At 38.2% G+C, this 123,697-nt stretch overlaps 2 protein-coding genes across 9 annotated transcripts; one reads left to right on the plus strand and one right to left on the minus strand.

The window, feature by feature from the left end:
- Window positions 1–7,480: 7,480 nt before the first annotated feature.
- On the minus strand, window positions 7,481–31,937 carry RNF170 (ring finger protein 170). Of its 5 annotated transcripts, XR_014616912.1 has the most exons (9): window positions 31,887–31,937; window positions 29,276–29,333; window positions 22,458–22,601; window positions 17,333–17,408; window positions 15,915–16,026; window positions 14,794–14,867; window positions 12,841–12,945; window positions 10,798–11,130; window positions 7,481–10,371 (listed from the first exon to the last, which is right to left on the minus strand). XR_014616912.1 is itself a non-coding variant. In XM_084225012.1 (8 exons), the coding sequence occupies exons 3-8, from the start codon at window positions 22,592–22,594 to the stop codon at window positions 10,861–10,863; spliced, it is 771 nt and encodes a 256-aa protein (XP_084081138.1). In that variant the 5' UTR covers window positions 22,595–22,601; window positions 29,276–29,333; window positions 31,887–31,937; the 3' UTR covers window positions 7,481–10,860. The 5 variants fall into 5 exon arrangements, 4 of the variants coding, with proteins under 4 accessions (XP_084081138.1, XP_084081137.1, XP_084081140.1 ...); XM_084225012.1 differs by having other exon boundaries at window positions 7,481–11,130; window positions 15,915–16,023; XM_084225011.1 differs by having other exon boundaries at window positions 7,481–11,130.
- A 95-nt stretch (window positions 31,938–32,032) lies between these two features.
- On the plus strand, window positions 32,033–119,380 carry HOOK3 (hook microtubule tethering protein 3). Of its 4 annotated transcripts, XM_084225759.1 has the most exons (22): window positions 32,033–32,154; window positions 45,882–45,967; window positions 54,819–54,891; window positions 63,025–63,075; window positions 65,966–66,098; window positions 68,191–68,258; window positions 75,295–75,357; window positions 76,771–76,854; window positions 77,851–78,014; window positions 80,097–80,237; window positions 81,733–81,934; window positions 85,224–85,334; window positions 87,941–88,028; window positions 88,584–88,653; window positions 93,945–94,085; window positions 96,243–96,330; window positions 101,335–101,369; window positions 102,161–102,243; window positions 103,565–103,665; window positions 106,326–106,430; window positions 106,533–106,604; window positions 108,051–119,380. In XM_084225759.1, the coding sequence occupies exons 1-22, from the start codon at window positions 32,098–32,100 to the stop codon at window positions 108,189–108,191; spliced, it is 2,157 nt and encodes a 718-aa protein (XP_084081885.1). In that variant the 5' UTR covers window positions 32,033–32,097; the 3' UTR covers window positions 108,192–119,380. The 4 variants fall into 4 exon arrangements, with proteins under 4 accessions (XP_084081885.1, XP_084081886.1, XP_084081887.1 ...); XM_084225760.1 differs by lacking the exon at window positions 85,224–85,334; XM_084225761.1 differs by lacking the exons at window positions 32,033–32,154; window positions 45,882–45,967; window positions 54,819–54,891 and adding an exon at window positions 60,687–60,793.
- Window positions 119,381–123,697: the final 4,317 nt, after the last annotated feature.

Here is a 123,697-nt window from a genome sequence, read left to right on the forward strand (position 1 = left end):
GAGAAGAAACAGACTTATGGGCAGTAGTAGGAGGGAAGGGGAAAAAGAGAAGCCCCAGGACTGACAAACTATACCTTCAAAAGCTAATTGAACTTAAGTCCTACAAAAGCATAACCTTGCTTCAGAAATATAAAACCTAGCAAAACATGAGCTCAGGAGTTGGTTTCTTCATGTTCCTTTTTTTTTTTTTCTTGACATATAAGGCTGTAAGCACGGGGTCTCTTGTACTGGATTTTTCTCAGGAAATATGAGACTTGTTGTGAAGTAGGGTTAATGTAGACCAGGACTTTTCCATACTCATTAGATTCCCAAAGCTGGGGCTGTGAGCAGGGTGCCAGATTGGTTTGATTTGCTGATGCTATTAGAAGAAGAGGCACTTGTTAAGGCTATGGGAGGAGATACAGGATAGACCACAAGCAGCCAAGATACTGAAATCTCTTTATCAGACCACATTTGCCTGAAAAGTAAAAGGTCCTTGAACAACGAGGAATGAAATACATCCTCAACATTGCCAAATGAATCATCATCCTTGTGCAGAGTGTCAAACCTTGAACACTGGCAATGCTCAAACTGCTGCCTTTTGTTGGGAAGGGACTGGGGTTTAGTGGGAGTGGGTCTTCAGAGAAGGCAGGAGAATGCAATGGGGGCACATGGGGTTTAATCTGCATTTCTTCCTGCAAAGGGCTGTATCAGAGGGAAAGGAGACATCCACAGCGGAGCACATCTGTCCACAACCTCATCATTACCACAGTGCTTTCCATAGGCAAGTACATGATCTTTCTGGTGCCAACAGGAAGAATTAGAGAACAGCTTTGGGTGGAAAGTATTTTTGATTGCAACCGTCCCTGTGAAACATCTCTCAGGGAATGGCCCATGGATAATACCAAGATCTGCAGACAGAGCTCTGGGCAAAGGCTGTGGTACTCCTTGGTGGCCAATGACCAGTGGGCTCTGTGCTTGTAAGTACATCTTTCCCTGCTCAGGCATGCACACCTGCTGAGATGTCATTCTTTTGCTGGGTTATTTTGACCCGTGGACCTTTGCTGCAGTGTATCAGATGATGTGCCTACTGGTTCTTGCTTGGTGTTTCTCAGCAAGCAAACATGGTATGGTGGGTGGATGCAAACCTAGTTTACATTTTTACACTACTTTTACTCCTCTGTAAATCCTACTCAGTAATGACTAATCCCCAAGCTGATTCCCCTTTCCCATTCGGATTATTTTATTTTCGCTAAATTTTGGTACTTGTTAAAATTTAACCCTTTAGGGTCTTTTTGTTTTGATTTTTCACATGCTATATGGAGAAGTGGTTTGCTCTATGGCAGTATCCCAATGGAGATTAAAGGACACATCTCTTCCAAGAAAGCATAAGTATTTAACAAAAATGTACAGAAAGCGCAGATTGAAAAAGAAACTATGGCAGATACCTACAAGGAGTCAGGTGAGACATCTGGGTATAAGTGTACTTTCCTGAGGAGCCACCTGTCCTGTGTCTGTTCCTGAATCTTCCCATGATGTCAGGCACAGCTTGGGCGATGCAGTCTCTACTCACCTGCCATTGTCTTTATCAAGATCAGCCAGGGGTCACTGGGTAGAGACTGGCTGAAGCAAACAGAACAGAAGAACAGAAGCAAGCTCATGTTAAGCTTCTCTTGTGCAACCAATTCATTCCTGCTGGGCTCTGGACACTATCTGCAGCAGCTCAAAGAAGCCACAGATACCCTGAGAAGGCAGGTGGTCCCCAAAAAAGTTGGAAAGCCCTGCTGCAACATGAAGGAGCACAGAGTGAGGACAGCCCCACCAGCTCACAGGGATGAAGGGCCAGCTGCCACCTCTAGCTCAGCCCTGTCCCCAGGGAATGGCTTTCCTCTCCAGTGAACAGCGAAGCTGCTCTGCAGTGCTGAGGGAACAGTGGGGTGCACCTTGCTTTGCTGCAGCTCCCCTCCATTGGCTCACTGATGCTGAGGGCCAATGCCCAGCCTGCAGCTTCATCCTGGCCTTGCTTTTTGTCTGCCTCACCGTCCTCATGGGATCATCATGGGCCTCTGTTAGGATCTGATCTCACTACCCCTCATACCTTGCCGGGGGCTGTTTTTTAGGGATTTCATGGCCAGCTAGCGGTCCCCTGACTCCCTCTCTCTTTCAAGGGGTAAAGATCTCCCTGCTTTCTTCTTCCATTCCTGGCAATGAGACATCAGCAATTGGGGATTATGGGATGTTATCCCCTATAGCCCTTTGCCCCAGATCTACCACAGCAGCTCAGTGCCCCTGTGAGTCATTGAGGACAGCAGCCCACAGTAGAACAGGAGGTAGGACAGTTTTGCCAGGGCTGGGGCAGTGGGGCTAATTCTGCTGCTGATGTAACATCTGTAAAAAATTATCAATTATCAATTTCTTCCAAGCAAGGTGAATCAAAAGTGAAAATCTGAATTCAGTGAAGGGTTTGCACAGCAGCTCAGAATGGGAAATTCATGGGATTTCCAGAGAAGCGGCTTTGTTGGCACCATGTTGCCAGTCCTTGTGATTTTAATCAAGTGCCTTACATGGTTGGTTTCTTTCTTAGGGTCCTTGCAGTTGCATTATGATTACTGAGTTTTCTCTTCTTCTTTTCATATTGAGGCAGTCTTTACTTGTGGGAGCTGTGAAAGAAACCATGAGAACAAGAACCCCAGGGGCTCAAAATACCTATATGTAAATAAAGGTTAACACCACAGAGATTATTTTCAAAGCAATGCTTTGTTTTTCATCAAGAAAAGACTTGTACCTGACAGCCTCAACGACAGACAAAACCAGTCTCTCCAGATGTGACTGAAACTGAATGCAACAGTTCCTTAGTATGTAGGTTCTTCTCCAGCCTCCCAGGCGCAAACACAGCCTGCTTAAATAGGAGCTCTGTGTGATGCCTTGTTTCTTCTGGTGCTTCACTCTCCACTTGCAGCTACCAAACCGGGAAAGTCATAGGTGTAAGGAAATAGTCTGCTGGACTTCAGATCCTGCACCTCTTTGGAAAAGTCACCAGACCCCGAATGCCTAGCTGCTTGCGTGGACAGGAGGCAGCTGTACTAAACTGTCTTCTTCAGGTTGCTGCATGAAGAGTTTAGCCCTTTGATGATAGACGCATCTAGCTTCCTTCCTGATGCACGGCCTGTGTGATGCAAAAGCATTAAGGGGTTGGCCGGAAGGGATATGCAGGGCTAAGGTGGAACTGTTGCAGTATATAAGCAAGTGAATCATCAACATTTGTTTTGTGATCTTCATTTTGGTCCTTACAGAGAGCAGTAAGAAAGTAGGAGGGGAATGAACAAAACAGCCAAATCCTGCAAGGAAAAGAGAAATGAAACTAGAGCAGCTTCAGGTCACATTGGTCAGATGCTGAAGACCACAGATGGGGTGAAAACATAAACTGTCCTAAGCTAGCAAACTCATGAGGCATTAAACTGATTACCATGACCCATAATAGCGACTATGTCAGACAAGCACCAAGTCCTGGCAACTAGATGGTGGTGAAGAAGGCAGGAAGACAATATAATATGACCTTCTGCTCTGGAGAAGGACACATCCCATGGAATGATGGGAAGCCTATCCCTGAAAAAGGTGGTTTACTAAGTAGAACTTGACTGCCCTGTATGAAGTGTGGATTCTTTTCAGGTTTTGCTTTATCCCCATCTTGGTAAAAGAAGAAATCAGTTTCCAGAATGAAGGCAAAAGGGGGAAGGGGTAGAAAACAATTCTTGACTGTGAAGCACAGCATATGCTAGTGTGAAGCTGAACAGCTTTCCATGAAACATATTCTAGCCAAGCTATTACTAACACCTGACACACCCATGGTCCCCCATTAGTTGCCTGCCAGCAGTGAGCAATGGATTCAATATTATCAATTATGTTCCTTTCCCCTCTCCTTCTCTCCCACCAATTAATCATCTGTTAATCATGAGAAACAGTCCTCTACTTGGAAAATATCCGACAAACAAGGAGTTTTGCCAATAAAATGGAATATTATAATAAATAATCTTTAAGGTGTCCAGAAATAAGGTGTATCCCATATTGTTAATGCTACTGATTTTAAACACTGCTATTTAGCAAAATTCCTGGGGAAAGGTAAGCTGGTCAGGTCTGCCAGCTGATGCATACAGATAATGTGTGTCAGAAACACCATGACCAATAAATGGTCAAATCAAGCTTCTTTGGTCTCACATCTATTAAGGCCCAGATGAGCTGCCTTGAAAGCAGCCACCTTTTCACTGTCCTGTCCCTTCCTCAGGCAGGACTAGCTGTGCAAAAAACAGTCCCTACAGGTGTCAGTGTGCCTTCAGAGGCCTCCCAGGAGAGGTTCCACAACACAAAATCCCCTCCCCACTCACTTGGGCAAATTTGTTCTAGTCAAAGTCTCATTTGCTATCACTCAAACTCCAGCCATATGGGTTTCTCCAGTCCTACTTAATACAGAAAATACAATCCTGTTTTAGCATAAATAAAGACTCTTATCTTCCTCAGTCTATCCAGTAGTCAAAATACTTTATTTCTGGATTTATTTTATAGTCTTGTCATAATTCTTGCATCTACCATCTAGCATTAGCATAAACAAAGAAAGACAAGATATTCAGATGTCCTCATATGAAGCCATAGAGTACCAATGAGAGTATATTACACAGTTAGAAATTTACTTTAGGAGGACCCTTTACTTTAGGAGGACCCCCCAACTTGCCACACCCTTTGATTTCACCTGTTCAGTAGAGCAGCCCTATCATTTGACATGAAGGTTGCAACAGAAATCCCCATGGCAAGATCTGAGATTACTTATATCAAACAAAATGTACCTATGACAGACTTTTATGTGGATGCCAAGATGACAAACAGGTTAGGCAGCATGGTACAGAGCAGGGCATACCAAGAGGTATCCAAGCTGTAGAATATGAAATTCTACTCTAAACTCCTGCTCTTTTCCCCTGGTTTTGCAGTATTAATTATTTATTATTTTGATAGGCTTCTCATGCCCTGAATGAAAAAAATTCTCACCTTACAGAAAGCACCTTTACTTACCACAGTGTCTAATGATGCGCTGTCCATATAGGAGCAGGACCTCGAGACCTATGGCTGCTCTAATCCTCTATAGGTTCCTAAGTTAACTAAATCGTAGACTGAAATTCAGCAGTTTCTTCCCCACTTTAAAAATGCAGCACACACAACAGGGAAGAATGCAACCTACTAGGATACACCATCTCAAAGAAATAGGGATGGTAAGACTTACTGCTCTGTCTCCATGGAACAAATGCCCCTGTAGCTTTCAGTATGGGTGACTAATAAGGCAATTTTCTGTTTGGCTGACAGCTGGAAGCAAAAAATCTACCCAAAACTGCAACAGTACTACAGATCTCCTAAAAAATCCATGTCCTTTGGCAGCCTTGGCTGAGGAACTTTCAAATGTGTTAAGCTGAGCTTTTGCAAGCACATGGGCAACAGGTGTCAGGACAAGTGTAGCATATACTCAATCAAACATTCAACCTGATTTAACAGCATCTTACCAATTATGCAATTACACATTTTTCTGTAAACACTGGAACTGTGTACCAAAGCAGGCTACAAAGTTAACAAAAGACTTGGCCCAACTTGGCACTGGACTTCCCAACTATGACTTGTTAAAACATTTCTTAGCAGAATGGATCATGTCTTCCTGATGCCTTCATTCTGGAAACTGATTTCTTCTTTTACCAAGATGGGGATAAAGCAAAACCTGAAAAGAATCCACACTTCATACAGGGCAGTCAAGTTCTACTTAGTAAACCACCTTTTTCAGGGATAGGCTTCCCATCATTCCATGGGATGTGTCCTTCTCCAGAGCAGAAGGTCATATTATATTGTCTTCCTGTCTTCTTCACCACCATCTAGTTGCCAGGACTTGGTGCTTGTCTGACATAGTCGCTATTATGGGTCATGGTAATCAGTTTAATGCCTCATGAGTTTGCTAGCTTAGGACAGTTTATGTTTTCACCCCATCTATGGTCTTCAGCATCTGACCAATGTGACCTGAAGCTGCTCTAGTTTCATTTCTCTTTTCCTTGCAGGATTTGGCTGTTTTGTTCATTCCCCTCCTACTTTCTTACTGCTCTCTGTAAGGACCAAAATGAAGATCACAAAACAAATGTTGATGATTCACTTATATACTGCAACAGTTCCACCTTAGCCCTGCATATCCCTTCCAGCCAACCCCTTAATGCTTTTGCCTCTCATGACATGAATTAATAAAAGCTCAGGACTGCAGCACAGAGAAGGTACATCCATTTCTTCCAAGCCCAATCTTCATCCTTCCTGTAAACTTACAGAGACTATTTTCTGTTTGCTTACATTCTCATACACCTGGCTTTATGCTTTTGTTTTCTTGAGGAGTGTTATGTGAAGGTGCTAACTGATCATCGGTACTGGTTTATCAGCCTCAAACTTTAGTGCTCATGGAGCTGATGGAACAGGTTGGACTGCTAGTGAAGGACATCTGATGTAACACGACGCTTTTGGGACTAAGATCTTAGAAATTTTATAATCTTTATTATGGCAATCATAAAGACGAAAAACACTGAGTTATCTCTAAACATCCTGACCACAGACACCACAACAAAAATAGATCACAACTGCAGAAAAGTTACTGCCTGTAGAATCCTATGAGAAAAGAGGGCGAATGTGTTTGTGTCAAACACCGATAGCCTGATGGAACCAGCCATGGATTGTTGGTGATAACAGCCAAGAATTGTTGGTAATAATACACTGAGAAAGAACAGGATGTGGCTGGAGAAGAGGCCAAAAGGAGGCAGGGCAGCACATTTCTGGGACAAACATCCTGGTTCTGGCTCCTGGAGATGAGCACAACACAGCATAAATGCAGGGATGAGACTGAGAAGTGGGCATGGATTGTAAGAGGGGACTGAAACCACCAGAGATCCCCAAAGCCATCCCCAACCCATTTCCAGAAAAGTCTAGAGGAATGGACTGCACAGGGTTACTAATTTGCATAGAAAGTGAGAAACTTATCTCCAAGATGGGGAGATTTATTTATAAGAGGTATTCCAACCAAGCCCACATGTGTGGACATCCCCAGGACACCCCAGCTGGGTCAATGCTGGAGTTAGGACTGGTGATCTCTCTTTCCCTCTCTCCTTTCTTCTTTTTTCCCCTCTTTAATTAATTTTGTCTTTCTCTCTCCCCTTTCACCTTACCTCTCTGTTCAAAACCCACTGCCATGTGTTCATAGAGGAGATAAGGTTCTAACTTATACCAATTTCCATGCCAAGTATGTAATTTACTAAGAGAACCTTGTAAGATTTTGTGGACTCTCCTACTTTTGTAATTCCTTTTGACCATGGACACCTACAAACCTTGAGTACTCCCTTCCCCTCAAGGGTGGGACGCCACACTTACAACTTTAATGCAGGGAAGAGGAAAAAGGGGAAATAAAACAATATTGCATCCAGATAGTCAATAAAATAAAATAAAATAAAATAAAATAAAATAATTCAAGAGAATCTCTTTAACAGCAATTTATTATCATTAAAAGTAACAATAAGTAGTTTTAAATTCTTTTGTCTTAAAAATCTAGTGTAACATACTGCTACAGTTCTATGAAACTTACGCCAAAATTGTATCCCCAAACCACACTGTTGTGCCTGATCCTCACAGACATCAATGGTGTGGCACACAAATAGTACAGAAATGGATCGCTCCATACGGCGATGATCGTTAGGCCTCAAGATGCTACAAGTTATTTTGTAAGAGCTATTAAGTATAATTTTTGTTTTCCTCTTTGTTAATATTGCTAGAACAATCAAATATTTCCCACAGCTTTTGGTGCCCATGTGATCTTTTAAGAACTGTGTTTTATCCCCATACATCTTCCTGCTATAGTTTTCCTTTTTTAAATTTTCCCCCTTAGCGACACGCCTGCCCCATCTCAGGAGACAAAACCACAGCGATGTTTGCAGTCACTCTGCAACAGCATCCCATATTTCCTTCACATTCTGAAGCCAGTGTTCAGCCCTAACCCTTACCTTTCACACTGCTGCCAGAACAACTTGGCAGCACACAGTACAGGAGTACTACATGCTCATATTTTAATCTCCAGCTTCTTGGGAGTTCTAGAGCTTAGGTTAAGCTCAAGCCAAGCACCCAAGATAGCTAACTTATAGCTATTTCAGATTTGTGGAAAGGAGCAGTGGCCAGACATTGCAGGACAGACGCATCTTTGCATTATACAAAAAGGCCCAAACAAGTCATAATACTGTTGATCATTGGCTTGCAGGATCAAAAAAGAATATCCACAGGCAAGCACGCATATAGCTGAAAAGATCAGTTGTAATTCTGTTAAGCATTTAATGTGCTGAATTTAAGATTACAATGTTACTCAATACTCAAAAGTAAGCAGAAGCCTCTGAGTGAAACCCTTCTGGCTATCAGAAATGTACTGAAGAAAAAGAACATGAGGCAACTTCATATAGTCTTTCAGATGTGGCTTGTATATGATTTCAGACACACAGGACCCCTTAGATAGGATACGGAATTTCCACATGAACTTCATAGTAGTGCATGGAATTAGGAAATTCAAAGAAAACCAATCAGTAAGCAGCTTCATGTGCATCTATATCCACTCTGGATTTAGAGAGTCATGGGAAAATTATAATCATAGGGTAAAAGTATGGATGAAGCACTAGATCAACAAATTCCATGAACAAACTCTAATTACTCTACAAGAGCAGTTCACACTCTTCTCTAAGCAGACCTACAACTTAAACTCCAGGAGAAAAGAAGGTATTAAATTTACTCAATCAAAAAAGAAATTTTGGGGTTTGTTTTCAGCTTGATTTCTTGAGAAAGAAAACCCCAAAAGCAAAAACAATACTTACTGCAAAACTGTGAAATCCTGTCTTACATAATATCCTAAACTACTATCTTTGCTTTGTAAATGCACCTAACAGCTTATGAATATCTCACCCTTACTCAATAACACCTTAAAGAGTTTTAACTGAGGTAGCCACTAAAACATCACCATACATTAGCAATGCCAACACAAGGCGAAATGCCCAACCAAGATGCTCAAGAAAAGTTAGCTAGCATGTGCTTCCAATAATGTAATTTTTCTCTCTCGCTCTTTTCCTCCAAATCTTATTTTACTTCCCTTTTCTCTTCTTGCCCATGTCTAACAAACAGCAACAAAGAAAAGTTTAGCTTTCCAGTTCATTTGTAAAATGTCCTTGGATTTCCAAAACTAAATTTTCAAATGAAGAATTGGTGAATTTAGTTTTAAATGAATGTCATTTACAACACTGACACTGAAGGACAATCTGCACCCTCAATGACTGACACCTAAGGTTTCAGCTCTATCATCTTCCTGTACATGCCTAAGTGCTAGAAGCTGTGGAAAGACACCTGCAAGGGGAAAACACAGAAGCGGTGCAAAGGTCCCTTTCATTTTAAGTCTCACCTATATATGTAAACACACAAAGAATCACCTATTATTCACTGTCTTTCAAGTACTCAGGAAGTTAAATTGCAATTATCATTCCTCTAGCTAAAAAGTACAATGATCTGTCATATCCTGGACCTTTATAGTCACAATCACTGCTCAAAATGAAAACATTTTCAAATTACTTGTACAGCTATGATAGCCTATGCTCAGATTCTACATGGAAAAAAAAAATCAGCTTTAAGGATAATTAATACCCTGGTATTTTTGAAAACACTTTCAAGATATTTTTATGGTCCTTTATCACAGACTATTTTTCAAGGTATTTAGAACCTCTTCTATCGACATCCAAATCAAACAACCAACCAAACAAGAAAACGCCAACTGAAAATCACCCCAATGTCTACGTTGTTTAGTACACATATATTGCAGAATTTACATTTGGGTAAACATCTACACTGTACACATACAAGTACATGTACACGTACTGTAAACATCCAGTTCTGACTTCTTTCTTTCAGCCACTATTTGGAATTTGAGTGTCCTCTCAAACTGGCAGAATGTTTTAATGCATATATAGAAATGCAAAGTCACATTTCAGACATACTGCATTGACCCAAAGCAGCACAAAACCTCTGCTTCAAAGATGTATACTTACCAAATAAAAAAGTCTGAAGAGAAAAACTATGCTCTCACTTAAAAAAATAGAGCACTAATGAGTGTGACGTGCATAATACTGGTTTCTCAGTGTAGAGCAGATACTGAGCATATATTCTCAAATATAAAAATAAAATGGTACAAATTGCATGCAACTGTACATAGTGCTGTTCAAGCAATACCAAGGTATTATCCTTATTTTTCTGAAGCGTATGGACAACAGCAAACTGCAAGGTGATAATTGTAATGCGGTCCTTGGGTTTCTTCTTCTACAGAGACAAAAAATGAAATTTTTATTTCAAAAACTCCAGTCCACAACAGGGAGACATCAAACAATTTAACCATGATAACTGTACTGTGAAGAATTTCTGAATTTTCTTACATATCTAGATTATGCAAAGGGCTTATTGTTTGAAGTACTTTGCTAGAACTCCTTTTTCACAAACCACAACACACCAAAGAAAGTGTTTCCTGCTTTCATTACACACAGTTGTTCATCAGGTGGAAGTAGATGAAGGTGGTTTATTACAACACTATAAAACTAACCTCATCCTTATGAAGCATATGTAATGCACAAATTAAAGATTCCAGTTAAGCATCACCATATACTAACCCTTTATATTTGTATAACATAACCAACTAAGAAATTGTTACTATTGAAATCATACACAGGCACCTTGCTATATCATACTCACGTTATAGTTTTCTTTTTAAAACATTCCACAACTGACTCTGCTTTTAGGTCACTTTTGTCCATTTCATCTATTTAGACGCTGTGTTACCACTTCTCTGTACATGATAGAGATATATATCAGCAGCAGAAAAATGACAAAGAAATCATCCAAGAACCCCAGAATTCCAAACAGAGCTTCAGGAAGAAAATCCAGAGGCGAAGCCAGGTACAGCAAGGCTCCAATCAAGCAGAGGAATATCCTGATGCGAAACATCCAGAAGAGACCCCCTACAGAAAACATCTCCCTGAAAGCATGTCGCAATAAAGTGGGGAGATCCATAATTCTTTCCATAATCTATAAAAAAAGAATTTAAAAGTAAGTATTTTGCTTTAGCAACTCATCCATGCTAAACTGAAGTTTCTACTACTTCATTACATCTTAGATTCTGTTAGTTTATAGGAATTAAAACAAAATCCAGGAAGAGTTAATGAGTTTAGTTTTACCAGGTAGAAAGTCATTAGAATATATATGTTCTCAAGAAATACTTAAACTGTGTTATTCTACAATGAAAAACATACACTTAATATACATCATGAGAAAATATACTGGCATCTATTATGAAGGAAAAGCAATGAATAATAGAGGAAAACAAATGACTGGAAAGTGAGAAACAGCGAACAGGTTAACTGGAGTGAAATATTGATCAGAATGTAAGACAAACCAGGACTGCAAGAAAAAACCTAAGCAGTAAAGTAGAATAGGTTACAGTTTTTCAGAAACACAATACCCCCTCTCCTGGTGCATAACCAGTGATTCACGCAGGTTTCCAAAGGATGGATGAAGCTTCAAAGTAAACTAAAGAACCTTTAAATGAATCCATTCCTGGCTCCTTTCCATTTTGCTACTATGATTCTGCCAGCTTAGCAAGAGACCGCTCAAAAGAAAATATTCAGGTTTTTGTTGTGACGAGTAGGGAGGGGTGAACTTCAAAACTTTTTTTATTCTGGCTCCCCTCTATGGTACACAGTTTATACATAGAGCTGTTAAACTCCATTAAAATGACCTAGTGCCATAACTGAAAAAGTTTTTGCGAAAGAAATTTTGTGTGTATGTGGTAACACTGTGTATAAATCAAAGACAATTTATCTAGTCCAATTAGGGCTTTAGTGCAGATTTCTGGCATGACCTCAGACAGGTTACTGGGGACTAGACACAGCTTGCAGAGAGGCCTAATGGAGCCTGAAAGACAGTTTCAACCTCTTCTGGACAAAACCCATACATTTTGTGGTTTAGAAAAATACTCCTCCCTCTTCTGCCTCTTTGTACTGTACATTTTTCTTGCTAATGTCTTTTTGCTATATCCAAATCCCATTACAAATGAAGACAAGCAGGGAGGTTACGAGTATGCATGTGTGTGCATTTCACCTTGCGAAACAGGACATGCGCACAGGAGATGGGCTCACAAGGCTGACCGTCTAACGTTTGTAGAACTTTGACCCCCCCTCTTAGCTATTTACAGAATTCTTTTTTTTCTTCACTCAGAGAGGAGAAAAAAGACTGTAATATAAATTAGGGAAAAAACTAAAAAATCAAGACAGTGTGCAGCTGTCTGAGGAGAAAGGCACAGAGTAGAACTTCATATTCTTCTAATCAGTGAAAAAAGACCAATGAAATGAATATTCTCCCTTGCATGTAATTTATTTCATTAAGTATTTTTACTGACTAATTATTGATCCTTTCAAAATAATGACTCATATCTAAAAACCAACTTAACACATGAACACTTGCGAAAACTCAAGACTTATTAGATTCTCACTTACAAGAAAAAAGTAAGTTTCCATACATTTTCATAAATGACAAATAAATAATTTTGGGTTTGGCCTAACCATTTCAACATGAATTTCCTAAAGAAAAGTTGCCTAGGCCCTAAGTATCAGGAAGAGAAAAATCCATGTCCCAGGGAAAAAAAAAAAAAAGAAAGGGGAAAAAACAAAACTACAAAAAAAATTGCTCTCAAACTCTCCTGACACCACTAACTTCCACCTAAAACTACCCAAAACTTACCGATCTGGGCTGTCCTGAAAATCTTCGATTGTAGTCATTAACATCTTGAAACACTTGGGCTGCACCCTGCTGATCTTCACCAAAGAGTGGTAAGAACAGTGTTACCTAGGCACAGCAGGGAGATTATGTCCCACATGCAAATGTAAAACAGTCATCTTTAGTTAACTATATAGAAAACAACTTTGGTTTAGTTGAATAGTTAATAGAAGAATAACCTGAAAATTACTAGCATGGGTACTGCTATTAAATTGTAACTAATTAATTCCTTACAGCTCCTTACAGAATATTAATTTTTAAAGAGATTGTTAAAAAAAAGGCACAAAAACCCCTTCCTTTTAAGAGAGGCTTCTAAGCACCTAAATGCTTTATGTTTCATAAGTGGGACAGATGATTTGGAGAACAAAGCTAATTTACCAAATGAATCTAATTTTCTTTTCTAAATTGAAAATAGAATAAAGCAATCAACGAGGCCTTCATTTTCCTATTTTTAGGACTGCCTTGTATGACAACAAACATGCAGCAAAGCTCATGGTTTTGCATATGGATCTTCATACCAAGATGAATTAAGAAAAAGATATTAACCTCAAACTATTTTATATGGACAGAGAATTTTGCTCTGTTCTTGGGTTAACTTTCATGCAAACAGAGAAATAGGATATATGTGAATATGACCTTATGTATATTATATTTCTGCATAGGAGTTGCTGAAAACTTGAGACTTCTATTTGGAAGCAATGTACAGGTAAAAAATGCAGATTATCATAGGAAACACGGAAGGTATAGTACTTTTAAATTATTATAGTCTTCCTCTGTACCTGGCGACTAAATATAAATCTGTGTGGCAGTCACACTCAGAAACGAGAGCATGAACAGATCTACATTCAACTTCTGGTCCTGCCACAAACCTGTTGTATGATTCATGTTTATGTATACATCTTTCTCTTCACCATTTATAAATCAAGGTTAAAATGAATACATAACCATGCAAACAGTGCCACCTAATATACATGGTACTCAAAAGAATGTAAATGAAAATATATATATAAGGAAAGACAATAAAGAAGATCACTTATTTTCCCTTTTTCCACCTTCCCCACCTATTATCTGTGTCTTTTTCTTCACTGGCTACACTCTAAACCTACTCATTCTTCTTCCAGTCATATCTATTTTTCTTTCCTTCAACTGTCTCCTTACAGTCATTTGTCCTGCTGATATACACAATCAAAGCAGGATATAATGGAAGGGCAAGGGCATGAGTTACATAATTCATTAGAAATTACTAGCTCTGTAGTTTGTGCACTGTTAAAATAAACATGTACTTCTGTTAAAACATACACTATCAGACTCAGAGATCCTAAGCCTTAATGAGTTGCAGGAACATATTTCAAACTGACAATGTAAGTAAGTTGCGTAGGAAGTAAGTCAATGCTTGCTCTACAAAGATTAAATTAATAATACATACAAGTTAAAAATGAGACCAAAATAAGAAATTGACATGGATAGGTCTTTTGGTAGGGACAGAGGGAAGAGAGAGCGTATTTCTCAGGAACCAGTAGTGTGCTGCTACTGGCAGTCTACCACAACAGCCAAGCCTTTCAGATGTAAATTTTGGTAAAAGAAGTTAATTACATCCTCAACGGAAAGCATGAAAGGATCATTGCTAAAATCTCACAATTTGCTGTTTTCATATACTCTTTACAGAAAAATAGCTGAGTTATCAGTGCAGTTCACTTATGTTTGAGTTGCAGAACAATCTGAATTTTTGGAGCCAAAGCAAGAAGTTCGGAAAACCTTAATGTCCACTATTCCTGTCTCACATATCCCTCTGTATTTTTTCAGTTTCTCAGACTTCTTTATCTGCCAACCTCACTATTGCAGCTCACATGTAAGTGCCTTGTGGCGGGCTATCCTTGACAGCCAAACTGACGGGTCCTTGATGATTTAAAAAATTACCGTCTGTCTGCAGATCGGACAGCGGATGGCACCCAGCCATGAGCCATACCTCCAGTAGGCAATAATGCAGGAACCTGGTGAAAGTAAGGTACACACACACTTAAACTCCTGAGATGAAAAATGCATTGCCTGAAATAAAACGTGACACGGCAAGGGAAAGAACAGAAAGTGTATATAAGAAGTTAGGTTAAATCTACAGTTTCTGATGTAATTTTATGTACAGCATTCACTGAAGATACCAAGAACTTCAAATTCAATGCTATTAATGAGAAAAATCCTGAATAGGTTCAACTGGATCAGTAATTTTAAGGCATTATTTCCTGGAAACACAACAAATTTTTAATCATTAAGTGAAGAAGCAAATAATAAAAATTTTTGCCAGTTTAAAATGTAAATGGCACAAAAATGTCAAGAGATGTAAAATTTATCCTAAAAACTTGGCTTTATCATCTTCAGTTTCAACAGATGAAGACAAATATAAAAATGTAAGTATTTTATCTGTTTTCCAAACTTGCTTGTTTTTTCATTTAAACAACAGGGGATGGTATACACTATGGTATACACTATGGTATACACTATGGTATACACTTCAAAAAGCTAGATGAATGCAGTGGAAGAATTCTAATGGGAACCTGAAGAAGAAGGAAAATGCTACATAGGGTGTCAGTATATAAATATAGCCTCAAAAAACCCCACAAAACCAAACACTTTAATCAACTGTGCACTTACTTATAATTCTGCAGAAATTCCAAGAAAACATATTTTGTGAATTAAGAATATTTTATTCTTTCTAAAACAGGTTTTTTTAATATGGTACCTTCCCAAATGTTCTTCAACATCTTCAGTTTTTTACTAAACTGGAAACAAATTATATTCTTCGACATTTTAAAATAAAACAGTTTCATTCCTGATAGCATAAAAAAAATCAGCACACTCTTAAAGTGATTGTTTATTCCTAAATGTATTTTCTTGACTATTTATAAAAAATTATTTATTTTGCAGATGCAGTGATAAACAGCCAAAAGCAAACAAAGTTTTGAATTAGGATGCCTGAGCTAGTGCCAAAAGTTTGTATTTCTGTTCTGGTTTTAACTTTGGGGCTAGGAGCTTTTCTTGCTTACCACAGAAGAGATGTCCACAGTTTGTTTCTATAGGAAACGTAGCCTGTTGCAAACAGACTGGACACGACATATCTGTATAGAAGCGATGCCGATCACCAGCAGAAGCATCCTGCTGGAACAGCAGGAAAACACAAAGTGTTGGAGATACTATTTTATATAAGTCTACTGAGTTCTAAAAAATAATAAATTGGTATTCATTCACTATAAGTCAAACTATCAAACACAGAACTATATGAAATGAGAAATATATTTAAAAGTAAAAATTAAACATACTTAAATGCATTGATTCAATAAGCAAGTTCTTGTGACAGAACCATTATTTTCCTTTCATCTGTTAAGCGTGTGCTTCAAGCCAGCTAAAGACCACAAAGAAAGAACCTCTTTGGTCCTTCACACTGAGTCAGATTAGACACGCTGGAACATGAATAACAAACTCAGATCTATATTGTTACTTCATTATCCTGAGTAGTTCTGTCCAGAGCCAGGTAACTGAACTGTGTTGCTTACCAGTTGCAGCATTTAGTGTTTCCAAGCCCAAACACAGATATCAGCTTGTGTATGTCACTGTCATGAAACAGTTTTTCTCCCCAGTTTGCCATATTTGTCTTCCATATAAATATGCACTGTCGTTATTTCAAGAAGTACCATGATGAAAAACTGTTTTTCAATATTTTCCTAAAGTATGGCCTAGACTCTACCTGTTCAAAATGGATGCAGTCATAGAATCATTGGATGGTCTGAGCTGGAAGGGCCTTTAAAGATCACTAAGTTCCAACTGTCCTGCCATAGGTAGGGACACCTTCCACTAGACCAGGCTGCTCAGAGCCCCATCTAACCTTGCCTTGAACATTTCCAGGGATGGGGCATCCATAACTCCTCTGGGCAGCCTGTTCCCAGTGCCTCACCACCCTGACAGAAAAGAATTTCTTCCTTACATCCCATCTCAACCTAGCTTCTTTCAGTTTAAAACCACTACTCTCTGTCCTGTGATTAAAGGCTAAAAAGTTCCTCTGTCACTCTGTTGCCTGGCTCCTGTTGCTGTGCCATTGTTCTGCTACACACTGCTTATCAGTCTAAACATCTACCCTTGTTCTGCATCAGTAAACTGTACTCCAGATTTCCTTTCCTTTATCCTGAAGTTCCCAGCAACATTCCAGGAAGCACAGAGCATAACCTAACATACTCCACCTTGTGGCAAAAACTTCTTTGAAAAAAGAACCAGCCAAAATTTAGTTTTAATTACTTATTGCATCCATTTAAAAAGGCTACATTATCCCACTACTTGATGGATTTCAAGGATGCCTCTGTACAGTAAGTTAGCTCCTATAACTTTCAAGATCATCTTCTTCCAGAAGCTCAGAGAAGCCTGCAGTACCCCACATCAGAGAGCTGAATGATGCCAACACTTGGTACAGCACCTGGTCAGTTTGAAGCTGCTGACGAAGAGCTCGCACTAGCTCTTGATTTTCTGGGTGTATGTTCTGATGTTCATTTCTGTGAAAGGAAATACAAGCAATAAAAAGCCCTGTGATCCCACTGAAAAATAACTCACTGAAACAAATATGAAACTTGAACAAAGGGCAAAAAAAATCATTATTTCCTGCTATAAAGGATTTTAAAGGAAGTACACAAATAATTAAGGAAACTGGAATTTATTCTGGATCCTAAAGTTACTTTGCATACTTAAAGCTGTACAGTAGCAGAATTTTTCAGAGACTCCACAACCAATCATTAAATCACATTAGAATTAGATTTTAATCTCAGAAAAAATTAAGCCTTGAACCTACAAAAAATGAAGTTGCTTAAAAGTTTTTTAATTAAAGACACAGAAATATTTTTCATTTTTGTCTCCATTGCTAGTTTCTTATTTGTTGGTCTACTCAACAAATTACTCAATAAATTACTAGTTTTTCACTCACTGCCTAAGTCATAGAGTTTAAACCTCCTAATTACTTCAACTTTATCTGCTACATGACATTTGCATAAGAAAGGATAGACAAACTTACATTTAGAATATTGAATTTATATAACTATCAGCAGACTGGATATAAAAAGAAACCACTCTTTTAAAATCACTCTTTTTAAAAAAAAGAAAGATTCTACAGGCAAGCAAACTACAGGTTAGATATGCCAAGAGGAATCATTGGGAAGGACCACATTGAAGAAAGAAGGATGGATATATTACAAATTTGAAATTCAAAAGCATAATGGGATGGAATTGAAATTAAAAATGTGCTGACAACAATCAGAGGTGTTGAGTTACAATAAATATGAGTCAATAGAATATGAATTTTTATGCTTTATTAATTCATTTGGATTTCAACGATGATACATTCTGCTCAGCACTCTTGAGGTCTCAGCTGGATTCTGTTCTCCATTTTGGGCTAAATGCATAGAAACATATAGACAGAAGTTGGAGAAAGTTCAGAAGAGAATAAGAACTACTGCCCAGGTTTTTTATACATTAAAGACTTAAGAAATGTCAGCTTATATAGAAGACTGTTCATGGAGTAAAAAGGGGGACAGGATAAGTCTTTCATTCTATAGATATGAGCAATTATTTCCCATAGTTATCTAAGGCTTGTGGAAACACATTTCTAACTATATAATGTACAAAATCAGACAAGATTACCTCCTTGGCTATTTTGATCCATCCCTGACTAAAAGTTAAATCAAAAAACAGGTTGCAATGCTTCCAGGGATATTGAGGTAAGCTGATCCTCTGTCAGAGATGAGGGCTGGACAGGCTGAACTTTCAGGACATTTTCTGGTTGCAGTGATATTATATAATTTCCTCAATGGCTCTAGAAGCTTCTGCAATATTTTCATTCAGTTAACGTGGGCAATAGTAATATTGCATTATTGCTAAAATGTTTATTGCATTATTGCTAAAATGTTAACATTTCGTCTGCCTCATTCTTTTTTCAAACAGAAATAGACAAGTCCCATGTTTTTCATGCTAATATTTACATGGCTATCTGTAAAAAGAAAATTTATTTAATACTAATATGGGTGACATATGAAAGTTAAATGATAGAAAGCCTATATTAAAACCCTTCTTATGCACCTTTGGTCTCCATGAATCAGATTTTGTGGATATTGTCGGTCATACATGTTATATGTGTAGAAGTATTTTTTCTGTTTAGATGCTACAAAATTAACATACTTTACATATTCAGTTTGCCAGAATATCTGATATATATTGAAGTCCAATTCGATTCATACACAAGCGTAAGGCATGAATTGTAAGACAGTTTATTCTGATTCCTCCATAAACAACTAAATTAGCAGTAGTAAATTTGCTACTGCAAGTGTTTATTTATATGACCTTACCCTGGTATAACACACTATGCTGAAATCATGACAGCATTTGCAGAGCTGCAGGGGTACAGCATCTACTATCACTTATGCATAAGATGGTGATGTAGTTGAAAACCATGCAATGTTCAGGAAGGGACAAGCAGAGCTCAAGACATATCAAATTCATAACTTCTGTCATGCAATTAATGTAAGAAGATAACTGAAATAAATGAAAACCAATACAGTGCCATGTTATCAAGCACAAGCCAGAAAGAAATAAAGTTAGATGCAAAGGCCTGTTATTTCCCTATTTCTGACTGCTAGCATGCCAAAACTTGAGGAAAAAGGTCCCATGATGTGGAAAGATTGTATTACGTATCACAGAGGGCCCCACCAAACTATTATTATTGGAAGGAAGAAGACTCATTCAGTGTGCAGTCTCACATAAGGAAATTGAGGGACAGTACTTAAGGGGACTAACGCATCACTGTGCAGTGGTGGACACTGTTAATTTCCAAGGACTAAGATCTCACTTCTGCTGAAAATAGTGACTTGATCTTATAATCAAACTGTATGATGGACAGAAAAATTAGATTAAAAAATCAAAATCTGTAGACCCATAAGGATGAGACAGTTAAGTCATCTAGGACAAATCCCTTGTAGGCAATTAAAGGATCAGGCTTCCTTTAATTTGCTGAATACACTGAATTTTCACAATCTCATTTCTAATGTGACAACCTACTCACCAGTTTAAAACATGATGGAAAAAATCTGGCTTCATTTTATCAAAATTTATAACTCAAAAGCATACAGGCTTCACAAAAGTATCATATAGTGCCTGAACTACACATCTGCAACTTGTTACAAATGTTAATTATGGCTTGTAAGTTTCTCCGCCAGAAGCATGAATGAAGCCTTGATGTGATGCTTCATTGAGTTCTTTCACCTGGAAACAAGTACAACAATTATATCCCTTAACAGTTCTCTCTATATTCTGCTTCTGCCCCCTAAAATCTATGGCAACATGTACTCCTTGCTGCTCATTTCCCTTTTGATTCAGCTCCTGCAACTACTCATCACTTTGCAAGCTTTCTTTCCTGTATACTTACCTGTGACCTGTTCCTACCCAACATAGTATTTCAGTTCTGTTGATACAGAAGCATGAAAGGCAAAGAAAAAACTAGGGTAATGAACACCATATAAGCAACACAAAAGCCATTGCACTGTCTAAGGTAACTAGAGGAGAAAAAGAAAATACTCTTTTTCTTCCTCACTTCCCTCTCTGTGCTAAATAAATTAAAAGTGCTATGATTTTTGTACTGAACAGATTTTCTAGCATACTATGCAGATTTTGAGGGCAACAATACAAAGGAGATAGATGAAGAGTGCAACAGAATACAGACAATTTTAAAAGGTAACAGAAGGCAGAGCAGGGAGCTAAGAGGATACTGGTAAGACTTTCAATCGTCAGTCATAGAATCACAGTCACAGAATATGCTGAGTTGGAAGGGACCCATCAGGATGATTGAGTTCAACTCCTGGTCCTACATGGACACCTCAGGACACATATGGCTGAGAGTTATTGCCCAAACACATCTTCTAGTCTATTAGGCTGAGAGTTATTGCCCAAACACATCTTCTAGTCTATCAGGCTGGTGCTGGGACTTCCCTGGGGAGTCTGTTCAACCATATTCTGGGTGAAAAACTTTTTTCTGGTATTTTAACCTAAATCTCCTCTGACTCAGCTTCATGTGTTTACTCAAGTCCTGGCCCTGGTCACAAATCATGCAATGCAGACCTCCAAAGTCTGGAAGCTTTGTGTTCTCAGTTTGTTTGCCCCTCCAGAAAATAAACTATCAAGGCATGTAGCAAGACTCAATCTTTTTACCTACCTCATTACACTGCAGTTGATAACTAGCCTTACCTTCCTCCCTAAGTAACTCTTCATTATTGAAGCATTATCTCCCTGAACTTAATTCTGACTGAACTCCTGCTACTCTTGTCAGCTCCTGACCCTTGTTCCATGTACTTTTTCTTTAATATTTCTTACTTGCCTTTCTAGAGTTCAAAAATAAAGTGTTAACTTTTAAACTAAACACTTAAAATTCAAGTCACAACTGCCAAAAGTGTCAATATGAAGGATAGAGAAATCATAACAGAGCAGATAAAAAAGAGGCAGTATTAAAGCAATCTGCGTAACTGAAACAGCTTCAGCAAAAAAAAAGGCAAGGTGAAGGGAACGCCTTTCTTAAGATTCCTTTGTGATTCCCTGGTCCTGAACAGCAGCACTGCCTTGCAGTCCAACCAAGTTTTTCCACTTACAGCGTATTTAGTAGCTTGCTCTCAAGTAACTCTACCTCGGCAATATTTCTCACATAGACATATCATGTTCAAGTTCCATGATGCCATTGTGTCACTAAAACTGAATTCCCTTGGTTCTGAAAACTGTTCTGTGTTCAGAGGTTTACACACATCAATAAAATAAAATAAAATAAAATAAAATAAAATAAAATAAAATAAAATAAAATAAAATAAAATAAAATAAAATAAAATAAAATAAAATAAAATAAAATAAAATAAAATAAAATAAAATAAAATAAAATAAAATAAAATAAAATAAAATAAAATAATAAGCCAATCTGAAGCTCAGACTTATTTTCCCAAAACACATAGGCTAAGATGTTTGTTAGGATGCAAAGAAAAACTCTGAAAATAAAAATAAGCTTTGGTGACTTGATCATTAAAGTTACTGAGTTCTGAACTTAACATTTTCCTGTATGGAGTGCACATTGCAGTCCACTGTTGTACAGCATACTCATTTGAAAAAAAAAAAATATTAGTCAATTTATTTGGATTTGGGTTGTTGTTTGTTTGTTTTCTTGGAAGAAGACTTCAGTTAGAACATACATTGGAGGAATATATTCAATTTTAATCTTGGAATCATTGACAAATCTGAACTTTTTAACCAAATACAACACAGCAGCCATACAGACTGTGAATTTAACCATTTTCAGTCTTAATGAGTGATGAACACTACTCAGTTTGATTATCTGAAGATATGGAAGAGTTAAATTCCACTTTTGATTTTAGCTGTACCAAGCAATTAGTTAAACATAGTAAGCAAACAAACAACCACTTCCTTACTGTCACAAAAATCACAGTTTTTATGTACGAATGCATGAAATTGTCAAGAAAATTAGGGTTTTTATAAAAAATGAATAATTCCTCTCAACACATTCTCACCTTAAAAGCGTATATACCAGAGCAGCAATGAAAGTGAAACTGAGCACAACTGCCACCAGTACCTGGTCACTTACTCCTTCTATAACTGAATCATTATCTAGCTTCAAACTCTGAACTTCTGCCTGGTGACTGGCCATCACAGCTCTAAAATGCAAAAAGAAATAGATATATATATACATACATATATTAAAACATATGTGCACAGACATTTTAAACACAGTTACAAACAATATGTGAACAGAATAGTCATTGTTGGGAGAAAAGAGTACAAAAAGAAGAAATGTATCCATTTTTAATAAACACTGAGTTTGCTGTAGAGGTCTTATGCAGTAGCAAATCTTAAATTAATGTGTTAGGATTTAAAGATTAAAAAAAAAAATAGTCAGATAGCTTACCTTGAAATCTTTATAAGATAAATTGCATAGGAATAGGTAATTACTGAGCTGGCCATATTCTAAGGACTGTCTATTGATAAAAATTTTCAATTACTCTGCATTATCAAGAATTTTAGGTATTATGCACCACATCATTCCTGGTAGGCTAAGCCAACACAGAAACTTAACTTTCACCATTTACATGAATGAAGAAACAAGGTCATTCTGGTTTTAGTGTTAAATGCTCATTTCGATACGCAGGAATCACCCAATACGTTTTAAACTTCATTTCCGTTTTCTGTGCATTACCAACATTTAGCTAGAAACATGGGGAAAACTTGAAAGAAAAATAGGATTATCAGGCTTCCTTAGTTAGACTCACTTGTTTTATATTTGTTTCGCTTTTGTAGCCATCCATGACTAAGACTAACATTTATTAACCTACAGCACTAACCCACAGCTGGAGACATGGGAAATAAAATAGTTTCCAACCCACTGCTGAATCATTGCCATTGCAATCAGGAAGTGAAATGAGCTGTGGCTATGAATATTACGAAATCAGAACAGTGAAGCTAACTCTGTCAAATGACATGAAAAGTCATACTGAAGCTCTGTCCATACACAATTGAAGTAATTTCCATGAAGCTGACATAAAATCCCAGTATTGGTTTCTGAAGGCAGGTAAGACTGGTATCTTTTTCTGTTTCCTAGTCCAGCCTGCAAGCTTTCATCAGTGCTTCACTACACTTCACAGCTCATGTGTCATTTTTAATTTAAACCTCGCTGTCAAGAAAATATTACCAAACACCCTCTGGCCCTGAATTAATTGCAAAACTGAAATGGAGTACAAGTCATCAGAATTTTAGTGGATACCTATAATGACTTCCCTGGCAAAATTTCAGCATATCAGTCTATTGCTAATAAAAAAGCATAGTCTTTTCCCTAAGACAGCTACTCTCACCCTCCACATTTTTTCTAGTATAAGCAGTGGAGCTTTTTTCAAGCTTCCTTATGTTTGTGGGAGCTGCCTTCTGTAGCAGGAACACAAGAGAAGTTGATACATTCTAAGAGTATTGTTCAGAAGTGTGAGTGGTTATAATTAAGTACCATAAGAGCAGAGCAAACTTGGGGAGAGCAAGGGAAGAGTTCATTAATTGCTGTATTTTTGGGCTTTCACTGTGAAAACTAAAATGGAATAATGAAGCATATATGAAGAGAAAGAATAAACTAAATTATCCTGAGTGTGCCAATCTGTACTGAAACTATTATTTCTGTAACTATAGTCAATCATTTCCTTTTCAACAAGCAACCGTGTCACAGTGTTTGGAAAGAGTAACTTCTTTCAAAGGTGGAACACCAGTGACTCATAGAAAGGCATGTTTAAAGTAGGTCAATGTTTACACATGTTTCATATATCCTAATGAATAAAAGACCAGATCTTTGTGGAAAGGAGTTAAAGCATTTCTCTGCATAGCTAGTTACACAATTACATTCCTATAGCTAAAGCCATGAGCCTAAGATGTTGTGAAATTTTTCTGAGCAGTGGTTCCCTGGTGCTGAGGATCTGGACTGGCAGGTGCGCTGTGATGCCTTCCTAGCTCAACATTACCTGCCTGTATAGTATACTTAAGTTCTTTGCATATCCTGTCCTAAAGAAGCTTCTCTTTCTTACACTGCATCATTCTCAGACAGACATTTTCCACAACTGTGCATGCTGACATCTTCAATTTCTATGTTTTTCCTCCTTAAGAATCATTATCAGTCAACTAATTTTTGCTGTGTCCTACTGTTTTTTCTGGGTTGACCACTTAGAACAAAATCACAAGTAAATGCCAAGGAACTGGTATAATTCCTCCCTTATTCCACATTAGTTCTGTTAGAATACACCAACATGCCAATGACAACTACAGCCCATTAAGTATTACATGGGGTTTTTTTCAGAAAGGCCTATTGTGTCAGAGACATACAGATGATTTAACTGTACCTTTGGAAGGCAAGCACTTCTTACATTAACGCCTGAACTTCCTCTGTCACTGCCTGCATGACGCACTTTGAAAACAACACAAAGATTATCAATATCACACCAATTTAAATCAGTTTCCCTCACCAACCTTCAAGACGTATACTGCCCTTCTTTTCCCTCTCTGTATGCTCCTTGCAACAACACACCAAATTCTGATCTGCCTACCATCAGTAGCACTCACTGCATCTGCTTGCCTTAATTTCTGCTCACCCACCTTTCTTGAAATACCAAAATAAGGTGCCAAAGTTAGCATCAGAACATGAAAACGAAATAACACAGATCCTCACTTTCTCTTCCTTCTTGCACATAATGCCACTCATATCTACTTCAGCCCTTCATTTTGAAACATATATGACTTTCCTAAGAACCTTTCTGACATAAGCATAGTGTACAAGAAAAATTATTGCACAGCCTTTCTCTCCGCGTAAACACCCTGACACCCTTTGCCTTCACTTATGTATCAATATTTCAAAGACTATATAGAGGGGGAGTAGAACCTGCCTCAGTCTCATTCCCAGCTGCTTCTATCACTGAATTCTAGAGAAGACAAACTATCAATGCTTAATGCCCCTGTTGTTCATATTTTAATTTACTTGCTGTTTCTGGACAGCCAACAAGTGCTGTGTATATTTTTCTTATTACTTCCACCAATACTTTTCAATTACTTCCAACAATTGATCTCAATAAGATTATTGCCCAGGAGAGCTGATAAGACTTGTGTAGACTAGGTACTACAAAAGAGAAGGGTATCACTTCAAAAGAACCAATACATACTTTCTCTGAATTCATGTCTCAGTAGAGACAGTAACAATCTCCTCCTCCTATCTCTAAGACAGAATGTTTAAAAAAGCAGTGTCTACAAAGAAAATGTTAAAATACACTCATAGAAAAAATGTCTGACTGGAGGAGGAAGGAATTTGTGATTTCAAGGCTATCTGGAATGTTTTCAAACAAAATACCCAGAACTGGAGGCCTGCAGTTCATGTTTCTTCAAGTGCTTCTACAGCAAAGAGTGATCTGCAGTGGTTTGACTATATGATAGGCTAGATAACTAAAAATAACTTCTAAGAAATCTCACCTCACAGTGCCTGTGTTCAGCAATTGCTCTTTCAGCTGGTGCAACTAAGAAGCAAGCTATAGGAGATTTAAATAATGTACTGAAGATTCAGTCTTTGGAGACAGCATGCCTTGATAAAGACCAAGAGTGTGTCAGAGAAACCTTCCAGAACCAGACTTTATTACATATATGTAACCACTCCTAAAATAGTCACTGTTAATAATTTGATGCAATTCAAGAGTGAGTTAGTATGGCTCTTACTAAATTCCATCCATTACCTTTTTCCAGTTATGAAAAAAATGACAGCATTTCATCAACCTTTTCCTCATATAATTATTTTCAGATCTGGGTTCTATATCACAGGCTTTTCAGACATTAAATTACTTTAAAGGTTTTCTTTCTTTCTTTTCTGTTGGTTTATGCTGCCTTGTTTCTTTCTAAAATTGCAAAGAAGATTTGAATTATTTCTATTGCTCTGTTTCTATTCTTAAATACAATAGATTAATTCCTGTCTGCACTAGCTCTGAGAAAAGTACCAACTGTATAAGATTATTTCAGGGGGAAAAAGGCAGTAATTGAAAATAGATTAAATTCTGATAAACGATTTTTGGTTATACTTAGGAATTTTTCTCTTTTTAGTCATTTCACAAGGATGGCTTTCTTAAATGCAAGCATAACTCCACCCTGAGAGGATGAAAACCAAGCAACATCTAATAATACTCACATCAAAACTGGAATTTATACAGTTAACTTCAGAATTTTAAAAATATCAATTGCAACATTTTGAAAACTGACAAAAATGCTGGGTCTTTTTCCTGTTTCAAAAACAACACCACCAAAGCCAAAATCTTAAATTCCAGATTTATTTCATCTTTAGACTACTGGAAGTTGCTTCAAGTAAACAACATAGAAAAGGGGGGAAAAGACAAGGAGTTACTCCTACATTCCATTTGGGCTAGCTAAGTTACAGCTTGACATTGCATCCCAGTAGACTGGGATCCGGTTCGTTTCTATGAGGGTTCTTGATGGCTAGAGAGTATAAACAACCTCAGAGTAAATTGTCCACAAAAGGTTTTGCAATATAAAGGAATGCAATTTACTGTTTGTAAAATCATACCATTTTCTTTGCAAATCTGTCCTTAATTAATCATCCGTACAGAGAACCACCTTGTTTATTACCAGTTTTTCTCAGAGAGATCACTGACAGAAGGTAACACTAATTTTTTTTTACATTTCAAATTGGAGTCTACAGATGTTTGTAAAGTTACATTTTCCCCTCTGTGGTTATGTATGAACAATGCATGCAGATTTAAGAAAAAAAAAAAAAACAAAAAGAGAACTAAGAGAACTATAATGAGCAATATTGCTAGTACAATAGCTTTTATTCTCGGAAATTCATACAGAAGACATTGAAGTGTGAGGGAATGAAGACATACACTAGTGTGGATGTATTATTTCTTAATTTTTCAGATCTGAAAAGTATTATTAGGACTTTCAATGCTCAACATAAAGCACAGCTACAACAATACCCTATGCCATGACTCATAAAGACATGAAAAACAATCCAGTCTTTACCATGATATGTTAAACAGATGTCAGCTATCCAAAGCCAGAATTTTTCCCATAGTTTTCTGAAGTATTTGAACTTTTCTGAGTTTATCAGGGAAGTGCCATATGATAATACACTCTTAAAACCACAGAGATTTTTAGGACCTACTACCAAAGGAATGTGAAAGCACAATGAAAAAGAAATAAGAGGCTCTCTTGATGTCTGAGAAGGAAAAAATGAGGTAACACACAAGCAATACTGATGTGAGATAGAAGTTATTAACCTTATTGTAGTGACTTTGTGAGCATGGTACAATTTGCTCCACATCTGAAAGGTAATTTGGATAACTTGGTAATTTGGTAATGTGTCCTTTATGGAATGGGCTGGGAGTGAACTGGATGACAAAAATTGAGTTTTGGGCTTTCATTTATTTCAGTTTTATTTTGAGTGTTTTTCTCTTCATGCAGTACAGCCACTATCAGTTCCTGAAACCATTATAAGTTAATTATAAAGTGATGGTGGGCCAGCATGCAAGGCAGAACATGCAATTCCCTTTGCCTTTTATTAGCAAAAGCATCGTCCCCACTCTTTGAAAAATCTGCTTAATTTGTAGAGGTTGTGTGTTTTCAAGGATAAGCTAATTTATCTCCAACTAGTCAAAGACCAGAAGTCACACTTTCTGAAGAATAAAAAGGCCCCTAAACCCCTAAAACTTTTCTTCTATATAAGAGAAACAAACAAAAAATTGGTTTCATTTGTATCAAAAAGTTTTTAATAAGATTAACCTGTTTTAGACAACACAAAAAAACTTTTAAGAATTTAAGCATACTAAAATAGAACATACTTATTCTGTAATCCACCCCCTGAACATATATTAGCTTTTGTTGAAACATCTATAGGCATAAATTTAGCACATTTTATTTAAGAGAAAAACAGGCAAAAATTCCCAAAATAAAGACAAGCTCTTATATGTAGGGCAAAAATTGAGACCTGTCTCATCAGAAGCTATCTAATTACTTTCTGCTCCAGTGTACTACCAGGTCATGGTCCTCCTCTGTCGTTGACAATGGGACTTTGTGAATGGACTTGACTCAGCAAACTGAATCCTACAGTTATTTATGCACTCTTTCTGTAAGAGTCCAAAGATATGCCCAGACTGCATTCAGAAACAATTAACAACAGCAGGCTTTGAAGAAGCGGTATAGGCAAATATAACTTTATAGAACAGAAATAATGGAAATGATTGATGGTGTACTTAGAAAAAGTGTTTCTGAGGAAACAGGATTTATTAGTGTTTCATTTTTGTGAGCAGAGTCTTACTTGAACAAAGCACCAACAAAAATCTCTAGTACTAAGTATATCCCTACATTATAAAAATCAGTGGGAGAAAATGCAAAGGGCACATTTACTAATGGAAATTTTAAAAAGTCTAATGCAGCAACATATAAATTGGTGAGATATATTCTGTGACAAGGCTGTTAAAACTAACATGGGATTACCCTATTAGAATTTCATGCAGTCTGTTAATGCATCATTATTATGAGTTTGCATCAACTTTGGGTTTACAAATCAGTTCAGCTGGTACAAGAAATACAGCCAAACGGTAGATACAGCCAATATTCAGTTATATGCTCACCATGAACCACCTTTGCTTTCAGAACTGTGCTGACTACATTCAAGTGTATGCATACCCTTTGCAAAAGAGAATGGAAAAGGCCTGAACACTCTTGCCAAGAGAGAGAAGAGGGCAATTTCAGTAGGCAAAAAGAGATTTTGTTGAGTATATGTTATGAACTGACAAACTGAGGCACTTGCCTGATAAAGCAGGTTTCTGCAGGGTCTGAGGTCAGCAGTCTCTGAGGCACATTTTTTCCTAAAGAGAAAAAAAAGAAGAAAAAAGAAAGTAGATATTCTACTTTTGCTGACGGAAACATGCTTTGCAAATTAAAAGTAATGCAGCTGGAAAAGGTGCAAGGCTGTGAGGGAAAATAATCCAAAATTAATATACCATTCTACTGGGAAAAAAAAATCTCCAATAATTTTTCTCCTGAGTCCAAAACCACATGGATGGCTTGAAGCAAGAAGACAAATTCAATGGCCTGTTTAGCATTACTATTCTGAATATCTGCCTGGGTGATGTGTGACTTGTGTAGAACAGTTCCCAACAAAGTTTTCCACCACTTTGAAAGGCAAAAACATACTGAAAGGTATAGAGTTCTAAACAAACCAGAGGGTGGAACTGAATTCATATGCAGATAGGAGCATGAGTAAGAGCCTGCTAATGTCTTCAGCTTGGATACCTGACTTCCCTGGTCAGGCAGGAAGAAAAAGAAAATATTGTCACTTCATTATAATAATGTTTACTGGAATATGGTAGTACTTCAGCTAAGCATGAGGAGGCTTCAGATCTCTCTTAGGAAAAGTGCCCAAGAATTCCTTGCTGTAGAAAGCGCTACCTCCATATACAACCTCATATCTAAAATAGAGAGCAAGGCAAAAAAAGCAACACTGTATTTGTTTGTGTCAACAAAATACAAGCTACACCTCGTGGCAACAGGCAAAGCAGAGTGGGAAATGAGACACAGAGGAAGATATGATAGAAAACATTAAACTGTGCAATGTACCTGTGAAAGCATTGTTTGTCAAAAGTACCAAGTGTGTTGCTTAAAGCACACATTAAAACTTGGAACGGTAGTTGTGCAGTTTTCTAAGACTTTAAATTCATTCTGAAACTGAAAGTTACCTTTAAATGAAGATTTGATTAATAACTTATAGAGCAGATTATACAATGAGATCAGTAAGAAAGAACTTTCCTGGGAAAACTTGAAAATTTTCATAGCTCCAACAATACTCTTGAGTTCAAAAGAAGCTCACATAAAGGGAGCACTCAGCTTTTGTCCCTGTTACTAATTCATTAAATGGAAAAAGTCTGAGAAAACATGGAAAATAGTGACAGTTTCCGCATCTGTGACCCTTCCTGTTTATACAACCCTCCACTGTTATCAGAGCTTTGTGCCTGCTACTCCATGTCACTGCATGTCAGGCCCGTTGTTAACTGATAGGGAACTGCAGAACTTATCATGATGCCACATACTCTCATTGCAAACTTCAACTAGTCCAAAATCCAACACGCTACTGAGAAAGAGTTGCTTAAACTCCTCAGGTGACCCATTTGCAGCATGATGGAGAGTTCTCTGGCTGGGGCACAGCAAGGATGCAGGGGCACCCTAGCCACAGACAGACTCCTTGTTTTTGAGATAAAAATTTAACTCAATCATCTGAAGAATCACACAGAACCAACTAAGCTAGAAAAATCACTGAGCTCATCAAGTTCAATCTAAAACTAAGCACCTCCCTGTCAACCACACCATGACACCAAGTGTCATGTCCAGTCTTCCCTTGAACACCCATTGGGATGGTGACTCCACCACCTCCCTGGGCAGGCCATTTCAATAGCTAATCATCCTTCTCCCTAGCCACCACTTGCTACTAGTTCTAAGCAAGTAACTTAAAGAATTGTAGAATGCTAAGAGATTGGAAAGAACCTCAAAGACCATCCAGTCCCAACATCCCCATGCCACAGACAGGGACACCTCTCACTACACCAGGTTGCTCAAGTCTTATCCAAACTGGCTTTTTACAGTGCCAGGGTTGGGGCATCCACAACCTCCTTGGACAACTTGTTTCAGCATCTCAACACCCTTGACAGTAAAAAACTCCTTCCTGCTAAATTTCCCTTCTTTAAGTTTAAACCCATTACTCCTTGTCACTACAGTTCCTAACAAAGAGTTTCTCTCTGACTTCCCTGCAGAACCCCTTCAGATACTGGTAGGTTGCCTGTTCATTAAATTTACTACAGCAGAGCTTTGTTTAAAGGAAGCTAACGTTGTTATCTTCTCCAAAAACGGAGGAGAACGTCGTCAAGGTTGCTCCATACACAAGCCAAGCCACACTAAGACTATGATATGTCTGTGAGTGCAGGGTCATTTCCTACTCCAAAGGGAGGAAAACTCTGTAGGGACTGCTCCTGTCACAAACAGAAGGAATTCTGCGGGTGAAAGGTCATTTTTCTACTCCAAAATGAGAAAAACCTTGTAGGGGCCACTCCACCCAGAACCCAAGCCATATTACACACCAACATTGATAACGCCTGTGGTACACCATCCTCACAAACCCCCGCTCCCAGCCCCGCCGGACACTCTCCTAACCAGCTCCTCCGCGCCAAGATACACACACGGAGCCGGGGGAAGCATTTGCAGACCCCTCCTACCCGAGGGCCCGGCGGCGTACGAGGTGCCCCGGTGGGCACGCAACGGAGGGGTTCGCGTCTCTCTGACCTTCCCCAGCTTCCCCTGGCCGGCTGCGAGGGGCGGACAGCCCAGCCCGGTCCGCTCCGGCTCCAGCCCCGCCCGTCCCCCCGCGGTACCTCAGCCGCCGCTCGCCGCCGGCCTCGCGGCCCCGCCCCGTCCCCCCGACAGCGCCGGGTCGCGCCGCGTCCCCCGCCCCGCGGCCGCCGAGCGCAGGCGCGCGCGGCCGGTCCGTCAGGGCGCGGTGACGTGTCGGCGCCACCGCCCGGCCCGGGACGGGGCGGGGCGGGACCGGCGGTACCGACCCGGCCGCGGCCCTGCAGTCCCGCCATGTTCAACGTGGAGAGCCTGGAGCGCGCCGAGCTCGGCGAGAGCCTGCTCACCTGGGTGAGTGAGCGCTGCCCGCCCGCACCGAGTTGGGCCTTGTCTTAGGGCCGCGGCGCCGGGCGCCTCCCGCCCCGCCGCGGCTCCGCTCCGGCGATAGAGGCCCCGCGGCCCGCCCCGCGGACGGGCCGGGGTCGGCGGAGCCCCGGCGCCCCGGCTTTCCTTTGTTTATGTCTTATCTTAGCACATTGGGGGTGCCTGGGCAGGGACGTGCTCCGCCTCAACGCTGCCCCTGCAGCGGGGGAACAAAGGCCCGGGGGGCCGGCGCGGGAGCGCCCCCAGGTGCGCCCGGGTTGGGCTGGCGAGCTGCAGGCCCTGGCTGTGGTCCTTGTCCCCCCTGTGTCGTCGGTATATCAGCACCCCGCTGTTCGTAGCTGCCCGTCGCTCTCTGGCCAGCAAGGCCGCCTTTCTGACGGTAAACTTGCGTTTCCGCCTGTTTATTTTTCTCTGTTTTTTAAGCAGTGCTTAAGTCTCGAGAGACAGAATTCACCGATGAGGTCGAGAATTTTACAGTATCAGCCTAAAACGTGATATATTTATTCCTGGAGGTGTTCAAGGCCGGATTGGATGGGGCTCTGAGCAGCCTGATCTAGCTGAAGGTGTCCCTGCTCATGGCAGGGGCATTGGAACCAGATGATTTTCAAGGTTCTTTTCCAGGCCAAACCTTTCTATGATTCTATGATTTTTGATAAAAATTATTTTATACTACTTGATTGTTTGCAGTTTTTTCCATAAATGTCTTTAGGTTATGCTGTCACTCAAAGAGTAGCCAAAACATGGTGGACCTTAGCTGGTTTTGCAGCTACCTGTATTTTGAGCAATGACCGTAACACAGATGTGGAACTTGCATTTCTGTAGTAGCTGAGTTATTGGTCAGTTGTTTGAAACGACTGGGTTTTGGTTTGAGGCTGATTTGGATTTTTCCCCTCTGTACTCAAAATTGCCAAGTAAATACCTAGAATATGAAACTCTGCAATACAACTGATTGTTGGCTAGAAACTAGCCTCCTTTTTTTCTATGAGAAGGCAGAGCTGACTGAAGCTCTATTGGTGATGAGTAAGTTCCTGGGGAATAACAGGTTAGATTTCTCGATGATAGTCAGAAAGGATGAGCAAGGGAGATGAATTTATTGTTAGAGGTGAGCAAGCAGCCTGGAAAGTATAGAAGGTGATAATTTTGGGGAAGAGGTTTTCAGGGAAGTGCTTCATGTAGGTCTGGAGTAAGTCACCCGGTTTCACTTTCCTTCACATTCCTGCCAACTCTTCCATCTTATGGACAAGTGCTGGCCACTTCTTTTGCTTTTGGCTTTCCATGCTTTCTTTTTCAGGGAATAAAAAAATCCCAATATGAGGAAGCCAGTGTGCATTAATACTGGCAAAGAAATGTTGAATGAGAGACTCAGTCTTTATAATCTGCAGTCCTGAAGCTGTACCTACCCCGTGCAGCCTGGTCCTGTCTGTAGAAATGGTCCTCACAGGTCTCTTTACACTTCTCAAATACTGAGCTAATGAGGAGACTAGCTGCATCTCTTTTGGTTAGCAGAAATAGTAAATCATCTTAAAGAGCATTTGAATGGATCAGCTTTATTCTGAGATGAATGTATGAAGTTACGGGTTATTTTACAGTTTCTTCATTTACGTGGGAATGTGGCTTTGAAACACACTCAGTAAAAAAAAAATTAAGAAAGGTGACTTTATTCCAGCATGCATGAAACTTGCAGAAGAGTCAGTGAAGTTTTTTGTTCCTCAGTAAAACTGACTGTGTATAAAGAAGATGCTTTTTTTGCTTGGCTTTCTCTCAAGTCCCATAATGATTCTTGGGAAACCGTTCATTTAGGTAGGAGGATAGAGCAGTCATTTCCCCTTATGCTAGAGAAGCTGGCTGCTCTTTAGAACTGGTTTATCCTCCCAGGTTGCTTGCTTAACATTCATACAGAAGTACTTAAACTGGTTTGTCTGTGTTTTGAATAGATAAGGCAAGCCTGAGAACCTGTTTGGCCTAAAATAAATGTTTGCTCAGATGGATATAGGGTGAGAAGAAAGTGTTCCTCCCTCTACCAACTCATGATTTTAATTAAGGAGCATATCACTTCGGCTTTTTATCCTACATGCCTGAGATTTCTCTTTCGCTGTGTTTAAGCTGGAGCAAGCTACCTACCTCTGAATATGTTTTGGTTTATTTTTTAATATTCTGCCAATACCCATTTTTGTTGTTAGGCTTTAGCTCTAGCTAGCTTTAGCTAGCTTCTTTATTTTTCACCTCTCTGACAGTGCCATCAAAAGGCTTCCTAAATTATTTTTGTTCAGGATTTTAAACAGCTGGGTGAGTTTTGACTTAATACCAGTTTAGCAGGTCACCATGAGACAGCCACAGTAGTGGGAACTTGAGCAAAACTGAGCAAAGGACTGCTGGCCTCTCAAAACTGATAATTGCACTTTAGCAGTGTTTGCAGACTACTGTAATTGTAGAATTGTTGCTCTACCAAAAATCTCCCACAAAACTCCTCTAAGACTATCCTGTGCACTATGAGGTTGTTTTCCAAGATGCAGTTCAGCCAAGATAGTTTAGAAAAATGCAGCTGTGAAGTAAACCTGCAATAATACTAAACTGCAATGTATCTAACAGAGATTGACAACTTCTCTTTCTGTTTAAAAGTTAAGACTGGTTTATGTAGGAACACATGGGGTTTTGGTGTTTGGTTTGGGTTGTTTTTGTGTGTGTGCGGTATCAGAAGCACTCTCAACTTAGATGCATAGCTGAGGCATTTCATAAAATGTGGAGAGCTGCCAAACGTGGCTCTGCCAATTACACTTTAATGTATATGAAAACGTTGTGATAGCTACAGGCTCCTGCTGTGTAACCTGAGAAGTTTTCTTTTCTAGCATAGAATTAAGATATGATACGGAAAAGATTGCTTAGCATTGGCATGTAAATAGGAGAATTCCTCAAAGAGGTTGCTGCTAAGTGGTTGTAAGTAGTTAGTTGATGTGGAGATGTCATGAACTTTCTTTCATTATGATAAATATCGCTTATTGTAGTATGTGCTGCCTCCACCAAACTGCATCTTGCCTGCTTTCTTTCTTTTCCAACCCTCAAGGCCAAATAGAGTTTCTGTTAAAACTTTCATGATAAGTGAGAACTTTCTAAACATTGCAAGACTCCTGTTTCAGCATCCTCCACTTTATAAGCACTTTGGTAATTTATATTGACCTTTCCCCCTTTTTGGCTGAAAAATCTCTTCATTAGAGTGTATCTATCTTCTGTGTCATGACCTATCCCCAACTGTAAGGATTTATCTGTGGTAGTATGAAGTATAGAGACCAGCTACATGTGACCAACTACTGAAACAGATTCCTCAAGATGGCTGCTTGCAAATGCTTGATAGGCACTCTATTCAAAGAGGAATTACTGGGGGAATCTCCTGGGAAGGCTGTTTTTCCTTGCTGTCCAGTTATATTCTTTTTAGGTTATGCTGTTCTCGATCCTTATGCATTTGCGCTTTGAAGTACTCTTCTGGTTTCTTGTAGATGCCAAGACGGTAGGCAACTTGCTGTGCCTGTTTAAATTGTTTCTTCTTCCACTCCTTGGCCACTGACCATGAAGTTGTAGGGTTTCATTTACTTCTGATAATATAATTGCATCAGCATGTCTTACCTCTTGAAAAAAAGTATATTCCAGGAGAGGTCGATTGTGCTGATGATGACAGGGAATCAAGAAAACTATTCTTTTGAATGCAATGTGCTACTGTTCAGAGGTCAAAACCACTTGAACTTGTCTGGAGTCATGGAATACGGCTTGAGGAACCTGGCAGATCACAGCCCTTGTAACTAATACGAAAGACCAGTAAGCTGAGCAACCTTTTTTTATATTTTATGATCTCTCACTAAGATAGTAAAGAATCTGTTGCTCCAGCTTTTAAAGGGATAGTAGTTTATGACTGTGATGTCCTGAGTGTAACATTCACCATGTTTGAAGGAGCTGGAGTGTCTAGCACCATTATTGGATAATATGGATTTTTTTAACGTATTGCTGAGAAGTCAGGCAGAAACAGGAACTTCTCTTCAAGATTATATTGAAGAGTAAGTGATAGAAGGCTGATAACATAGGAGTACAATAATTAAAAGTAATAGGGTATGGTTTGTACATGTTCCTTGCCATCGTCCCCCCCATCTTTTAAGTCAACCTGAGGAAGAAAGACTGAACAAAGAATTTGGAGGTGCTGGCATTATTCATCATGCATGCATTTTGAGACTGTTAGATTTTCATTCTTAGGGGCCTTGTCCCAAATTCTGCTTTTTTTTCTGTTTTCTCCTTCCTGAAGAGCTGTTCTATATAGTGTATATTTACAGTAGTTCTCTGAAGAAAAAAAGACATTAACATAGGGTTTAGCCTGTGCTCAATTTCAGCTTCCAATTCTGCCCCCTCATTTTTGGTGAGGGGTTGTGAGATGTGTGGAAAAGAAACAGACTTTGCTGCTGGGAACTATGAACCTTAGAGAGTGTAAAGGAAACAAGTTTTCTGTTAGCTTGTTAATCTCAAAGTGGGAGGTGTGGAGAGAAATCTGTTTCTCTCTTCTCTGAAATACTTAAACACAGATGTTTCAAAGAGATTAAGTCAAACTGTGAATTTTGCACAACTGTCTTAATTGTGACATTTTGGGGCTTGTAAACTTGGAGATCATATTGTGTCCTTCTGTACTTTATGGACCATTAGAAATCTTTGCTACAATGTGTAGACATTCAAGTTGAGCCTTTGATCTCTGCTCTCTCCCCTGCTACACAATTGCACTCGCTGCTTTCGCTTTGTTGGCTGACTCTTTAGTGTGGTCATTTAGAAAGATCTTTGCCTAAATTCGGTGTGTTAAGTGCCCCGGCTTCAGAACCTAAGACTGAGGTTTTTTAATCAATGTAATTTGCAAGTCCTATTGATTAATTAAAAAAAAAACCCAAACAACAGTGAGGTTATTTGCCGCATGGCAACCAACGCTAGTACAAGGCTACAGCAGGAATGCATGGTTGAAAGTGAGGGGAAGAGAGTAGTAGTGTCCTTGTGGCTTTTGTTACCAACAGCCTGGCAGGTCCTGCCATACAGGAAAGGGAGAGGGATTATCTCTTTCTTTAACCACTGGTAGTGGTTTCCTGCCCTGCAAAGTATGCTTGTATTGTTTTTCTGTACGTGACTTAGATCATTCCCTCCTGTGAGTTCCTTAGTACTGCTCGTTCAAGGCAGAAAACAAAGAGACAGCATGGGAAGGAGAAGGGTTTCCGTGAAGGGAAAAGCTCTCTAAGGTTAAGGGTGAGGTAGTCCAGCCAGTGCTCCGCTCCTGCCTGTATCAGGCAGAAGCTTCTGAATGGATACAAAGCTGGAGTTGTGTTTCAGTGGACGAGCTGGGGCCACAAAGGGATGGGATCTTATCAAAGGGAGCGCACAGGAAGTGTTTTTTGAAGTGGTGGAGGTAGTGGAGCAAGTGTTGCACAAGAAGATGCATTGTAAAACTGATGATAATGTGCTTTAGCTGGGATTCCTAGGGCTCTTTCATGCCGTTTAGCTGCAAGTCTCTTTGCAAAAATGTGTCATGCTGTAAGTGTAGTAGTGCTTTGTATCCTTTGTGGACCTCCCATTTAAGCTGTCTCTCAAGGTAGCTAAGTTAGGATATTAAACAAGAAATGCGTATTTAACCCCATGATGTATGTTTTGGGGACAGGAGGTCAGGGAAATAAGCATCTGTAATTTATTCACTGCAGTGTTGCAAAGTATTAAATTAATTACAGCCTTTCTACATTTCAGGATTACGTAAGATAAATCTTTGAGTGAACTTGTTTGCTATAGCAGCAATGTATCCATAGTTTCACTTCAGTGTAGGAATAAGTAGAAATAAGTGTGTGATTAACTGCAACAGAATTTATGTGTGGGTTTTTTTGTTTCTTGATTTATTTTTTTGTGTGCTTTTTGTGTAGGTGTTTGGTTTTGGTTTTATTACTTTTACTGCCCCATTTGTGGCTAGGAAAAAAAGCCCAGCATGACTTGATCCCTCTGGCAGGGTTAATAATTTAATTTCATGGGCAATGTCAAAAGATGGCTGCTTGTTACATGGTAGCAACTGCCTTTTTTTTTGGTGGAATTTGGTCAGCCTCTGAAAAATCTTATTCTGCACAGAATTCCATGAAGTTCTGGTAATTGTTTGTTGAAATATAAATAAAGAAAAGGAGAAGACTTAAGCTAGGCAAGGTATGCTAATTTTACAGATTACAGATAGATCTGTTACCAGTCCTAGAATCTGTTAAGTCTGAAGTTTCTTAACCTGGTGAAGACTTAGTGCCAGCTTTCTCTTAATCCTATCTTTTAGCTGCTAAATCTTTCTTACTCATGTGATCTTGTGAAAGCCTGTGTTTCCACACTGGTCAGAAAGTTTATGCAGATGATATTTCAGTAGAACTTAGTGTTCTTGGATTCATCTTCTGTGCTTTCAGGGAAGAGAGATATTTCTTTCATCTGTCAAGAGAGACTGTTTCTCATCTGAATTAGAGCTCCATGGTTGGAACTATGGGCTTAAAATGGTTGTTCTTCTGTATTTTCCAAGGGGAAGGCTATAATATACTTTTTACTATTTGTTGTTTTGGTTTTGTTTATTTTTTGTTCTGTTTTCTTTTTGTTAGGTTGATTTGTTTTGGTGGTTTTTTTTGTCTGTTTTCTTGTTTTGGTGTGTTGTAGTTTTTGTGGGGTTTTATTTGTTTTTATTTGGTTTTTTGTTTGTTTAAGTAATGTTAGAATTATGTATAAATTTGGGAAGTTTCTCTAGCTAGCCACTAGTCAAGACGTAAATTGACTTTTCTTGGCCCCATGTCCTTACATAAATGCTGTATCTTGCTCCCTGGTACTTATTTTAGTATGGATCCCTTTGGGTACCTTTGCCTGATGTTGTTCAGGTCTCAAGTAGCTTAGCCATCTTAATTCAGAATAGAGAGATTTTTGTTCATTGAGAGCTGTTCTACTATTTGTATTGAACACCTACTTTTACAGAAAAGTTTCATTATCCTTCTTTGCTGAGACTTCAGGTGTCCTAGTTCGGTGGGCTGGATTACCATTTGAACTTCTGTGAGTCAGAGTGCTGAAGGTAGAAGATATCCTACTTCTGTGTTTAATATGACATCATTATAAGTGTGTTATTTTGTCTGTTCTGGGCAGTAGAGATGGAAAATTTTGTACTTTGATTAGCAGAGGAAGCTACTGGTTCGTGGAAATCCTACCATTTGTGTTTTGGATTGTTTGTTTTTTTCCAAAAAAGGAAAGAAGATACTTCTAGTCTTAAAAGGCACTTTTGAAGCTTTCTAGAATTCGTTGGTGCTTGGTGCAGTGTGAATGTATGTATCCCTTAAATGTGGGTGCATTGATTTAATGTTTGGCCAATTTTCACTTCATTAGTAGCTTGTATTTTGAAAAGAGAAAACATTGATGCATACTACTTTTAAATAAAATGTGATGAAATACATGAAGGCTTGGTTTATGTTGCTGTTTTAGGCCTTCTTTCATGTATTATATATCTTCATTTTATCTTCATTACAAATGTTGTTTAGAATTCTTTTTTATCAGTAGTCTCATCTGGCTTTCAACTGAAAACAGGAATACATTAATTTTCACCACAGGAGTGGGTAGGTTAGCTTGTGTTTTCTGAATGTTTCTGAAATGGTTAAACCAAAAACCATTCAGACTAGAGACACTGTTCATTGTATCTTAATAATTTGTCATTCTTGAACACGTCAGTTAGCAGCAATTTAGTGGCAATGCCAAGACAATGCGGTTGTAACTGGCTTGTGCTGTTATGGCTCTCTCATCTCTTAAATCCTTTAGTAAGTAAGCTTTAGTCAAGGTGTGTCTTCTGCTTTCTGCACTCTGTTTCTGCAAAGGAAATATTTGGTGACGGAAAAAGCATCACTTTGAATAAGTATTTTGATTGAGGTATTTCATGGCTTTGGCCTATTCAGGTATTTGGGTTTAAACACAATATAATACATAAAATGAGAGGCAAATTAATATTCACGTTCTTCCCTAAAAGAATCCCCACCCTTAACCAGTAATGTAAAAACCTTGACATTTCACTGTTGGACTAATTGAGTAGCTAACATTACATCTGGATTGCAAAGTAACTTTTGATATTGTAGTAATGAAAGTCTGACAACCTTAAAATCAGTGGAAACATTCACAAATTCAAATCTTGGAATAAAGCTGCTGCTTGTTAGAGAATCTGTTTCCCCATTGTTTGTTTCACACAATCTGCTGTTTCCTTGGAAAACGTGAAGAAACAGCTTATGCCATGACCATGCAGGCAGAAGATAGCAGTGCTGCAAACTGTGAGGAGAAAAATGGTTGAAGAAATCTTAAAGTTATCCAAAAGGACAAGATCTGCTTTTAGGATGGGAATCCACTTCTAATTTGAAAGAACTGTCTCAATACAAGAATTTTACGTCTGAGGAAGAACAACTGTGTGTATCACTTAATTATTTCGCTGTTGTGAGAAGAATTATCCTCCAGGCAATGAAGCTGACTAAATGTTGTTTTAGTGAGATTCTTGCAGATCTTATGGGTAATACAGGATTAATGTGTACATTACAGAAGTATCCAACCCACCTTATTGTTTGCCAATGTGCTCGTGGCATCCAACGTAGTGGAGCTGATTCCTTTCTTGTCTCCTTTCACAGCCACTTCTCCCTGTCTTGTCTCTGTGATTTGTTTCTTCTGTACTGGCATGTCGTTGTTCTTGGCTCTGCGTCGCAACCAGCTGTAAGCTTGCGTAGTCAGTTCCAAAAATATAGGGAAATAGTGGACGGATAATCCTAAATTGGGGCTCCCATGGTTAAATCCTTGTTGGGAATTAAGATCACACAACTGCTCACTCATTCCCCCCTGATTCCCCTGCCAGTGGGAAGAAGAATGGGAAAGAAAAGGTAAACCTTGCAGGCTGACATAAGAAAAATTTAATCATCAAAACAAAATAACACAACAACAACAACAACAATAATAATAGGCTAGACATTACATAAATATAGAATAGTACAAATAATAAATATGACATAGTACTAAATATGCTAATAACAATAATAATAATAATTGTTAATAGCAATTATAAAGGTAAGGAGAGGGAAAGAGAGTGGCAAAACCTGACAGAAATAAGCAGGTTGATTGGAATCTGTGGACCTATGCTCAGTTTGTCCCCCACCAGTAACTGAGAAGTGCTTTGTTTGGATAAATTGGAAACTGGATGTTACTGTTTGTTGTGTTTGCGCTTAAGGTAACCAGTCACATGGTTTTATCTGCTAAGAACCACTAATAACAATTTCAGGTAGTAGTCCAAAAGAATATTTAAGAGGTTTGTTATGTAGCTCCATCATTAATAAAAACCAAGCTGTGTATATAATCACTGTGCAAAGAGCAGTCCTTAATGTTGAGAAGGAAAAGGTCATTGACATTTTTTTTTGTCTTTGAGGTAGAATTGGTTTGCTTTGTTTTTTACTTTTTTTCTTTTTCTCATCAAGTTTCATAGGATGCTGGATTCTCCATTACATTTTTATCCTGGTTTTCATCTCCTGTCTTTGACAACTGAGTATTTGTCCAGTTCACTGACCTTCATATCAAAAGTATTTTTCATGAAATACATTTTTGCATCCTATCCCTAGCAGCTAACAAATCCTCACTAGTCATATATGTAATCAGGAACTGTAACTCAAATTTTCTACGGTATTGTCTCTCTGAAGTAATTATTTAGTCCCCGGTGGTAGCCTCCTTTGCATTGTAACAGTAACCTGTTAATTCTTATTCTAAGGTTTTTATAAAAATTGACTCTCTGTGTCCATGTGGATCAGACATCTGGATTAATATTCAGTGAAATTAAAGAACCCTTTTCTCTCATTGCATGATAGTTGATGGAAGGTGTGAAGGCCTACTAGACCCAGTGATTAAGTCAAGTGGCTGAGGTTTTTCACTTTACCCCTTTATCCTCAGTCTTGTGTGATAGGATCATAGAATACTTTGTGTTGTAAGGGACCTCTGTCCCTTACAATGTCAAGTAGTCTGACCTTCCCCCCCGCCCCCCACTTCCACCAGCTTTGGGCAGGAATATCTTCAACTAGATCAGGTTGTGCAGAGCCTAGCCCAGCCTTACTGGGGATGGGGCATCTACCACTTCTCTGATCCAGTCTTTCACCACCCTCATCATTGAATAATTCTTCCTTATCTACTCTGAATCTATGATTTTTCAACTTAAAACAGTTCCTGCTTTTCTGGTTGCTACAGGGCCTATTTAAAAGTGTGTCCCCATCCTCCCTTTAAGTATTGAAAGGCCACAGTGAGGTTTCACCAAAGCCTTCTCTTCTCCAGGCTGAACAACCCCAACTGTCCCAACCTTTCCTCATAGGAAGAAAGCCCTACTCATGGCCTGCTCAAACATGTCCATGTCTTCCTTGTACGCAGGACCCTAGAGCTGGACATAGTACTAAGAGTCTCATGAGAGATAGTAGAGGGGGAAGATCACCTCCTTTAACCTCCTGACCATGCATGTTTCTAACTAATGTTCAGCCTCACCCAACTCCTTGGCAGGTCTGCTCTCAATCTGTTCATCCCCCAGCTTGTGTTGGTAGAGGGGGGTTACCCCAACTCAGATGCAGCACTTGGCCTTGAGCTTCATGAGATTCATGTGTGCCCACAGACATGACATACAGGCTCCATGCAGTGTCAAGAAGTGGGGAAAAAGCCCCAATAATCATAACAGCAAACACAAATTAATTTTCATTGTTGTGGAACTAATAATGAGAACTGCATTGCAAGCACTCAAGAAGTAGGAGAAGGGGAGCAGCTTGTGCAGGAAGGGAAAGTAGTCTTCCAGGAGGAGATACATCACAATGCACAGGAAGAGTACTGTTTTAACAGCTGTTACTGAATAGCTGTTCAGAGGCACACAGGCGCAAATTTGCTTGTCTCAATAGCTGAAACTCTGTGTCTCACCACATTCTTGTCATTTGCCAGATTCTTATAATTTTCTCTTTTCAGGAAAGTGAACTTTCTCTAGAGGGGTTTAGCTTATTGTAGACCTGGCAATGGTATAGGAGTTTAACTTTGATGTAAATTTGAAAAGCTATTTTGTGTAGTTCTTTGAAGAAAATTTTTACCTTTCATATCTCTGAAGGATATGAAAAGCATATAGTACTTTATTTTTTAAGATTTGTGTAAATGTTTTGCGGTATAAATTTGGCACAATTGAAATATAAAAACTAAATTTATAGTTTTTTTAAGTAAAAATAAACACAAAAAATCTATAGACTAAATGTAAAATTAAATTTCATTTATTATGAAATCTAAATGTGTTTGCAGATAAAAGACACATTAGTTTAAGTCTTTCTTTTCTTTGGTGTCTAAATATGTGAAACATTATTTTTCTCAATAGCAATTTTGTGTGTGTGTGAGGCAGTTTTGCATATGGGAGGAAGAAGGAGTCCAGATAGGTTACCTGAACCTTAATAACAGTTTAGACCATTTTTTCTATGTAAAGTCTTAGGGCAGTATGATGATAAAATTATACACAAAATAACACAGAATGTGCATCTTTTTCCTCTGTGTTTTGGAAATAGACTTGCTCATTTTTCACTGTAGTGGTATCATCTGCATGCACTTTTATTTAGTCAAGGAAGTGTTTTGTATATCAAGTTACAAAAGAAATCTAAAACACCCTGCTTAGTTTGCACTCTGAAGACCTTAATTATATTGCTGTTGCTTATTTGAAAAGAATATTTAACATTGCCTACTTCTGGAAAACTGTAACTGTAACTTAAGGGATTTTTTGATTTGGGTCTTGTGCAGCAAAGTGATTTCAATTTTCATTATTTAAATGTATAATACACAAAATTAGAAGACAGCTTTTCATTGTCTGTGCTTGATAATTTTATCTTTTTAGCATCTTAAACTTCTTCAAGCGTAAGTATCCATAATGTCTTTACAGCCCTTTTTGTTGTAGCTGTAAACTATTATATATTGTTTAATATTTTGCTGAGTTGGGGACTCAGAGTTGTCTCTGTATTCCTTCAACAGTCTTGCCACAAAACAGAAACTACTGGTAAATTCAGTTTTCTGGCTAAATAGCAATTCAGTGTTGTATCCTGTTATAATGTGTTTTCATGTGTGGGTTTTTTTCCTCACCCACCTACTCTGATTTTCGCCTAGTGTCCTGACAATCTATGATAGCTTCTTGATTTTTGGAGAGGCAGCTGTGGGTTTTTTTCCGGTAGTTCAGACCATGCTGTGAGAAAATCTGAATCAGAAATGCAGAAGTCACTTCTGTCTGTCTTATATGCCACTCAGTAATTTATTCATGTGCTTTTGGAACGTGGACATCATTCATTACTATTGACTGGTCACAGTTGATCAGGAAACATGCTCTGAGAGCTCAGTTTTTGACTCTTCATGGATATAATGGCTTTTTTTTTTTCTACTTGAGTGTTAGGTTTTTTCTCCAGAATAAAGGGAAGAAAATTCACCTAGGTGCCTGTATTCCAAATTAATGTTAAATGGCATTGCTAGAGTGTCTACATGACTAATTGTACTTTACGTGACCTAGAGTGCTTATACCAAAGGTATTATAATATACTATTCCAAAGGTATAAGGAGAATCTGGCTATTGTGCACTTGACTTCCTGAGAGCCTTCTCAGAGGAAGACCTCCAAAATTTCCCAATGAAACATGAATTGTCATTTATTGTAATACACACATATAAAGGGTGTTTATTAGGAAGTAACTAACAACTGTTTTTCTTTCAAATTCATGCCACTAAAGCATGAATGGTTGTATGTAATGTTCAGAAAAAAAAAGATTGATGTATCTAACATTTATGTACTCTGAAACTGCAAGTGCTCTTGTAGACTGCCTTATCCCTTGTGTGTATGAACAAATTTGCTTTCTACAAATAAGCCTAAGTTTCCTGTAGGAGGAGGATAGTAGTAGAGTGCACTAGGCAGATACCCTCCAAATAATACCATAAAAACTTTTTTTGCAAACTCATCCACATAATTTAAAAATAATGTTATTTTAAAGTAAATTGTCAAGTAATTTAAACCAGTTAAAAAGATTGTCCTGAAGTGGACTGATTCCTCTCACCAAGAGAGCAAGGAAGAAAAGAGCTCTGTGTGGACTGTGGTGCATGTCACTGTGTTATATACAGCAGTATGAAATATTGAGAAATCTAGTAGTGTATAGAATTAGGGTTTAGCAGCATTGTGTTCTTCTCTTCCATCTGATAGTAGGGATTAATCAAGTTTGCAATACATATGTCAATCTACATTTCATCTTCTCATTGTGGGGAGCTGATGAGTGTTCTGTGAGATCACGGTTCCTTCTAAAAATTGAGTTTCTTTATTTTGTTGATTGAGAGCATGTACTTGAATATATGCACAAGAATATATGGAAGTACTTGAATGCACTGATGACTTTCAGTAAGTAGAAAATGCAGTAGAAAGTTTGCCTTTTGGAGAATGTAATACTTGTTTTTGCAGCAGTTTATTGAGAAAACAAGGATATGAAGCTCTGTTCCTTTCCTTGATGGCTATTAAATATAAAGCTTTTTAAACCGAACCCGTATGCTAAATATGTGGAGTTTATTCTTTTTGCTATTTGGTAGTATTTTTTTTCAAACCTTTGAAAATTCCTTTACATTGAAGGAAATAACGATAACTTTTTCCTTTCTCCCATAGATCCAAACATTTAATGTCGAGGCACCATGCCAGACCGTGGAAGATTTAACGAGTGGGGTTGTGATGGCCCAGGTCCTTCAAAAAATGTAAGTAATTGTTTACCTAATGAATTAAATGCAAAAGTTTTTTATCTGTACATTTTTGTATATTTACATGTGTTTTACCTTGGCTGGTATTCCCTAAGGATGTGGCTTAGATGGTACTTTAAAGTGGAACATGACTAATGATTTTTTTCTCTGTAGTTTACAGATAACTATCTTAAATGAAAAAAAAATGTGTTTTAGAGAAGAGTTCATTCAAGTGTGAACTTACTGGAAAGTGACCTGAGTTAAAACTAGACATACAGATTCCCACTTAAAATTGAAATCAGTGCAAGGTAAGGTAATTGGCCCTGATTGGTGTTTGAAACTATAGTCAGTAGTGTTAGAAGTAGTTTAATGTAATAAAGCTTCAATGATAAACTGAATGGAGCTGTCAGTTTAGTTGTTTGGAGTTGGAAGTACTTTTCAGTTTGTTTCCACTATCCCTTGTCTGTTCACCAGACACCACTGAGATTATGTGAGGGTATAAAGAAGAAAAGCCATCTGGTTATTTATACACAGGATTGATAAGATCTTACTGAGCCTTTTCTTCTTGAGGCTAAACAAACACAGCTCACTCAGTCTCACCTCACTTGACAGAAACTGCAGTCTGTTAATCATCTTAATTGCCCTTTGCTGAATTTACGTGTATGTCCATGTGTCTCTCTTACTGGGGATGCCTGGATGCAGCAGTTCAGATATGGTTTTAACAGATCTGAGCAGTCCCTCCCTTGGTGTCCTGGCAGCAATCTTCCCAACACAGCTCAGGTTTTGGTTTGCCTTCTTTGCTGCAAGGACGCATTGCTGGAGTGTGTTCCACTTGGTTTCTGCCTGGTTTCTTGTCTGCAAAGCTGTTTTCCAGTCGGCTGACCCCCAGTGTCTACTGGTGAATAGGATTTGTTTGTACTTAACTTTTCTGAAATGTGTAAGGTTCCTCTCAGCTTGTTTTTCCAGCTTGTCAAATTTCTCCTAAATGGCAATGCAACTATCAGGTGTGTCAAACATGCCTTCCATTTTTATATGATATGAAAAATTGCCCTCTGTCCCATCATCTAGGTCCCTGCTAAAGACATTCCATAGTATTGACCCCTTGGATATGCTGCTAGTGAATCCAGCTGGATTTCATGCTTCTGAACCCTTGAGCCTAGCATTTCAGCCATTTTCAGCCCACTGTGCTATCCAGTAACCACTGTAATGCTTCATCAGTTCTTCTATGAGGATGTAATCCTGATCAGGCAGTCTATAGCAGGAATCTGTAACAGTGTCACTCATGTTGATCTGCTTAGTCATTCTGACTAGTAATCTCTCAGCTGGCTCCTATCCGTCCTAAGACAGAGCTCATGCATTCTCTCTGGTCGGTCAGAAAAAGGGCATCTTTCTGTCACTGCCTTCTCAGCTTGTTCTTTCTAAGGAGCTTGTTCTTTCTGTGTTCAGGTCAGCAGCCTTAGCATGTGAGCCATCCTACCGTGACTTCATGATCCCCAGTGGGTCTGTGACTTTGTAACTACATATAGGACTCTGTTTCTTCCTATTTGTTCTCCATGCTGCCTGCATTAGTGCACAAGCACTCCACATATGCATCCAGTCGTTCTGGTTCCCAAGAATGAAGCTTTCCCCAGAGTGTTCTTCTTTAGGCCTTTGTATGTTTATGTACATATGCTTGAGGTGATCCCACTTTACTGAGACCTGTTTTGTTGACTATGAGGTGTCTTTTGTTCATATCATTCCTCGCTTCTGGTTCTTCAACAGAGTTCACTACTTTGTAACTTCATGTTAACTTTTTTTTAATAAAACTTGCCAGCCATTAGTGAAGATGCATCTGCCCACCATAGTCTGGTGAATCCCATCTCTTCCAAACAGTCCTTATTCTCAAAAGGGTTTAATGGTTATCAAAACTAAAACTTTATTGCCAACACTATATCACAGCTGGTTGTTGACCTGCAGGGTGTGTCTGCTGCTTAAACCTCCTCCTCACTAACTGGTGCGATAGAGGAGAACACCACTTGAGCCTTGACCATACCTTCCAAAGCTGCATAATCGCGTTTGGCACTTTGCAGGTTTCCCTTGCTTTACAGTTCATGCCCAGGTGGAAAGGCTGAAGGAATAATAATGTGAAGGCTGGACAAAGTTCAGCAGTCTTTCAACAATGCCCAGAATTCAAACCCTGAACAAGCAACAGCCTTTCTTGATGTCAGTCAGAAGATGAAGGTCTTCCATCCTGTTCTAGTGTTTAGCACTTCCCTCTTGTGCTTCTGTGTGGCTCAGGTTTACTGAACACAGATGATTTGTTTGACAGAGCTCCTAGGGCTGTAACTGCTGTGAGGGCACTGAGTCTGTTCTTTAGTTGCAGATTCTCAGGAGCAAGAGCCTTCCTCCTAGTGAGAGAAGGAACCGCCAGTTCACAGGAAGAACAAAAAAAGGGAAAAGGGAGATCTCAATGTAGTCAAATATTTCAAATATTTCAAAGCAAGACTTTTTAGCATGTGGTTCTGAGGTACTGTTTTCAGCTGATTAAACTGAATTTTAAAAATAAATATACAATACAAATATTGCATTTCTGTAGCATTACTTTAAAATATGTAAAGACCCCCTAAACAATTTATAATTCTTTCTTTATGTTCTATGTAATAATTTGAACATGCCAAAATTAAAATTCAACTATCTCACTTTATGGTAGTTGTGTTTCAGATTTAACATTTTGCATACTTATGTAACAAACAGACATATTCTCATCCTGAAATTTAGCAACGCTATTGCTAAATCTTGACTGCATTCCTGGTGAGATAAACTTTGGAGAGTAGCAGCAATCTGATTTTGGATTGTACAACAGGAATGATAACATGAACAAGCCTTGAGAGAAAATATTGCTTTTTTGTTTTTCTTTTTAAAATGGAATGAACAGAATAAATGGGTAAGTCATATAAGATAAGAGGTGTAACAGAAGACTAGTCTAATTGATTTTTGAAGTAGAAACCAAGGATTGTAGAATAGCCAAACATTTTCTCTTTCCCTGAACATGATAGTGGAATATAGGTCAAAAACGGGAATCAGCATTTGTATAGCTGACTAGAAAACTGATCAGGAGCATGTTGACAAAGCCGTTTTAAATATTCTTTCTTGAAAACACTAAACCAAATTCAACACTAGCAGTGAAACCCTTCTGTTGTTCCTTTGAACAGAAAAAACAGGAAGACCACTAGGAGTTAGGGCATGTTCAACAATGTGAAGCAAGTCTAGAGCAGGCTTTTTTGCCTCTTTCTTTTTATATTAGCAACACGGGTTCCCAATCCTACCAATAAAGATAGTCATGTAGAATACAATTTTTGCAGGAAGACAGCTGCATACTTAAGGTTATTTGGAAAAGTCATGCAGTGATGTTAAATAGCAAGGAGCAAGCCTGAAAGCATCAGGTCACTGCAGACATACAATTTGCAGTGAAAACTTGAATAGTTGTCTTTGACATGCAAATCTCTCCAAAAGTTAATCTTCAAAGGAAAAATATGTTGTTTCGACTGCAGACACAACTTAAATGCCATTACTCTTATTCTATTGAGAAGAATAAACCGTTTTTGAAATTTTCCAAGGAAGAATGAAAATTGGGTGTTTCTTAGTATAGGTGCTTCCTGTTAAAGGTTCTTTTTAAGTGTGTTTTCTTTGAGGCTAATAACAGTGGGAGGTTGATTAGGTAAAGGTAGGAAGAGGAAAGTTCTGGCAACTTTGTGTGAATCAAGATTTTACTATAGTAAATTAATGTTCAGAAAGATTAAAGAGCAAATTAATATATCCAATAAAGAAGAGCACTGATGAAAATTGAAAGGTGTTGGAGTGGACCAGTGATCTGGATATATTTCCAGATAGGGGAATGAGGATAGCATTTCTTCCAAAAAACTTAGGTTTAATAGCGAATTCTATTATTTCTATTTTTTTTTTCCTTACATCTTCCTTCTTAGGAAAAGTCCACTGGTACTTATGAGGGTAGAAGATAGAAAGTCATGATGAGGAGCAGTTTTTGAGCGATCCCTAGCTCAGGGAATTAGTTGTTTTAGATGTACATATTATTTGCACAAAAACAGAACTGTAGAATTTAGCCAGAAAAAGGAAGAAAAAACGAAAGAGATGAGGAAGAACATTGCTTGCTCATCAGCTGATAAAAACCAGCTGTGCCTTGTACCAAGTGGAAGGGCCTGGCAGTTTCTTCTGTGGTTCTTAATTTTTCATACATTATCCTCAATATTTTTTGCACTCACCGTAGCAGCCCATTTGTAGATAAGTGGCAGACATCCCAACAAATGCAGCAGAATTTTCTTCAACAAAACTGCTGGAATAAGCTGTGAGAAGAAAAGGTTACAGAGGAAATTACTGACACCTTCAGAAGCTTTTTGCTATTGATGTAGTGTGTGATAGCAAATATCAGAAATATGTTCTATGTAACCAAGCATGAAAATTTTGCTTGCAGTCTCAGCTGTTAAAAGACAGGTGTTGTTAAATTCCTGAAGGACATTTTCTTCCTTTATAGCATTAAAACTTTATTTTTGAATTTCAGCTTAAAATACGATTGAATGTGATTCTCTATTGCTAACTGTATTATCTTGGAGGAAGAAACTCAGCCTGTGTTTTAGCTTAACTTTTGTGTGTTATTCTGTAAGATTCATTGATTCTATTCAGATGTGGTGATCCCTCTGACTAGTAAGAAAAAATGCCTGTACACTTTCAGTGTTGATGATTGTTTTAAAGAATGTTGTACTGCAGGAGTGAATAGTGGAAGCAAAAGAAAATGTTTAAAATTTTTTTGAGTAGACTTGGCCTAAAATTGTGTAGCTTGTGCTGATATGAGTGCCACAGCTTGCTTCTGAATCACATCCTCTTTTTTTGTGTAGCTTGCACTGATGTTACTTACGTTTTCACTGTCCACTGATAGCCCTATAATAGCAGGATTTCCTGTTTTAAAATTTTCCTTTCATCCCACTCTGGAGATTGTTTAATACCAGGTGTCCCTCTTGTTTTGATTCTTTCTTCCTTTGTCATACTGGCCTTGGTAAATGTAAGAAATTGTATATATTTTCTTCTGTCATCTATGCATTGCACCCCTCTCAATGAATTATTCATTTGTTATATTATACATTTCAACATGTTGTATGTATTTTGACGCATGCAAAACAGAAAAGCCATGCTTTTGTATATCACTGGGGGAGGGAAATTTTTTGTAAACACATTTTTTGAAGCAACTTACTGTACCACTGATATAATGAGTAATAATCATGAGTTATACTACATGCTCTGTGGGTTGGTTTTCTTCAGAAGAGTATTTCTGTCTCTTGGCATCTGTGATGGAGAGAGATGATTGCTTAAATAAAGGAAAATTTGCATACAAAATAAGATGGAGATGGTATAAATGAGCACTGCTGAAAACATCACATGAAGTGATAGAGCATTAGCAACAGCACAAGTATCTTCTGTTCTGAAAGAAAGTTCCAGTTATCTGCAGCACTACGGAGATAGTAGGCAGCACTCAACTGATGTACAAATACCTTTCTAAACCTGAAAGTTAGCCAGTGCTGGAGATTCTTTAAGTGTGGATCTAGGCTCAGGAATTTGCTGAATTCAAAATACGTAGTTCATGTATAAGTCATCTCATGGCAATGAAGATGCTCCTGTTAATTTTCTGATGGTATAGCTGCTTACTTCTCAGCCACACGTTTTCATATTTGCTTAGATGGTGCTTTTTCAAATGCTGTTGCTTCCAAATGAAATGGCCTAAGGTGGCCTGAATTTGATTGAATCCTGATCCCCAAAAATATAGTGAAAAGAGACTTCTTTGCAGCAAGGGCTGTGAATGATCTAACATCTGGAAGCCCTTTTTAAAAGTATGTTTAGAAGTTATTGTGGAAAAGTTTTTACTTCAGGTTTGATTTCCAATAGTTTGTTATATAGAGAGAGCATTGCGGTTGGTACTAGTAATGAACTTCAATGAGACTTTTGAAGAGAGAGAAAATTATAATGATGAGATTGAGGAAAGGATGATCATTCTAGATTTGATTGGTGTTGATACCCAATCTTTTGCTTTTCTGCTTATTGTGTTCCTGGCAAAGTATTTTTGTAGTGTGGTATTAATTATTGTGTAACCTGTATGAAGGTTCTCTAAAAAGAATTGTTGGTGCTACTCTGACTATTGTTACATGATATTGATTTCAACTGGATTGATTATCAGCTGCTGGACCCTTGGATGCTTCCATGAGGTTTGTATGCATACAAATGAAAAAACAAATGGATCTGTGGAAGAGGACTACCTCTCTGAGTTTAGATTTATTTCTCAGGGACCTTCCTTAAGTACGTCTGATGATGTATATCAGGGTTTAGGTAGCCTATGACTTTCATCAAAACTGTAAAAGACAGTTGCTGGTCCATGTGTTCCTTTTAATACAGTAGTAGCTGAGAAAAGCTGCTTAGTTTCTGCTGAATTTCAGGCTTTCAGAGTGAAGTAAGATGGGCCTAACTCTGAAGTCTTGCTAGTGTTCCTCAGCTTGCTAGTGTTCTCTTATTGGTGCTGTTATGTTGAAAACTGGATGTGCAATATCAGCTACCCAGTCAGTCCAAATGTAATTTTGCTTGTGGGGTGTTGTTTGTACTTACCCATGTTGTTTCCTAGAACCATTATTTACCATGAAAATGGTATGTCAAGGATTGATATATTTATGGCACTACAGCCTTGAAGCAGCTGAAGATGTTAGTGGCCAAGTGCAACCCTTAAAATTATAAGATACAATCCTTAAGGAAGTCCTTTTGGGTTTTTTTGATGAGAAAGCACAGGTCATACCTGCTTTCTTTCTCAGATGCATAAATACTTTATAATTGTGAGTCTGTTGTTAAGCTCGCTTATTTGTTTGTTGGTAGTTTCCAGAAGACCCATTTGACAGTCAGTTGGGTATTTTTTTAACCCCACACCTAAAATGGGATTTGAACTGTCATTCTTTTCATTAGTGTCCAGATGATTTTGTTGTGATTGAGTGGAAATTAGGCAAATGAAGACTTTTAAAGGCTTTTTTTGCAAGGAGAGCTATTTGTTTCATGTAAAAGCTGAATGTAAATTTTTTTCACGTGTTGGAGATCTTTCACAAACTTGAATCAATGTCATTCTTAAGTTTACTTGTCTTCTTGTGGCAGAGAGACCATTTGAAAGCTATTTGAAAACATATATTTCAAAACCAGATGATAGTCTGGATAAGACATTACTTTTTCTGTTTCGTAATTTAAGATTCTGTCATCTGTGCTAGAACTGTACTGTTTTTGAATGGAGTAATTTGGAGTCATCAACTTAACTAGTAATTAAAGCTGTTCTTCCAGATATATGTTTGCAGATGCCATGTCAAGGGAAACGAAATATGCTGTAATCTTCACCAGAGTCTGTAACAAAGTGTGTAAAAATAGCAATGGAAATGTGTCAGTAGAGAAACATTGCTGTTTGTGATCTTCCTCCATTGCTGTGTATTGTAGTTGCAATACAGCTTGTAGACCTTGATGCGTTGTGAAGACACTGTGGAGAAGATGGAATACAGCGTATACTGTGCCTCAGAGCAAAGTATGGCTGCAAAGCTTGTGCTCTAATAAAAGTTCTGATGTAATTGCTGGTTTACAGTATATATGATATGGATGTTATTTGACTCTCCAGGCATATTCAGAGTTCTCTTGAAGTTTGGCCAGAGGGTCTCATGGTGTCTTGCCCTTGAAAAAAGACCTCAGTCCAGAACCTTTCTATGTGTAAAAGATAGAGCAGTAAATCTCATAGTAATCAGTGGCAAATGCAGCAGTATAAGTCCAGAAAATAGAGTACTTAACCTGAAACTGTAACACAAACTCTTAAGAGCATTTTGCTAACAATTGAAAGGTGGTTTTTTCATTCTGGCTGTATTGACTTCATAGGTTGGATGAAATACAAGCCTTTCCTTATGCTTTCCTACTCCTTTAAACTCAGTTATATGTAGTACATTATTTTTCCTTAATTCTGATAACATTTTCAAAATTCTCTGTGATAAAGGGAAATTTGACTGAATTGAGCAGTAGAAAATGTTAGCCTTTTAGATGATCTTTGAGCTTGGCAGCAGGAAAGAAAGTCTCAGGAGGTGTCTTGAAGAAGCAGCTTGTGGAAGATGCTTTGAGAAAAATGAATAGGGAGAAGTTATCCATAGCAATAGTTCTCTGCTCTTTTTCTTGATTGCCCTGTCAAAAGTGCAGAGGATAAAAAAACTTCTGAGGAAGGGTATTTACAAAAAGATTTGTGTAGGGTTAATGTGAAGAGAGGATTTCAAAAACTGATAGTGTTTGGTAGATGAAATAGTGAAATGTGTTCTTAGGCATAAAAACTTCAGTGATGCTTCCTAGCTCTTCTCACTCTATCAAGACAGCATGTGTATTTGTTCAGTTTCAGGCTTTTATTTTAGAAGTTGAATAGTTGTAAGCAGTAAGTTGAATAGTTGTAAGCAGTATGCTCCATAATGTGTGGAAAAGTAATAGTTTTTAACAATTTTAAGAAATGAAAGTAAATATTGCTGCAACACCAGAAGAGAAATTAAGAGGTAGGACTTATGGAGGGAAAAACTGGCAAAATGCATTCAAAACACAAAGAAGTTTCCTCAAAAGCATAAGCTGCTCATTGCACACAAATGAAGCTGTGCGGTCAACAGGGTGAAAGTTCTTAGAAAAGTGAGTAGTAACAGGATTCTGAGCTATTATATTCAGGCCATGCATCAGATGCAAGAGGTAGTCATTTAAATTACCTCAAACCTGAGATAGGAGCTTAATGATGAATCTGTATTAGAAATTTCTGTAATGTGTTTTTAATGAATGCACTTTTATTTTTCAGAGATCCAGCTTATTTTGATGAAAATTGGCTGAACAGAATCAAAACGGAAGTGGGAGATAATTGGAGGCTAAAGGTATTTGACTTTGCTTGTCTGTGAATCTGTATTTCAGTACTTAATACAATACTGTGTCTAAATATTCTCATATTTCTGGATTAGGATCTTGCTTTATAGACAGCATTTTGAATGTTAGGCCACTTTAATTACACTTTTTAAAATTTTGTATTGTCCTGCACAGTTTTAGCAAAGACATTTTGAATTTGAACAGGCTTTGATGATTGAAAATGAAAATATTAAAGTAAACTTTATACATTAATTACCTCTTGTTTTTCAAATATTGAGAGATTTTTTTTTTAATGCACAATGTGAAAGCAGCTTTTATAAAAGCGGCTTCTTTGAGAGGCAGCTGCATAAAAATAGGAACATTATAAGCAATATATTTAAAGAAAAATGGCATGTTGTTTCCTTTTACTTTGTCAGCTCTGCAGAGCTACTAAGTTTTAAGGGAGGAAGTCAGGTTTTTTCTGTGTTTCTACTCAACAGGATTTTTAATCACAGTCTGTCTGCTGGGTCATTTGTATCACATGGCATTCTAGTACTTCTGTGCAAACCTGAAGGAAACAGAATTTGCAAGAACTATGAATGAGGAACATTTTGATTTAGAATGTGAAGAACACAGTCTTACATGCAGATGTTAGTGTAGTTTTTGACCAGTTTTCTTCAGAGAATGATCTCTGTGCTTTTCTAAATTTCCATTTTCAGCCTGACTAATTTGGGGGAAAAAAAATAGTTAAGAATTTACTGTTAGTTCTTGTTTCCTGTAAAACCATTTTGTTCCAGCCACCAAAACTCATTCTGAGCATCTGGGGAAGGACTAAAATGTGAAATGCGCTAGTACTTATAGGCTTGTCTACATCAGTTTCTGAATTGCAGGGACACTCAGAGACAGAATGCTGCCTGAGATAAAGATGGAGTACACCGCTGCTGTTTATGTTTTGACTTGGCCAGGAAACGTGTATCAGCATGGTTTCTGCTGTCTGACCAGCTGTGTGAAGTCTGGAACGCTTTAGAATGTTTTGTCTGCTAGGGCTGCCAGCAAAAGTGAGGGTACATTGATGAGGATGTGTTGAGTGACTACCGAGTAAGAGACTTGATCCCTAAAAAACCTTTGGGACTCCTTTGGCATCTGCTGCATGTAGAGCACTTAATATAAATTAACTTCTCAAAGAATTGTATGGAAATGCAGGTGAATAGCTGGATACAAGGTCTTACTTATCTGTAAAATATTTTTGGGGTTTTTTCCCTATGGAATAGTGAAGTCTTGGCTGTTAAATGTGGAGGATAACAAACTGAGAACTGTTGGTTATAATAGCATTTGAGCTATTTGAATGTGGAGCAGCAACTTCTATAACTATCATATGAGGAATAAATATTATATGTCTCCCACCAGTTTGGCAGATGTAAAAGCTTAGCAGGTGTGAAAAAGAAAAAAAAAAAAAAGCTGAACAATCTAGTAACTTCCTTATGTGACTTAGGTTGGCAAGGCATCAGGTCAAATTTCAGTTTCTGGCTGATGTAATTCCATCTTGTTTTTCAAGTGTCGATGAAAACAAGAACTAAAGACTGATTTTTTGTTTTGTTTAAGAAATATGTATAATTCAGCTTTTTCTGCACATTTTTATAGACCACTTCCCTTTACATGAAGAAACTAAAAGGCAATTGTGTAATACTTTAATTCTTGTTTTTTAATCTGGAAGTAATCCTATACTTTGCCAACTGTTCTTTATATGTGAGTAAACATTATTAGTAGTCTAGTTTTCCAAATGTCTATCATCCAGTCCTTCATTTAAAGTCTAGCTTGTAGGAACACTTCAATCTGTGCATTTCTATTAATAGAATTGTTCAGCTTGGAAAAGACTTAAGATCAAGTTAACTGTACCAAGTCCACACTAAACTATGATGCTCCACGTCTACACCTCTTCTAAACACCTTCAGGGATAGTAATTCAACTACTTCCCCGGGCAGCCTGTTCCAGTGCTTGACAATGCCTTTGGTGAAGAAATTTTTCATAATACCCAATTTTAACTTCCCCTGGTGCAATTTCCTCTTGTCCTGTCATTTGCTAACTGGGAGAAGAGACTGACCCTCACCTCACTACAACCTCCTTTTAGAAATATATTCATTACTGGATTTAATATGTGGGCATCATAGTTGCATGACTCTGGAATATAGCTTTCCCATACTTTATGGAGTGCCATGAAAAGTGATAATTGGATTATCCCATGTGTTGTGGTAATGAGCTACATTGTTTTCTTGTTGCTAAACGTGTTTACTGTTTGATGCCATCAGAGCCATCTGGTGTAACAGTCACCACTTGTTCAAACTCTTGGTGTCGTGAACCACGTAAAGGAGCTGATCTAGTAGGGGAAATATAGAAAGACAATCTACATGTAATGTGTAGGAAGTTTTGTGAAACAGTGGTTAGGAGGACTGGTAGAGATTAGTGTAGGTTTTGTACAGCCTGCCTAACCATTGTTCATGGAAGTACTCAGAAAATTATAGAATTATAGAGTTGTTAAGTTTGGGAAAGACCTTTAAGATTGAGTTCACCTGTCAATCTAGCACCACCACTGTGTTCACCACAACCCATTTTGTCACCAAGTGCCATATCTGCACCTTTTTTGAATACTTCCAATACTTTCTACTATTTTGCTAGGCAGTTTGTTCCAATGCTCTACAATGCTTTCTGTGAAAATCTTTTACCTAACATTTAACCTAAAACTTGCCTGATGCCACTTGAGACAGTTTCTTCTTGTCCTGTCACTTGTTATGTGGGAGAAGGTAATGAGTGATGTGATTGCTAATTTTGAATTGTGTGTTGTCCTCTGTAGAGAAGAAACAAGAACATAAGGCTAAGATTTTTTTGGGGAAGGGGGCGGGAGGGGGATGCACGGGTTTCGTTAGTTTGGTTTTTTTAGCATTTTGCTTTCTGATAACTGTAGTGTTTTTGCTGTTTCTGTACCATTTGAAAAAAACCGCACAGGGATGTTTTTAAATTCTTGGTTTTAGGGCAAGTTGCCAGACTCCAGAAATTGAGTAATGCACAGGATAGAAAAAGGGAAATGCTAAAACTTGGGGAGCTTGCAAAATAGGAACCATTCAGCAAGCATTGTGGTTCTTAAGAGCTAACCATATCTTTGTCTACTGTATTTAGTAGAGAAATGTTGTTATTTCTTCAGGTGTAAAATTTCATGCTTATAGCATACGTCAATGTACATAGTAGTGTGTGTTTTCCCTTGGGCAACAAAAAGACTTTTCACTGCTGCCTCTGCAATTTTATGAGGGTTTACAAAAATAAAAAAGCAAAGCCAATAACTCTTTTCTCCTGTACAATGAACACTTCTGTGTAGTCCAAATTTAATTTGTGTACAACATAGTATTTAATGGCTGAGGAAGATGATATCTTGAACATAAAACCTATACTGAAAACGAAAAGCAGCTTAGAAAATAATTTGATTGCCAAAATTTTGCAGGAATGAAATATCCTAATCAAGAAAAAAATTACTGATTTGATTCATTTGGATCAGTTTTGGCAAAACCGAATAAAGTGTTGGCTCTGTGATGGGGGGCATAAAAGTCCCTCTTTCCCCCCCACCCTCTTTCATTCAGTGTGGAAAGCTTAGGGAGGAAAGGAGGAAATTGTTCAGCTTGATTTCTGACTTCTGAACTTTTCATTTTGGCGTTCAGATTATAGCATCAATTTAAAGTACAGTTTTATTTATGTTTGTAGTAGCAAGCTGTGTTAGTCTTGTGAACCTTCACTCCCTAGTCTTTCCCTGGGTTCCACCTATAATGAGTGATGAGACACTTTCCTGCAAAATGCAGTTTAAATCAGAAACCTGTGAGAGTAGTACAAACAGTGAACACACATGCTCCCTCCCCTTCTTGGTGTGTGTGCATACACACCCACATGCCCCTGCCCACATACCCCCTGTCCCACCTGTTAACTGCAAATGGATAAAAATGTACCATAATGAGATATCTAAGGCTTATTGGTTAAGAATTCCCACACCACTTGAAAGTGTGCGGTAGCAACATTTCCAGAGGTTATTCAAGATTTGAAATTAAAAAAAGAAAAGCCAATTTACACAGAGCTGCAGCACAAACAGGGTTTCCAGTCATACATGTGATATAAGGGTAATGCAAAATTGGAGACTGGCTGCAATAATGTTGGAGAAAAACCAGGAAGCTGGATAACCCATGCTTGCTTTTTGTCAACAATCACAAGCTTAAGGGCATTTTCTATTGCCCATGTCATTGGCCTTTCCCTTTGTTACACAACTATATTAGTAAAGAGAGAAATCTAGACAGACTGCACTTACAAACCTGAGATGGGAAACAGTAAGCAAGTTGTAATTAATAGAGATTTTATATGACAAGTGAGAATAAAAGAAAAACAGGAGAAAAAAATCAAGCAACCATTAAGTCTTATGGTGTTGGCAGATCACATGGTCTCTGCTTTCATTCCAGTCAGTTTATCAGGTTAATGCTGTGTAATAAGGGTCAGTGTCATACTGAGCACTGTGTGCTTAGTATGTAGTGCTGTACTAAGCCAAGATGGCTGTTAGCAGCGAGAGTAATGATATTTTGACATAGAGAACACCCACACAACTCTGCTGTGGGTATTAGTGAAATGTAGGTGTTCAAAGCACTGAGAATATTGAGGTTGCAACAATATTCTCAGATGGTAAGGAGATTGAAAATGGATAGAGGTTTGTCTAGAAATACTTATTGGTCCATCTTTTGTGAATTAGATGCAAGAGATTTCTCAGGTGAAACAAAGCAACAAATTTCTGAGGTGAAATAAAGCGTAGTGGTCACTGTTTTTACCCCAGTAAACTTCACATCTTTTCCAGCAGAAGTATGGCTGCAGGGAATGAATGATAAAGGTGTTGGGAGGGTAGCGTCTATATTTTTATGGAAAAGCAAGAACTCAGGTTGCTGATACAAGCAAATAGGCATCCCATGGGCTGACATCTGAACGATGGTTTAATACTTTATAGTCATAATCTGTATTGACAATTCTGTCTGTTGTGGTCTGACATTATGTAATTTAATGGTCATTGTTAACTACAGTTAGGTTTTTCTATTAGCTTAAGAAAGTGAAAAGTAACTCTGAACAACTTTCACCTCTGTGACTTAGAATTCTGATCTAATTGGTTGTCTTTAACACTTTCTTAGGCTGTTGTTGGTTTTCATTTAGCTGCTTGAGGTCTTAGTTTCATATGCTTTGATGTCATAAATGTTGCTGGAACTACTCAGTTCAATTTCAAAGTACAAAATATTAGTGGTAGTTTGCCTGTGATGATCCCCTCTCTGCCAGGGGCAGTAAAATCATCTATGTTTATTGACTGCAAGCAAGTTAAGAAAAAAATTGAGTGCTGTTTGAGTAATACTGAAGATCATGGTTAAGTTTAAGTCAGTCTTAGTCTTAAAAGAAGTCTATAAAGAAGCTGCTTTAACCTCACAGTTGTCTGATTGTGCAAAGTACAAAGACGTCACAGTTAATTCTTAAAAATAAGCTCCCTGGTACTGTTGATTGACAGTGGGATGAAACTGGATGGCAAAGATTTCTTTTTCAGTTTATTTGTTGTTCTCTTCTTTCAAGGATGCTGCCCTATAAGCTCTTTTTCATTATGGATTTTGATCAATATTGGTTTTGTTTCAGTATCTTGACTCCAAGCACTATGAAAGTTGCATTGAGGAAGGTGGCTCTTTGTGTTTTAGGAATTTTAATTCAAAAATACTTACAAAGAGAGGGGGAAAGAAGTATGTCACAGGTTTCCATTTGGTTTCTCATTTTTTTGGGATTATCTTCAAGTTCAAGGTTCCTCACAAATGTTCTCATCGATAAACTGGACTTAAATTCTGCAACATGGCCCTTGTGTTTCCGTGGCTCTTTCTGCAGCAGACTCAGGTAAATTATAAACCAGAAGATTTTAGTTAATCAAGTTTGAAAATAAAATTCCAATCAGTGCAGTATTCTTTGTGATGATTTGATATAAAAGTAAAATGTCTTAATTTCTTTAAATTCTTAAATCTGTTGCAGACTTTGGTTATGATTATGCATTGCCTTTGAGTGGTGGTCTTGGTTGTTGTTGGGCAGACACCTAGGAAAAAGTTGCAGCTCTTATAGAACCATGCTGTGTTGTGTGTAATAATACAGAAAAAGTATGTGCTTTGGTGTAGAAGGTGTAAACTGCCTGTTATGCCATTTAGGGAGTGACAATAAATGTTCTTATATACATGCTATAATGTGGCATCTGCAGTTCTCATTCTAGGTTATCAGGGTATTTGATGTGTCACTTTCCCAGTCTAAATGAATTTTTGTTTCTTGGATGACTTAAAATTCAGTTATTATGGAGACAGTCAGAATGTTCCTTTATCTTAATAAGGAATCAACTTCTGCCACTTCTTTCCAAAAGGGAGTGTATTAATAGGAGTCAGGTAATCAGATTGTTATAATTTTGGTGTTCTTGGCAAAAATCTTCTACTGTGTGTATCCTGTTCCTTTCTTGAGTCTGAAATTTACTTTCATCACCTCATTTTGTTTGTTGACCATATTGAAGTGTTGGGTTTGTCCCTGGATTTCAGTATCACATTTCCTAACAGCCATTGGGTAGTTTGAAAGGTAAATAATTTCTGTCAGTGGACAGAATCTCCTAACTGGATATTTCTGGAATGCAGTCAAGAATATAAAATATATGGTGGGCTTAAAAGGCAATTAGAACTTGAGTGGTTTTGCTCTCCCTTCATTGTAGTTCCACAGTTTGCTGCTGTGGCTGCTGCTGTCAGTGAGAGAACTTTGTGAATCCTGTTTATATTGGTTTTAGTCTTTGCAGATTCTATTTAAACTTCAGTTGTGCAATCATGTAGGTTGGTAAAGATCCTTAAGATCACAGAATCCAACCATATACTGCCAAGTCCACCAGTAAGTCATGTCCCAGTGTACCACGTCTACACAGCTCTTTGCACGCCTCAAGGAGGGTGACTCAGTCATGTCCTGGGTAGCCTGTTACAATGCTTGATAACCCTTTCTGATAAAGAGATGTTTCCTGATACTCTTCCTAGCAAAACTTGAAGCCTTTTCCTCTTGTCCCATCTCTTGTTACCTGGGAGAAGAGGCTGACCCCCACCTGACTATAGCCTCCTTTCAGGGAGTTGTAGTGATAAAGTCACCCCTGAGCCTCCTTTTCTCCAAGCTAAACAACCGCAGCTCCCTCAGCCACTTCTGTGTCCCAGGAAACAGTGTGCTGCTTCTATTATCTAAATTTCTTAAATACTTGAACAGTAATTGTTGGTAAGCTCTAGCAGCTACTTTCAGCAAAGATTCTTTTTTTTGCCTCTGAATTTCACCTGTGAGACCCATGGGCATTTTTTAAATTTTAAATACACTATTTCCAGAGACAATGCAAATGAATTTTTCTGGGAAGGGGACAATACTCAGTATTAGAGGAATTTGACATACATTCTGTACAGCAGGAGGTACTTAACTAATACCATTGATTATGCGAGTGAACAGAAGCTACCTTTGTATAGCAGTGAAGTCATCTGGGAGAAATGTAAATTTTGCGAGATACTGTAAAGCAGACATTCATTTGTGAAAACTGAGAGGAGGGACAGAGAATGACAAGAACAAAAACAAAAGAGCTAAGAGGAATAATTAATAAGAAAAACAACAAATTGAACTTATAAGGGTTGAGAATAAAGGCTGATATTGAGCAGTGGCTGATTTTGGTTTGGAAGAAGAGGTTTATCTCTGCAGAAAGTAGATTACTAGGACACTTCAAGAGAAGAAAGGAGGGAAATAATGTTTCAACTTCTGGATGCAAAAATAATCCTAAGATAAACAAGTACCTAAAAACATTCATGCCGTGGGATCTGATTTAAAGCCTATCCAAGACAATGTTATATTTTTCATAAATTTCAATGGGTTCTGTGAATCATAAAGATTTGTAATCACATCTGGAAGTCTGGTCATAAGGTCCTCTTGCATAACTTTCATGATTCTACATTTAATTGTGCGTAAATAGAGGTAATTATATCCTTCTTTAGTGTGATTCTTCTGTGATTACCCACTTTATGATAATTTTTCTGTAAGATAAATTCTGTAAGAATTTATTGTATTTCCTCTTTCTTGTCAAATAGGTAAGCAACCTGAAGAAAATTTTAAAAGGAATATTGGATTACAACCATGAGGTAAGAACCATTTGAACTAATCTTCATCTGCTTGCCTTTTGAATTACATATTTTAGTTAACCTGTGGAAGATAAATTGTATTCTGCAGGTAAAGTTCTGACGTTTTCTTGCAAACCTTTTGGCATGTGTAGTGATTCATGGCCTATTCCCTAGTCTTGGCCTTTAAACCTTCTCACCTGCTTTATTGAATACTCCGAAGTACCAGGGAAAAATTATATGCAAATTTTTTCATGTGAAGAATAGATGGCTTTACTGACTATGTTCTGATGATGGACTTTGTGTCTGATGTACTGTAATGCACCAGTGTCTGATTTTTTTTCCTTCCTCCTCTGCAGCTAAAGTCTGCTCTTTTCCTTAATTTTCTCTTGACGAGAGTGAGTGAAGACCATTTCTAGCCTCTCCCTGCATTAAGATTTTAAATGAAATATTTTAATTCAGTTGTATTGGATTCAGTCTTTGTCATTCTCTCTTATTTTGAGCAAACTCAGCCCTTAATTACTCCAGAGGAGACAATATTTTTTCTTCAGCTGAAATATGCTTTCACTGATGTTTGAGACTAATTGATCTGTACAGGTGGCAGCACAAAATCTATGATATGCGTGTTCTAGACATTGCTTGTTTCAAAATACTGTCTTCTCATAAATACCACAGAGATTAAGTTATTTATTAAAAAAATGAAGTACTTCAGAAAGAAAAATTTAGTCTTGGGAGGTCATCTTCAGTAAATTATTAGGTATCCATGTTTTAATAAATGTTGAAAAGTGATGATTAAGCAACCTGGTCATGACTAGGTACACTAAAAAGAAACAGATCAGGTTTTTGTCAGGGAAAATTGATATTACTAAGATAAAGTGACGTAAGCTTTTTTTGGTTGGTTAGTGTGTATGATGATTAAGTCTCTGGTGTCAAAACTTTACTATTAGGCAAGTTCTGAGCGGATTCAAGCTGATTAATTTCTGTAAAGGTAGTGCACATTTATAAATCTCACTGGATTTTGGTTTGGGTTGGTTTTTTCCTGCTGAGGCAGTGCTGGAGCTGATGGTAGGGGTAATCTGGATTCTAGTAATGAATTCTGCTTTTGTTTTCCTCAACGTTGTTCCCTCCCTCACTATGAAAAGGTAGATATATTTATGGATTTTACCTGATGTAGTTAAAAGCATTTGAAAAATGTGTATGCTAATATTGTTCACCCTCAAAAATTTGGAAATTTGTATTGCATTCAGAAGAACAATCAGTAAAAATGCTACATTTGCTGTCTTTGTCTGTTAAAGTGTAGAAGAATAAGAAGCCCAAGTTAACTATAGTTTTCATGCTTTGTTCTACCTCAGTTAATCTTGCTGCAGACCTCCGCTGCTCTGAACTAAAACGTAATATTTTTGTAAATGTATAATTCTTTTGTCTATCGAAAATGGGTTAAATGCTCTTTTTCATCTCAAGATAGTTTTTATAGAGTCTATCCTTTCATTTTCCTATTTCTTTCGGTGCTTTTGATGGTTTTTTTTTGGTTTTTCTTTAATTTTTTTCTCTTGTTGATTTCAAACTCTGTTCACACCTTCACATCCTTGGCTTCTTCCTAGAGCCTGCCAATTTGCCTCTTCCCTTCCGGTTTCCTCAACAGGAATTTTATCGTCAGTGACTATGAAGTCACTGTAGGGTTGTTAACTTAAACCCACCATTGCATTTGAAAGAATTTCAGGAACTACAGATCAACATATAAATGCATACCAGAATCAAAACACATTGTATTTTCTGTTAATGCAGTCCGTGTATGGTGGTAATATTTTCCATTGTGGTTGATGTGTTCACAGAATTCTTTTGACCTAAAGAAAGTCTTTTTCAACAAGAGTGAATCTTTAAAGTATGCAGAGATTTTAAGTAGTGTTCTTTAAAGTATGCAGAGATTTTTAGTAGTGTTTTTAGTTGAGATTTTTAGTAGTTAATTCTTTGAGAAAACTGCTGAAAAATCCTACATTCCACAACACAAAACAAACTGTACATAATCAGAACAAAACCACAACACTTCCACAAAACCCAGCCCTACTAAACTTTACAATAGCTTGTTTTTTTTTATTCTTTCTATAAGCTATGTTTTTTGTAAGTGCCTTAACCTGATTTCTGTTTTTCTTGGGTATTGCACAAAAAAGAGCATGCAGCAAACACATGACTGATTCCCTCTATATAGTCATTGTTTCCTTATTGCACCCTGTTTAAGAAGTTACAGTTTCTTTTTATCTGCAATTAGTGTGTCAGTGATGTGTTTAATTCCAAATTTCATATTCATATTTTCAACCCCCTGTTCAGTAAAGAGCAATTTAGCAGAATTGTCTAGTTCCTTCTACTGCCAATCATTAATCCGTAATGATCTTTAATGATAAATCAGATAACCCTAATAGCGAGTCACACGGCCTTTTGTTTTGCAGGGTTTTTTCTTTCTTTCTGCATGTGGGCTGTTTAATTACATATCATTGTACTACTACCTCAGATTCTCTTCCATGGAACAGCTTTCTTAGCTGTAAGACTTGCCAGATTTCCTTAAAATTGCTAAAAGTGTGAGGTCTAGTGATTTGGGTTTTTTGCCGTCTTGTATTTGTCACCTGTCAGTGTTAGATATATGTGTTGTATAGCTGAAACATTTACTGTTTCAACATTTAATTTTTTAAGAAAGAATCTTGCTAAGTGTTTTTCTAGTAGTTGTTATCTTTTCCCAAATATTATTTGTATCAAACGGTATGATTTTATACTGGGATGTTATGTTAAGCAATTTGTTTTGTTTTGAAGGTGTATTCAAAACTATAGTAAAGTAAGAGTGAATTGTTGTCATTGATTCTGAATCATCTTTGTGTGTACATGTGCAGCAGTAAAGCAATGTATGCGCCTTGTCTTTATGCAGATTCTAGGACAACAGATAAATGACTTCACTCTTCCTGATGTTAACCTGATTGGAGAGCATGCTGATGCTGCAGAGCTTGGGAGGATGCTTCAACTTATTTTGGGATGTGCTGTGAATTGTGAACAGAAGCAAGGTAATAAATTTTGAAACCATGTTTTCTTGGTTATTGTGCAACTATGAAGGAGAAAAATTACATTTCTTGTGTTTCTGTCAGAAACAGATTTTTTTTTTTTTAAATAAAAATTATTACATTAGTTGTACAGATAGTAACTGTTTTTTTGTTGTGAGCTTCACTGCTTTTGGAGACTCAGACTGGAATTGGATTTACTTCCAAGATACATATTTTCAGTTTTGGTTTGCTGAACTGAAAAATCAGTCTACAAAGAAAAAAAAAATCATGGATAAACCTTTTAACCATTTATGAGGTAGATCAGGATAGTTAAGAATGGAAAAATGTGATTATTGCATTATTCAGGATAACTTGATTGTAGGGATGCACTCCAGGCATCATTTTACTACATGGCCAAAAGCTATCAGTGTGACTGGTGCTTGGTCTGATGATATGTCCTGTGTGAACTGGATTTCTGTAGTTTCTGAGATGTTTCTATGGGGTTGGCAGATAGGAGAAAGTAATGCTGGCAACCATGCCCTTTTGGGTAACAGCTGAAGATGGTACACGATAAGGTCATCCAAAAAGTCACTTCAGGCCAATTGCCAGACAATTGAATCCCACTTTAGCAGTCCCTGAAGGAAACTCCTCTCTCTCTACCCAAGGGACACTGACTGTAATTCAGACCTGCACAAATACAGTAGAGGCCCATTTGTCTTTCTTGAAGGTGCAGAGAGGATGTGATGAACACTGGAGATGTTTGTTAGATCTCTAGACATGTGCTAGATCTCATGTTCTAACCTTGCCTTGGGTGCAGGCTGTGAACTGCCAGTTACCTTAAATTACACTTCATTCAAGCCAGATGAAGGTAATGGCAAATGCAAACATTTATTCTAAATAATTTAAACAAGAAACACAGCCATGTGTTGGAAAATAAGATTTTTTTTTTTACTGTATTTGTGTGACAGTTGCATCAAATAAGTGTGTCTTCTACATGTAGCTCATTTTGTGTTTGTGGGCTGCCAAGGCTTTAGGCCTTTTATCTTCCTCTTGCTTGGTGCATCTTAACTTTACAGCTAGTTTCCCCTTTCCAGTTTTCCTAGGTGGCTAAATCACTTTAATTTCTCCTTCTGAAATTACTTCTTTTCTCTTAACTAGGAGGTTGTCTGGCTATCCTATTAATTAAAATAGGAGTAGTGTTCTTCCACAAGTACATAAATAACTCTGGTTTATTAAACCTCCTGTCATCTCTGTTTTATATAAAATTATCTTCCTTTTGGTGACTCTTTTTCATTTTCAAGTGGGAAATATATCTTGATCTTGTGTTCCCTTAACTTTTTCAGTCTGGACATTAAAAATGCACATTTGAAATACCAGAACAATCTGTACTTTGAACAAGATTCAGCATGAGCAAATTACCCACTTGAAGGTGACTTTTTCCCCAGCATCTTTCTCTTAATCACATCATTAAAAGAATAAAGGAGATGATGTTTGACTAGAAACTGTATTGTACTGGACAAGTAATTTACTCCTTGACTTAGTCTAAATGTCAGAATTTGTTCTTCTGGCAACTGTATCGTCTTCCAAGGTGACTCTTGTGTGGCTCACATGTACACATAGCTGAGAACTTAAAAAGTGGAGGGGACGTCATTTGTGATGTACTACAGAAATAAGAACGGACTCCAAAAATGAGCATGAAAATGCTTTAAAATGAGGATGCTGTAGGAAGGCAGGCTTGTTACCTTTACACTTACAAAAAAGGACAACCTATGCATGGATCATGTACCTCAACAGCCTGAACAGTTTGGGAACAAAGTGAGAAAAGGATAAAAGTAGTTCTTCGAGAAGTGTGAGATGCCAGGGAAGGAAAAAAGGTAATCATGTACTTTTTTCATTGTACTTTTTTCATTGTTGAATACAAATAAGCCTGGATTTGGATCTGAACAGACTTGCAGTAAAATCTTGTTGAATTTGTTGGGGTGGAACTTGACTGGTGCATATACATTTCAGTGTCATCCATGGCATCTAGTCATTTTGTAGGAAGGATGCAATTTCTGGTCTTACCTTCTATGACTTGAGTTTCAACATTGACATTTCAGAATGCTTTTATTTTCAGAGTACATCCAGACCATAATGATGATGGAAGAATCAGTTCAACATGTTGTCATGACAGCCATTCAGGAGGTATGCTGGGATGCCCACAGTGTGTGAAAGTTCAGTCTTGTATTATTTTACATTAGTACGCTTTTTCCCACTTAGAAAAACTTAGTTGAAAGTAAAGAAAATAAGGGGCATAGATGTTGCCTTTATACAGTGGAAAATTTCTTATTTTTCCGTATAAAAATCTTGGTAAATGTCAAAGAACTTTGGTTGAATGTCCCACTTTTCTTTAAATCTAGAAGACTGAAACTTCTAGATATTTTTGGTACTGAGTTCCCTTTCCTTTTCTTTTCCCACCCTGTGAATCCTGAAGTGCACTAGATTGATTTTCTATGGATAACCAGTAACTGTAGAATTTTGTCAAAATTTGTACCTTGCAACAGCAAAATTTCATAAACTGTTTTTTTTTTTAAATTTAGTAGACAAGTGAAAAGAAGGAGAATTGTTTTGTCAGCTGTAGTGTTATGAATTGGGTAATGATATGTAAGATGAACATATATGAATAATACAGTAGGCTGGTATATTTTTACAAGTCAGTGAGTATACTGCAGTCCATTTTGTAGAAGTGCTCTTCTGTGGTAAATCAAAACCACAGTGTTAGCCACTGAAGCCCCCCTGTGACTTGCAAGAAGTCCGAAGTGCCTATAATAGAAATGTCTAACAGTCTGTAGATGTTTACTGCAGAGCAGGCAACTAGCTAGAGAAGGCCACTAGCTAGGGATGGCAGGAAACTGCTAGTAATCCTGTCCCTTCTGAACCAGAATAAGAGAAACTAAATTCCACATTGAACTTTAGAGCAGTTTCTCATCTCTGTTATGTCTAAATAGAGAAAGAAATATCAGTGAGCTACAAGGGAATCTCTCCACAGTCATGACTTTGACCAGTGCTGTATTCATGCAGTCGTACTTCCAGTTGTCTGTGTGCAGACTGTTGGCTGTAACGCAGCAGAAAGGACTTTGGAAATGAGCATCAAAAGAATTGTTATCTAAATCATCTTCCAGTCAGTGCTGCCAAGCACCAGTTTGCTGGAGTTTTGGCGTATTTTACTTTTTTTGTAAGTTTTGTAACTGTAATATACAGTATTTTGGTGGGTTTTTCTAGTGTTTTTTGTTAAATCCAAATTGCAGCCTCATTGCCTTCTGCACCATCTTGAAATAGAAAAACTTCTTTTATCTTCCTTCTTTATATTGAAAATCTATTTGATTTTTATAAAAGTTTCCTTAATTTAATAAAATAGCCCATTGAAGCAGCGCACAGTTTTCAGCATTTAATGAGTAAACTTTGAACTTGTTCAGTGTGTGTGCCCTTTTGCTGACATGATGAGTAGAAGTAGGAAGACATGACAGGGTAAGGGTATGTTCTTCTGGAAGAGATTTTTAAAATACAGTGAACCAAAAAGCTTAGTATTCAGCTACTGGCGCAGTTCTGAGTGATTTTAGCGCTACTTTGCAAGCTTAGAAATCAAAGGCATTTCAGGACCAAATCTCAAGTGTTTAATGAAGAGGTGAGAAAGTGTCTCAGACTTTGAGGTACTTGGAGAGCAAGGCCTCTCTCCATTATTTTTCAGTAGGCTTGGAGTTTGGAGAGGTCCCAGTCAGCTGGAAGCTAGCAAATACTATTCCAGTTTTTAAGAGAAAGAAGAAAGATGCTGTCAGTTACAGGCCTGTGCCACTCCAGTGCCGGCAAAATTATGGAGAAGGTTACTCTGGGAGTTTGATAGCTGTTGATTGATACGGGAAGAGTTTAAAGGGGTGAGACTTAATGGGATTTTTTAAGGAGATTTTTTTTATTTCTTAGTCTTATAGCAGCTCCAGAGTTCAAGTAACTTTGAAAAAGCAGTATGTAGGAAATTAGCTATATAAGATTATTTGAAAAGTTGGTCTATCACTTAATCCAAACATTTTAAAGCATTTGACATTGCGAGTAGTCTTCAAAATTTGGTATGTCAGAAGACCTCTCTAGGCTTTACTAATGCATTATGTAATTAATTTTTCTGTTTCAGCTGAGGACGTACACATTTTTTGGTGCTTCTTTGGTTATTGTAAATCATTTTACTCATGAAAGTATTTCACAAGGCACAGTAGAACAACTTTTCTCAATTTTTTTATGAAGAAGCTGATTTTCAATGGAAAAAGCATCATTTTATAGGCTAAATTTTGCTCAGTTATTTCATTTTTTATTAAACTGTGGTTCTTCATAATTTATTTTCTTCACTTATTTAAATGTTCAAAATATGCCTTGTGCTCCATAAAGATTTTATAAATGAAAAAGTAGTTTCATTTAGTTTCTGTTAGTTTTTCAGTGTAGTCCACTTGGTCTAGTGTGTTGTCACCACTTAGAATCTGAGATGCTAAGCTGCAGATGTAGGTATCAAAATGCAAGTTGTGCACAAAATACAAGACTGAATACATTCATATGTGTAATATTACAGGGTTTTTTATTTCATAATTTTCTGATTTTTTTAAAGGCCCGAAATATTTTTTTGGAGAAATTATTTTGCCCATTATATATTTCCCTTTCCACCTTCCCCTTCTGTCATTTTCCCAGGTCTCTTCCTGGAGTAGCCAAGTTCACTGTTGAAGGTGGTAGCTTAAGTAAACAAATTGTTTGCCTCTGCTGTTTAAAACATCTCTAAATTTGATTAGCAGCTCTCTGTGCAGGTCCAGTTGAGAGTTAGAATAGTGTCGAGAGTAGTGTCAGAACTTGCTGAGCAGGGAGTAGGAGAAGGGGCTTACTGTTTGGGATAACACCAATGGTGTTACTTCCACTTTTTGGTTTTGTGCTGTTTTTCCCTCCTCTATTTTTTCCTCTTTGTTTAAAGATTTATTTTGTCTGAAGTAAAATTATTTTTTGAATAGTTAGGCAATGATATAAAAGTATTTTATTGGGTCTATCAACAGATAGACTGGAGGTAGACTGGGTATCAACTGGAGGAAGAAGAAAGTCCAGCTGCTTTAAAGGATATACAGTGTCAAACATAGCCATGACTCATAAAAACTAACATAAAGATGTTCTAAGAAAGAAAAAGAACGTGAGTACAGAAGCTAGGTTTTGACATTGCTTTGTGGGCACTTCAGTGAGCTTATACAGTATTATTAACTGTAGAAAAAGCATTTCAGATAAAGCAAGTGTTTTGGATTTCAAAATCATCAACTAAATAGAGCAACTGTGTTTGCAAAATCATGTGTGGGGGGAAAAAGCTTTCATAATTCATGTTATTCATGCTTGCAGGTTTTGTGATAGTTCTACCCCTTCCCTCATCTTCAAGTATCCATGACAACACAGCTTGTTCATATTTTACAGTGAAAGCAGCTAAAAAGTGAAGGTTTTCATAATATAGGATTAGCAGACCTACAAGTATTATGTAAGATATCATACCGGAGCTATGAGCATGAAAAAATTTAGATGTAAAGGATTAACAGGGAATGACAGCTGCTTCTTGTAAAACTAGACAAATAACTGTAAGAATTGTCATGTTGTCCAGGTAATTGCACCATTTAAAATCCGTGCTGACCGCTATGCAAAATAAACCAGAAAAAGAACAAGCCTGTAAATGCTAGTTGCTAGTTTATTTCACTCTCGGAAGCTCTTAAGCAGGATTTTCTTTCTTCTGTAGAGGCCTAATGCAATTGCTTGAATTTGCAAGCGCATTTTTAATGTTTCCCTTTTTAGAATCTCTGCTAATCATCCTCCATTAAAGTTATGTGTGAAAATAGGTGATTATACTGTATTTACACTAAATGAAGAATTTGGAAATGAAAGCTAGTTCCAGTGCTGCAAAATTGTGGAGGTAAACCTTTATTCCCTTTGTAGTCTGGTCCTGAAGAAAACTTGCAGATGTGAAGGGAAAATGAGAAGGACACTTCCTCCTGCTTTTTATTCTTTTGACTGATTTGAAATACAAATGAAATAAAGTTTGCCCCTCTAAACTCAAAAGTATTACCATTGATCCTCACCTCTCAAGACCATGTACTCTAGTATCAAACTTGCAGGTTGCATGTGAAGCTGTGAAATTACATCAGTTTTTCATTAATTTTTTCTGACTGTGAACTTTTAAATAAAGGAAATATATAGAAGAAAACAGTATGGAAATTTGCTTTCAAAATTATTAAAAATATTGTAAGATTAGTAATAAATAATGCAGAAAAAGCTGATATGCCATTGAGCAGGTAACTGATTAAATGAGCATTTTGCAAATCTAAATTTCAGTAATATCAGAGAATGCTGATTGACCAGAAACAAATTCAAGAATAGGGAAAACTAGGCGAGCCTCTTATCTTGCATTTTTTAGGTGGATGGAAGGTGTAGTGTGTGTTCAAGTATATATGCCTATCTGTATGAAATCTGGCCTATCTTTATGAAATCTTAAAACATAGTATTCAGTAGAAGTTTTCTTGAAATTTTCAAAAAATCTGAGTGAACAGAGAGAAGTTTGGGTAGGTGAATGGAGTTGTGTGCTCTATTGGCTGTTTATTTATGGTAAAGTTTTTGCTTCTCATTGGGGAGAAGCTGTATACAGGAATCCTGAAGCAGAGTATGGTCAAGACATTTTCTTGCATAGACCATTTATATATGTACAGTATGTGGGGAGATGTGTAGGGAAAAGATGGAAGCGCTCCTTTACGATGATAATTCTACCTTTACATCCCACTTCTTACGGTTTTATTGTTAACTGATGTTCAGAAGTTGGATTCCTGTGTTCCTTTTGAGTTATCTAGCAATGTCATTCTTGTTCTTTGTCTGATTGTGGTACTGGACACAAAATGATCCCGTAAATGTCATCTTTAGCTTTTCCACTATACATACCACAGACCATCCAATTTCAAGGTGCTTTCTATTGTACTGAGTCACGTGAGATATATCTGAACATGTATCTGTGGCTTTTGCCCTTGGTGCCTCATTCACATTTCCTCATCACGTTCTTAATGTACCTCGTGGAGTGAAATTCACACCTGTAATGTGCATTCGTGGTAGACCCAGAACATATATCTCCAGTATCTAATCCTATTCCAGATAATATCCTCTTTTCTTGACATTTCTGCTAAGGGTTCTCAAGGACAGGATGTTTTGGGAGAGTTTGTTGAAGAAAATAGGGATTATATTATTAGCCATGGCCTGCCTTATGGCAAGTCACAGAAAGCAATGACACCACAGTGGCCTCTAGTGGGTTGTGTGGTCACTTGTGTTCCTTCTACCCTAAGTCTTGGACAGGCCTGTTGAGCTGGTTTTTTAAAGAGGAAGTTGTGTTAGGGCCAGAAAGGGGTGGTGGCAGTTAGGGACATGTTGTACACCCTTGCAGGCTGCATGCAGCATAGGACCTGCCTGTTGGAAAGTGCTGACTTAGCAGGCTTATTTGTATGTGTGTGAGTACGTATGTCCAAAGTGTGTTTGTGAACAGCATTGTGGAATATAAAATACTGAGAGGAGTTCAGTATTTGGCTAATGTGGGGATATCCTGTTAGTCATCTGGAAAAGCTCGTGAGATCCAGTATTCAAGGTGCGAATGCACATCACAGAGCAGGGAGGGATTGGGAGGTTTTGTAATGCCATTATATATGGTAATGAAAAAGACAAGACTTCATTTTTCAGGAGACATCTCTGTGCCTAGGGACTTTATAATTGTTGCCGAGTGTGGGCTTGATGTAATGCTTCTTCGTGGAGTAGTTTGTCATTGTAAAGATGTAGAAGAAAATGAAAGAAATTTGGCAAATGTTGTCAAGGTGTGAGGAGGACTGCTGAGGCGAGATAGATTAATCTAAATAATGCAGCTAAGTCCTAGTTACGGAAATGGAGAAAGTGAGAGAAATATTAGTGTATGATTTGAATGATGTGAATGTCAAACAGATTTTTCACTTGTACTTGGTGATAATGAACAGACAGGATTGAGAAGTGAAGGCTCTGTGTATCCTAAAAGACCTTGCTAAGGAAAATAGTGCAGAAGCCCTGATTTCTAGAAGGAATAAAGGAAGTACTGTCTCTGGAAAGAGTTACCAGGCTAGACAGGAGATTCCAGGGAAGAAAACTTGTTCTGATTTTGGTTAGATAAGGCCTTTTTAATTGTAACTTTCATGAATCACGTCATTGGGGAGCTTTTAGAACTTTATGCGTTTGGACAGAAACCGTCAGTGCCGTTCTGTAATGATGCCTTTTGAATTAGTTACAGTGTATTTCTCATTTGCAAGACTGTTCCTGTTTTTGTCTTACAACTTTTATTAAGAACATTACTTAATTATGTTTGCTTAGGCTGTGTGGGAGGAGGTTGCTGAGCTACAACTTTGCTAGGTTTGATTTCACTTTTACCAACTGACGCAGCTGATTGTTAGGTTACTATAAGAAAACTTTATCAGCTTTTTTCTTTCTTTTGATCAGTACATCAGTCAGTTTTGTAGGATTAATTTGAGGGTTTGTATTAAGGGCTTGGCTGGGATTGTTTTTTGTTTCGTTACTTTGGTTTTTTAATAATCTAGGCGAAAACCACTATCAGCTATTCCTGCACTGAAGTAGCACACAAGGTGTTGTAATACTCATTTCAGGAATGCACTCTACTGAATTACTTTTTAACTTTGAAAATTACAGACAACTCTAGAGCAGAATTTTTGTCACCTTTGTTTTGCACTAGTAGTTTAGATAAATATGTTCCAGAGTTGAGTGAAATAAATAAATAAAAAGATGCTAATATTCAGGTAATGGAAATATGAAAAAGCCACTCACTAGCAGAGAAAACTTAAAGCCAAGTCTTGTGTGGTGTGTTGATGCCACTGCAGTAAAATCTTTAGTGGGATGTTCTGTAGGCTTATCACAGACAAGGAATGTGCATTGTCAAAAGAAAAAGAGATAATGTAAGGTTTCTTTTATAGCACTCTAAATATTACAAATTATGAAGATTTTTTCTTGTTCTTGTTTCTGAATATGTCATATTTAAAAATGAAGTTAAAAACTTCCAAATTAATTCAGATTAAAGCGCTCAAAAGTAAAAATCAGCTTGGTATTTCATTGAAATGTAGGTTTTACTATAAAAGTAAATATTTGCTTTTTCTAATCCAATTTAATCTAATTGCAGTTGATGAGTAAAGAGTCTCCAGTCTCTGTTGGAAATGATGCTTACGTTGACCTTGATCGGCAGGTATCTAGTCTTAGATGTTTCTTTTCTTTCAATTATAGCATGTCAGGGCCATATTAAGAACGAAATCTTTTTTGTTTTTCTTCAATCATTAAAGGGTGTTGTGGTAAAGTAAAGTAAGAAGCGAAAAATCAAATCTCAGTATTTCAAGTACTTCAGCTTTTGTAAATTGGGTTTGCTTTTATTGTGTATTTAAAGGATATAGAAAAGTTGATTTGAGAAACCAGTCTAGCTGTATGACATAATAGTGCAAAACTGCAGAATGGTACAAATCTTTAGGCATGGAGAAAGAAAGAAAGATAAAAGAGATAAATGTTTTTATCTGAGTTCCTATTTCCAAATTCAGTTAAAAAAAAACCAAAGCAACTGCTTCTAGGGGAATCCTAGAACTGCTGCAAAATAGAAGAGAATTTTTCAAATACAATCATTTCCGGTCTGATATATTTAGAAAATACACAAACCAAATTTTTTTTTACAGGCTTATCCTCATGCTCAGAGTGTCCTCCTTCCTCAGATTTTTTTTTCTAATTGAGAAGAATAGTACAGTGTTCATCCATTATGCTTTCTCTGCAGAAATATGTAAATTCTTGCAGATTAAGTTAATTCTTTGTATGTAAACAGGCCCATAAGAAATAAACTTGCAAATGCAAGGTATGATGAAGCTTTGAGAAAGCTCATTTAAACTTCATCATATATAATAATACATATATATCTGTATCTATATACATAAAATGCATGCACCTGTTTTATCAGACCGGTTTTCTTGTAGCTGTGTTTTCTATGTTATCTTAACTACATTCATTAGCCGACCAGTGAGACACATATCTTTCAACATTCCGCCTTTGAAGGGAAGTATTGGAATATTTCCCACTGCTTATAAGGTTCAGTGCCCTTTTTTAAAGTGTAGGCTTCTTTATCACATACTAGTTTTATTCCTGTTGTGCACTAGAAGTAGCTTCCAGAGACTAGAAGTATTTTACCCTAATTGTCCATTCCCTGTGTTCCACCTTTCAGTCCTTTCTGTATTTCAAATGTAGATTGAAAATTGAAATTACGCACTCTTTGCATTTGTAAAGAAAAGTGGTATTGACAGGTTTTTTTAGAGATTTGGTGAGTTCTTCAGGCCCAATTTCTCCTGGAGATTTTGACTCAATTTATAGAGTTGATATGATAATTCTAATGTAAGAGCAAATGTTACTTTTTGGTATGTGTTCTTTTTACTGATACACAAACTAAACAGTATTCACAATTCACATCTGCTTCTTCTTTTTTTCTTTGTATGAGTAGAATTGCTCAGTTTTTAAAAATTTAATTTATTACCTCAATGTAAAAATAATTAGTAGTTCAGTAGTTCAGAATATTTTTAAATGGATCACAGAGAGTGATGAAAATGTAAACATATCTTGTTTATGGTAGCTGAAGAAAACTACAGAAGAATTAAATGAAGCACTTGCAACAAAAGAAGAAATTGCCCAGAGATGTCATGAGTTAGATATGCAGGTAAGTTTGCTATAGAGTCTGTATCAATTTTGAAGTGGAGAAAAGCATATTGAAATGTAATTTTTAGAAGGGGGATGAAAATGTCACAGTAATTGTTTTGTTTTCACTTGTGCTAGCAGAATGAATATCATTGTTTTCTTATCTTGTTGCTGTGTTGTCAGTATTATGATTCATACTAGCAAAACCTCTTTTCATTCAGTTAGGAAGGGTTTGAGCTGTGCAGTAAAACTTTTGCCATTAGAGAACTAATACAAGTTCTGCTGCTGTTCCGGCAGTTCCAGCTAATGGTTAAATCCCAGTCAGAAGTTGCTGTAGACCATTAAATGTGTATGGGTTTAGAGTAAGTCTTACTGTAAGTAAATCAATACTCATCTGGAAGACATGAGGAGTGTGAAGGGGGAGCCCTGAAATGCACTGCTCTTTCTACCCTGTTTCAAAATAATAATTCAGGTTTCTTGTAGTTCAGTAACTGTTGGAATTAATAAAGCTGATCTTTGCTTGTCGTGGAACATATGAACTCATGTTTCAGGTCTCGGAGCACTTTGGGTTCTTTCTACTACTGCCTGTTTTCACAGTGTTAGTGGAAAGTGAGCTATCTTTGGGACTGTGTTTCTGTTTCAGGCCTGCTTGTAGATGGCCTTTACTGCGAAGAGCTAGTTTTATTTGTTCCTAGGGAAAGGATACACATTTTATTATAATGAAGTTATACGTGCTGTCAGAACAGACTTTTCCTTTAAATTCTTGTGTGAAAGGCATAAAAGAATATTTACGTTTCCTGAGTTGTACCTCTGCCCCTAATGTTGCAATATGTTGGTTACATCACATAGCAATTGAATACCTATTAAATTATACAGTGTATTCTTGTGAAATGTGAGTAGTGAAGCCTGCATGTTTCTGTTTGTGGCATCTTTTGATACTTCATTATGAACATGAAAAAATACTGCTCTCTGTACCTGGGTAGGTTAATTATTCCTCTTCATACTTTTATTACAACAGGTTGCAGCCCTCCAAGAGGAGAAGAGCAGCCTGCTCGCCGAGAACCAGATTTTAATGGAACGTTTAAATCAGTCTGATTCCATTGAAGATCCCAACAGTCCTGCAGGTCGTAGACACCTGCAGCTGCAGACACAACTAGAACAGCTGCAAGAGGAAACATTCAGGTAGAAAAGCTACACTTGGCTAGAGTGTTTGTTTGTAGCTGGCAATAGAGGTGACTTCGATATTTCTGGTTCTGCTGCAAATGTGAATTAATGGATGGTGTATAGCCACAGTAGTACAGTTTTTAAAGTGATGTATACATTATAATTTCGCTCTTTACAAGATCCAGCATTTTAAAAAGCAATTTCTTAATGCTGAAGTGCTTTATATGTCACTCTGCTGTGAGTTACTTTGAATTGCTTGTGTGCAGTCATTTCACCCATGTTTTGCAAAGTCGGTGGGACTGAATAGTAGCATGCTTTCCTTTTTGTAAATTATTCTGATTGTATTTTTAAGATCTAGTAATTCCTAGAAGAAAGTTTGCTATAGGCTGTACTGCTGGTGGCATTATCAATGTAGGAAAATATGTCCTGACCTGAATTTGAAAACAAATTTCAGAGATGATGAAAGATAGAGATTATCCATCTCTGAGTTCTGCACTTTATTTACATTTCCCCAGTATGTGAAAATACAGTTCCTCTGTAAACATCCTTACTGATCCTCTTGACTGTTGCTTTCAGGCTGTGTCAGCCTGTTCTGCTGAAGAAAGCTGGTTCACTTCACCATAACCTTTTCATTCTCTTTCCCATACTTTCCTTCTGCTTTGTGAATGAAATTATAGTATTTCTTTCTTTACGCTGCCAGCTTTTCTTTTGCTATCTTCTTCTCATTGCCTTTTTCCAACTCTTACAATGTATGCCACGTTGCTTTCCTTTCTTTTTTCTGTTTTGCCATTTTTCCAATTCCTCTTGCTAAGCCTCCTTTCCTGCTTATTCTGACATGTCATCTCCTGTCAGTTCCTTGAAAAACATTGTGTTTCTCTTTCATAACAACTAGTGCCTGGATTTTTTCTTTTTATATGTCTACCATGTAAAGGAATAAAGTAATGATGATGTCCCCTTTTATCCCTTCTGATTCATCTCCATGCTCTGCAGTGATTCCTGAGTCTGGTATCAGTTACTGTCCAAAAAGATTTTGTCCCTGTGTTCAATATCTGCACTGTCTGTTACTGTAGTTTCAGGTTCTAAACTCTTTTCATATGTGAGACTCATTCCTGGTCTCCTTTACCTCCTTCCCCTGTCTTCATATTATGTGGCTTCTATTCGCAATTTTTATGTGTTGCTTCCAGCTCTACCTGATCAAGCAGGACATTTGCACAGCTTAAGTGGTGCCTTGTGCAGTACACCATTTTTCCTCCTAGTCTTGTCTCTTTGTGCTTTGACTGTCCTGGTCTGTTGTGATCCAGATCTCCATTGTTTCTGGTTTGGATGACTCAAAAGATTTTCTTGTCTCCATTCTTGTGGACGGTTTTTGGACTCCTTGACTTGTTTTTTAAATCATGCCCTTATCTCCTATTCTGGATTGTTTTTGTTTCAATTTCAGAGCAAAATAGCAGTAGGACTTTCTGTTTCAGGTTGTGTCCTCTTCCATTCTTTCAAAATACATTGAAAAAATTTCTATTACTTACTCTCTTTGTTCACTGCCAGGTTAATAGAGCTTTGGCTATGCATAGTGTATGCAAGCAGTTCATCATCTTTGGTCAGAGTTCTTTATTTGCTGACTAGATAGTCTAGATCTCCAGATGTACTGGGCGCGCACAGGTTCTTTTTGAGTAAATAAATAAAGCCGCTTCAGTGAGAGGTCTACGGCATTTATAACATCTTACAATCAGTTCAATATTGTTGAAGGTAGATGAATTGGACAGAATAAAGATGTCATGTTCAACGTCTGGATGTCTGAAGATGAAAAAAGATTAAAATTTCTCCTTAAGCTTCCCTTGTGTTAAACTACAATCATAGAAGGAAACCTCAGGTTTTGTTTTTATGGGAACATACGTTACCTTGTGAATTTTCAAATAGAAAGACTGGTATTAAATTTGGAGCATTGATAAAGTCAATCTTCTTTTACATTTTGAATAAGAACATTGTGTTGCTGTTTTCCTTCACTGCAGCAGAAGGCCATTTCTGTTCTTAGAGGGGTTGATGAGGAAAAGTAACTGGCTCAGGATGAGAAATTATTTCCTGGGGTTTTTTTCACTCTTACAGATTAGAAGCTGCAAAAGATGACTATCGAATACGCTGTGAAGAACTAGAAAAGGAAATTGCAGAATTGAGACAACAAACAGAAGAGCTTACCACACTGGCAGAGGAGGCTCAGTCTTTGAAGGATGAGATAGATGTACTCAGGTAAATTTTGTTCCATTAACTCTTTTTTAACTACTACCTTTTAATCTGTATAATTTATGTACCTAATCTACATTATCTTTTGTTTAAGTAATTTAATATTAAACACTTTCAATGGCAAGATTCTTTGGATCCTCCAGGTTAGGTACACAGACTGACACACAATTTGGCTTGAGTAAAATAGTTGCTTATTTTGTACCTAATCAATAACTATTATTAAACTTAATAATTCTATGCCAATTAATGGTTATAACAGGGCACCCACTGGTCTCTTTGAGTATGCAGTATTCACCTTCATCATGCCTCAGGCATCTGTTCTCATCAGAAAACTAGGTTGTTTGCTTTCCTGGTTTTGCATTTTTCGGACTTGGGGTGGTGCTTTTGGTTTATCATGTAACATTAGTGTGAACAACATCTTTTGCAGCTCTTGTTCCCACTGGATTTTAGCAATGAAAATTGTCATGATTTGATGATACTAGGGGTTTATAGAGTGGGCCAGCCACTTTTACTATGGAGCATATTTCTTCAGTGTTGGCATCTATTGCCATGGATTATTCAGAGCACTTACTCATTCTCTCCAGCAAGACTTGTTTAATACTACTATTCCTGATTCACCAGCAGCCTTCTACCAAAGCTGTTTGTCTTTATCCCTTCTGTCATTAATATAAGAAATGAACCCATCAGGCTGCATGGGTGGCATGGGTTCAAAGAGCAATTCCTTGTCCCAAGAGAGAGGCCCTGCACCTCACTGGGGATTAAACAGAGCTGGCTTGCATCAATGTCCCATAAACTGACACATTAATTCAGTGGGAGGTTCCCTGGGTTTCATGGGAAATTGGGTTTGTAAGCTGGTTGATTCTAAAATGATACAGGGAACAGTAATAGTAGCAGAGATCTTTGGGGGAGGTAAGGTCCCTTGTAATCTTGGGCATGCAGCAGATGGATTGATAAAACTCTGAAAAACTGAAGCCTGGTGTTTCTTTTTCTTTTGTCCTTTTTTTTTTTTTTTTTTTTTAAGAAGGAATCAAGTTTCAAAACTGTTACAATTCTTCTGTGTCACCATGTACAATTTGTGTAGCAGAGAAATATTTATGATTTTAGTCCTGGTTATCATTAAAACAAACTGAATGGCAGAAACTTTTCTTCTTTACCCTTGAAAAATTTAGGACAGAAGATAATTTAGAATTGAAAGGAAATTAGTGGGAGTGAGGTTGTTTTAGCTATTATTTTAAAGTTGGAAGCACGTTGTTAGGAAAAGGGATAGGGTCTAAAAGAAACTTCAGCAGCAACTCTTAGAGTTGACAAATAGTTATGGGAAGAAAACAGACAATTAAAAGTGAAAACATCAGTAATAGGAGGATATGATCGCTTTGTTGTTCTTCCCATGAATGTCTTCTGCATTAAGAAAATGAAGAAAATGAATGTGGAGAAGCATTTTAAATTCTGTTAGTTTTGTTAATTTTCGGAGTTCAAATTTGATACAAATCTGTCTCTTCAGGCATTCTTCTGATAAAGTAGCCAAGTTAGAAAGCCAGGTAGAGTCATACAAAAAGAAATTGGAGGACCTGGGTGATTTGCGACGGCAAGTGAAGCTTTTAGAAGAGAAGAATACAATGTACATGCAAAATACCGTGAGCCTGGAGGAAGAACTAAGGAAGGCCAATGCAGCACGCAGTCAGCTGGAAACATACAAGAGACAGGTGAGGCCAGGCATCATCAATGCTATAATACTCTGTATTGTTCAGCACTTTGTCTTCATAACATGGCTAATATCTCAAAGTAAAAAAAAGCTATGAAAAAAACAACTCCTGTTTAAAAGACTTCCATGTTTTATAGGTACTTGCTACCTTTTGTCCACCTTTCCTGCAGCTCTTGTCATTAATACAAGTTTGTTACTTTGTCAAAAAGCAGTATTTCTCGCATTTAAAAACTCAACAGATGTAAAGCTTTTTTTTTTCTAAAATTATTCCAAATTCATATTCAGTAGTGGGGCTTGAGTTAAGGCTGTCCTTTCAGAAAAAGTATCAAAAGTATCCACTTGTCCCTTACAATTTTCCAGCAGTGAGGAACACACCACAGCTGAGGTAAGTTGTTCCTGTTGTTAAATAACTTCTTTTTTTAAGCTTCTGGTTTCTCTGATACATCTGAATTTTTCCACTTAAGAAGAGAGAAGGACACATGTCATCCTTGTTGTTTATATGCACCTAGTGGAATACAAAATGTGTCAGCAACACACTCTGTGGAGTGAAAGGCACCTGTTTATCCTCCTGCTTATCCAAGTGCCATGTGATGCTGTTTGTTTAAAGGTGCAACATGTGCTTAATCTTCTTTCTGATTCTGTACTTCAGGGACACGATATCGTTCTGGTATTGTTACAGGGCTAGACAGGGCATGGTTTATTAACGGAGTAGTGCCTGCTCTGTATTTCTGCCTGATCAAACGATCACAGCACAGGGGTCCCTGTATGTCAGTTTACCATAGAATAAAGTATAGAAACAATCGCTAAACAATACTAAAAGCCCAGGAGCAATCTGTCTCCCTAAGACTTGATAGACTTTTTTCGCTGCAGTTGGTGATCTCAATGTTTAAAACAAATGGTTTCAGCCTATGCAGGCTATTTTAAATACAGCCCAAATGATTTTACCAGAAAAAAAAGAACTTGGACAAGAAAAATTGTCCAAGGGGGCGAAGAGAAGTGTAAATGTAGAAAAGAATGGCCTACCACACATGAATAGTATCAAGTTTACTGGCAATCCAATATTACACTCTGTTAAACACCTGAGCATGTGATATTGTTGTGTAACCGCAACATCTACATTTGATTCTTCTTATTTCACCAAACAAAAGGATTTTAGAAGGGCCAGTCCCATCAGTTGTGCTGCTAAAATAGTCCTTATCTTCAGTGCATAGGGTTTCCTGTATGAGGAGCTGTTGTTTGGAGCAAAACTGTTTTCTGGCTGAGACTGGAATAAGTCTCAGGTGTCCTGTGGCAGATGTGTTTTTCTTCACCTAACTATGGTGTGTCAAAATGAACACTCTGTGTTTGTCTGCACTGTCTGTAAGACTAGCCTCCTTTTGAAACCTGCCTGTGACTCGTAAGCCACAAAATTATTTTTCTGGGAATCCTAAATTTTGCTATCAGAAGTAAGCTGGATATAAGGCTTATGATGTTATGTCACTTCTGAGTACTAATGTGTTCCTGTAATGGAATATGACTTGTCTGGTGTTTGAAGGATCCAGCCTGACTCATGAGAACACCATTAGAGAGTTATTTCTTTGGCTTAGAATCATTGTCCTATACAGATGAAAATGGATCATTCAAATTCCTATAGTAATCTGCAAGGAAATTGCATCTTCACTGCATAGAGCAGTCTCTGTGAGGTTGAGTGGTAGTGTTTTGTTTTCCCTCTTCTGAGAGCAAGCACAAGCCTATCCAAGAAACTTTATTTCAACATGAAGAATTGAAATGTAAAGACTGCAGGATATTTTTTTTTGGTGATAATTTTAATTCAGCCCCTTTGTGCATGTGCATTCTGATACATAGTTAACAATATGTCTTGCTTTTCTTTGTTGCAAGATTCCTGCTTTACTCATTCCACACACAGATAATGCTTAGTGAATGTGACGGCAGTTCATTTTTTTTAGTCTTCTGCATTACCATGAAACCGTATGTTTTTCTATACACTCACAAGTCTTACTTCAAGACAAATATATTTACTTCAATGTTTTCCTACATTCCATCACCTTAGCATAATTGGTTACAAACATAAATGCATTTCATTCCATTTGAGGTGAAAATACTAATATTTTGCAAGTGGTAGCACTGTCACTGGTGAAGGTCTGCAGTTGTTTTGTTATACCTGCAGTTATTCTGATTGCCTCAGTGATAAATGTCACATCTGAAATATTTTCGTATCTAACATGTTCATTTCTTTAATCTCAGAAAATGCAGGCCTGTGCTGGTTTTGCGGCCTTTAATTTAGGAACAACAGCAGCAAAGTCCTTCTCTAAGACTTAGGACCATGAATATTTTAGGCCTTGTAGTTATTTTGCTATAGCTGTACACACTGAAAATTAAAGGCCATTAGAACCACTAGGGGATCTTGGTGCTGATATGGCTACTGCTTTAATCACGTCCTTTGTAATCTAAAAGCCATGAAAAAGCCTTCTTATAAACTGATTCAGAAGAAGCTGTAGGTCTTTAGCTGAGTCTTCATTCAGCTTTTGTATCTGCAGGTCAGGCTTTATTTAGCTTATTTGCTCTCATGTTCTCTGCATTGAGCTTTTTTAATGTTCTGGAATGAATCTTTGTCAGTAAAGGCTGAACGTTTTGAAAAGGGAAGACTTCACCAATCTACCTTCTGTTGTGCTTGCCTTTCACATTTCTGCTCACTTAATTTTAAGAGTTCTTTACTGATCTGTAGTTGAAAGCATACATGTGGCAGTGTTTCTCACTGAAATAAAGAAAACTGTTTGGAGCCTGTGGCTGAATCTCTATGTTAGTGTACTAAAAATTATTAGGACATCTCAGGGAATGTTACCTGGCTGCATAAACTATTAGCTGAATTCTGAGTGAGGCTTATGAAGTAAAGTTAACAAAAGATGTAGATAATTGGCTTTCTTCAGTCTTTTCTTTTTACTAGCCTTTTCAGAATGCAGAAAGATTTTCTGCTGTTCCTAATATTTTTGATTCATAGAACTCCATGGGTTTTTTTCTGTAAACCTTGCTTGAGTTTAAATTCTTGTTTTAGATTTAGTGAAAATACTTTACATTTTTTCTATCTTTTGCTTGCACTAAGACCTAATATTTGAATGCTTTTTATTTTACTGAAACACAGAACAACTGATGAAAGAAGTTTTTCATATGTCCTATAAGTAACTGTTTCAATTGTTTTAAAACATGACTTGTGGTGCATTGTAATTGGCTGCTTTGTCTTGTGTATTTTGTTTTAACATTTGCAGACACATTATTGATTCTTGTTCTCACAGGCAGTTGAACTACAAAACAGGTTATCTGAAGAATCCAAGAAAGCTGATAAATTAGATTATGAATGCAAACGACTGAAAGAAAAAGTAGACAGCCTCCAAAAAGAAAAAGATGTAAGTGCCAAGGTGTTATTTTTTTGTTAGTAACAATAGCAACTTTGTATCAATTATAACACAGAGATGTGGTCATTATAGTTAGCCATCTTTTTAAATTAGGAAGTCTTTTTTCCTCCAAAATTTTCTAATGTTTGTGTACAAGATAATTTTTAAAAGTAAGAATTGTACAGTGTGGAATAAAGTGACTGTACAAAATCATATGCAACTCATTTTTAAGAGGAAAAGCCTTCATGTTTGGCATCTGAAGTTGTTTTCTGACCATTTACCATGAGAAAGTTAATAAATACCCAGGGCAATTATTATGTATTTTGAAAAGCTATTTACAACAGAGTTTCTGCAACAGGGTTCCTAGTTTCAAAGAACTAAATTCCTGTTGCTTTTTTTCCCTAAGGCATTCTTTGAGGTACCATCAGCATGCTTCTCTTTGTGGAATCATCACTAGTGTAGGAAGAGGCTTAGTAGTTGTGCAGCGGGAAATGACCTTTGTGGCAATCTCAGCTTTTATGACAGCTCCTTGTTGACCTGTCTTGTACTGCCAGTGTGGAATACACAGGGTAGATATGAATTTGTCCCCTTCCTCTTGTGTCATTTGCTACTAGTGATTCTGTGATTAATTGCTTTGTACTCTCTTCCTGAGACTGATCTTCAGACTTCTCTTACACACTGTCGTCTCTCAACAGTTAATTTCAGCTTGTTTCTTATGAATGTATGTGCAGGTGGTCTGAACTACCTAAAATCAATGTCAGCAATTGCTGCTAGCAGTTTCTTAGGCATGTTCTAATTGTAAGTCCATTGATCCAACTATCAGAAACTCTGCAGGCTTTTTCCTCAATAGTCATATTTCATGTCCAGTTATTTCCAAGATTTTCAAGCCCAGCACTTAAATATAACTTGAACTGAAAGTTTTCAGTTACTTTAGGTTCATAGGCCATTGATTGCCATTTTTTATTAAATTTTCAAGCTCTGATGGACACTTGACCTTCACATCACTTCCATCTGCCCTTCAAATCAGGCTGGAATGCTCATAATAACTGTGTTGGTATTGTGCTTTGGCTTTCTTTCTTGCGTTTTTAAATTGTTTTTTTTTTTTCCCAATTATTTTATGTTGAACAATGGTAAAGTTGTTTCTGTGGCTTATCCATGGCTCAGTGGACCATTTCATCTTGCACAAAGGATCTGAATTACAGGCCATTGTCATACAGTTTTCTGATTTACCCCCTGGCAAGTAGCTTTTTTTTGAGCTGGATATTGTTCTTAAGTAGATTCTTTTGAATGGATATGCGCCTGTGAGAAGTAAATTACAGCTAGAATTCCCTCATCACCTGAGTTTAGTGATTCCCTGCTCTTTCTGTTCTATGTTGTTGATATGTATCAGCAAAGTAGCTCACCACAGGTCACAAACTAGGTAGTCGTATCTTGTCAGCTATGTTTTGGAAATAATTTCTGAAATTGATTATATTTTTTTCCTTATGTTCTGGCAAAGCTTGGTAGTGTTTGATATTTTCATCAAAGTAGTTTGGAATTTTACCTCTGTGGTGTGTTATAAGTACTATAAAATAATTATTGATCTGCTTGTACCACTGAAGCCCTAGGGCTTTTTCTAGTCACTAAAATATTCTGGCATTTGGTAATCAACTGTTAGTAAAATAAAATGCTGTCAGCCAACACAACTCTATATATATATATATATATATATATATATATATATATATATATATATATACACACACCCATATAGGGGCAAGGTCTATCTTGGACCATTTAGAAATACTGAGCATGTCTGATTTTGGAACAAACTGTAACTTGGATCATTACGTAGTAGCCAGTTTCTTTCCTTTTTTTGACCCTTGGCAACCTTCTGGACAAAAACTTGGTGTTATCTGTAGATTCTTATTTTTTCACCAGAAGGCTAGTTGTGCCAAATTTAAAGGGTATTTGCCTGATGCTACTGAATAGCACATCTGTCTGGACCCCCCAAGGGGATCCAGTCCTGTTCTTCAGTTCTTTTTGGACCAAGTCTTAAGCAACAAGTTTTCTTTTATATCCAAGATACTGGTGAATGGCAAGAACAGCTGACACGCAGGAGGAATGCAATATGGAAATGTTGCTCTCACTTTCAGTGGTGAAAAATAAGCAAAGTGAAGTAAAAGCTGTTTGTTATGTTGACTCTGTACTTAGCTGCTCATAGTTTCACTCCTGGCTGAATCTTTGACTCATGGTGAGGGAAAAATCTGTAGTCTCTCAACTGTCTTTCATTTCTCTTGGAATCAACCCCAATGAAAGGAAAACAGCTGAGTGGCCCCATGGATACTGTTTACTGCCTGGTACCAGAACTTTGTGTTACTAATATCTTGATTTTGTAAGCTTATACCCCTGCTATTTTTAGTCCAATAAGATCAGCAAACCTTCTCCCAAAAAAACCCAAACTACTATTCCTATGGAATATATAATACTTATATTTATTCAGTTATGGAATAGACTGAGATACCTTAATTTGAAAGTAATTTCTAGAGTTACATTGAATAATTTTTAAAATTTTGAAGGCTGTTAGAGATGGATTTGGACTGCCAAGACTGATACTGATTCTCTTTCCAATTATTCAGAGATTAAGAACAGAAAGGGATTCTTTGAAAGAAACTATTGAAGAACTTAGATGCGTACAAGCTCAGGAGGGTCAACTCACCACTACAGGTAAAGGACAAATAAGGAGACTAAATGCCTCTTTTCTAAAGTGTACATGAGTTTTCTGTAGAGTATTGAATGTGCTTTTGTTTAGCACAGAATAAATTTAAGCTCTTCTAAAATCAGCAGTGAAAAACTTCAACTCTTCATAGCTTCATAAGCAAGCAAAAGCTTCAAATGTTATTTGCATCAATCAGAATTTTAGTCTCCTCTCCAGTGGGATATTTTATAATATAGATCTGATTTCTATATAGTTACATAGTTTTCTTTAGAGGCACATTTTGTCATGATGTTTCTTGTGTTATAGTTCATTTGTATGTGTAATCTTGTGTACCTTTATAGCTCTTAGATAAGATAATGAGCAGGAAATAAACTGCAACATTGTTTCTTCAGAATGGATGAAATCAGAAGTAATGGTTCACCACATGAAATGGTGTTTGTCTGTCAGTCTTGCTGTAGCCTGACTGTGTCATTTTACATTGTCTAGCAGTAGTGTGAAGCTTCTAGAGCAATGTCTACTTCTTGTCATATGAAAACGTCAATGGTATGCTTTTCCTTACTCAGGATTGATGCCTCTGGGAAGACAAGAGCCTTCAGACAGTTTAGCAGCAGAAATCATTACTCCTGAAATAAAGTAAGCTAATGCATGCTTTGTTTTACTAACCTCTACAATGGTCAATGGCAAGTTGAACATTAATCAGCAGTGCCCTGGCAGCCAGGAGGCCCAGCTGTGTCCTTGGGGGCATCAGACACAGCATCACTAGCCAGGCAAGGGAGGGGATTGTCCTGCTCTGCTCTGGAGCAGAATCCTGTGTGCAGTTTTGGGTGCCACAATATGAGAAAAAGACATAAAGCTCTTAGCATCCTAACGAGGGCAACAAGCATGGAGAAGGGCCTTGAGGGGAAGGTCTATGATGAGTAGCTGAGGTTACTTCATCTGTTCAGCCTGCAGAGGAGGAGACTGAGCAGAGATTTTATCCTTCCTCTTGAGACGAAGAGGAAGGGTGAACACTCATCTCTTCTCTGTTGTGACCTGTGACAGGGCCCAAGGGAATGGTCTGAATTTGTGTCAGGGAAGGTTTAGGTTGGATATTAGAAAAAGGTACTTCTTGTTGCCCTGTTCTGATTGCCTGTAGCTTGATGATGGTACCAAAAGAGTTGAGTATTTTTGAGTAAGAATTAAGGGGAAGGCAACAAGGCAGATATTCTGGTGGATGTGTTATAGACCACTTGTCTAGGATACTATGCTATAAGGAGCTTGGAAGAGGTCTTGAGATTGCTGGCCCTTCTTCTTATGGAGGACTTCAACTTACCAGATGGCTGCTGCAAATGCAGCACAGCAGAAAGGGATCAGTCTAGAAGGTTCTTCACCTATGCAGAAGATAACTTTCTAACACAGCTGCTGAGCAAGCCAACTAGGGAAGATGTGAACTCACTGATTGTGAACAGAAAAGGACTGGTAGATGGTGTGATGATCAGAGGCCATCTTGGGCACAGCAGTCGCTGAATGAGAGAGTTTTTGATTCACAGATGTCATGGTTTGATTCTGGTGCAATGCTAGTGCTCTTATGAAAATACTCCTTCCTTGGTGTCTACTGTGAGATGTGATCAGAAACAGAGCAAAGCAGGCTCCAGCTTAGGAATAAAAGGGGAAAAACTTTATTAACTTACAACTATATATAAAGAGAAACACACAGAACTCGGAATGAAAACTTTACATGTCACATTCTTCTTTTCAACCAAATTTCTAATAAACTCCTCAAATCATCAACTCTCAGTCTATTACTACCCTTTAGATAATCAATTCTCAGTTCATCAAGAAGGGAGGAGTTCCTCTTGCACCATGGGCTTCCCCTGGAAACACAGTTGGAACCTTTTGTGTTTCCATGTCACACATGGCGGTGCCCGGAGATCATCTGCTATCGTGACGTCTTCCTTCCATGCCCAGTGCTCTCACCACTGCGCATGGACCAGAGCTGCCTCTAGGGTTTTTCTTTTCAAGGGTGCTTTGCCCAGTTCCAAAAAAGCACAGTCTCTCACCTTTGGGGCACTTGTCCCCCCCCAAATTTCATCCCTTGGGGCTGAGGGGTCTCGAGAACAGAGATCCTCTTCTTCCCAGAGGGCACCACTAGCTTCCTCACCCGTTGTCTCTGTTCACGCACTCCTTCACATCACATCACTGCACTCTCTTGGCTCCAAGCCATTGCCTCCCCCCTAAATGCAGTCTCTGTGTCACAGGAAAAAATGGTTCTGTCCATGGCTATACAAGAAAAGTCTAGCTAAAAGCCACTAAAAGCCACTTTATCAGCTCTTCCCACTTAAGATTCTTCTCAGCTTCTCTTGTGGCCCATTTCCTGTTATCTCATCTATATCTCTCTTCTCATTCAACTCTAGGAGGAATCAGCATTTGTAAGGTTCCCATCATCCAAAAAAGGGTTATAAGTCTCAGGCTCTGCCTGTCCAGAACTCCCATGGCTGCCCTGCAGGCACCTTCTCACCGCACCGCCCCCCTTCTCCTTCTGGCTGGCCTCCTATCAAATTTCAAGGTAGCACAAGCACTGACACCAGCTCTCTCTCTCCCTCCTCCTGGGGTGCTGCCCGATGGCTCTCAGGGTTCCTCCACCCTTCTATCCTGCAGGGGCCTTCTCCTCCCTTCTCTGTCCAGGCCCCCAGCCTACCTCGCTCAGGCCTTGTGGCTTCCCCTCCCCTGCCCAGCTTGAGCCAGACAGGGCAGGTCTGATTTCTTCCACAGATGGAACTCAAGAGAACTTCCCCTGGGAGTTCTCAGCTTTTAACCCCCTGTGTTCTCAGAGGCATATCCATGTCCTCAGTGGCCGCACCAGGTGTCAATATTCAAATCTGAGCACCTATTGGTTTGGCTACAGCATCCTAAAAAAAATTAACTTTTTCTCAAACCACAACAACAGAGAATTAAGGAGAGAGGCCAGCAGAACCTCCACTTTAGACTTCTGTAGGGCAGACTTTGATCCATTTACAGGTCTGGTTGACAGAGTTGCTTGGAAGTCAGTCCTGAAGGGCAAAGGAGTCTGGGAGGGCAAGAAGGAACTGTCAAGGTGCAGGAGCAGGCAGTCTCCATGTGTCAAATGGTGAGCCAGGAAGACTGGCTTGGCTGCACAGAGAGCTTTGGCCAGAACTTGGGATAAAAAAGATTGTATCGTGTTTGGAAGAAGGGGCAAAGCCACTCAGGAGGAATACAGAGATGTTGTGCTGTTATGCAGGGAGAAAATTAGATGGGCCAAAGCCCAACTAGTTCTTATTCTGCTTACTGCCAATAAAAGACAATAAAAAAATGTTTCTATAAATATATTTACAACTGAATGAGGGTTAAGTTGAATCTCAGTCCCTTATTGATTGCAAGGAGAACCCTACCAGTAAAGGATAATGAGAAAGTTGATCTACTTAAAGCCTTCATTTCTAGAGTCTTTGATTGTAGCACTCCTGATCTGGAAGACAGATGCAAGAAGCTGAATAAAATCACTGCAATAGAGGAGGAAAGAGCTATGCTATGCCCACTTACAGCTATGCTACCTGCTGTGCCACTAAGACACCTGCAAGTCCATGGGGCTGAGTGGGATCCACTGAAAGGGTACTGAGGCAGTGGCTGCAGATGGGTGTTGCAAAATTCACCATAAAACAGTTTTTGATTGTGAAATAGAGCATCTCGACTTGCTACTGTAGCAAGTAGGGGCAAGAAAGAACCAAGAGTCTACCAGAGTGGGCAGAGAGTGACTCTGCCTGAGTGCTTCAACTTTTAAAGAGCCCAGGGCAACCCCCCAGCCCCTGCTTCACCATTCTGTTTTCCAGCTGCAGGAGGAAAGTAACAATTTTGGGCACAGATATAGATATGGAATACAATAAATTTTGGGTTACTCAGGACAGTGTTGATCTACTGGAGGGTTGAAAGGCTCTGCAGAAGAATCTGAACAGGTTGTATCAGTGGATGGAGGACAGTTGTATGAAGTTCAGCACGGCCAAGGTCCTGCCCTTGGATCACAACAACATGTACAGTGCTGCAGGCTTGGAGAAGACTGGATGAAAAGATGCACAGTGGGAAGTAATTGTAGAGTTATAGAACAGCTTGGGTTGGAAGGGACCTTAAAGATCATCTTGTTCCACCTACTGTGCCATGGTCAAAGACACCTTCCAGTAGACCAGGTTGCTCAAATCTCCATCCAACCTAGCCTGGAATACTGTCAAGTATGGAGCATCCAAAACTCCCTTTGCCATTGCCTCCAAACCCTCAAAGAATTTCTGTTTCATTTCTAATCTAAACCACCCTTTTCCAGTTTAACACTACTCTCCTTTGTCTTGTTTCTCCACACTCTTGTAAAAAAATCTCTCTCCAGCTCTGTTGTTGGCTCCTTTCAGGCACTGTAAAGCTGCTCAAGGTATCCCTGGAGTCTGATCTACAACCCCAGCCCCAGCTCTCTCAGCTTGCTTTAATAGAGGTGCTCCATCTCTGTGATCATCTTAGCAGCTTCCTCTGGACTCACTTGAATTAGTTGACATACTTCCTGTGCTGGGACCCCAGAGCTGGATGCAGGGTTCCAGGTGGGCTCTCAGCAGAGCAGAGGGGCAGAATCCCCTCCCTCCCCTGTTGCCCACGCTGCTTTGGATGCAGCCCAGGACATGTTTGGCTTTCTGGGCTGGCAGTGCCCATGGCTGGGTCATGTCCAGCCTCTCGCCCAGGAGCACCCCCAAGTCCTTCTCACAGGGCTGCTCTCCACCTGTTCATCCCCAGCCTGGGATGATACCAGGGGTTGCCATAGGCCAAGTGCAGGACCTTACACTTGGCCTTGTTGAACCTCAAGAGGTTTACATGCCCGACTTCTTCAGTTTGTCCAGGTTCCTGTGGATAGCACCTGTTGTTCTGGTGTGGATTTGGTGGTGTTGGGTGACAGCAGCTGAACATGAGCCATTGAGTGCCCAGGTGGTCAAGAAGGCCAGTGACATCCTGGCCTGTATCAGCAGTAAAGTGGCCAGCAGGACCAGGACAGGGTACAGTGCCCCCTGTAACTGGCACTGGTGAGGGTACCTCTCAAATCCTGTGTCCAGTTTTGCACCCTCTCAGAACAAGAAGGACGTTGAGGGGCTTGAGTGTGTCCAGAGAAGGACAGAGAGTTAGAGACAATAGAGCTAGAGCTAGAGAAGGACTATAGAGCTAGAGTAGGGTCTAAAGAGTTAAGTCCTATGAGGAGCAGGAGGTTGTTTATCAGGGAGAAAGAAGGCTCAGGGGTGGGCTTATAATTCTCTACAACTACCTGAAAGGAGATTGTAATGAGGTGGGGGTTGGTCATTTTTCCTGAAGCTGTGCCGGGGAGGTTTAGGTTGGATATTAGGAATTATTTCTTCACCAGGTGGGGTTATCAAGCATTGAACTCAGGGAAGTGATTGAGTCGTCATCCCAGGTGGTATTTAAAAGATGTGTAGACATAGTGCTTTAGGGACATGATTCTGTGGTAGATTGGCAGTGCTGGGTTTATGTTGGATCTCAATGATCTTAGAGTCTTTTCAACCCAAATGAAAATGGTTCTGTGATTCTGTGTAAAAAGACTGAGGGCTGAAATTACTTGCTCAGGATAATGCAGTAGTTTAGTGGCAGCTGAGATTACAGTCTGTCTTCAGACTTGGTATTAAGTTTTGCATTCTCTTTTCTCCCTATATATTGAGCTGTACTTTGAGATCTGATGGGGGGGACTGAGGTAATTTCTTTGTGTTCTGTGTTGTGCAATTACAATTTAAATAGGGTTTGTATTTGGGGGGTTTGAAGATATGATTGTTGTTGCAGCATCTGCCTTAAAAAGATTATATTTATGTTGTTATTTTACTTCCTATGGTAAACTGTTTTCTTTGTTATAGATATTGGTATTCTTTTTTTAAAAAAATTGTGTTGTATGTGTTTAGGGAGAAACTCATCCGTCTTCAGCATGAGAACAAGATGTTAAAATTGAACCAAGAAGGTTCTGACAATGAGAAGATTGCCTTGTTGCAGAGCCTTCTTGATGATGCAAACTTAAGGAAGAATGAACTGGAGACAGAAAACAGGTAAGAAATTTTGTCCTCTGCTTCAGTTGACCTTCCTACAAGAATCTGCAGGAGAAGAAAGACATGGATTTAATGGAATCAGTCCTGTGAAAGGCCACAAGGATGTGATTATAGGACTATAGAGTCTTTTGTATGAGTAAAGTCTGAGGGATAGAGACTATGTAGCCTGGAAAAGAGAAGGCTTAGGTTAGATCTTATAAATTTATCTTATCAAAGTGTATGATGGGAGGATCTAAAGAAGGTGGAGATAGACTCTTGTCAGTAATACTCAGTAACATGGCAATAGGGCGTGAGCTTAAAACACATTATATTTCATCTGAATGTGAGAATATACGTTTTTTTTTTCACTGTGAGGGTTGCTGAACACTGGAGTATATTGCCCAGAGAGCTTGTCTCCATCCTTGTAGATATTTAAACTCAACAGGACATGTTCTTTGGCAGCCTTCTCTAGCTGAACCTGCTGGATTGAACTGACCAGCATGCAGACATCTGTGAGACCAGACAGAGTACATCAGAGTATGCCACAGTTTTTAGTGATAGTGATGTGAGGCTGCTTTGTATCTAAGCTTTGAATCTGTAACTTATCTAATCTTCCCCAATCTTCCCCTTCAGGCGGGGGAGGTGCCTGAAGCCTGAGAAAATGTAAATACTGCACTCAGCTTCAAGAAGACAAGAAAAAGAGCATGAGAAACTATTGATATTGATCAGCCACAGCTCACTTTCTGGAAATTTCACAAAGCAAGTCTGTCTGGAATTTGTTTCCAGCTACATGAGGGACAGGAAAATAATTAGCAGATGTCAACATGAATTCATTCAGAGCAAATCATGCCTAAGTAATCCAGTTGTCTTGATAGTGAGATGACTGTATATCTGAAGAAGGGTGAGAGGATGATATTTAGCTTTAGCAAAGCCTTTGTTCAGAATGCCTGGATATAAACTAAATAAGTAGACAGTTAAGTGAGCAAAAGAAATTGATTGGACAGTGAACAGACAGCTGAGCCTAAAGTAGAATTGTCAGTGAAATAAAACCCAGCTGGCAACCAGTTCCTCAGTCATCAGTACCAGCACTGTTCATCACTTTTATTAAGAACTTCACTGATGAAAGGGGCTACTCTTAGCAAGTTTGAGAATGATACCACTTTGGGATGTCCTGAAAGGGAAAATTCTTATTCAGAGGAGCTCAACAGAAGTCCAGAGAAATTAACTGATGAGACCCCTGTCCCTGGCTGTGAGCAGTTCTGCTGCAAAAACCCTGGTCTCCTAGTGGGTGGCGAAGGAGGGTGTGTCATCTGGGGACCTTGCAGTTGACTGTGATCTGGACAGTCCTCACTGAGGCTGTCCATCTGAGAAATGATCACCTCTCATCAGTACTGATTATTATGATCAGTACTTAATCACATCTGGACAGAGCATGTAATTTTGGATTCCACAGTACCAGAGAGATGTGGATGTATAGAAGTGCAGCAGAATACTGCTAAGATGAGAGACACTGTAATGTAGGTGGGATGAAACTGAGAGCTGGGTTTGTCCAGGACAAAGGAAAGGCGACATAGAGGAGAGTACTGTGAACTGCATTTGCCTGATGGGGGAGGTAGAAAGAAGACAGATTTGGGCTATTCTCAAGAGATTATTAGTGGAAGGACAAAAGGCAACAGACAAAATATGGAGTGTGGGTCCAAGCTCTAGAAGAGAAGCCCAAAGAGACTGTTAGACCTCTGTCCATACAAGTGCTTGAACCTGGTACTGGATATGATTCCCAGCAATCTGCTGTAAATGCTTTAAGGAGGAGGTTGGATCTAGGCAACCTGTGGACATCTCTTCCAACCTATAGGTTTATAGGGTTCTGTAATGATCTAGAAGCATAAGCTAGCAGCTCTCTCACGGTAAAACTGACTGTTAAAAAGTCTTCTTTCATGTATATAGAACTGATTTCTGCATGCATTTATGTTGTCCTTGAGGAATATGAGAATGTTCTGGATGTTATAATCTCTGGAACTGCTGTACGCTCTTAACTACTGCTGTAATTTTCTTGCGAGTAATTTATAGTACTGCATTTTTTTGTGTAGATGGTCTGAAAACTCTGGACACTAAAAATCTGAGACTACCTCTTGCAGTTTGGTTTTTTTTTCTGAAAAAGAAATAATGTCTCTTTCCTAGATTGGTAAATCAGAGGCTTCTGGAAGTACAGTCCCAGGTTGAAGAACTACAAAAATCTTTGCAGGATCAAGGTTCAAAAGCTGAAGATGTAAGTAGAAATGTACATCAAACTTACATTCGATTAGTTACCATTTTTGAAACTTTAACCTTTTTGTAAAAAAAAAAATGTAAAAGAATTATACGAACTGAGATTTCTCATAGTTTTGTGTGTTTATTTGTATGGTCTTACCAATAAATTGTGCTTCTCTAACTAGGATGTAAGACAATTGTCTAGAATAAAAAACATCCTATGTAGAGAAGGTGTCATACATGTTTCATTTGAATAATTGTATCTGTTGCAATAGAAAACCCAGCATTTAAATTATTTAATTAGAATAGAGAGCTTTGCAGGGAATTGAGAAAATGTTGATTCTTCATGAATAAAGCATCTGAAGTTGTTTTGGGCTTAGTTTTCTTAATGAAAGTTAAGGCCTTTCCAGCCACTGCAGGGTCTCTAATTCTTCATGTAAATGTATCTCAGAATGAAAGAAGCCAGGCAGTCCAAAACTAAAAAAGAAGTCAAATAATTAGGCTCTCAATGCAATGCAGCTTTTTCTGTTTCTGTATACAGGATTAACTTTATTTTAAATGTAAGAATACACATTGTAGCTGAGTTAGTGTGGAAAACAACTTTCAGTCTTCCACTCAAAAATTGTTTATCTCTTATATTTCAAAAAAGAAGCTCCAGAACTTTATTGAAAGCAGCGATTTGTTGGACTGTACATGCATAGCGTATGCTCACAATCTCAGTGTATCATGTTGCTAACTGGCAACAAACTGTAATGTGCTGCTTTCTGTTTTTGTGGGTTTGTTTTAACTAATTTATATAAAATAGTGAAAGTTTTTTTTATTAGATGCTTATGTAAATTTAAATTTAAGAGTATGTTAAATTTAGTTTACCCTTTAAATTTTCAAAATAAACTATATGAATGTTAAACACCTAGTTGATTCCCATCAAGATTTATTTTCCTGAGTAACTTAGAATGTGTTTTAGAATGCACATTAAAATAGGTCTATTCTGAGATGTTCTTTGTTGTCTTGATTATTGAACAAAATCTTTTCAGGGTGAACAAGAATGTAAAAGAATTATTCTCAGCTACTGAGTATTGTAAATAATCTCTGTCAAATTGTATTCAGCTTTATTTACTGCAATTTCAATTGTGTCCCTTTTGAGGCTCTGGTTGGGTCAGTAATTTAGGGTGTGTCTGCACTCATGGCTCCTGTGTTGGTCTGACCATAGCAGTGGTAATTTATAGGCACTGATCCCATAGCCTGTTTTGCTGAGTTTGATCTGTAGGATTAATTTACTCTTAAGGAAGTAAAAGAGTGAGTGTAGACTCAGGGAAATATTGAACATGCAAGAACCTCTGACTTTGTGGTTTCCTCATGCAACCTCCCTTGTAAAGCAGAGCAAACCTCAGAAGTTAAACCCAGCTGCTCAAGTAGGTTGAAGTTGGGCTGAGACTACCTGAGTTATCTGTAGGATAGGCATACAAAAAGAGTGATTCTTCAGAAATATAAGAAAAAGCGATAGGAGAGACACAGCATACAGTTCACCAGTACCGAATTTTCAGCTAATTTCCTCTGGTTTTTGCTATTTTTCTGCAAAATTGCACTGAGGTTTGTATTTTTATATACTTATACTGTAAATGTGCTCAATCCAGAAAATTCATTTTAATTTCAGTCCTGAAATGTATGGTGAGAGCTCAGGTTTGTTGGGGTTTTTTTTGTTGTTGTTTGGTTGGTTTGGTTTCAGGTTTTTTTTAAGTTTTGTTTTGTTTTAATTTGAAGTATTTTTAGACATGCCCAAAAAGGTGTAGAGGTAGTGTCGTAAGCCAGGCAAGCGTTCTTGTAGGTCTACAAGGTCCACAAGGGCAAGCAGTTTTGATTTTGTACTGAAGTGTAGTGGAAGGCAGCTGTGTACCATTGGGCCTGTAATGGGCACTGACACATTCTACTGGGATGCATGGTTAGTCCATTTGGACTGTTACCTTGCTAGCCCAGCAAAGGCCTCCTTACCCCCATCTTTCAGACTACAGAATCAACTCAGATGTGTCTGGTGTGCCCAGAATAGGTTTGATTTATTGTCCTCCAGAATGCAGTAGTCATGTGGGTCTACTCAGCAGTTATCTGAACAGCTTTGACTACACAATTTGCATGTCTTATTACTGTCTTTTATCATCCTTGTTCTCCCCGTTCTCTGCCCTAATCCCTTCCTATATAAACACCCTGCCTTTAGTTACTTCTGAACCACTTGCTAAATCCATCACACGGCTAATGTTTTTTGTAGTGTAACATATGCAGTCTTGGCCTTACATGCTGTTACTGATAAACACCTCCCTAAAAGGTTACCTCTTCAGTTAGCCATGAAGTTCAGCTGCTTTTTCATTTGGTGAGACACTGGAACAAGTTACCCAGGGAAGCTGTGGATGCCCCATCCATGGAATATTCAAGGCAAAGTTGGACAGGGCATTGAGTCACCTGATCTAGTTGAAGTGAGCCACGTGCTTGTTGAAGGGGTTGAGCTATGTGACCTTTAAAAGTCCATTCCAACCCAAACCATTCTATCATTACTCTTAGCATTCTTGAAAACCTGACCATCCATCATGGTGTTATTTTGTGACTTTTCATCACCTCACAGTGTTATTAATCTCATCCAGCAGTCTTCTTACATGATGACCCATAGTTTCCCACACCCTACTAAGTTAGCTTAACTTCAGGCCAGAACCTAACCATCTGCCCCTAACTTTAGCATCTAAAATGCAACCACATTTTGCCCTGAAAAATGCAACAGACTTGTTCCTTTGGTTTGTTTAAGCATGAAAGGAACTTCAAGCAAAAAGACTTTTTGTCCTGTAGTGTTTAAGAGACTTGTCTTCCTATGAGAGAACAACAATTATAGTAATTACCTTTTAAATTTGTATGAGTCTTTAAAGCTTACTTTTGATACTGCAAAAATCCCCGAAGTAGTAGTTGCCCATTTTTAGAATGATCTGTCTGACTTTATCTGCCAAGTATATATAGGATGTTTGGGTACCTAGAATGGCACATTGAATATTTTAGTCGTTTTCTTAATCATGTGTCTTGGGTCAGTTAATGTGGGTAAACTCATTTCTGCTTCTTTTAATTGTTTGGGCTGTTTATCACAATTAGTTTCTTCCGTGTGAAAACATGATTTGTCTAGCTGGAAGAGAGGTTACCCCCTCGACTGTGCAGATCCTGGGTAAATAATACACCAGTGGAATCACTGCTGACTAGTAGTTGTGTCTGTTTCAAGATAAACCCAAGTGCAATAAAAGGATGAAAAAAAAAGCTGAATTCAATTTTGAATTTTGTTATCTTAGGCAAGTTGGCCCTGCTTCCAGGTTTTTCCCTTTCTTGTCCCAGTCAGCCAGTAGTCCCCTAGATAATCAGATACAAGTGATGGGGACAGTTCAAATTATTTGTGACTGATAAAGATGCATACAAATATTTTTTGGTTACATAAAGGGTAGTGTTACTGCAGCTGTTCAGAGGATTGCACAAAAGAAAAAAACCTGCAGATCCTTAGCTGCTGCAATTTTCTGACTGTGAAATCAGTAGAGCCGTATTGTCTTGTTCTTATGGCTCCCCACCTTTCTTGTCATGCAATAAGAAAATGGCTTTTGTAATAATGTAAAAACATGCCCCAGGAATGTGATCAAAGACAATATTTTGAAGTAAAACCAAAAGCTTTTTGAGTGCACACAGTAATTTTTTCTGTTAGCAAGGTGACTAAATCTTTGTAGAAAGAACATTGGAGAAAAAACAATGAAGGAATTTTGTTGATTATTTTATCTTGTATTCTGATGGTGTTGTGGACCATCAGTCACATGCTAATCCTCCCATGTGATTAATACTGTATAAACACAAACTAAAAAGGCAGTTGCAGATTTAAATATTCTACATTTGCTTTGTATTCAATCAGTGTGGCAATAACACAATTCAGCATCATACCACAAAAGCACCTGCATCTCTAAATTCTAGTTGTAGCCCAACAGACTGGCTATTTTCCTTGGTTTTGTTAGTTATATGATTTTTGTTTTAAAATTACTTTCCTAAATAGAAGTTGCTTTCCTTTGGAATTCTGATTTAAACACAATGATTTGTAAATGTGCTTCTTTATTATTTTTATATTTTTGGGTTTAGTGACATGTTTTAGAAAATGTTACAAGATGAAAAAAAATTGCTCATGAGAACAGAGGAAGAAATTTCACATGCGTGAAAAATGCATAGCTTTAACTTTTTCTGTTCATGACTTTCTAAATAGTTTCTTCTGTTGGCTGCTGTTTTGCTTTATACTAATGTCATCTCTGTTTCTTGGCATGGGCTTCTGCTCAAGGCTATTGTGAGTATGGCTTTCTATTTACTTAACACTACTTTCAGTTCATAGACATTTATTGAGTTTGGTTTTTTTTTTTCCTTTTGAAAAATACTCACTGTGTATGAAGTGAGTTTAAAATTTAAAAATTACTTCAAAGTTTTTATTCAAAGAGCTTACCTAAATGTGATTTAACCAGGAAGTGGAACACTGTAAGTTGTCCGGACATTTTTATGTGTCTGTAATCAATAAAGATAAGAAACACAAAACCACATTTTTGCTACCTTGCAATTAGAAATACTCCTATTTTCTGTGGGGATGGGAATTTACTTCAACTAATTTGCTACGTCTTCATGTGAGTTGCAATGCAATATTGGTAGGACAGCTCTCCTTGCAAATTTTGCTGCACTTTCCAATACAAAGTACTGAACAAATTAAAACAACTGCCTTAGAATTTTGTCATTTATGGATCTTACTTTTATTGATCTAGTTCCTGGGAAAATATTTGTAAAGTTCTGAAGGGTTCTAATTTTACTAAAGTCACACAGCTGTGAAGAGAAAGGTACCACAGATGCTTTGCAGTTGTGATTTAAAACTGAAGTTAAAAAGTTGGATTTTGGTTGGAATGTCAAAATCGCATGTTTTAAAATAGTTTTCAAAATACATTAAAACTTCACAATATATTAAAATAAACCATTTAACTTTCTATTTTAGTCAGTTCTTCTGAAAAAGAAACTTGAAGAACATCTGTAAGTATTTTTGTTTCTCTATTTTGTTTGCGGTTTGAAATTGTGTTTTTCTATATAGTGAGGAAGGCAGACAGTCATTAGTGATGGATCTGAAAAATATACAACTAAGAGAGATTAGATAACACAGGAATATTTGGGAATCTGTTGTTCAGATTCTATTTTTTCCCATAGAAAACGGTTTCGAAATTAAGAGCGATGACAGAATCATCATCTTGTGTTGGGTAGAAAACATTGCTTAACATTGTGTGAATCTTTGCTCAAGAGAACAAAGTAATTTTTTTCTGAGGGAAGCATGTTAATACAAACAAAATTATTTCGTTTACTATTTGATATACATAATGGCATAGAAGTAATACTTTAGGAAATGCTGTCATTTTATTGTGCTATTTTTGCACATCTTTTACTTCCCTAAAAGAGTATTTGCTTTTTGACTATCTTGCAAAAAGAAGTTTCTGTTGCTTTTGGGTTTAGCCATTCTTTCCTCAATGTAATACCAGTTATGAGTATTCATTTTAGGCCCTCATTGTACAATTAACTCTAAGTTCCAAATTAAGTAAGTACGGTTATTGACAAAGAAACTGTTTACTGTTGCAGTTATCCATACAGAACAATGTTTTTCATCCTAAGTAACAAGTATTTCTTCAGTGGTATTGTCACTTGTCCTCATGTTCTGTAGAAAAAAAATCAATCATGTCTGTAGAAATAATCTCTCTCTGAGGATTTTCTGTTCTGTTTAGCACTCATTTCAAGTGCAGTAATACTACAGTATGTGCTTCTGTGTTTTGTAACAGAGAGAAGCTCCATGAAGCTAACAATGAGCTACAGAAGAAACGAGCTATTATTGAAGATTTGGAGCCAAGATGCAACAACAGTTGTGAGTTACCTGTGCAGTCCATTTCTTTTGTTGTAAATTATTTCAGGTGCAGCATCTTTAATTATAATACCTAAAGGAGGTGTCAGGTAAGCAAAGTGTACGTTTTTAATGGAAGTGACATCTGTGTTGTTAAATTTGGTCACTAGGGTGACCAAAAAGATGCTTTTAACACTTGAAATGCATGGGAATCACATATTAGAAACAGTACAGTAAGAAATCACAGACTTGTAGAATGCTAAGAGGTTAGAATGAACCTTAAAGATCATCTAGTCCCAAACCCCAGTGATATTGGCCATAGAAATACCAGCTCACTGCTGTTGAACGTCAGCTGTCCAGAATTGTCATGTCTCTGAAGACCCTGATTTAGAAGATCCTTTCTGTTGTCACTGACTCACTTTTACTTCCAATGTATATTCCTCCAATGTGTTTTCAAAAATGTGTTGTAATTTGAGCAAATTGTCTGTTACTGGTCAAAGAGAATGTATGATATGTATCATATTGCTCAGAGGGTATGCAGAACCCAGTATCTAGTTGGTTTTTAGCACATTATTACTACGTTTTTTTCAGAACAGTAATGAGGGAGGTAGACTGGATTTTTGAAAAAACTAGTTATTCTAGAATAAGGCAAAAGATTGTAACCAATGGCAGTTTTTCTGGTTTGTGGTAAAGTTATTTTGTTCATAGTGAGATGGAGCAAAAAATAGGAAATAGGAAAAATATCATGTTGTTTTCTGAGATCTGAGAAGTTGTATAGAAGATGTAGAAGTAATAGTGGCTTGACATATTCTTACACCAACACAGGAAAAATCTGTGCAATTAAATTGTCCTACTGGTCTCAGTTGCTGCTTAAGAAAATGTGAGGGGGAAATTAAATTTCTTATATTCATGTTGCAGTTTAGTAGATTTATGCAGGAGTTGTGCCTCTGAAGAATTATTCCACTTCCATAAAAAAACAAAAATCATATTTGCCTGTAATACGTGCTAAGATATTATAGTATCTGTAAGTCATTAGTAAACCCGTTTTCTAAACGTGTTCAGTGACATGATTGCTTTATGATTCCATTTCTCTTTATTTGTCAGAATTTTAGAAAGCAAAATTATATCCCAAAAATCCATTTTATGATATTTTATAGGACTGCCTATTTTTAATGTGTTTCTGAGCTATACAGTAATTAAATCTGTGATACCTGCCACACCAGATTTGTCAGCTTTTCTTAACTGAAATATGTTTTAGCTGTGTCTTAAGAGTCTGTTATAAAATATAAAACTATGCATAATATATCGATGTTATTTTCCGATGTGTGCATCTCCTGACACAAAGCACTTAAAATTGAGGAATTACAAGAAGCTCTACGGAAAAAGGAGGAGGAAATGAAACAAATGGAAGAACGATACAAAAAGTATTTGGAAAAGGCCAAAAGTGTAAGTAGATATGTTCCATGTGGTAGTACTAGTCATTGTTTTTTTTGGGTGTGGATGGAAGTCACTTGACACGGTAGCTCATGGTCAGACTCAAGTGTTTATTATTTCTTATCAGTAAAACAGTCTCACTACTATGAGTTCAGCAGCTTTTCATTAGAAGGCACAAAATGGCTAACAGTCTCTTGTTACAAGGTCTTTTAAGACTAAACTGTCCAATTAAGAACTGACACCTAGAATATTTTCCCTTTTAACCCAATAACTCATCCCACAGAGCCCGCAAGGCAGACTTTTCTGCCCAATTACAGAATGCCACCCAAACCCATGAAGAAGAAGGAAGAAGAAGTATGAAGAAGAAACCCAGGATGACACCTTGTGCCCTCCATCTTGCTTCCATCCACAACATACTAAAAATCCCAAAACCTCAATTTCTCACCAAGTGATACACCTACACGACTTTCTATAATCTATTTCACGCTTTGGTGGATTCTAGTCAATTCTGGAGTTTAGAAAACTTCCCCCATGTATGAGGGTCAAAGTCAGTGCTCCCCTGGGGGTCAGGACACCCCAGAGCAGACAGAGAAATGTTCCCAGTGCCCTGGGTTTCCACAGTTCCACACCTGTCTGACAGAGACTGTATTACATGTCCACTATGTGGGAATAAAAATGAAGGAGGTACATGTATACACACTGCAAGTTAAAGAGAAGGAACCTTCATTGATTATCATCATATTGTTTCAGTATTTAATATGGATTCATTCTGCAAAAGATCATCCCATTTTTGAGACTCTTTTATTGATGCTTTTTTGCAGTAATCTTTTTGACTGAATTGCCTTCAGTAGTTGTTAGATTTCTCTGATGATGTTCAGCATTCTTTTTTGCCTTTATTGCTTAATATATGCTTCTGTCAAGAAGGTGACTAATATTTAAGTATTGGGGATATGGGTATACTGCTAACTTTGAAATGGCAATACTGTAGTCTTAATCATAGTCCCATTTCTTCTCTTGCTATACTTTGCTATTTTGAGTATCTTAAAAACATATCAGTGTCTTTAAGTGCATATCATTACATTGGAATCTGTAAGTAGGTTCTTAATTTGCCAAAACTTTATGCTTTCTTCCTTTACTTCTTTGGAGTTTCCTGAATGATTTCTTGTGAAATGTCTCAGGAAGTCTAAAAAATTTCTCCTCTCTCCCCCCCCGCCCTTGCATTTTATATTGGTTGTTGTGTCTTAGAGTATATTCCACTGAAAGACAGCATTTCCCTTTTCATTAACATCTGTGTATTAGTATGTACTCTTTAAATAAAGGGTGTTTTATAGGACAGTAGTATTAATTACTTAACTTTGTTAACGTTAACGTTAGTTAAGTTAACGTTGACTTTTTGTAATCTTCTTATCAGCTTTCATTTTATTTGTGTTTGGTTTGCAGCTGGGTTTTTTTGTTTCTTTTTGTTGTTATTGATGGGTTTTGGGGCAGGGGTATTTTTGTAGAATCATTATAGTCTTCCACTGTGGAAGGTGCATCTGGGTCTAATGAGTATTTTTCTAAGAAAAATAACATGCTTTTATAGAATAGAATCATAGAATCATTTAGATTGGAAAAGATCTCTAAGATCAAGTCAGCTTTTGACTGATCATAACTGTGTTAACTAGACCATAGCACTAGGTGCCACATCCAGTTCCTTGAACACCTCCAGAGATGTGTATACTACCTCCCTAGGCAACCCATTCTTATGTTTAACAATTCAACCTAAACCTTCCCTGGCACAGCTTGTGGCCAGTTTGTCTCATCCTGTCACTGGTTGCTTGGGAGAAGAGGCCACAGCTCCCACCTGGCTACAACCTCCTTTCAAGTAGGGAGTGATAAGGGCTCCCAGAGTTATCTTGTCTTGAGGCTAAACACCCCCAGCTCCCTCAGCCACTCCTCATAGGATTTATATGTTTACCATACAGTAAATATCCCACTTAAATTTAAAGCATTGTTTTATTTCAGCATCTGGACACAACTCTGAAATAGGTAGAAAGATAAAAGAAGTCTATTTCTATATAGCCAGAGGTTGTTAAAGACTTTGAAGCCATTTTCTTTTAAAGGCTTAATAATTCAGGCAATATGCTGGATTTGTTCTTACTTTAACTCTGTTTGCTAGCACTCTTGGATGACACATACAACTGTACCGGTGTCCCTTCATCTTTTTAGTAGCATAACAATTATGCATGTATCACAGAGTGCTTGGCTTAACAGAGCTACCTAGAAGTTACAGCACTTGGTACCCCAGATAGGTGAAGCATGGCAAATATCCATAAGGACGGAAGCAGTCCTTCCTCAAGCAGGAGAAATTGACAGGCAGGAAAATCATAGCTATGAAAAGAGAAACCTAATAGAAGTTGTTTCTGTCACTATGGCCCTAAGGAAATGTAGCCTGGGTTAGGAACTGCAGATGTGAGTCTGGAATACTGAACCTTTTAGGTATCACTTTTTCTTGTCCCAGTCCTGTAAAAAAAGGCCCTGTTCAGATGCTTTAATATGTCACAGTTGATGAGAGAGGTAGACATATTTTAAGTTACTTTTTTTATTTTTTAACCTGACTTAAAAGCTTTTAATTCCTTAACAAGATTGCTTTTGCAGGATTTAATAAAAATCCAACTGGTTTTCTCTAACAGGTCATCCGCACATTAGATCCTAAACAGAACCAGGGTGCTGCTCCTGAGATTCAGGCACTGAAAAATCAGTTGCAGGAGCGGGACAGAATGCTTCATTCCCTGGAGGTAGTAATCATTGTATTTTGTAAAAAACTCATTGTTTTTTAGTTAGAGACTAATACTTCTATTATACTTTGGCTTTAATTATATGGATTTTTTGTTTTATAGAAAGAATATGAGAAAACAAAAAGTCAAAGGGAAATGGAGGAGAAATTTATCGTTAGTGCCTGGTACAACATGGTAAGAATCTCACAAACCTTTTAATTAAAAATTCAAAAAAAAGAAAGAAACTATTAATACTGTTTGTTTCTGGCATGTTTGTAACAGTATTTTTGTTTGAAAAGCATTTTCCAACACATAACTTAAACACAGAAGCAATTTTTAGTAATTTTATCTCTATGTAAGAGTCTGTTCCTCTAATAACCTTCTGGAAAATAAAAAAAGCTCATGATTTTCAAGTTTTAGAATCAGAAATAGCTCAGATCACTATTTTGTAATCCCAGCCCTTCACTTATACAAACTACAGTCCTCAAATTTACTTTGATTCACCACTTTCCAGTCTTCCAGTTGTTTCTAATGAAGGGGCACAATCAAAGCAAATAATCTTACTTGCAATTCAGTTGGAATGCTCAGAAAAATGACCCCTTTAACTTGGGTGCAAATTTAGCCCCATACAAAGAGTGAGGACATCAGCAAGACCCTCACTTAAATTAATCAAAGAAAAGTTTGGATAGAAGACAGGGTCTGTGCCGCCTTACAGCTTTTTCTGGGCCTGTGTGCCAGGAGAGTTGTCACCTACATCAGATGTGTTCAAGTCTTCCCTTTGGCAGACTGGTTGGTTGCATTGAAACTGCTCTTCATCTGTAACTTGACATCTGCTCTAGACATCTATTACTTTAATGTTTCATTCTGCTCAATCATAGAATTCAAATTCCTCCTCTCTGTATTCCTTTGGAAGAGTTTTCTTCTTGCTGTTCTACATCCTTCTTGTCTTCATGAATAGCAAGTCTAAATGCAAGCAGAGTTGCTTCACTTTTGAATTGTTTACATATTGAAGGTATTTTCAAATGACCACTGTCCTTGGCCAATTTTATAATATTAGTCCTCCTAACAAGTAGAAGACAAGCCTGAGGTAAGACTCACAGTTCAGTGATCTATCCTGAACACTAAGATGGTCACTGATGGCTTTGTCTGTATCATTCTTCAGTTAGCCTCTGCTTTAATGCACAGCTGCACAACCCACCACAGCTTTCTTAATTTCCTTGTTGTATTTTGCCTAATGAGAATATACTGTCTCCTGAGATGTGCTTCTGATATAGGGGTTGGTGTTTCCACAGATGATGACAACACCTAGACTTTTTGGAAGAAAAGTACTTTTCTAGGTCAACATACTGAAAGGAGCCAGGAATTGGGGAAAGTCCTTTTGAAAAGAATTGTCCAATTGCTATGAGAAGCATATATTGTGTCTTAGGTGGTTATTCTAAACCTGGAGAATGACAGCAGAGAAGGGGAAGAGTTCCACACAAAGTATTAGGAAGAATATCTTACCTTTGTCCTTGAAAATAAGATGCTTTATGTATGGAATTCAAACTAGTTTAGTCAGTGTGAAGGCAAGTAATGAACAAAATGTAAATTAATAAAGGTGTTTTGTACTGGTATTCACTGAGAAATTCTCTTTGTCCATAGGGGATGACTCTGCATAAAAAAGCAGCAGAAGACAGACTGGCTAGTACAGGCTCAGGACAGTCCTTCCTGGCTAGACAAAGGCAAGCCACGAGCACAAGGAGATCTTACCCTGGTCATGTCCAGCCAGCAACAGCAAGGTAGAGAAGCCTTGCCCTTAGAAAGAAAACTGCCCCGTGATCCAGGCGACTTCTATTGCAAGTGACAACATTCAAGGAAAATAAACCAGCATCCTTTCTCTTTCGCCCTTGTTACTGCTATTATTTTACCATTCAGGAAAGGGTTATATTATGCTTTCTCATTGCTCTGTTATGCCCCTTGCTAATATTTTTTGGAGTTCATTTCTCTCTGTGTTTTCTGAATGTGCCAAAATTTTGAAAACATCTAGAGGAGTGCTGTATAATAACAGTCTTATTTGTATGAAGCCTGGTCTCTTACAAAAAACTCATGTGGACCATATGACAATGTGGATTTCTTATCACAGTTGGTACTTTTGTGCCTGTAAGGGTTATTATGCTTTATAAGACTGGTTTTGTTCAAAGGGAATTTGCTTTTTATTTCATCTCTCCTATCCTGTTGCTTCAGAAAAATGCTCAAATCTCATTACAGACTTGCAAAGTTGGCTTATAATATTATTGTGAAATATATTTCATACTAAAAATTCACCAATGCAAAAAGAAAGATTGGGGATTTTTAAAATCTTCTAAGTTTAAAGTTTGCTCTTATTCTTGGCATTTATTGAAGTAGGATGATCTTTTTCCAGGTTTTTCTTAATCAACTGGTGTTACCTCTTTTGCTGGTAGAGATGAGTATTTTCAAATGGTTTATTCCACTCTTCTTTGTCAAGCATATGCTTAGATACATATTCTAAAAAGGTGGAGAAGTACTTAGGATGTGCTAATCTGCTACTCTATCATCCATTTAAAAAGGACATTTGTTTTAAAATTTTATGATTATGGATGAACACTATGTAATGGATCAAGGCCCCAGTTAATATTGTTAATGTACTCCAGTTGTCATCCCCTACTAAAATACTTGCTTTTAATATATTGATTCAGGGTATAATTGTATCAGTTGCCTTACTAATGGTACCAGTGCCTTCAGGTGAGTTTATTGCTGACTTTGTTGGAAACTGGCTGTGATTTGTTGTACTGCCTTTTTAGTGCATAGCTGATTAATTGTTGTAACACCTTCATGTTGATCAATGGATGGAGGCTTCTCCTATTTAGGTTCTGTTCCTACAAAGTTGTGCTTTTTTTTCCTGACCAATTCTATGCATTCCCTATCATTTTTGTCAAAGAGTTGATGGACATAGAGAACCTAAGTATTGGCTGGCTAAAAGTTTCATATTTATACATGCTGATGTGATTCAGTTTTAAATTTAGAGACTGGTTTTAAATTTAGGTTTTTATTTAGAGACTGTTTGGACTCTAATGCACAGGCAGTCAGTTTATAAACATATTCTTTCACCTGATTTTAATGTCCTTCTAAGTGGAGGCGTTTCTTTTTGCATAAATCCCTTTAGAGAAAAGATACTAGCATTTATGAGTCATCTGAATGTCTGTTTTAGTTTGAACTTGGGTAGAATGAGCAATAGATAATTAAAACAAGCACACCTAGATTAAAAGGTAATGAACAGGTGAATGACATTTTTAGGTACTATTGTTTTATCCTCAAGTGCATCATCTGTTTTAATCTGAGCTAAGAAATGCATTCAGTATGTGTCTGAAAAATATTTTCAGTTCCAGTTACACCCCCATGCACCCTACCCAGAAAACAGATGCTGAATTCTACATATAGTTTTGTATTTTATTCCTCACATTTAGGATAAAATGGTTTTCTAAAAATTTTCTGTACTTATGCAGTATATAACTGGTATGGGCTTGCAAAAATGAGATGAGACATGGCAAGTTTCTTGTGTGCAGAAAGATAATGCAAAGGAAGTTTTGGATAATTTCTGTAGCTCAGTGAGGTGATATGCTCAATCTCCTGTCTCTTACTGAGATACAAAATGCTCTGTATACAAAATACATTCTGTACTCATCTAGATGATTACAGTTGATGTGCGATAGCGTTTACTTATTTTATTGTGCAATCAATTTTAATAACTTGAAGAACTTAACTACATGCTGTATGTGAACAGGAGCAAGACCACTCCTCTAAGGGAATTTGGTGCTCCTGTTTGAGCTTACAGCATTTTATATCACCCAGAGCAAGAACCTAAGAATACCTAAAGCTCTATTTTAATTTTAATCTAGCTAATTTTTCTGTTACAAAACTGCCAAGGGCTATTTGTGAAAGAATGGGATGGAACCTTAATGGAAGTTTTATCTCTCAATTTTGTCTAATAATCTAATTACTTATTGCTGTTAGTTAGGTGCAGGTCCAAAAGAACTTGAACACAATCAGCACACTAGAATAAAAGTAATTGCTTTTATCATTATTATGTTAATATTTGTTTTACTGTTTTGCCTCCAAAGTTTGATGACAGGCTAATACCACTGAGAGTTAGTAGATGAACAGATGCTGGTTAGAAGCCTCGTCTTAGGCTTTTACTTTCCAGTCTCTCATAGCTTCTTTTGCTTCTTGGTGGTTGTTGGCTTTTCTCCTCTTTGTGATTCTGTCTTTCCTTTTCCCTTGAAGATAAGGCACTGAAGTGTTTTCTGTAGTTCTCTTCAAAAATAGATAGCATCATTATATAGCATCAAAGACCAACACAAAACTCATATTGCATCTGTGCTTTATTGTTGTCCGTGGTAATTGTTAGGCAAGTGAACAATCATTTTGTCTTTGAGAATTTACAAATGTGCAGAAATTCTGGTATTTCCCAGAATTTGTGCTGAATATGAGACCCTAAAATTGTACTGCGCTCTTTAAGAAATAGACTCAGTTACTGTCTGGTTCTAGTAAGTAATTTGTTATGTCTTCTATTAGTAATTAAGAGGAGTTCAATACTTTTTTTCTTCAGTGCTCTACTTCTTTAATTTGCTGCATACATCCATTCTTAGTCTTTGTGTGTGGATGAATGCAAGTGGTGAACATCATTAAACCTTCTCTTTCACAAGAACAGCTTCTTTATTCAAAGGGTTCAGCTTCATTATTTTGCTTCTTGTTATGTATCTTTGTAATCAGTGTGTATTAAGAAAAAGAAGGAGCTCAGACTGTGACTCCAGGGAATAAATACATATATAGGGGAGCTGCCAGTGTATGTTCCCTATTTGTCTTACCTTGAGTAATTCAAGAATATAAGTAAAAGCCCCAGCCTATGGAGCAGAATTCTCTCAGTACATTAGATAGTTCTGAGAAGTTTTTAGGAATACTTTTTTCCCCTGAGGAAAGAAAGACTGTTTACATCAAAATTGTAGTGGTAATTACTAAGCCAGTGCTGTATTCTGTCCTAACACACCACAGAAAAAAGATCCCACAACTGAGCTTAAAGAGAAAAGGTTCTCCAGATCAGAGGTAAAACAGCTGAGGAGTTCATGAGAGTACTTCTCTGGGCACTGTGCTGAGGGATCTGCCCAGGATAATCTTTCTTACAGATTTTAATTCATGACAATAAAAGATAGCAGATAAATGGGTTTTTTTAGGATAAATATTTTCATTGTTAAGAGCTGAAGCTTAGTTCCTGACCTAAAAGGATGATGGGGTCAGATGTACAGTCCAGTTCATGTACTTCTGTGGAGAGTTGAGTTTTTAGCATATCCAGTCAGACATTACAGAAGAAAAAATATTCAAGTTCCCTCTTTTCTTGATAGCAACACATAACCACTTGGATCATAACGTGTATTTTCTAAATGCTGTCAAAACTGAAGTAATTTAATTTAAAGGTTAATTATTAATTAATAATTATTTAGTTTAAAGGTGTTCCAATCCACAGTGCAAAGGCATCTCCCCTGGAAGAGAAATTCCAAAGAAGTGTAGCCAGATGCTACACTCCTCTCCTGACTTCAGCCACATTCTTTTGTCTTTCATAAGTACCCATAAGTATTATTAAGTACCCAGTAGTTCGTTTCCAAGCAACTTACTGGGAAAAAATTCTATAAGTAAAAGAAAAAAAGAAAGAAACCCAACCCCCCAAAAAAGGTAAACACACATCTGGAAAATACAACTTTGCTTATACAAAATGAAATAAATGTATAATGGCTACAAGATGCCTTTCATTTTATTTGGAAATAATCAAATGGCATTCTTGTCTTGTTCAAGTGTCACTCGTGTTAGCAGTAATGCTTCTTCAAGTTTTTTGTGGCTCTCTGTTCTGTAAGGGGCACTGTCATTTTTATATGTGTATGCAAGAATTAACCTAAAGCATTAATATTCCTATTAATGCTTTATTATGATCTCAAATAGTAAGTGGTATGTGTAAGCTGTCAAGAAAATTTAAGGTTTTTTGCAATTTTAAAGTCCTTGGTATTTTGACTTGTGCAAATAGCTTTTGCTTTTCCTGTGTTCTCTAGTATATGAGACTCTAGACTTAACAGCTTCCTGAATGATTTTGAGTGGGTTTAATTTTCTCGATGTGTTGACATCTTCTGTGATTTGGTAGTTGAAGATATTTTAATGTCACCACTTGATTTTCTTCTTCTTAATGATTTGAAGGGAGACTACCCTGAGTGTGGCTAATTTTCCTTTTTCTTATGAAGCAAAACAGTATTTCAATTTTACTTATTGTATAGAGATTTTTTTATTCTTGCCCAACATATTGACTTTTTGCAAGGATTGATGAGGGAGGTATTTTTGCACTCAGTCAGCTATGCAATACTGACTTCTGTTGGGGTTTTTTGCACATGTGTTTTAGGTAGAATGTGGACTTTGTGTTTTGCAGTAAGATTGTACTGATAAACTCTCCTAAACAAATTTAGCAGGCATTTTCCTCACCTAGCATAGCATAAATAAATAGCTGAAAAGATCTATCAAGATATACTTCCAAGTGGTGAGGATTTTTGGAGCAAATGTTGTATTCCAGGTAAGATACTAGCCATGCCTCCAGTTTGTCACTCTTAAGGAATCAAGAACATATCCTGGTATGGCTGATTGGATTGCCTTACTCTTGTGGTCCTGCTTCCCTCTGGAAGTCCAGAAAAGTAGCAGAAGTTTGTCAGTGGTCCTGCAGCTTATGACTAACAATAAGGTGTGATTTCTTTGGTCTGAAAGTGGAGGAGGCAGATGCAAGCCACTAGTCAGTACAAAAATCAGAAGAGCATTCTTTAGGCATTTTGCATTTGGTTTTCAATTCAAAACGAATGAAGAAGAACCTGAGCTTATTGAGCTAGGAAAAAGATTTTTATCTTTTTAATTCAATTTTAATTTTAATTGAGTAACATTAGAGGTTTTACCCATATATGAGGTAGAAGCTGTCATTATCAGCCAACACAACCTCAGACTTCTTGCATCTGGTACAATGAAACCCTGTAAAGTTTTACTCTGCTACCAGCTCCATTGAACTATTTGGAGACACTGAGGACTTAGCTAGTTTCATCTTATGTTTTCCTTTGATTTTTTTTTTTTTAATTCATTAAGATACTGGGATATAAAGTCCACTCTTAAAATGCATCAGCTCATTGAATTAGGCAAAGAGTGAATGTTGATTGGAGGGCTCTAGGAAACTTGACAAATTGTACCATCCCATGGGCACTGAGACAGTACCTGACTGTAGCCAAGACTTAGCTTCCCCAGCAAATTGTCCAGGGAAGGTGGTAGTCAGTGGATCAGTAGGAGCTTGTGCTGGCTGCTGTAATTGAAATCCTCATCTGCTGGAGGATGTTATTGCTGTGAGCTTCACTGTGATCCAGATTCTATCTTCACCTTTGGGCCTTGCCAAGATAGTGCAGCACTACCCTGAAGCATATTTCTGCATTAGTTGGCTCTGGTGGCAAAGCAGAGTTTGCTCTGCTGCTGTTTGCTGTGCATGCAAAGTTGTTTGGAAAATTGCATATCCTTCAGTCTCCTTTGCATATGGTGTCATTTCCAGACTGAAAACAGATTCCATTTGTCAGACGAAAATTTCTTGCGGCTGTCTTGCCGCTATGGGTCTCAGAGACTGATCCATACAACATGAAAAATACTGCTAGTAGAGGGAAATACAGGTCAGTTGGGCAGCCTTTGCTTTCTGGTGCTGACTTTATTAATTGCTTTGCATTAGAGAGATCCTTCGCAATCAGATGAGGTGATTTCAGGAAGAAGAAGGTGGTTGTTTTAATTGTTAAAAAAGCAGACATTTGTCAGCACTGTGAAGAACTGCTAACTACTGCAGCATGGCACACATTTGAAAAACTACAAAACAAAGTATTTCCACTTGGTGTAGATTACAGTATAGAGGTATAGAGTAGTTTATTCTGGAAATGGAAATTGAATCCCTAATGATTATACATAACTTGAAAAGAGCTAACATAAAGTCCAGTTGTTACTGTTAGCATGCTCATGTTGTTAACCTGATCATGAAAGTAGATGGAATTTTAAGAGAAAATCCCCAGTGGCGTAGTATTTATGGAGTTACAAAATAGTTGTAATGAGACCATCAGGCTTTTGATTTGGATTTGAATGTAAAATCAGCTGTATAATTTAAAATATTATAAAGCAGAGGTTATTGTTCACAGCCACAAAAGGTTAGTAAGCTGGAGAGTAAACTTATTTCCTGGAGGCATCAGTGGTTTTGAGAGCAATTTTAAAGCTTTTGTTTAACAGTATCAGTAAAGTCTCAGAATAATTATAAGTATTACATTATGAGGCCACAATTTTTTAAATTTATAATCTGCTTTGTATTCTCTTTGTCACTCTCTAAGATGCTGCAGATGCAGTGACAGGTTATGCTCAGTGAATTTACCCTCATATCCTGCATTTCTGTTTTCTTCTATGTTTTGCTACCTCAACAGGTGGCTTTAAAATAGAGAAATTGGTAGACAACTACTTTTAGAACATGGTAAGAATTTCTAGCCAGGAAAGGGCACTAACAGATGAATTTTTACATCCTTGAAAGTTAATACAGTGTCCTGAGTTTACAAGACCTCTCAAAAGTACTATTGACTCAAAGAGAAGCCTGGAGTGTCACTTCTGTGTATGTGCAACATACTCTTGGAGGACACTTGAAGTGCTACTAAATAGTAAGTTTGAGCTAAACAATAGCCAGATGAGACTAAAGGAGTAGATTATATTCATTTATACAGAATAGAATAGGTACATGCTTATGTAGCTTGAACTTCTTATTTTTTATAGAACAACTACAGTGATCTTCATATTAATCCTGAACTGTGTAACTTTATGCACCAAGCAGTGCCAAGCAAGTTTAAAAGACAATGATTGCTCAAAATACACACCCTCAAGGTCTTTGAATGTGTTGAATGTGTTAAATTTTTTTATTCCATTTGATATGTGTCTCTGTGTTTCTATTTGTTTTTCTATTATGGTTAGTATTCTGAGTGGCTGAATGAGAAGGAAAAAAAAAGAGGGATACACAAGTTACAGGACTTGTAGCATAAATACTCTTTTCTGTCTATTTAACCTGGATTACCTGTCCCATCACAAGACGCATTCTTAGAATCATTTTTGACCAGTGCAATGCAGGGGAGAAGGAAGTGGGGAAACAGACTCTAAATTCAGTTTGGTGAAGCCAATTTGCTCTTTGCAATATGAAAACAAAAATGCCCATTTAGTGCTGTGCCAGTGCTATCTAGGGACATCTGTGTTACCTGGGACATCCAGTTACACTGGAATGTACACAGGAAGAAGGGTGCATCAGTGAGGATGGACTACTGTGCCAGCCTCTCAGATTCTCTTCCAAACTTAGATTCTCTTCCTTGGCATTGTGGGGTGCTCTCTTGACTGCTTGGTCTGACTCAGCTTTAACAAGAACATGTATCGTTTTCTGGCAATTCAAACCTGTACTTGCATGCAAGGGATAGAACCTGCTGGTGCAGTGGGGCAGTGAAGCTGAGCCTCATGCACAGGATGAGCTCTGATGAAATTTAAATGCCGTCAGTGGTGCTCAGAGCTCCAGAGTTGATGTGACTCTTATTGTATTTTGGCCTGTAAACACACGCAGAAATGGGTGGGCACCTTTCACTTTATCTTGCTTTAACAGTTGTACTCACAGACAGCAGGAATGCCTGATACTTGCTCATTGCTGTGTAAACTTACTTTCCATAGCTTTATTAGTTGAGAATGGTGCCCTGAAGAATTTTACTCAGAAGTCTGTAAAGTTTATTTACAGCTAAACTTAGATATTGACCAGGGCTGTTTTGTTGCTTTTCCAATTATTGGCCTGTAACCTTCCTGTTAATTTGAACAGTCGCTTAGCAAAGGTATTTTCCCCATGAATTTGCACAGCTCTTAAGTAGAGGTGGCCTTACTAAACTGCTTTTAAAAAGACCTGTTCTGTTCTCTGTTTTGTTTTTTTGGTTTTTTTGTTTGGTTTTTTTTTCAACCGTAATATGTTTACTGCTTTTTAACTTTCTTCTTTATTCTTTTATTTGCAGTGATGTGGTTGCATGACCTGCAGCATTATTATAACAGGGACTGTTCAGTGCATGACTTGCTTTTCTGTCCAGACTACATAACCAAAACTTAACCCGTTCTACACTTAAGACTCATGGCCATCTGATTTCAAAGGGGGATCTACTTGCAGAGAAGCTTACCATCCTGGGGAGTGGCTTTCCCATTTCCCGCTTCACTTACTCTTTCTCTTCACAAAAAGTCTCCTATGAGGCTAGAAGAGAGGAAATCCTGTTTTCACAACTCAACAGGAGGCGTTCTGCAGAGTGACAGACCAGTGTCAGCTCTCCATCTTCCGCCTGTCCACTTTATTTAATTCTGATTAACAGTATTAACCCACAGACTTCCTGCAACATTTTCATATACCGAACTATAAAAATCTAGTCTTAACAAGTTCCTAAAAAAGGCCTTTTGGTTACTGTTAAAAATTTCAAAGCACCCGCACCCTTAAAGGATCCACTTTGAATCTTTAAACAGATAAAGTAAAGCGAAGGAGGTGTTTTACCAGGAGAAATGACTAATGAATTGCTGCTTGGCGATCCCATCTTCCTTAGAAAACCAAGCAAGTTTCATCTGATAATCTCCGAGCCAGGCAAACTACCGGGTGGTATTTTGTTCACAGGCACTGCCTGCTTCCTTAATATGTATATACACAGTAGTTTGTGGCTGTTGTATTTTTCTCTCTACATTTGAGCTGTGTTGTTGGTTTCTTTCGGAAACTTTTTTTTCCAATCTGTATACAATTGTTAAAACAATCTGAGGAAAGACCATGAATGGAGATAAGTATGAAAGTCATCTACACTTTCAGTATTATGCAGACTGTCTTTGCCAGTTTCTAATTTGGATCGTTTATCTTTCACTTGTACTGTTTTTTTCCTTTCTTTTTTTCTTTCTCTTGTCACAGTCTTAGCTATTTAATTTCCAATTGCACTAGCTTGGCTGTTTCTTTGTATTTTGAAGTTTAGGTATAAGATTTGCCATATGTAGACAGTGTAACTCAAAATGCTTTGTACTGCCTTTATTAATTTAAAAAGCTGCTTATTTAATATTCCTAAATATCTGCACATTTGTACTACTGTATCTTTGTTTTGTATTGGACATCCAGTACTGGCAAGATTCAGAAGACAAGGGAGTGCTGTAGTGTTGTAAGTTAAGAGGTTTATTGTATAGGAGTTAGTGCATAACAAACAGGGAAAGGGGCTTTCAAGCCATAGGATTTGCTGGAAAAACTGAAAAGTCTGAATGCTGCATACTGTAAGAGGTTTGATTTAAATCCAGTTAAAGAGAAACCCCATTCTTGCTCACCTGGATCTTAATCCTGGCAGAAATATTGAACTGTGCTGCCTCCAGGAATAGTTTTACTTATTTGGGCAGTAGAAGAACCTCCAGCCCTGTTTGCCGTGGGAGCACCCGCACGCTGAAGAAGCGTTGTGTGCACTTGTCTCTGCAGTCTCTTCTGGTCACACACACAGTGCCTGCCTCGTCCCTGGCCCGTCCGGTGGGCTTTGACAGAGCCACACCTTGGGCGCAGAGACGCTGCTTGTGTCCAGTCCTCAGGGATGCTGATCCCACAGTGTCCGTGGCCTTGTGCAGAATGACACGGAGAAGGGACAGACGTGTGCCCCACCAGGGCATGGTGGTCTGTGCTGCCTGGCAAAGAGATGGGCAGTAGGAATGGACTCCAAGCAGGCCGGGCAGCAGAGTGAAGGATAAAACTGGGATCCCAGTGAGGGGGTGGTGTTTTCCCTTCTGGATACTGTATCAGGTACTGTGGCTACCCGGTGCTCTGGCTGACAGCTGTCCGTAAAGGCTTCAGATGGGGATATATGACTTTCCTGGTCCACCAGGGCCAGGGACAGTGAAGTCTTACGTGGCCTACAGCCAGGATCTGGAGTTTGGTGATAATGAGTCAAGTACTCATGCAGCAGAGGCAGCAGCATTTCATCAGACTGAGTCCAGCAGAGAGCTGAAGGATTTGTGTCTTTCCAGGTCCTAGCCATTGATCCCTTGTTATGTGTCAGGGCAAGCGTTACTAGTAAAACTTCTTTTAGTTGGGTGTTAAAGGCATGGTATGTTTTTCATTTGCTAGTGCTGCTTCGGCTGGGACCACACCCTGCCCCAAGCCAGGCTGGGTGCAGGATCCCTAAAATCAGGGCACTGTGCTGGGCAGGAGGGGATTGCTTTTTTTGTGCACCTGCCTCCACAGCTGTCCCAAAGTGATGCCGAGCAGTACCTCATTTCTCCAAGTGGTCTGTGCAGATTAGAGACTAAGTATCAGTTGTTCTTGAGCCTTGATGACATTTATATGTAAGTGTGTTTAGCTTGACAAAAGTTGTTTGAGTTTACTAATGCAACAGAGAGATGCCAGGTGGAGCCAGTCAAGGAGCTGGCTACTTTAACTAGATTAGCCTGGCATCTCTGTCATGAAGTGGTTGTGAGCTCTCAACTCAGAGCTGATCTCCAGCATGTCTCTGATATACTAACTTCATTCGTGCTGCATAGAAAACTCTCATACCTTCTTAATAGCAGCTTGTTTGACAGTCCTGAATTAAATGTTGATCAATTATCAAAGTAATAACTGTTTGTGAAGTTGCCAGTGATATATTTTCTGTAAAAGAATGAATTCTTAGAGTGTCAAAACATTAATTTCCCATTTCAGTTCATCTAAAAATTGTGTAACTACCAGATTGTTATGGTAGCAATATTAATATACATACCTGTATATAGACAAAAAAAACCTCATTAATGATAATTGGAATCAAAAAGTTTAATATTTTTTCCCAGTCAAATACACTAATGCTTCCAAGGTGATAGAAGAGTGTACAGTTGTTAAACAAGTTGTAAATAAACGCTTATATAAAATGTAAATGCTTGTTTCTCCTTTATTTGGCACTTGGTTGTGAACTGCATTTCCTGAGGCTCTGCAAAGGAGAGTGCATCAGAAAGCACAGCATCCTCACTGCTGCTGGGACACATCTCGTCTGGCTGTCTGAGGTGTGTGCTTCTGGTGGTTTGCTTCTCCAAGGGTCAAGGCTAGGTGACAGAAGTAAGAAAATTTTCCCTTGCCAATGGAAGATTCACAACAGATACCACCAAAGGTGGGGAACGGAGACACTGCTAATGTGGACAGGAACAACTGTCCTGTCATCCTGCACTGTTGGACAGCTCTGGCATCTGGGGCAGAAGGCCTGGGTCAGTCTCAGACCAAATGCTGATCTTTGTGAAAGAGAAGACAACAGCCCGCAAGAGATACTGAGCCCATGAGTATAGTATGTGCTGCTGGGGTTAAGAATGATGTGCTGAGACCCTGGCACGGCCTTTCAGGGGCTGCTCTGTAAAAGGAACAGGACCAGAAAGGGGAGGATGCCCTGGCCGCAGCATTGCCAGCCTGATGGTGTCTGGAGAGCTTGTGAGGGCTGAGGGCTGGCTGGGGTGAAGTGTTTGCTGTCTGGGAAGGGCAGGAGAGCCCCAGAGGTGGTGGCCAGCTCCCTCCTGCACCACAGGCAGTGAATGGTGGAAGCAGGAAAGCTGACACAGCCTCACTTCGAGCTGCTTGTGATTCACTGTAGTCTTGGCCTTCCTCAGTCCCACCTGTCATTCCTCATCTTTGGCATGACTAGTGTTTTCTGCCTCTGAAGCATCAGATCATCATTCCCGATGTCCCTATCATTTCCCTCACTCCTAACCTAACTTTTGCTATGTATCTTTTTCCTTTTCCAGCTCTCCCACCCTTGCAGTGTGCATTGGCATCCCTTGTTCTGGCCTCCATGCCCTGCTCTCTGTTCTGCTCCCTGACAACTTCAAGGCCATGATTTATGCTCCACATGGTATGGGAGGAATTGTGCCCCTGGCTGCTTCACGCTGCCCCTCCACAGGTGCTGGCCCAGGAGGGAGGATGCAGCTCTGCAGGTTCTCTTCCATGGTAGCTCTCCTCCACATCCCACAGCTGCAGGGCCCTACTTTTACCCACAAGGATATATGCGTTGCATTAGATGTTGCAGGAGGTGACAGCCAGTGCTGAGTTGAAGTGTGGTGGAAGCACACTCCAGAAACTGCACAGTTCCCCCCTACGCTCCCCTTTTCTACTCTTTTTGTTTCTCATTTTCCTTCTGATTTTGTCCACAAATAATTTTTGACCACCTATATACTCTGCACATTAAGTATAATAAACACTGCAAGTAAGTCCATGTGCACAGTGCCTGTCTCAAGACCCTTTCCTCTTCCCTAGGAACTAAAACAACTAAACAACCTCAAAACAGCAAAGTACCCATGTGGCAAAACAAGCTGACTGGAAGTGAAGGTCAGCTATGCCAGGGAAAAGAAGATTAAGTGATGTAACTGGAAAACCTTCACACACTGTACACTGTACAAATACACACACCACTCCCTGGTTTAGGTCTAAGAGCCTGGGAGGCAGTGGAGCCTCTCTGCCTGTTGGTAGCAGGAAATGGCCTTTAGACCCTCACAACAGACAAGTGTCTCAAAGCTGCAGCTGTGCACACATCTGGATGTTTGGTTTCTGCCCCAAACTATAAACCATAAACTTAACAGGAACACAACTCTGTGCCAAGATGGAAACCCAATCTGAGCAAAGGGCAGAGGATGGAAACTTCCCCAACCCCCAAAAAGCATTTTCAATGTTTATCACACTACCCATGTGCAAGAACCTTTCTTTGTCTTTTACAAAAACATTTAAAAGGTTCCAAAAAACCAACCCAGACCTCTTAGTAATGCAGATCACAAATTACAGACAGAAGTTACAGGCCGATATTCTGAAAACCTTTCCAGGAACTTCAACTCCACTGTTCCACCGTTTTCCCTACCACTTTAACATACAAAAATACTGGAATGGCTGTATGCCTGACTGCCCCACCCCCAAGAGCGGCTCTCTGGCAGCCCTCAGCAGAACGGAACCTGGCAGTCTCCGCGCTGACCGCGCAGGAAAGGACAGGGCAGGCTCGGGAGAACCATCAGTGATAGCAGGATACCAACCCCCCTCCAGGGGATTGCCGCCTGCCAGGACAGCGCAGCACACACAGCACAAACCGAACAGCACACACAGCACAGCAGCTTGTACCCGCCTGTGGTGGGCACATCCTCCCCCTGCACATGCACAATTAAGGTCTCCTTCAGCCTATTAGTAACACTCCCTGTTCCCCAGAATGCATTGCCCAATGAACTTCTGTTTTCTAATGAATAGCCTTGGAAACTTTATTTTGTCTGAATCACAGCTGGAGTGAAATAACAGTATTGTTACTGGACTTTTGAGGAAAATTACTGATGTAGACCAAGTCCAGGATGGAATCTGATGGAAGACTGAAGTCGAGCATCTCCCAAGCCTGTGATGAGCGGGGGTCCCACGGGAGGCCCTTCGTGGTCCCATGCCCCCAGTGGCTGTGCCACATGCCCCTTAGAGCAGGATGTGCCTCCTGGTGCTCATCAACCCACAGGTCTGGGACTCAAAGGAGCTTCATCAAAAACTGACACTGGGGCCTGGGCTGGCACCCCGTCTTCCAGGCTGAAGCCTTTGCTTTTGCCCACTGGGAGATGCAAAAGCATCCCATGTGTGCCTTTCACTAACTCTGGGGGAGCTTTAAGCTTTGTACATATGCACACAGACACACACAGAGGAATATTTGAATATACACATGCCTGTGTCTGTGTGCCAGTGTGAAAACTGACTTCAACACTTTACAGCAAGTGTAGCATCAATGCTGCCATCTTGGATTCAAAATTTAGTTACTGTTGTGGTTATGGTAAAGCTTACAGAATTATTCTGTAAATCAGTCAATGATTAAGTGCTGGCAGCTCCTTTTGACAAAGCACTGAGCAATCCAAGGGTAGGTTTGGCAAGGAGTCCATTGTGCAACTTGTGAGCCCATGGGAGGGTCTCCCTTCCCCTTCTGTACCCTTACATTCACCATCCTCACCCTTTTGCATCCCCTCTCTATTGTGTGTGCCTCCAGATTGATTCTAATCCAGTTCTCCTTTGTGTGCTTTATCTACGTGGTAACAGAACAAACCTTGCCAGAACGTCATGCTTTCACAAACTTGTTATAAAATTGCTTTTGCTGATACCTTTGAAAGTGCTTCTTTACATGACCTTGATCATGCGTCACAATAGAGGGGTGTCTGCATTCCAGGAACTCTGCAAGTGCAGAGCACTAAGGCTCCTGTTCCTGGAAGGGGGTTGTCCACGTCAAATGTTGGGATGTGGTGTTGGGGTGGTTTTCTTTTGTTGTTTTGTGGGGTTTTTTTCCTTCTGTCCCATGGAAAAGGCAATAATGCCCTGTGGGATTCCCCTCCAAAGCTGATGGAGGCTTCAGTCACTGCAGCCCAGAGCACCCTGAAAAATAAATGTTTTGGAAATACCCCAAAAATGCTACCTTGGAAAGCTTACTTTGAAAAACACTTCCTTGCAAATAGGACTTGACAGACTACGAGAATATCCTCCTAGTAGCCATTTCATGTTATTTTTAAACTTAAAACAGAAAAAAAAAAAATCAAACAGCCTCCCAAACCACTGAAGATTTGTACAAGTTAACATGATGTCCAAGGATACTTTTAAATCCAAGCCAGCATGCATTCAGTCTCTCAACAAACATGGTTTGCATCCCCTTCCAAGCAAGTGTGGTGGTGTCTGGAATTCAGGCAATGTAAGAGACCAGCCTTAACCAATACAAAACACCACCACACTGACAAGAGACATTTTAAATGCATCTTGGTCTATGCAGCCTTCAATTCACCTACCTGTGAAGAGCTTAGGATTACATACTTCATCACCTGCCAAAGCATATGGTTTTAATACATATATAAAGCACCCCGGATGTGTACACAAACTGATTTTGTGTTGGAAGATACAGTTATAATTAAAGGCAGATGCAGAAATTTCTGGAACAAAACTGTCTGGAAAATACATTAAAACCAAAGAAAATCAACTGAACAACAGTCTTGAAAATGCTTTATTGAACCGTGTGTCTTATTGTAATGTGCAGAAGATGTGTTTGAAAAACTACAGCTTGAAAAATTTTTGAAAGTCTTCAACAATCAATAAAAAAGTCCCCTGCTTGGGGTGGGGGGGGTAACCAGAGGCTGCATGTATATTTTTCTGTTGCAGAGACTAAAAAAAAATAAAAATAAAAAAACCCCAACCAAAGCTAATG

Source organism: Fringilla coelebs, assembly GCF_963513975.1.
Source record: "Fringilla coelebs genome assembly, chromosome: Z".
NCBI classification, from domain to species: Eukaryota; Metazoa; Chordata; class Aves; order Passeriformes; family Fringillidae; genus Fringilla; species Fringilla coelebs.

What these genes read in the sequence shown, in the direction of transcription:
- RNF170 (XM_084225011.1), bottom strand. Translation starts at nt 22,594, where the DNA reads ATGGCCAGTCACCAGGCAGAAGTTCAGAGTTTGAAGCTAGATAATGAT. An exon ending in CTGTGGACATCTCTTCTGTG is followed by an intron (nt 14,868 to 15,914) that starts GTAAGCAAGAAA and finishes TACTTTCACCAG; the next exon opens with GTTCCTGCATTATTGCCTAC. An exon ending in TTTCAGGACAGCCCAGATCG is followed by an intron (nt 11,131 to 12,840) that starts GTAAGTTTTGGG and finishes CTTTTTTTATAG; the next exon opens with ATTATGGAAAGAATTATGGA.
- HOOK3 (XM_084225759.1), top strand. Translation starts at nt 32,098, where the DNA reads ATGTTCAACGTGGAGAGCCTGGAGCGCGCCGAGCTCGGCGAGAGCCTG. An exon ending in ATCATTACTCCTGAAATAAA is followed by an intron (nt 88,654 to 93,944) that starts GTAAGCTAATGC and finishes GTATGTGTTTAG; the next exon opens with GGAGAAACTCATCCGTCTTC. An exon ending in TTAGTGCCTGGTACAACATG is followed by an intron (nt 106,605 to 108,050) that starts GTAAGAATCTCA and finishes CTTTGTCCATAG; the next exon opens with GGGATGACTCTGCATAAAAA.